The sequence below is a fragment of the Microtus oregoni genome, unplaced genomic scaffold, assembly GCF_018167655.1.
Source record: "Microtus oregoni isolate MIOR12 unplaced genomic scaffold, Mior012 000008F_ref0000371, whole genome shotgun sequence".
Taxonomy (NCBI): domain Eukaryota; kingdom Metazoa; phylum Chordata; class Mammalia; order Rodentia; family Cricetidae; genus Microtus; species Microtus oregoni.
In genome coordinates this window covers 32,920,313-33,055,250 of record NW_024543067.1, presented here as the reverse complement: position 1 = coordinate 33,055,250, position 134,938 = coordinate 32,920,313, and the positions used below count along the sequence as shown (strand labels likewise).

At 45.4% G+C, this 134,938-nt stretch overlaps 1 protein-coding gene across 1 annotated transcript; it reads left to right on the top strand.

Moving 5' to 3' along the window:
* Positions 1 to 65,865: 65,865 nt before the first annotated feature.
* Positions 65,866 to 134,028, top strand: Deup1 (deuterosome assembly protein 1). The gene is made up of 14 exons (XM_041657685.1): positions 65,866 to 65,993; positions 67,266 to 67,338; positions 83,362 to 83,533; positions 85,064 to 85,159; positions 89,344 to 89,475; positions 96,311 to 96,424; positions 98,252 to 98,494; positions 105,222 to 105,367; positions 107,598 to 107,703; positions 114,489 to 114,683; positions 115,989 to 116,075; positions 123,177 to 123,373; positions 130,709 to 130,823; positions 133,337 to 134,028. Exons 2-14 carry the CDS (start codon positions 67,310 to 67,312, stop codon positions 133,511 to 133,513), a joined length of 1,809 nt encoding a protein of 602 aa, XP_041513619.1. The 5' UTR covers positions 65,866 to 65,993; positions 67,266 to 67,309; the 3' UTR covers positions 133,514 to 134,028.
* The last annotated feature ends 910 nt before the right edge of the window (positions 134,029 to 134,938 follow it).

The window sequence follows — 134,938 nt, the reverse complement described above, 5'->3', positions numbered from 1 at the left end:
GGTTATGGAGTTTGAGGCCAGCCTGAACTGCATGAGATTCTCTCTCTCTCTCTCTCTCTCTCTCTCTCTCAAAAAAAAAAAAAAGAAAGAATAGAAAAGAAATTAAGTTAGAAATTACCTTTTTTCACATCACAGTTATTATTTAATGTCATGACATCATACAAAACTTTTTGTTTCTTTTCTGTGTTTTTGGGTAAATTCAGGAGAGCGGTAGGGATATTCCTGTGGTAACAGGGCAGTCTGGGTTCAGGCCACTAACAAAATCACAGTGTGTTAGATTCTTAGACTTTTCAGAATAAGAAAGAAGCAGTTCCTCTAAGATCCTCATCTTTCCTCCTCTTCAGAATCTCAAGGTTTGCATCAGGTAACCTTTGCTCAAACCCAGTTTTCCCTGGAAAATATACACATCACAGGGAAATCCCCGTTCTTCACAAATAGCACAAAAATCACAAAGATGCTGAGCTACTGGGAGCCAGGTCCCTAAGGATGGCTGGGTCCCTGGGCTGAAGGGCCGCAGAGATCTGTATCAGAAGTGCTGCCTGGGTTTATCACTGAGTGTTAAAAGCATCAAAAGTCATTGCCTCTTAATGACAGGGCACAGGAGAGACTAGCCTGACTGGCTTCCAGATGGGGTTTCTCTACTGTGGTGTGGGAATAAACCAAGTGGTAAGGACATCTCTGCTTAAAGACGCATTTCCTTCCGTCAGTCCTGCACCCGGTCCTATGAGGTGAGGCAGCAGTCCCTACCTACATCCCAAGACTGGCAGAATGCCTGTACCTGTGGGTGAAATAAATATCGGACCCTATGGAAGCAAACAAAAGTGGGGTTTAACTTACAAAACAAAAGACAAATGTGAGGTTGGCACTGGGCATTAGGGTTCTTCCTAAGGGTCACTTGGATGCAAGTTCCATGCTACCATGATAGCAGGTAAGATGAACCAAGACTGTGAGTGAGTATTGGGAAGGTAGTGTATAAAGCAAGGATGCGCAGCAAGAAGAGGTGATTCCCAAACATGCAGAGGACAGTAAGTAGTGAGAGCCTTCACCACAGTCTTCAGCGTGTGGTTTGTAATTGTAGCTTAGCACTTCCTTTTTTGTTGTTGTTTTATTTTCCGAGACAAGTTTCGCTGTGTAGCCCTGGCTGTCCTAGAACTTGCTCTGTAGACCAGGCTGGCCTTGAACTCACATAGAGTGACCCCTTTATCTCTAAGATCTTCCACTTACTATTTTCAGACCTCAGCTGACAGGGAGTGACTACAGACTTGAAAAATGAAATCACATACAAGGAAGTATAGTCCCTGCCACCGTATGAATGGCTACCACCATTGTCATTGAAGGTGTAGAACGGTCTCTGCCTCACTCCTCTTGGAACTGAAGGTGCCTTTGCTCATTAACCCAAGGTATTAGGGTATAGCTGTGATGTACCTGGAAGCCTGCTCTGTGGCTTCCATGGCTGCTCTCATTCCCAAAACTCCATTATGGGTGGCAGTGCTGTGCTGAGGAGCCTGAACACAGGTGCAAGGCATGCTGGCCTCACCTTTAATCCCACCCTTGGGGATTTCAAGACCAGCCTGGTCTACATATGTAATTTCAGTCCAAACAGAGTCATATACTAAGACCCTGTTTCAAAGGAAGGAAGGAAAGAGGGAAGGAGGGAGGTATAGAGGGAGGGAGAGAAGGAAGGAGGGAGGGAGGGAAAGGAAGAGAAAGAGAAGAAGAAATAAACAAATTCAAGCACTTCCAAAGAGGCCGGTACATCTTGTAGTATTACTTGATGTGGGATGTCCTTCTGTATATGTGTTGCTTTTATTAGTTGATGAATAAAGCTGTTTTGGTCAATGACTTAGCAGAGTAAAGCCAGGTGGAAAATCCAAACAGAGATAAAGAGAGAGAGTAGGCAGAGTCCAAGAGATGCCATGTAGATGCCAAAGGAGAAAGATGCCAGGACATTACCAATAAGCCACAGCCTCGTGGTAATACATAGATTAATAGAAATGGGTTAATTTAAGATTTAAGAGCTAGCTAGAAATATGCCTGAGCTAAACAGTGTTGTAATTAGTTTCTGTGTGATTATTCGGGTCTGGGCAGCAGGGAAACAAGAGTCTTCATTTACAAATTCTTCCCAATTCTTAGGGCTGGGCAATTTCACGTAGCAGGTGTGGTGACACATATGTGTTGTCACAGCACTTGAGGGCTGCTGGAGGAGGACAGTCCAAGCTATCTAGCAAGCTAGAGAGAGTGCAGAAGGTGGGGAGGAAGGGGAAGAGAAGGAGAAGCTGACAGATGATCTTAATTGCAGATGTGAAAAAATTGCAGAGTGCAGCTGGTAGGGAACCCTCTTCAGATTGGGGTGGTTGAACAGCTGGACTCTGCTTTGGGAAGAGCTGACCAGGCATGTGTATGAAGAAGACAATTCAGCCTGCCTATTCTGTATTTACAGTGGCTTCGCCCAGCTGCTGGCTCCCGAGAGGAGGAGCAACCTTCTCCCTATCTTGAACAGTTGTGTGTTCTAAGGGTGGACCTAAGAAACACCATGGTAGATTCCTCACTGGTGCTGATAACATGACCTTTACTGCAGGGTCTTTGTTAACTTAACTCTTTATGACTGACTTATCCAGATGAAAACCAAGAAAACTGATGTATAAGTTTAACTTATTTTGAAAAGACTCCACACCGTCTTCATATAATCTGTTTTTATAAATACATCCTGTCTACTGCCTTAGTTGAGGTTTCTATTGCCATGATAAAGCACCATCGGTCAAATGCAACTTGAGGAGGAGAGCGCTTATTTTACCTTAGAAGGTGGAAGTCCATCATTGGGGGAACCCAGGGCAGGAACCTGGAGGCAGGAACCTGGGGGCAGGAACTGGAGCAGAAGCTATGAAGAGGTGCTGCTTACTGGCTTGGTCTCTATGGCTTGTTGCCTCTGCTTTCTAAGAGTACCCAGAAACCCCTGCTCAGGTGTGGCCCTGCCCACACAGAGCTGAACCCTTCACCAATCAAGAAAAACAGGCTTGCCTACAGGCCAATATGGGGGCATTTTCTCAACTGAGTTTCCTCTTTCCGGATTTGTCTAAAATTGTGTCAAGTTGACAAAAATACAGCCAGAACATCTATAAAACAAAACTAGACTGCCAGGGGAGAATGAATAATGTGGTGGGGGGGGAGAAGAATGAACAGACATGGAAATATTCATAGGATCCATCCAGCAGATCCGGATATTAATTCAGGAAGACAAAGAGAAGACAACCAGGAGTTACACACAGAACTGAAGACTTATCATGGAAGGGCATTTGTTCCCTGAATGGAGCACACCACTGGTTGCCCAATACAGGAGGTGAAAATCAACTTAACCCAAGGCTTATCATTATAGAACTTTAGAATAATGAAACTATAGAAAGATGCAGAAAGTTTTCCAGTTTAAATACTAAAAGGAAGAGTCCTCTTGGCTTAAAATTCACCTGCCCACTAATAGCAAACATCAAAGGCAAGAGCTCCATGAATCCTTGAATTCCATTTTTTTCAAGGAAAACATACCCAGATAAAACTCTATACCTATATAAACTGTGGACACAGTAAAAGAGAAATATAAACAATCCTTAATATTATATAAAGGCTCAGTCTGGACATGTCATATGCTCTGTCTTAGTGAGCCCCGGAGGAACGTTTTTTCCAGAACTAAGGGGGAAACCTAGACAGAAAACATGGCAACCAAGGAACCAAGAATCTTAGACAGGAGAGGAAATCCTCAAAGGATCCCAGACCACAGTGTCCCTAGAGAGGGGTCAGTCCACCCGATCCCAGACCACAGTCACCCTAGAGAGGGGTCAGTCCACCCGATCCCAGACCACAGTCACCCTAGAGAGGGGTCAGTCCACCCGATCCCAGACCACAGTCGCCCTAGAGAGGAGTCTTTCCACCCAGCGCATCAAGAAGAGTTTAAAGAAATGGCGAAATTAAGGGACAATCTGAAATTGTAAAAATGGGCAAAGAAATTTTTTCTTCTTTTTGGAGAACATCAAAGGATTTTGCTACAGACATGGAAAAAGCCAAGTAGTGGTAGGAGAAGGTGTGGGGCCAGGTAGACAGACAAATGGACAGGAGGGGACAGATAGACATAAACATAGGAGGTGAGGGTCAGACAGACACACGGACAGGAGAAGGTGAGGGTCAGATAGACACATGGACAGCAGCTCCAGCTAATGCAATGCTGATGAAAAGAAATATAGGAAAGTATAAGTATAGCACATAATATACCTTGGTCGTGAACAATACACACAGTCGTATCCCAATAGATCATGAACAATGGCATATGTGTTACAATTCTGTAGACGTAGGTTTATATAACAAAGCTAAGTTCTTATGTTTCTAAGTTCTAGAAACACGGACACAAATACAAAATGAAGTTGCTGAGAGCTCTGAGCAGCGGCTTCTCAAAACAGAAATATAAGTAGGCAAGACATTGTAAGTCCTATTTGATTTTAAGCTATGCACATAGCAAAAAAATACTAAATTCACAAAAGAAATATCAGTCTCTAAAACTTAATTTTTATTAAGACAAATCTTCCAGAAAGTCATCTATAACATGAAGTTTATTAATTTTTAAATTCATACTGTTTCCTGTTCTGTTGTTATTTTCAAAATTCGTTGGTATTTTGGTGGTGGTGGTGGTGCTAGGGATAGAGAGGGTGGTGTGTGTGTGTGTGTGTGTGTGTGTTCATTTATCTCAGTACTGACCTGGAGTAAGTTCTCCACCACTGAACTACATCCCAGCACGTTTCTGTTTTCTTTTTTGAGGCGGTTTCACTAATTTCTCAGATTGGTCTCAAATACTCAATCCTACTGCCTCATTTTGACCAGCAGCCAGGATCTCAAGTATGGATTATCATGCCCAGCTCAAATTCACTGTTTCGATGCCAGCCATCTCTATGGCTAAGGACACAGTACCTCAGATTCTAAAACTTTAGAATCTGTGCAAGATGATGAAGAAAATGTATTTTCTGAAATGTTTTTTAAATTAGTATACTTAGAATCAAAAGGAACTCAGGTATTATTAAAGACTATTGACCCATAAGTGACAGATTCAATACTACTACTATTAATAATAATAATGCATCAGCTATGATATTCATCTTTAAAAATTTACATGTAAACAGTTTGTCAGGAATCCACATGCGTTATAATTCACTTTTCTTTGGGGCTGGGGAAGGCAAATGTTCTCCAGACTGGAAATTTAAGGCCATGAACTGAAACATTGGTTGTTATACTGACGTAAGGAGCGTGTCCTGGGAAAGCATGGCGCGTCTGAAAAAGAGGAAGGCCGGGCTGAGGAGCTGCCTCACAGTGGTTTGCATTGCCCCAGGTGGCAGGGCAGCAGGCTTGCTCGGAACTGTGGAGCAATAAGTACTGTTAAACCTGCATCCACGCCATGTACAACACAGCATACAGGGCCCCGCTATTGGGCAAGTCTTCTGATACGTTCTGAAATGTTCTAAAAGACCACGTTTAGAAAGCAGTGAAATGTTCTCAGATCATCCCCTGTTCTCAAAGGTGGAGCTGCATTCTGCAGCTCATTCTGGTTTTGTCCCCTTACCGCAAGGGTTGTCATGGAGTCAGGCAGCATGCTAGCTCTGATCGTCTTCCCAGTTAACACCTGCTTCCAACCAAGCCCACACACACTTTCTGCCCAGCTCCTTGCCCTGGACAGCCACCCTGCACAAAATGCTCAGGGGGTCCCTTGAGCTCTGCTTCTCATCAGGTTTCTGGAAGGAGACCGCAAGGCAGAGCTGAGCTAGGTGTTCACCCCCGCTGTGCCTTCCCTATAGAGTACAGAATATGGTTTCTCTTGAGACTCTGACCTAAAAGGCTGTAGCTTCCCACGCTGATTTCTCTAAACACCTGCTTTCTTAATTAGCTTAGCCTTCAGTAAGCAAGTTCCATTCAACGGGTGTCTGGTAAACAAAGAAAATGGCTGCTCCTGGCTCTGCCGACTGGAGTCTGGAATTAAGGTTGTCAGCAGGGTACAAGTGGTGCGAGCCTCCTGCAGGCTGCAAGCTGCTGCCTCCTCCCATGGTAGAAGGAAGATAGGATGGCTCTCGGGGGCTCCTTTTGTAAGGATACTGCCCTCATGACCACTTAAAGGTCACATTTCTTGTCCCCATCCACTGGGGTTAGGGTTATCTGGCATTGAGCCCACTGTGCCTACTCACAAAAAGCAAGCAAGCAAACAGGTAAACAGTCCTTTCCTTGCTCCGCTGCCTCAAATTAGCTTCTGCGTGCCTCTGTTTCCGTGAAAATCCTATACCCATGCACATCGGCGACCTTATTGGTTTCAGTGATGGGCAGTGGATAAGTTACGAAATTCCGATTTACAGCCTGGTAGCTATAGTAACCACTGAGTGCATGCTGTGTTGGAAATTTGTAAGTGATCTTACTACATATGCAGAGCACAAGGACACCACGCAAGGTGATGGCTATGTTAGCTTGCCTATGATAACCATTTCACAATGTATAATATCTGTCAAGACACCACTTACACTGTAAGCAGATTCAATTATTTCTACTTATTTATTTTTGTTTTTGTAGGGCAAGGTCTCATATAGCCCAGGATAGCATCAAACGTAAATGAGGCTATCCTCCAACTCCTACTCCACCTGCTTCTCTCATTCTTAACACACACACGAATACACACACACACACACACACACACACACACACACCTGGTAGGATTACAGATGTGCACCATCCTACCTGGCTCACGTTCGTTTTTTTTTTTTTTCAATTACACGCCTACACAGTCAAACAGAGGGAAGTCAAACCCGGTGGCACTGGCTTGCAATGCCAGCTGCTTGGAAGGCGGAGGCAGAAGGTGACAAGTTCAAGGAATGCCTGGGCTACACAGTGAGTCAAAGCCAGCCCTCTCATCTCAAAACAAAACGGATACAGAATAGGGCCGAGGCTATAGCTCTGTGGCAGGGCATTTGCCTGGTGTGCACTAGCCTCAGGGCCAGGCCCAAACATCACAGAATTTACCAGAGGTGAAAGCCACTCGCCCCACGTCTCACAGCTGGAAGGCATGTGCAGCTACCACCATGCTTCACAGCTTCTGGAGGGCCCAAGCTGGCCATGAGTGCTGTCCTCATGGCTCCTCGCTGTGCACTATGGGACTTGGCGAGTTTATCCTCTTGGGGCCCATGAAAGATTAGGAAGGTCACTGTGGAATCAGGTGACCAACACTGCTGCAGGTGTCGCTACAAGCATGCGAACACACAATTTGTCTTCAGAAAACACAGCTGTTCCAAGGACAGCACACACCACATAACTTGCAGTAAGAACTGGAAAGCCCGGGAGAGGCCGAAGCAGCTCAGCTTTAATAAATGTGTGGCTTCAAAGACTCTGCCGAGAGAAAGCACGCCCTAAAAGTTTCCCATTCCACTGTAAGCATTGTATCTCAGTTAAACCATAAGGACATGACTTCACTAGCTCTGCCTTCAAATCCAACTGTTGTCCTGCTGAGCACTGGAGCCCCAGATTCCTCGGGGCGCTCAGATCCTCCTGTGTAAATTTAACTCTCTGTTTCGGGGTTTTAACATCAAGGTCTGGCTGGGGATTTAATTTCACAGGCTGTGCCTGTCAGCTTGTATGTAGCCCACTTTCATCACAGTTCAAAGAGAGTGTGTGAAAGTCTTCCGCTAAGTAGGTCACTGGAGAGCCATGTTGTGCACGAGGAGGGCCTGGAATTCCTGCATCCGAAGCTCTCTCATGCTGATCTCGGGTGCATGCTCACAGCTTAGCGACACTGTTGAGTATCTCAGCCCCACTGAGAACCACAGCTCCCTAGGGAAACCTGGGCTACACAGGGCCCTGGGGATCCTGATTAGAGAGAATGAACCGTAGCATCCAGCCCCTGACAGCACAGGCATTAGGAAGCTCCAGGAAGAAGTTTCGGTCAGACAGTCACATCCCTGTCCACGAAGATCACACCATCAAAAGTTTCTGGGACTTGGAGAAGAGACTGCATTTAAAATAAGGAGAAAAAGAAGAAGAAGCCTACCTGTTTCCCCTGCAGCGCAGTTCATAGCCAAACACACTGTGCTGTTATTGGGTGTTTCCTACCGATCTTGTTTGTAGTCATTATATCCACCAATATTTACAAGAGATCTACCTGTTCAGCAGACAGGGTGTGGCTCATCCTTATCCGAGATGCCTTCTTTCCGTGGGACTCCTGAGCAGGGACTTATCAACTCGACCTCTTAGCTTTCTTCGGCATTTGAGAATAACCACAGACTGTTCAGAGTGTCTCTGTGATTTCTGAGTTTCTCGCTCGCACTCCCAATCTCTGCTCTGCTTGTCCTGCCCCCCAATCCAGCTGAAATGAGGGTCTGTTCCAAGTTGAGTGACATCTGAGGGTGGAGCCTGCTGATCGCCTGGCCACAGTCTGCCCAAGTAGTCTGCATTTTCCCTCTAGTCTGAAGAAGTTACATCATCATTGAAAAAAGCACCCTCTAACATGTAAACATGGCTCAGAGTGCCACTATGTCCCTTTTCCCATCAAAGCAGATCCGGCTTGGGTATCGCTCACAGGGACATTCATAGTCACCACAGACAAAGCCTTAAGACCACAAAGGTAAGGAAGGCCCCGAATTCTCTGAAATGCACCCTCCTCCGAAGAGTATCTGAATGGCCATCTGCCGGAAAGAACAGGAAGTTGTCTGGGCATTCTGACTCTTGGTAGAGTGTTGTATGCTTCAAGAGCACCTGACACTCCAGTCCACACAATTCCTTCAAGCCTGAACATCCGAGAAAATGTAAGTGCCCGGCACTGCCACCCAGCAAACTACTTCCTCTTTATACGATACAGAATCAGCAGGAGGACTGTGCCCAGAAAACATCCGTCATATGTTACATTCGGCAAACAATGGATACTGAGCACAGGACAGGTGAGGAGCAGCCACAGCGCCACAGCTGTTCTGAGGGTGACCAGCAGGACCATGGTGACAGGGTCACTCAGCAAAGGCTAAAACTCCCCTGTCCCTCTGAGAGGCATCTTGCTATATAATCACACTTTTTTCTCTTTCTTCTGTTTTCCTTTTATTGAAAATAATTTTTGTCTGCACACAGTATATCCTGACTACGGTTTTTCCTCCCTCTAATCCTCCCCACCTCCTTTTCCATCCAGATCCACACCCTTTCTATCTGGCATTAGAAAATAAACAGGCTTCTGTGGAGTAATAAAATAAAATGCAAACTAACACATTAGAACTGAACAGAATAAACAAACGCAAGAAAAAGAACCCAAGAGAAGGTATAAGAAACAGAGACCCACACATTTACACTCTTGGGAACCCCCCAAAAAACACTAAACTGGAAACCATTTTGTGTGTGTGTGCGTGTGCGTGTGCGTGTGCGTGTGCGTGTGTGTGTGTGTGTGTGTGTATGTGTCTATTTGACATATTTCTGTTGGCCATCTCTTGCTGAGCAGGCAGACTACCTTAAGAGTAGTTTGTTTTCCCAGAGACTCCCTTGGAAAAACTAAATCTTCATTTGCAAGGGCTTATCAACTGGAGACAGCTTCTGGGTTGGAGATGAGCTTGTGTCCACTTCTCCCTTGAGTTGTAGGACTTCAGCTGTGCAGACCTGGGCAGGCTTCCTCAATCTCTTTGAGTTCATGTGTGTGTCAATCATGTTGATTTAGAGGGATTCGTTTTCTTGGTGTCCTCCATCCTTTCTGGCTCTTACACTCTTTCTGCCTCCTCTTCCCTGAGGATTTCCCTGAGCTTCGAGGGGAGGGATTTCATGCAGACATCCTGTTTAAGGCTGGATGCTCCAAGATCTCACTCTCTGCATGATGTCTGACTATGGTCTCTTTATTTGTTCCCATCAGCCACAGGAGGAAGCTTCTCTGATGAAGGCTGAGTACAGCACTGATCTATGAGAACACCCGAATGCCATGAGAAGTCATCTTACTGCTACATTTCAGCATTTGTCTTATTTTGGCTTTTGTTTTTAAGAACAATAATAATTGTTCTTATGGAACCTAGGGGCCCCTTTTCACCATGTTATGAGAATGAATGATGGCAGATACCCGAAGATAGCACTGCTTGGAGAAGTGTACGGGACAAGAAGAGGAAGTCCCCCAAAACGCTGGATAGACATGGGTATGACAATAACACAAGCATCTAGGACTGTCCAGGATAGGAACAACTGGAGAACTGCTATAAATGGGCTGTCCGTGTGTGCTTAAGCATTGCCAGTGATAAATTATGATGATGATGATGATGATGATGATGATGATGATGATGATGATAGGAGAAGGAGAAAGTTCCCCTGGGATATCTTGGTTCAGGTTCTTGATCACCCAAGAAGTGTCAAAAATGGATTCCATCCTCATTGAATGAGCCCTCGGTGATTAAGGTTGGTGACTCCCACAGACTGCGCCAACACTGCACCAGCATGTATTGCAGGCAGGTCACCGCTGTCTACCCAAGGGTTTGTGGCTGGGTTGGTGTTCATGTTTCTCATTTGGTAGCATTCAGAGAACCTTCTTATACGAAAGCCGCTAGCACCCGGGGGTAACGGCTCTCTGTAGGAAGCAGCTTGGCTTCTCCATGTTCAATGAGTCATGTAGATGTTGCCTTTAGCAACGGGACCTTGCTGTCAGTTTGAGGAGAGCTTTTGTCTTGCCAACAATATGAATTATCTGAGGGTTCCCATGGGGCCCTTTGGGCCAACAACTCAATTAGATGTAACCCATTCCGAGAACTGGAAGCTTCATTTGTTGAAAGCATAAGCACACTTTTAAAAGACTCTGAGCCAGGTTTCTCTAACTGGGCAAGAAGGCAGGGGTGGCAATCTTCCCAGACATTATGGAACTCAAGAGACTGTGAGTGAATTCAGCACTGTTAAGGCTTGGATATGCAATGTCCTCATAGTCCCCAGGAGGTTATGAGACCTGTAAGAGGTCACTAGGGCAGGCAGTTTTCAACCTTCCTCCATCTCTACTTTAACATTCCATGTATGTAACAAACAGCAAGCTCCAATCCCAAGGCCAGAGCTCCAACTACTACACAGAACTGCAGTAAAGTGAGTCCTTCTGAACCTGAGCTGCTCCTCATTGGGGATTTGGGTACATGGATGAAAAGAGGAACTAAAGCCGCTGTGTGGCTCCTGGACATGCTGCAGTACCTGGCTGGTCTGGTTTCAGCGTTGCTGTGTGATAAAACATCCTGAGAAACTTAGGGAAAAGAGGGTTTATTGCACCTATGATCCAGGTTACAGTCCATCTCAGCAAAAACTTGGCAACCACAGGAACTGGAAGCAGCTAGAAGCATCCAGTCAAGAAAAGAGAAAACAAATGCACACAGGTGCATTTGCTTGTGCTCGGCGGTATTTCTCCACTTTTTTTTTAACAGTTCAGGATCACCTGCCTAGGGATTGGTGCCACCCACAGTGGGTCGGATCTTCCCAAATTAAGATGGCCCTTCGTTGGCATGCCCAACCAATATAGACAACCCATCACTGAGACTGTCTTCCCAGGAATTCTGACTTGTGTCCGGCTGACATCACACTTACCAAAGTAGAGTTTATCAAGATTGCACTTCCCAGGACAGAGCAGAGCAATCAGAAAGCAAAGCAGAGCCCCCCCCCCTCCCAGGGGCCTAAAAAGAAGCAGAAACAAAGGGCCATGGAAACACAGAGGAAGTAAAGATAGCTCTTCCTCAGGGAACAGTGAGAGCTTCACAGAGATGAGCTACGCAATCACCGTCATCACATTTGCTGGTACTGATGGAATCTTACTATGGTGACCACTGTTCTAAATATTTCAAGTGCATTTTTATATGAATTTGTCTCACTTGTTGACCCAGAGGAAAGGAATAACTGAAAAAAATAGAAATGAAGAAGAAAGGATATCCAAGGTGGCAGGAACAAGATGTGGCTTAAGAGAGGAGTTGGTACCTTAAACATCAGAAAAATAAATATGAAAGTCACTCAGCAGCCACTGAGGTTCCCCAAGAGCAATGCTGCTTCATGGGCCATTCGAGCGGATGTACCAGGGAGAACCGCCGAGAGCAATGCTTCATGGGCCATTCGAGCGGATGTACCAGGGAGAACCGCCGAGAGCAATGCTTCATGGGCCATTCGAGCAGATGTACCAGGGAGAACCGCCGAGAGCAATGCTTCATGGGCCATTCGAGCGGATGTACCACGGAGAACCGCCGAGAGCAATGCTTCATGGGCCATTCGAGTGGATGTACCAGGGAGAACCGCCGAGAGCAATGCTTCATGGGCCATTCGAGCAGATGTACTAGGGAGAACCACTAAAAGCAATGCTGCTTCATGGGCCATTCGAGCGGATGTACCAGGGAGAACCGCCGAGAGCAATGCTTCATGGGCCATTCGAGCGGATGTACCACGGAGAACCGCTGAGACTTTCCTTCCGAGTACCGTCATGGTTGAGTACCATTAGGGTTGAGTCTCGGAGCCAGCCAACACGGGGGGTACCGAGTTGGTAAATCCCCGGCAAGTGGAATATGCGGTAATTTGCCAGGAACTGCATCACATGGGCAGACGGCAGGTCAGTCGGCAGGGCTTGCGCGTGAAGCAGGTTGGAAGAGAAAACAGGAGGACAATAGTGAGAGGGGGCAGCGCTTGATCAAAGCTGGAAAGACAGAAAATTACCGTACTTGAACAATGAGATCATGAATCTGGTTTTTAAAACCTGAGTTTGGGACGGCACCGTGTAACCTCAGGAGGAGGTGCTTAGGAAATTTGTGTCCACTATGTGGGGATTTGACCGCCAACATGGAGTCTTCTGAGCGGAGGAGAAAGGGTGTCCAGTACTCAAACTTGGTTTTGTTGAGCTAAGCAGATAGCAATGTGTGTAAGGAGGGGGGGAGTTCCAAGTAATAAAGGTTGGGCAGATCCACAGTCACAGGTGGTGGCCGGGGGTGGGAGTGGGGGTGGAAGGTCCTGGTGGAAATGTGGAGGCACAGGCAGTAGCCACAGGGAGCTGCTCAGCCAGGGTGGACATTACTGCTGCCCAGCCAGGGAGGACATTACTGCTGCTTTGCATTCTTAAAGACGCCAGTGTAGGGTCTGGCTAGGTGTGTGGGCTGTGGAAGCAGGAAGCTAGACACTGACTACCTAAAACGGAAAACTGATCAGTACCTGGGGAACCTCTTGGGCAGTTCGGATTAATGAATGAACTAACCATAGAGTCCAGGGTACGAACCAGGGCCTCTGAAATCCACAGGCCTTCCCTGGTGGCATGGCTATCTGTAGAACTCAGCAAAACTGCTTCTCCCAAGAAGGAAGGAAATTAGATTGGTCCATTGGAAGCTGTGCCTCCTCCCTCTAGCAAAGCTAAACCTCAGGGAGAAGGGATCATGGGGGGAGTCAGCACCACCCTGCAAATGGTGTTCCACTGCACTGTGGGAACTTGAGGGAAAGGTCGGAAGGCTGGTAAGTGGGAGACAGGAATAACATAGCTCACCTCTGCTTCCAGCTCTGACCAAAACAGAGGCTGGGTGGGGCTGGTGGGCAGTCGTCAGGATTGAGGGCAGGGCCTTCTTAGCTACCTCTGTAGCCTTGGAAGAGGTCTTGTGGATTAAGGAATGGCTTGGGTTTGAGAGAAGGCTTAGCAGTTAAGAGGACTTGCTGCTTCTTCAGAGGTCCTGGGTTGGATTCTGAGCACCCATGGTGGCTCACAGGCTGTGGCCAAGGGACATACAAGGGACTGGTTGTCCTGTGTGCTATTTATCCATCTATTGTTCCTGTTCTGTTTTTGAGACAATCCCATGTGGCCTGGTCTGGCCTCAAACTCACCTGTAGTTGAGGATGACTTTGAACTCCTGTCTCCGCACCTTCTACTGTCCAAGTGCTGGGATTACAGGTGTGTATTACCACACAAGATTTACAAAGCAGCCGGGCGGTGGTGGCGCACGCCTTTAATCCCAGCACTCGGGAGGCAGAGGCAGGCGGATCTCTGTGAGTTCGAGGCCAGCCTGGTCTACAAGAGCTAGTTCCAGGACAGGAACCAAAAGCTACGGAGAAACCCTGTCTCGAAAAACAAAACAAAACAAAAAAAAAAAGATTTACAAAGCAGAATTTATAAGGTGTGGAATTTGGGGGTTCCTGCAAGCACTCTACCAACCGAGTCACATCTACAAACCAACAAAAAAACTCTTGAAAGAGAAAAAAAAATGGGTTTGCAAGACTTGCCTGTAACAGAAATGAAAGGATAACCTTGGCTGAGAAAACCGTGAGTAGGTAAAAAAAAAGTGGTGTGAGGACTAGACAGAAGTGGGGGGAGAACAGAAGCAGCCACACAGAGGTGAAATTCCCAATGCCCAGGGCGGCGCTGTCCCAGAGAGGCAGTGGCTCGGTGGTGCTTACTGCCTGAACACAGAACTTTCCCAACTAAAGGCAGTGATGATCCACCTTCATCCTATACTTGAGCCTAGGCTTGAACAGCAGCTTCCTGAAGGAGCGGGGCTTAGATAGCTGCTTCCTGATTGGGGCTGGGCTTAGACTGCAGCTTCCTGGTTGGGGCGGGGCCTAAGTAGCTGCTTCCTGGATGGGGCTGGGCTTCTCCCACAAAGACTGGGGGGGAGGGGGGGTTACAATTGGGTTCTGGGTCTAGTACCCCAGAGTAATTTCCTCAGAAGAATGAATGACTGCCATACACACATAAATAAGTAAATGCAATTTAAGCATTAAAATATACAAATAAAGGATACTCCAGTTACGACATCAGCCTTACAAGCTTAATTAATGTGTGGGCCGTCAGGTACATGGTCTCTAGGTGAGTGAAGAAAATGACTTTCCTTGGCCAGCATGGGTCTATTCAGGTCCCATCACTCCCCTAAGAGGTGCATGAGTGATATTGGTGCTTATTGTAACTTCTTTCCCTGTGGCTGGGAGAAAAATACCCTGGCAAAGCTACTCAAGGAGAAAGGGTTTACCTCAGCTCACAGTTCAAGGTTAAAACCAAGGAACCTAGTCAAGGGAACAGGGACAGAGAGCAGCTGGTCACACAATGTCCACAATCAAGACACGGAGTAAATGCCAGATTCAGCTGGCTCTCACCTTTCTATTTTGTTTCTATTTTTTATCTTTTAGATCATAATATAATACAATCATGTTTCTCCCTTCCCCCTTCTCCCTACAACTCTCCATTACACCCCTCCTGCCTCTCCTTCAAATCCATAGCCTCATTTTTCATTAATTGTCATTTCAGGCATATGTGTATATATACAAATATACATACACACACATATGTATGTATACACACATACGTATCCTACCCAGTCCATATAATGTTACTTACACGTATGTTTTCAGGTCTGACCATTTGGCCATGGACAACTGATTGCTGTTCTCTTCCCTGGGGGAGACGAGACCAACTCTCTGCCCCCAGCTTTTCTCAGTTGTTGTAGTTCTTGGGGAAGGGCTGAGGCCACGTGGGCTTTTCCTAATCCACTTTGGCATGTCTGCTGGTGCTCTCCTGGTTTACCTCACTTTTGGGGAATCATGTTAGTGAGACTTGATGATTGTAGACACATTTTATACACTTCAGGATCTCTGCCTAGGACTAGCCCCACCCACATCTGGGAGGGGTCGTCCCACATCATTGCCATCACAAATAGTGGTGTCTCGTCTATTTATACTCTCGTATGATTGCAAAGTGTCTGTCTTTCTACCCTGCCCTCTTGAGTCGGAGAACAAACAGTTTTTAGGATGTCTTCCCCATCACCGACACCAGAGATGGAAACACTGAACACAGCGGGCTGTAGAGAACGGAGACTCTGTGCCACATAGGGAGCTGCACATTTCATAGAGGGTCTCACGGATCGCACAGCCTGTCTGCAGCCTGTGTTGTAATCCTTGGCTCTGTGCCTTTCAGCTCACCTGTCCTAGCAGTCATCCAGGGATCCAGGCTTAGGTCTGGCCCTGAGCCGCTGGTCCTTCTCAGCCATAGTTGTCCCCGCTCATGGCAGCAGAGAGAATGATGACCAAGTTGACTCCAAACCGGGACGCAGCTAAGCTGGCTGCAGCCCTGAAGCCTGTGCCCCTCCCTTTCACACCCTTTCTGTGCCTTTCACATGGGCTGTGGAGGTTGAGTGTCCACTCTTGTGTGGGGCAGGAGCCCCAGGCTTGTCTTATTAAATAATGTGACACAGCAGTCTCCCCTTTCCACATCTTCCCTCATCAGAATACGCAGTGTCTTCATGCGCTGATGCACCCAAGGACAAATCTGCTAAAGTCACCTCGGTCGTGTTTTTCATAAGTTGCTAAAAAGTTCTTCAGAAAGATTAAGTCCCCTCTAAATCTGGTTAATATTGTTAGCATGACAGTGACAAGTATCTGTCCAAGTGAGCGTGCCCTGTGTGCCTTTAAACACGTGTTTCATGGAGCAGCCTGCCCGGGTAGCTCTGGTCCAGTGGAGCAGCCTGTCTGGCCCGATGAAAAGAGGGAAGGAACTAAGAAGCCCGCTCTAGCAGATCCACTTGTCCTGCTCTGTCCGGGACTTCTCCAGTTTTAATTCTGAAAGTCCATCATCCATGAATCACCCCAGTCCTGGGCAAACGGAAGCAATCAACACACCACCTGTAAGGAAATAGCACAGTGAACTTCATCAAGATCGCACGAGCTGCTGTGATAGGCTCATAGCAGAGAACTCATCTAGCGTGTGAGGCGCCTGGGGTTTTTCCTCAGCACAGGGAAGTGTTAGGACGATGATCGGGTGCAATAACTGTCTTTCCCAAGACTTTCCACCCCCTAATCCTACTGGACACTCACGTGCACGCACACACACACACACACACACACACACACACACACACACGTATACACTTGCAATGATAGTAAAAGGCATCTTACTAAGTCCAGGAAGAGGACAAGCCTGCCTAACAATACCTTAGAACTTTAGACTCTCTCATGGTTTGGAAATGTCTTGTCCCCAAAGGATTTCCATGCTGGAAGTTTCCTCTTGATCATGGTGACATTAACATGGCAGAGCTTCTGGAAGGTAAACATGGGGTGCACTTGTATAATTGCAGCAGGGGAAACTGAGAATGCCAAGTTCAAGGTCGGTGTACCTAGCAAGGGTCTAGGGTTACCCAGCAAAGCTTTGAAAGAAAATAAAGAAGGAAGAAGAAAGAGAGGAAGGAAGCGGTAGGATTTAGCAAGGATAACCAATAAGGGCAGCAACCCCCTAGCTGATTCTTGCTGCCTCTTGGGTCTTTGGAGACTAGGGCAATCCTCCTGAGAGGTTTGTTATAAGTGGGGACCACCCCACACAGTTGCCTCTGGTTCCCCACATATGCATAGGACCCTTTCAGCCTCTCTGCTGCACTGTAACATACTCAGCAAGCCCTTGTCACCAGGACTGTGAGCCAGATAACCTTACCCTATGCATCCGCAGAAACACCCAGCATCCCACTGGAGCATCAAACAGACTAAGACACTAAGGTTTGCAAAAACTTTCAATAAATACCGGAACTATATTGACATACCTTTGCTTTGCAAATCATGATTGCTTGCTCACTAAAAACAACCCAAACTTCTACTGACAATGACTAACCAACCCAGGCTGGCCCTGGGGTCTCATGAGGCTAAGGCAATGGCATTGTGAGTGTCCTGAAAAGTACCAGTACTGGAAACTTCCCCTGAAAACCTTGTGGAAGGCTCTAGACTCAGCTACTATCATGTTCAAGCAAACCCCAATCCTCCAAGTAAGATTACAAGGCTGCATGCCGGATTCCTGGGATCTGGGCCACAACTTAGGGCCCTGTTGGTGTCTGAGTGCTGGGACCATGCTGATTTGGGTGATCTGTGCCACTGACTTGGGGCCATGGTGACATGCAGACCCAGGCTGCTGCTGAGGACCATGTCTGGGTCCATGGTCCTACCACAGAGGGGTTTGTGTGGAAGTCTATGACTCACATCATCACCAAAGGCCATGTGGATGCCTGGGGTCAGGTCAGCCACCTGAGTCCATGTTGGTTGCCAAGGATCACGCTGTAGCCGAAGCCAAGCAGATCTGAATGGCCTTCACTGCTACCCAGTGCCATAGTGATGCCCAGGCCAGAGCTGCAGCTGAGGTTCATGCATGGGTCCAGGGCCCTACTGCAGCCAGGGTCTGTATTACCATTGAAGGTCCTGTGAGATCTGAGATCTGGGGCCATATTAGTGTCTGAGGGCCATGCTGACGCTGGGTCCATGCCAACCTGAATAACCTTCACTGCCACCTGGTGCCATGGCGACATCCAGACCCTACTGCTGCTGAGAACCATGTCTGGGTCCATGGTCTTACCAAAGTCGGGGTCTGTGTTGAAGTACAAGGCCCATGTTGCTACCAAAGGTTACATGGAAGTGCCACCTGCAGCCTTTTTGGTGTCCAGGGCTGTGCCACCACCAGAGTCTGATCTGAGTGGCCTGTGCTTTCTCCCGGAGTCAGGGTGTTGGTCGGGCCCAAGCCCATGCCAAAGGTTATGTCTGGGTCCGTGGTCCTGCTGAGCTGGGGTCAGTGTTGATGTCTATAGCCCGTGTCACCTCAGGGAGCCTTAGGAACCATTTAGGATGAAGTCAGAAGGCCATGCTGAGCTGGCCCCACCCTACACCGGCCCTGGGTCACCTGATCCTGCCCCTCCATGGACACTGCAGCAAGAGAGCTAGCCCCACCCCTCACCGCGGCGGGAAAGAGCCAACCCTGATGGCGTAGGCACAGGGAAGCTAATTCCACCTCTTACCTGAGGCCAGGCAACTCCAGTGGCCTGAACTGGCCTGTTCAACCACCAGCCAGGCCCACAGTGGGGCCTTGGGTTGGCCCACCCTAAAGTCTACCCCATCTTGGACCTGTTAGAGCTCATGAAGAGACTGGTTCTGTGGAATGATACCCATGGGATCTCCGTGATTTTGGGGTGGCCATAGGATACTGAGAGGATTCAGTGGTGACTCATTGTAATGAACATTTGCAAGGAAAACTGGCGGGACAAAGGGTGCACTGAGTTACAACATTGGGTCCCCAGTGCCACCAGGATGAATGAGGAGGTGTTAGAGAGGCAAAAACACGATGGAGGTGTGAAAGAAGCTTTTTCTTTTGTTTTTTATTTTGTTTTGTTTTGTTTTCATTTTTGTTTTGTTTGCTTGTTTTGTTTAATTTGATTTTTAAAATTTTTCTTTCGGTGGGCCCTGAAAGCTGGGGGCAGAATTGGCGAAGCAGGTTTAGGTCTTCATCTATGAAGGGTTTGGCGCCTGGGGATCTCAAGGATGCAGTGGCAGGAGCCTTGCACACCCTCAGCACGGCCTGTGCCACACAGCAAATGCTTCGTGAATGTTATCCACCCCCCCCCCCACACACACACACACTGTCATTTCTTTAAAGGATGAAGGTGTTCCTATAAATTCTAGTAACAGGATGCCAAAAGTTAAAATCTATTTTTCAAATCTAGAGTGCAGTTTTCTCAGGAGAATAATTACAGCATCTCAAGGCATATATCACAGTCTCAGGATGATATACACTGTAGGATGCCAGGCTCCACCGCCCTCCCAAGATTCTCCATGCCTTAGACACTGAGGCTTAGTAGAGCGGTGATTAATAATGCTGTGAGCTTTGCTGCCACCTTGTGGGAAACTGTATTCTTACAAACTAACTGATCTAAGGAGTGTTTCCTTAACCAGGTAGCTGTATCCAAGCGCTAATGACTCTCTGGTTAGAGGTGCCTTTTTTTAAATTTATTTATTTATTAAAGATTTCTGCCTCCTCCCCACCACCGCCTCCCATTTCCCTCCCCCTCCCCCAATCAAGTCCCCCTCCCTCATCAGCTCAAAGAGCAATCAGGGTTCCCTGACCTGTGGGAAGTCCAAGGACCACCCACCTCCATCCAGGTCTAGTAAGGTGAGCATCCAAACTGCCTAGGCTCCCCCAAAGCCAGTACGTGCAATAGGATCAAAATCCCATTGCCATTGTTCTTGAGTTCTCAGTAGTCCTCATTGTCCACTATGTTCAGCAAGTCCAGTTTTATCCCATGCTTTTTCAGACCCAGGCCAGCTGGCCTTAGTGGGTTCCCGATAGAACATCCCCATTGTCTCAGTGTGTGGGTGCACCCCTCGCGGTCCTGAGTTCCTTGCTAGTGCTCTCTCTCCTTCTGCTCCTGATTTGGACCTTGAGATTTCATTCTGGTGCTCCAATGTGGGTCTCTGTCTCTGTCTCCTTTCATCGCCTGATGAAGGTTAATATTCAGGAGGATGCCTATATGTTAGTCTTTGGATTCACCTTCTTATTTAGCTTCTCTAGGATCACGAATTATAGGCTCAAGGTCCTTTATTTATGGCTAGAAACCAAATATGAGTGAGTACATCCCATGTTCCTCTCAGAGGTGCCTTTTGAATACAAAAGGCAGCAGGTCCCATATGAGCTGCCCAATTACACATACAGAGAGCATTCCTCTCGAGCTCCCAGGAATCCTGGTCACTGGAACAGGTCTGCTCGGTGAGTCTTCGACAGGTAACTTAGATAATTTGTGACAAGAAGCAACAAGTACAAGCGCCTACTCAGCAAAACAAATAAATAAATCAGCCTAAGCAGAGGATCAATTTTCCCCCATTTTCAATCATAATTTTTATCTTATTTCTGGAAAAAAATCTATGCAATGGCATACATTTTTCTTTTCTTTTCTTTTCTTTTTTTTTTTTTTTTTTGGATTTTTCGAGACAGGGTTTCTCCGTAGCTTTAGGTTCCTGTCCTGGAACTAGCTCTTGTAGATCAGCCTGGCCTCAAACTCACAGAGATCCGCCTGCCTCTGCCTCCCTAGTGCTCCACCACCTCCCAGCCAATGGCATACATTTTAAGAAGGGGAATTACTTCTCATGAAGAATGATGGTGCTTGGGTACTGGAGAGGTCAGTGACAGACACTCCGTGTCTGAGCTCTCTGCCAGCTCCCCTGGATGCTGTGGTATGTCATCAGAAAAGACCTTAGGGTAGACAGTGTAACAGTTACCTTTTTCATTGCTATGTAAAATATCCTGAAAAAAATAGCAAGGAGGTTTGTTTTATCTCACAGTCCGAGGGTACAGTCTATCGTGGTGGGGCAGGAGCGCGAGGCCATGTTGCTTCCGCAGTTGGGAGACGCTGGCAATCAGCCCATTTTTCTCCTTTTCCTTCCGTCTGGGAGTCTGGCCTGTGGAGTGGAGTGGCTCACATCAGCCCAGCCGTCCACTTGAATCCAATCATGATAATCCCTCGTAGGCCTGCCCAGAGCTAACCTAAATCAGATAATCCTCACGGGTGTTCTTGAGGCTTGGCTCTTCAGAGATTCTAGACCCTGTCAAGTTGACAACCAAGCAATATTAACCCTCACTGAAGGTAACAGCTCTGCATTTTTAAAACGTCTGCTCATTGGAGACTGGAAACTAGGTTATCCCAGGTCTCTGCAAAAGTCCAGCCTGGTAAACGATGAGTTTACTGTGGTTACTTACAGATGTGTGGGTAACACGGACAGCCCCACCACCTGCAGGTCGCTGCTCAGCGTACGGGCAGCCACCTTACCAAAAAGTCCCACCCCAGTGGTTTACTATCTCTGAAGAAAGGGGACCAGTGAGGATGTCACTAATGCCCCCTGAGCCCTGTGACCCTTCTATCTCCCCCCACAGGAGAACCTTAACAGGCCCAATCTCACGACTGTCTCCCGCAGGTGGCCAATGCTGATCCTATCCAAGACAAGAAAAAAGCAAAAAGAGTTAGGCCAGTTATATGCACCTACATAAATTAGTTTCCATGTTTTTGAAATAATTATTTCAGCCCGTTGCCTGTCACTCCAGGATACTACTAACGATCTTCCCTTTTCATTATTTCATGTGTATGAGTGTTTGCCTTCTCTATGTATGGGGACCACTGTGTGTCCGTGCCCATGGAGGCCTGGAGAAGGCTTTGGGTCCCCTGAGGCTGGAGTTACAAAGGGTTGTGAGCTGACACATGGGTACTGAGAATTCAGCTGGGGTCCTCTGCAAGGGCAAGTGCTCTTAGCAGCTGAGCCTTTGCCCTAGTCCTGAAAAGCCCTTCCTTGATCCCTTGTTCTACAAAACACACCTTAATTTGTACAACAGGAAGCTTCCTTTCCAGAAGACTCTTTATACTTGCTCGATTGATCCCCAAATCCACACAGAGCAGTCTGCAGATTGCCACACACACGCCACTCCCACCACGGTGTACTGATTTTGCTTGTTATGTTGCGATACGTACCTGTGTAGACACGTAGGATTAAGGGACAGTGTGTTACATGTAAACAGAGCCAGCCTTCACCGCAAGACATGCCTTGATTTCCACAGTCCTATCTGATAGGTCTGACATATTGATAATTCTCTTGTAGATGAGCAAACATGAAGTTTAAAGAGGTAAACACCAATCTTGGGGCCAAGGCTCCCAAGTCAGCATGGCTGTCTTACAGTCTGAGTTTTCTGGTTGCTGGCTCCCTGGGAGGCACAGCAGTGGACAGGACTAACTAAAAGACCCCTGAGGAAGGAGCTCTGTGAAAGAGTTTCTCATTTCCTCCCAGGGGCCACTACAGGGATGTACCAGCATTCAAAGGAGAAGAGGGAGTTCCTGCTTCCTCTCAGTCAGGTGAGCCTGCCTGTGGTCAGTGGGAGGGTGGGCCAGCAAGAGTCCAGGAGAAATCAGCCTTGCAGGAACAGACATGCAGCGTGACTGCTTTGCAGTTTGCTTTTCTAACCTGCAGTGTGCAGGCACCTTTACCAGGAGACTTCCTTGGGACAGCCCAAGGAAGGGGCCTCTGGGGAGGGTAGGCTTTGCCTTTCTCCCCAGCCATTGCTCTCTCCAGCAGGAAGCTGGGATTCTAAGCAGGCATGGACCCCAAGGGTCCTAATCCTGACAGTAGCCAGACTGTCCTCACGGTGGCAGTGCAGCCTAAACTAGCAGATGCAATGGTCTGCAGGCCTGCAGAGCCGCTGATGATTTAGAGGTCCTGCTAAAGTAGATCCCAGTGCCAGGCTGGGATTGCTGTGGTGAACTCGGGTTCGGCGGGACTCTATGATCTTCCTCTTTCAGCCATTGCTCATCTGTTTCTGGGTCACTTTATAAGCTACTATTAAAAATAAATAAATAAAGCTTCTGTACGTAAGAGTTCAGGTACGGGGGTGGGGGTGTGAAGATTTATCCTTGCTTTCAGTCATCTACTTTCTGCCCCAAGCCCTGGGATCTAAGTGCTGAGTGAGAGAGGTCACACATGGCTGTAGTCAGTGCTGACCACAGCCGTGGTGGGGGTGGAGGGACACGTAATGCAGGACAATGTCCTTCATGCTCATCTTATACATGCTTTTCATATTAAATGCCGCCTCTGGCCCTAGATTCGGCTATATACCCCTATTCTGTGGGGTCTCAGATCCCTGCCTTTCCCTGTTGTGCTGTTGTTCCTCGATTAGCTTTGCCTTTTCCTGCTGCACATAACAAGCTCCCCTGGCAGGAGGTGCTTCTGTCCAGCACCCCATCACATCCCAGCATCTGTCATTAAAGTCTGACTTACGGTAGGAGATGTATACATGCCGTGTATGAGGGAGAACAAGGATTCCATGATGCCTGTGACAGAAAACAAAATAGACAAAAAAAAAAGCAAACATTATGCCTTCATTTTTTTCTAAACCAAAGATAGACCTCAGTTTACCAAGATGAGTTGTAAGTCCACCCTGAGCTTTAAATCTCTGTTCATTCCCAGGAGCCATAACAAAGTCTGACAGTAGGTACAGCTAGGCAAGTGGGAGCCCAGCTCTGGTCTGCGATTGCCAGCTGGGCCACTGTGCTGCCGGACTAAAGCAGCACCTGTCCCCAGCATCCCTCAGGTCCCCAGCATTCCTCAGGTCCCCTGCATCCCTCATGTCCCCAGCATCCCTCAGGTCCCCAGCATTCCTCAGGTCCCCAGCATTCCTCAGGTCCCCAGCATTCCTCAGGTCCCCAGCATTCCTCAGGTCCCCTGCATCCCTCATGTCCCCAGCATTCCTCAGGTCCCCAGCATCCCTCAGGTCCCCAGCATCCCTCAGGTCCCCAGCATCCCTCAGGTCCCCAGCAACCCTCAGGTCCCCAGCATCCCTCAGGTCCCCAGCATTCCTCAGGTCCCCAGCATTTCTCAAGTCCCCAGCATCCCTAAGGTCCTCAGCATCCCTCAGGTCCCCTGCATCCCTCAGGTCCCCAGCATCCCTCAGGTCCCCTGCATCCCTCAGGTCCCCAGCACTTCTCATCCCATGCCGGCCACATCTTCCATTGCTCACAAGGAGTGCCTGAATGCTACATGAAGCCAGAACACACAGGCACCCTGCCCTTCCTTGTCCCTGGAGAGATACCTACAGGCTGGCCACTCTGAGCTCAGCCCTTCCACTAGGTCTCAGCACCCAAGCACCTCTGTAGAAGAAGAAGGGGGGAAACTTTTACTTTTTCCAGTGAACACTGATTAATTCGCGGCTTCAGAAAGAAAAGCACCAATTAACTCTCACAAGCTCTTCCTATTACTTAAGAAATGGATGTGTGTCTTTCAGAGCAAGCTTTCCAAAATGTCTCGTGTTGCTGTCTTCAGGTAACTAAACTGTAAGTCAATATAAAACTGTTACTTAGAAACTTAGGACATACTTTGAGTCTCAGAAAATGGTCATACACCACATAGTGACATTTTAATCAGTGACAGTCATTGGGTTGTGGTCCCTCACCATTATAACGGAGCAGTATTTGAGATTTCCAGTCTATGTTCTGTGAGCTCCCTGCAGTGAGTGCCACCTCAGATATCAGAGTGAAGTGGACTTTGGTTCACTTTACCAAGGGGTACAGTAAGACCCTCCTCAAGGACCAGTGTATGGACTCTACCACAGAGACCAAGTGTGTCGTGTCGGGGGCTCTAGCATTTGGAGTAACGTAAGTGCAGTTCATGACCACAACTAACAGGCAGACAATTTGCATCCCACGGTTGGTCTCAAAGTCACCCACGGTTGGTCTCAAAGTCAAATAACTGTGTCCCTGCTACGTCCTGTGAGACCTAATGGAGACCTCGTCACTGAGATCTCCTTGGGAACAGAAGGACTATACAAACGCAGAGGACAGTTATCACCAACTGGTGAATTCTGCATTTCCTAGCCAGAGAGCAGACATGACAAATGACTCATGGGGATATTGCGATTCTCTCGTGATAGCTTTTGAGCTAAAAAGTCACCCTGTAGTGCTCTGTGAGTCTGCAAAATATTGCTGTCTTACAGAGGCACCCGTGCAGCAAGTACCACAGCTTTCTCCTTCATCTTTGCTTCAAATTCAATTCCGAGGTTTCAGAGTGTTTGGCCTGAAGAAAGTCATAAAGGCAGTAGACAAAAAAGCATCATGAGTTTCTTCCTTCTCAAATTCCATGATGTATCAAGACCCCAGTATGATAAGAGCAAATATCTGCTTCTGTCTGTCTTTCATTTGGATACCATTTATTCAACACCTACTCTATGCCTGTGTCAGTCTCAATGTTTCTTATGTTAAAAATTTGTTGATGGGGTTTCTGTCCTGCCTGGTTTCCACAGTCGTTAAATCCCAAAGAGATCACACAGAGGTCTACATTAGTTATAAACTGGTTGGCCCATTAGCTCAGCCTTCTTATTAACTCTTATAACTTGTATTAGCCCATCATTCTTGTCTATGTTAGCCATGTGGCTCAGTACCTTATTCAGCAAAACAGTTACATCTTGCTTCTTCTGTGGCTGGGCCAGGACTGCGGACCAAGCTTTCCTCTTCCCAGAATTCTCCCGTTCTCATTAATCTGCCTTTACTTTCTGTCTGGTTGTCCCACCTATACTTCCTGCCTGGCTACTGACCAATCAGCGTTTATTTAAAATATAATTGACAGAATACAGACAATTGTCAAACACCAAAACATACATGTATTATTGTGATAACACATGGTATTTGATACTTTTAACTCACAGACCTCTCCCACCCTCTGCACAGAACACCTAAAGTCATCTCCAACACCCTAAATCCATCTTTCAGAGACCCAACTACAGACTGAGGAGATGGCTCAGTGGTCGCAGCAAGTGTTGGGACCTAGGTGTAAATCCCCAGAACCAATGTAAAACTGAGCTTAACTATAGTCCAAGCACTGGGGGAATAGAGACAGGTAGAGTCTGAGAGTGTAAGAGAGTGTGCCAGGCGGTGGTGAGCCCTGTTGAATACAGAGAGGCAGAGTCTGAGTATAAGAGAGTGTGCCAGGTGGTGGTGAGCCCTGGGGAATACAGTCAGGAAGAGTCTGAGAGTGTTAGAGAATGTGCCAGGCGGTGGTGAGAGCTGGGGAATAGAGACAGGAAGAGTCTGAGAGTATAATAGAGTGTGCCAGGCGGCGGTGAGTGCTGGGGAATACAGACAGGAAGAGTCTGAGAGTGTAAGAGGCACATGTACCACCAGCACACAGGAGGCAGAGGCAGAGGCAGGCAGATCTCCTTGAGTTTGAGGCCAATGTGGTCTAGAGAGCAATTCCAGGACAGCCAAGACTACACAAAGAAATCTTATCTTGAAAAAAAAAATGAGTGAAAGAGAGAGAGAGAGAGAGAGAGAGAGAGAGAGACAGAGAGAGAGAGAGAGAGAGACAGAGAGAGAGAGAGAGAGAGAGAGAGAGACAAAGAAAGAGAGATGAGTGGTGTCTAGGAATCCACTGGTCAATCAGCCTAAGTGAGTCACACACACACACACACACACACACAGAGAGAGAGAGAGAGAGAGAGAGAGAGAGAGAGAGAGAATTACATTGAGCCCCAGTCACTAGCTGCTCCTGCTTTCTCTGTTTCCTTGAATGCCTCACGGAGAATGCACCTCCACCTCTGTGTCAAGGTTCTCCACTGCTCCGTGACCTGTTTGTTTGATATTCTTAGAGGGAAGGGTTCTGAAAAGCTGAGATAAAACAGTGAGAAACAGCACTGGGATAAAGGCAATAGAATAAAATCTCAGCATGATACAGAATAGAAATGTTGATCTCACCAACAGCCTGCCCTGCTGTACCAGGAGGAACAGCCAGGTGTGAAAATGGGTAAGGGCGGATGGGAGCTTTGAGGCTGCTTCTCTGCCGTTCAGACTCTGCATGCAGGGGAATGGCTTCACTTTAATAATGAGACTGTTGGCAACACAGGAGGCATTTTTTATGTGCCCGTCATTCCTCGCTTCCTTTTGTGTTAAGACATATCTCTTTTACCTGCTGCTTCTCCAAAAATCTGCCTGGGTTTAGTTCTGTTTTCCTATCCTATTCCCTACCCCCACTTCCCATGAAAGGTGCCATGGAAGAGGCAACAGGGACAGCTACTCAGGAAAGAAACCCTCCCAGCCCCTGTGTGACCACGAGAAATTCCAATCCACACTAGTTTTATTTCACTTTGAACTTTCTTGTAAACAGGACGTCAAGCTATGGATTTTTCCATGTGGGGCATTTCTGGGTTAGTGATCCACATGGGAGGACCCGGCCAATTGTGGGGGGTGTCCCACCTGGGAAGGCGGTACTGGGGTGTATGAGGAAGCAGGCTAAGCAAGCCCGGAAGAGCAGGTCAGTAAATGGCATTCTTCCATGGCAGTGCCCAGCTATGACCTGGAGTGATAACAGGAAATAAACCCTTTCCTCCCCAAGTTGTGTTTCTTCATCACAATAACAGAAACCCTACCTAAGACGGACTGGGGGGGGGGGGTCTTCCACATGGGGTACAGTAGCTGGGGCTTGCCTGCCTCTGGGAACTAACACACCACAACATACCGATCCATCCTACAGGCTCTCATGCCTGTTTTCAGTTTGAGGTCATCCTGAACACGGTTACTGGAGACATTGCTGTTCATATCTGTTGGTGACTGAGTCAACACCCGGGGCTGTGAAAAGCCGGCTTTTGACACAGAGGGCAGGGAATTGAGTAGGGGTAGTGAGCAGGACATCTTGGTGGTTGGCTCACAGGGGATAAAGAGTCCCAGTTAACAAGGAGAATGTGCCCTAGCTGTGATTCCAAGATTCACCACCGCCCAGCTCAACTCAGGCTCCTAAGAGCCATCGCCTTGAAGGGAAAGACAGCGTACATGGAGAGAGCTTATGTTTTAGCAAACAGTCATGTTCGAAAGACGCTACGCCCGCTAATGCTTGGGTTTTTAGCGTGGTGGAAAGCAGAAATGGAAGATTATAAGAGCACAGGATGCAATACGAACCCGCTAGAGAGCAGTGGCCTGGAATCTCAGCCGCCTCCGTCCCAAACCCGAGAACTCTTGTAGGCACCCTGGTCACAGACATGCACAGGCATGGACCGGATGGACTGCGTTTAGAGTGGGATTTAGGAGCATAAACCTAAGCTGGAAACGGAGACAGGGGAAGGAAGTCTCTTTAAGCGGGTGGTGGCGTAGGCAGGGTGTGGGGAGGTCCGCTACTGTGTGTCCCAGCATTCTACCAAGTACAAACGCAGGAAGGCTGGCCCTCTAGTCAACGCTGTATCCCCAGCCTCAGCACCCGTGGCTCAGCATGCTCTCACCTGCCTTGCTTCAACTGCTGTGTCTACCTTGAGGCCGCCCAGATTCTTTACCCTCACTGACCTTTCTGGCTGTTGTCCCCTGTGCTTCTCTTCACTTCAAAAACAAATTCAGAATTTCCTAGATCCAGATCCCAGTGACTTGTAGGAAGGCTAGCTACTGTGGATTAGAGACCTGCAGATTGTGGCAACAACCCAACTCACAGAATTTCTGTCAATTCTCAGCAACTTACACCATGGTCTGCAAAGGCGCAGGCCCAGGGCACTTCATGGGCATATTCCTGAGATAAGAAACTAAAGAGAATAGTTCTATAAACGTTGATGTTTATTTCATGTGTTTACATCTTTATTTAGACCATTTTACACGCCAGGCAATTCTGTTAAAAGAAATCTGACTTTGACTCACCGCTCGCTTTTTGACCACTGATGAATTAGAGGATTGGGGTTCAACTTTGTAAATGTTCCTCTCTGAGAATTAAGAAAGTAAGACAATACAAGCAGCATAAAATCAGTTCTCTGACCTCTAGATTGACCCTGTGAATAGGATGCTGGGAAATGAAGTCCTCCAGCACAATCAGCTCAGATCACAGATCACACCATGGCCATCTGCTTTTTGATGCTTTGCTCAGGATTCTTCGCCTTTGGTGTTTATCACTAGATCTCCCATGCGGCTGGGGCTGCTCAGTGGGATGGATGTGCTACTCAGGTCTCTGTGGCAGGGCCTCTGAGTTTTAGGCAGGGTTACTAAAGAGAGAAACTGCTACGGTCCAGTTGTGGAAAGTCACGAATTCTTAAGGAATATTAATTTTAATATTCTATCTTACCACATACGTGTGTGTTCTTATAAGTTGTGTAGGAAAGAAAAGAACATGCTCCCTGGCTGCCCCCAAGAATGTTCTGGGCAATTACTGCAAGAATGGGTTTGTTCTCAAAGCTAGCATGGCTGCCAAAAGTCACTCCCAAAAGTCAAGAAGCCACCTTCAAAGCAAGCACTTTGACCTTGGAAATTCCGGAATTCAGCACTGCCATCCGACTGCTCCCTATAAATTGCCCAGTCTCAAGTGTTCTCTTACAGTCCCACAAATGATAAAATACCTCCCATAATGCTCCAGTTCACATACGGTTATTTTCATAGCAACATGGCTCCCAGCAGCAAAACCCTGAAACATCTGACTAACATCCGTTAGGAGAAAGACACCTGAATATTCAAGTCGTGTGACCTCACCATCTCAGTCACAGAACAGAACAGTTGGAAGGAGCGAGCTACGGTGAAAGCTACGGGCAAAGGGTAAAGTTGGCACTGTAGGGATTGGAAACGCAGCGGTTTGAGGGAGAAATCTCTTCCAGAGACTGTGTATTTCAGTGCTTGGTCCCCATTGGTGGTGCTGTTTGGGGAAGTGATGAACCCTTTGGGAAGTGCAGCCTTACTAAATGAAGCATCTTGGAGCCTCACCCCATTTCCAGGTGGCTCCCTCTGCATCCCGTTTGTAGTTGAAGATGTGATCTTGCAGCTCTGGCTGCCTGCTACCCCCCCCCCCCCCCCCCCCCCCCCCACACACACACACAGAGACCTCTCAGGCCCCGCGCCTGTCATCATGGACTCTTCTTAGGGAAATGTAATCCCAAATAAACTCTTCCTTTGGTCATGGTTCCTGTTATTACAGCAACAGAACAGTGACCTGATGTACCACCAGACCACCATATACGCTCATCTTTACAATGATAATGAAGAAGCTGAACACACAGCTCGTAAGAACACACACGTGTGTGGTCAGATATGATATTAGAAGGATGACCCTAGGCTGGCAGTGTATGCAGTTAGCTTTGTGAGCTATCTACGATCAGTTCCTTTGTATTGTTAGTCAAGGACTATAATTAAAACTCTCTCAATCATAAACGAGGAAGAGCTCTCAAACAATAACATATCTGATTAGTGCTGTTAGTGAGTTTCTTGATCTTTCGGTATAGTCCAGTTGTCTGTCTATTCAGGCAAACGTTGTCTACATTAGCCCATTTGACTCCAATCTGACTCCTTTTCAGCACCCAGAGGGCTGAAAAGCATAAACTATAATTCTCAAGCTTCCTTCCAGCTAACTCAAGTGATCAGGTGAGGCTGATCTGGAACTAGACCACACAGCAAGAAAGTGAGGAGACCACATCATTTTGCTGATGGACAAGAGCATCAGCAGAGAAGCCGTGGGCTCAAGAACAAACAGCTTAGCACCATGCACCAGCACCAGCAGCTTCTCAAACACTGCGGACAACCGGGCAGCCGCTGCAGATAACCGGGCAGCCGCTGCAGATAACCGGGCAGCCGCTGCGGACAACCGGGCAGCCGCTGCGGATAACCGGGCAGCCGCTGCGGATAACCGGGCAGCCGCTGCAGATAACCGGGCAGCCGCTGCGGATAACCGGGTAGCCGCTGCAGATAACCGGGCAGCCGCTGCAGATAACCGGGCAGCCGCTGCAGATAACCAGGTAGCCGCTGCAGATAACCGGGTAGCCGCTGCAGATAACCGGGCAGCCGCTGCAGATAACCGGGTAGCCGCTGCAGATAACCGGGCAGCCGCTGCAGATAACCGGGCAGCCGCTGCAGATAACCGCGCAGCCGCTGCAGATAACCGGGCAGCCGCTGCATAGCCACTGCAGATAACCAGGCAGCTGCTGCAGATAACCGGGCAGCCACTGCAGATAACCGGGCAGCCGCTGCAGATAACCGGGCAGCCGCTGCAGATAACCGGGCAGCCGCTGCGGATAACCGGGCAGCCGCTGCGGATAACCGGGCAGCCGCTGCGGATAACCGGGCAGCCGCTGCAGATAACCGGGCAGCCGCTGCAGATAACCGGGCAGCCGCTGCAGATAACCGGGCAGCCGCTGCAGATAACCGGGCAGCCGCTGCAGATAACCGGGCAGCCGCTGCAGATAACCGGGCAGCCGCTGCAGATAACCGGGCAGCCGCTGCAGATAACCAGGTAGCCACTGCAGATAACCAGGTAGCCGCTGCAGATAACCAGGCAGCCGCTGCAGATAACCGGGTAGCCGCTGCAGATAACCAGGCAGCCGCTGCAGATAACCAAGCAGCCACTGCTGGTAACTGGGAACCCACTGCAGACAACTGGGCACCCACTACAGTAATGAGGCAACCACAGCAAATAACCAGGCAGTCACTGCCTGGGTGTGTTTGGTTCCAGAAGCTGTTCTAGAATTTCTGCTAAGAAGACAATTCTCTGACTCCTACTAATGAAATAGGCCTTAAAATACCCTTTAATAAATGCCCTGCTTTTACATTTTCTGAATAGATTCAATACTAGCTCATAAAATATCCTCAAGAGAATGTCTCCTCTTTCTTGACTAGAATAACTGAAAAAGAAAAGCAAATAGAAGTGGTTAGTCTCTTTCTTCCCTCCTTTTTTCCCTCCTTTCTTTCCCTCCTTTTTTCCTTCCCTCCTTCCCTCCTTTTTCTTTCTTCCTTCCTTCTTTCTTCCTTCCTTCCTCCCTCCCTTCCTTCCTCTCTCCCTTCCTCCCTCCCTTCCTTCCTTCCTTCCTTCCTTTTTCTTCCTCTCTCTCTTCCTCCCTCCCTCCTTCCTTCCCTCCCTCCCTCCCTTCCTTTTCCTTCCCTCCTTCTTTCCTTCTTACAAGCTTTATTTTGATCAGGAAAGACTCACGGGGGTGGGGATGGCTCACTGGGTAAGCATGCTTGCTCTGCAAGAGTGAAGACTGAGTTTGAATCCCTGTGCCCATGGAAAAGTCAGTCACGGCTGCATGTGCCTGTGACCCCAGCACTGGGGCGGAAACAGGTGCCCAAGAGCTCACTAGCCAGGCAGCCTCGTCAAAATGGTGACCCTCTGGTTCAGTGAGAGACCCTATCACAAAGCAATAAGGCAGAGTGATAAAACAAGACACCTCACATCCTACTCTGGCCTCTGTGTTCATGTGGGCAGGTTGGTACAACTGTGTGCACACTCCCATGCATGCAACACATACACACACAAGAAAAGAAAGAGAGGGGGGAGGAGAGAAAGGAAGAACAGGATGTTCTCGTGTTTCCGTGTAAATAGGACTGACCCATACATCCTGAAAGTGTGGCAGATAAAATGTCTGTACTTCAGGGTGCATCTTATCTGTGCCACATGACAGATGTCTTAGCAATTCACATCATTATGCTCCTATGTATGTCCTACAGCGAAACCACAGTGTGTTTGAGTATTAAAATTCTACAGATGTTGAAAAATGTGTGACAGTGTGATAATTAAATAAACTCCAACTTGCTATTAATGTCACATCTACCGAGAAGACCCCAATCCTTACTTATGAACCAGAAAGTCTTGTTACGGTCCCACCGTGGCTGGAAGTGTGTGTGACATGGGTACTTACTTAGACAGGTCACCATCCAGGTAAAAGGATTCAGTGGGGTGTCTGTTCATCTTCAGAGAAAGGCTTAGTCTCCAGGCAGGAGTCCTGCCTGATTATGCCTTGTGACTCTTAACTGAGAGCTCCTCCACTGGAAGCTGCCTCGGCAAATGGCATTTCCTGGGGAGGAGCCTTCTGCTTCCCACATGCTGAATACAAGGCAAGATGACGACCAAGGGCGGGAGAAATTACAGGAACGTTATCACAGCAAGGCCGCTGTGTGCTGCTGGGGCCACTTCTCACGACTGCGTTTCCACTGTGAGTCAAACAGTCACAGTAAAACTTAGCTGAGCTGAGAAAGGAGGACTGGGAGTTCAAAGCCAGCCTGGCCTGCATATTAGCTTTGAGGCCAGTCTGAGTGACACAGACACCTTGAGAATGTGTTTCTGGAAAGCATTAACTGTGTTAGGAAGACACATACTGAAGGGAACGGCACCATCCTGTGGGCTTGGTAGCCTAGACCAAATAAAAAGGCTTGGGGTGGGGGAATCTATCATTCAGCTTCTACTGCTTCCTGATTTCCTCAGATATGAGCAAGCGGCCTCAAGCTCTCACTGATGTAATTTCCCTGCTGGGATGATGTGTACCCTCCTCACTGTGAGCCAAACTAATCATTCTCTTCAGCTGCTTCTTCTCTGGCATTTAGTCATGGCAATGGGAGGAAATAACAAACACAGGCACCGGTCAGCCACTGCAATCAACAGATAATTGTTTCCAAGTCTCGCTGTGACTCTGATGGGATATAGAAATCTTGGCTTCCCTGGGTCCCTTCCTCCAGTAGAAAAGTATTAGAAATTATGCTTCATAACTGAATAGGTAAAGACATGTTCGTGGCCATGGCAGTACTGTGGGTCAAACACACATAGGGATACAGTGTTGCACGTGGTGGATGAGGGGACACTGGGAAACCCCAACATCTCTGGGACTAGGAGGAGGAACTTTTGTCAAGCATGCTGGAATTCCTTTCCTTCTAAGAGGGTCTCAGTTTTCTTTAAGATTGGCTTTATGTTCTTTGAACTTCCTTTGTAAGCACAGGACAGATCTGCCAGCAGGCGCTTCCTGTTCTAAGCTGCCAGTCTCGACGTGGCTGTTACTCCCATCCCCAAATTGATATCTTTTACTTCCCTGTCTCCTTTAAGAAAGTCTGTGGCTTTGAATTGGTTCACCATAAAGATGTGAGCAGCTCTCAAAACGGAGAGTCTTTCCTCACAGCATCAACAGAGGAGGCTGGTCCGAAAAGAGATAGCGAATTCATCAGAAGAAACTACCAAGGAGCTGATGCAAACCTTCTGGGGAAAGGGCAAGACATGTGAGCAATTTATTCCACATAAACTCGACAAAGGGACTTGGCTCTGTTTCCCATGATCCTTCAGGAAGCCAGCGTTTCTGTGCATCCCATTCTGATGCCTGAAATGCTGAAAGGAAATAAGCAAAGTTCACTCAAAGCTATTCGTGGATTGGATAAACAGTAAACATAAATACAACTGCTTCTCTGGAATCCTCCGTTTAATAAAAATAATTGCAACCTTTACTTAGTTGAGCATGTTTTACTACTGACTTCACATTGTATTCCATAGTTTAACATCTCTTCCTACTTGGTCTTCGACAGATCAAGGAAACCAAAAAAAGAGAGTTTCTTAATATTTGGGGGATCAGAAATTGTTTCAATAACCAAATTTTTTAAAAAAGTCTGTGAGTCTTATCCCTACAAAAAAGCACATACAGCAAAGCCAGGTGAGAATGTCACAGTGAGCAGTCGGTAAAGTCAGGAAGATCGCAGTGGGAAGGTAGAGCTGCGTCTCTAGGAACTCCGGGAGTGCAGTTAAACCCGCTAGAGAAGAAAGAAAATGATGAACGTTGGAGCAGAAAGAAAAGAGACTGAAAATGCACAAGGCCAATGAAGCACAGTGTTGTGCTCTTCAAAAATCCACACAAGACTGACAAGCGCTAGCATGCCGCTCCATCTGCATTCCTCTATATTTTTGCACATTTATGTATTTCTGCATTTACCTTCACCTAAGTGCTTAGGACATGGCAGCATGAGTCACGGTAGGCATCTCCTGCCACCCTCCCCACTGAGGGACCAGGAACTGACTGGCAGAATGACACCTGTCATGATTCATCTGAAACAACACATCTGCTTGCTTCAGACCTCAGAGAGCAGAGATTTATTACACATTAACGACTACTTCAAACATCGCAGATTAATGAGGCATGAGAGATTACTTCAGACTCCCAATGATCTCGGGAGTTTGGTAAACATAGCAAGCTTTTCAGTCAATGTAGAAAGGTCAGAGGGGCCGCAGCAGGCCTCATTTGTGGAAGGACTTGGTTCTGCCTCAGCTCCGGGACTGCCCTTTTACTTTGAGAGAGGATTCGAAAGACGGTTCAGGGCTACTGCACATGACCCTTATTTCAGGGATAGATGAAATCTCCCCAGCCAGCCACCTTCAGGATTAGCTACCCAAAACTAATTTCTGTGGGGTTCTCTGCAAGCATGAAGGCTGAAGGCCACCTGTCGACCCCTCAGGGACTCACTGTAACTACTGCCCAGCAGAGTGCCCTAATCAGCCACCACTGTAGGCATCAGATGTGTGCACGGCAGGAAGCAAGACAGAGGAGGAAATAGAAAAACAGCATTCCTGCCTCAGATGCCGACTATTCAGGCAGCTGCCTACCAGAGGAGAGACCAAGGCTCTTGGGTCATCCGTGGGGTCCCACTAGGGGAGGCATGGTGTGAGACCTTTGCAGCTGGGCTCACACCTCTGCTGTGGACTTCTCACATCCAAGCACACAGCATTTTGCTGAGCTGCTTCTAGAAGCTTCATGAAGTTATTCATGGGCCCTCAACTCTGCCTGAAAACATCTTTTTTTTTTTTTTTTTTTTGCTATCTGGACAAATCCCTCTTCAAAGCTCACTTCCAGTACAGTTTTCTCTTCCAGAGCTTTCCCTAACCTCTTTTAGCACCTGAGTAAAGTCAGTCATAGCCTCTCCCATGGTTCCACAGCCTGCGTGCGTTCCCAGTACAGTGGATGAGCACTTTGTGTCTTCCTTCAATAACGCCTTGTGTGTGTATGTTCTCCCTATACTGTGGAACCTGGTAAGATGCAAACACTTAGAAAACACCGTTCTAATGGATGCACGGATGGATTACCTGGAGATGACACTTAAGAGAGATGGAGAGACATGTAGTGGAGAGTTGGCTGAACTCTGAAACACCTTTTAAGTGATAAACTGAAGGGAAGTTCGGGAAGGAAAAATAGGAGAAAGAAAATCAAAAGCATTGGAGTTTAAAAAAAAAAATATCCAGAAATGAAGGCCTCCTTAACCTACCTTTCTGAGCTGTTTGCTGTAACCACATCTCGGCATCTCCAACAGCCTCTCTATGCATATAACACATTGGCAAGCATCCTAACAATTTATATTCTCCCTGACCATGCAGAAGAGTGTCCCAGCTTCAAGTAAGCCACACATATCTATTCTGTGTTTGGCAATGGTCAAATAACAATAAAGAAGGCAGGCATCAGCCTTCCCTCCTATGGATTCTGTGGAATAGGACACAAAAGAGCAACTGAAACCTTAAGGTGCTAGTAAGTGATTAAAAGACGGATGAAGGGCACACCACAACATTGCCGTGGATGTTCTCAGCTGAGACGTGACCGGATGAATACAATCTGAGGCGATTACGCTGGCAGCAAGAGAGCTGGAGAAAGATATACAGACCACAGCAAGTACACTCGCTCACAAAAGCTGAAACCAGCAATCAATTTAAAATAAAATATCTTAGTCCGTGGTCTGGCGATCCCTTTGGAAAGTGTAGAGATAAACATCAGGAGTTTTTAAACCTCAAATTCATCCCTTATGAGCTTTTATGTGTGTGATTTGTTTGTCTCACAGAGAATTTCAGTCTTCATCCACCTCCCAGCGGAGCATGGAGCATCGTGTTTTCGAATCACGGTGAAAGGTAATTTTATCTCACAGGGGACGAAGAGATGCTCATACGGCTGCTGGCTATTATTTCTGGCTATGCGCGCCTGCGACAGTGTTGGCTAACAGGTTAGCACTTGAACCAGTGGAATGAACGAAGAAGAGCCACTGACCAGTGTGAGCCGGTGTCAGCCTAAGGGCTAAGGATGGGAGCAGAACAAAAGGGTAGAAAAGGAAGAGATTCACCTTCTGCTTGCGCTAGGACATTCATTTTCCTCTTCCTAGGAGTCAGTGCTCGTGATTCTCAGCCCTCCTGAATATCTGGGACGGGGACTCATTTCACCAGCCCACCACACTCCAGCCAGGAGGGGGACTTAGATTCCAGACCGCGAACTCCCCCAACCCCCCACTCCATAATTGTGTGATCTGGTCCTATGTGAATTCCTCTGTATCTGCAGAGTATGAGTCTCATTTCCCTGGAGACTGTTAACAAAGATCTTCACTAACTTCAGAGTTAGGAACACTGCTCAAACATTATCTCACAAGTTTTAAAACTTTAGAGAGTCACTTACCCTCTTAGTGATAATAGAATGCCTTTTCTCTTTGGGTCTACAGGGTATAAAAATCAATACTCTAACGAAGGAATGGGCAGGGTTTTGAGCCTGGCTGATGATGAGGGAGGAGCAAAGAAAAGGACCAGAAGAAAAAGGACTGCTGGATTTCTAGCACAAAGACTGCACAAGTGAAGGCTTCCAGTAGGATATAGAGGACCAATGGGAGTCCCTCTGCATTGCTTGTCTGGGAAGGAGGCTAAGAGATAGCAGATTAGAGATTTGCCTTAGGAGTGTGGGGACATTTAGATCATGTCACTGGTGATTAAAATATCGCACCTCATTTTCATCCTGCCGTTAATGGCAGGTGTTGGCAGGTTATGGACGAAAAGAGGGCCGAGAAGAAAGGCGCAGAACGGGACTGGGCAAGAACAGTTTCTAAGGGAGCCCCAGCCTCTAACCACAGCCTGTGCATGGCTGGAAGAGGGAGGTCAGCCTGGACCTCCAGACCTGAGGGACTCAGAGCAAATCACATGACTGCAGACAGAGGCATCCTGGGAAGATTCAAAGAAGTAGCCAATAACCCCCTTACTTAAACCTGTGCACCTCCTGGAAGGGCCCAGGCATCCAGGGTGCATCTTAAGGTATTTACCTCAGCTCCTCGATTTTGCCCTTTTATGAATTGAGCACACTTAAATATTAGAAATCCTTTTAGTTGACTGTACAATCACTTTCATTATGAGTCCTTCATTAATATTTTTGTAAATATTTTAATTATTCATAAATAGCAGAATTGTATTGCATTGTTTTACGCCACTTAAAATTTGGGGCTATCAAATCATTTCTATTAGTCATTAGCATAATAATTGATTTCACAAAACAATGGGTCTCATTATGACACTCTCATGCATGTCTATCATATGATTTGATGGTTTCTGATGCAGAGACTACAAAGCACGGATATGACCTGGTCGTTCTCAGCAGAGACCTGCTGAGTCTCTGTGACAGCTGTGGGACCAAGAACACAGAGCTCTGAGAACACAAGCTCTTCCACAGCGTTCTGCAGAGTTTCTCTGCTGGCCAAACCCTAAAACCTAAAAATAAATCATAGCTATTTCCACTTATGACAAAATAAATTTTTAACTGTTTTCGGTAAGACTGGTCAGAAGTTCCATTTGAAAATCCCATCTCTGTGAGAAGTTGGGAAAATGAAAAGATACTAAAACGTATTTTTCTGTTGATATTCTCAAGCTCCCTGGTAGCTGTGGTGTCAAGATCTAGCTGTAGGCAGTGGCAATAAAACAACAGCAGATAAATTCTAGTCAGGCCAGCAAATGCCACCTGACTGAAAGCCAGGTAGGTAGCACTCACAATCAGGAAGGCTTAGTAACTGTTCTAATGTCACAGACTAGCGAGTGTGGGAGTTTGAAACTAACCCTTCCCACCTGTGAGAGTTTAGGATTTATATGCCCTTCCGCCATAAGCTGGGTAATGGCTTCATTCTGTCCAGTTCTCCCTCTGCTCCAAGATGAACCAGTGACTGTCAAATCCTTTCCCTCTGCAGAGTGTCTTCACTGTGACATGTCTATCTCCAGCAGACAGGAGAGGCAAAAATACAAAAGTAAATCTAAGCTTAGCTTAAAAACCGGAGGGCAGCGGGTAAGGAAGGGGCTGTCACCAGGGCTAAGACAAGGACACAGATGTGACCCTGAAAAATATTCAGCTTCCAGCTCCAAGGAGGTCAAGATGGTATGGCAAGCATCATAAATGTCACGTGAGCATGGTTTTGGTCCTTACTCAATAAGCAAATGAGACATGTATTTGTTTAGGGGACATGTGTTAGTTAACTTTCCTTACTGCGGTGACCAAATCTCCAACAAGAAACGGCTTAGAGGAGGAGGGGCTTACTATAGAGTGACAGCTCCATACTTACAGCTAGAGCGGTACATCCCATGGCCGGGAAAGCAAGGAGGCCGGAGCACGAGGCAGCTGGTCACGCGGGGATGCAGTCAGAAGCAGAGAGCAGGCAAGAAACGGGCTGAGCTATCAAACCTCAAGGCCCACCTTAATTACCCACTTCCTCTAGCTAGTCTTCCCATCCTAAAACTTCCGCAACATTCCAAAGCGGCACCCCCAGCTGGAGCCAGCCCAAGTGTTCCAAACATGAGCCTATGGGGACATTTATGTTCAAACCGCAACATTAAGAAACAGAATTCACACAGAGCCAAGCCTGGCAGTATCCTGGGCACCAGCAGCTGCTGGAGCACTCTGAGTGATGACAGCGGCTGGACGCACTTCTGAGAATTGAGGCCATAACTCAGCCGCGCGAACAGTCACCTGATAAAAGCTTTCTTGAAGTCCTGTCAGAGAATGAGTCTGAGAGATGCGCTGCTTTCTAACCTCGAGCTCCTTGGAGGCATCTCCCAGAACCAAACTGGGTGGTCATCTCTGAGTGAAGTTTTGGCTCTGATGGAGGCATTTAAGAAGCGTCACAAAAATGACAAATACCTTTTATTACACTGAGAGGAAAAGTTCATCACTTCGAGTAAACAATATCTGCTTCCTTTAATTATAAAGAGGATTTTGATGCCTGAAGAGCTTTTCAGCCTCATCTCAGCTGCCGAAAAACTCCCAGCTGCAGCGTAAGGTAGGAAGCTCATAGCCAATGAACTTCTAGTGTCAGAACTGTTTGTGGATCTACTGTTTCTAAACAGTTTTATTATCCTTTAAAATATGAACTATTTAATATATCGTTGGTATTGTATGTTATTCTAGGATATTTTTGGAATACTGGTTTAAACCATTTGAAGTTGTAATTTTTTGAGACAGGAACTCACTATGTATCCCTGGCTGACCTGGAACTCTATATGTAGACCAGGCTAGCCTCAAACTCAGAGACCCACCTGCCTCTGCCTCCCGAGTACCAAGATTAAAAGTGTGTGTGACTACACCTGGCTCTTATAATTAGTTTTCATCAGCAAAATGGGCAATTCGAAATAACTCAGGGTATGGATCAGAACTAGATGCCAGGTGAGTATATGGGCATGAGGAGTAGCCCCAGGGGCACCCAGCAAGGTTCTAGCTGCCAGAGCCCCCATGCTTCTGTGTCTTCTCCCTGCTACTGCTCCCCCTCTAAATGCTCAGTGGCCACTGCCATGGCTGCTTCCCTGCAGCCCAGCAGAGAATGGCCTCTCTACACCCTGCTTGTGACTCCATAGCATGCCTCTGACGGAATAGCTGTGCCTTCTCTATGAATTCTGGCCTCGTTTAGATTTCTCTCCGCTGAACCCACACACAGGAGGGTTTAACAAGTGCTTGCCCAATGGGACGAATCAATGCATCTGAGTCTGGCGTCAGTGAATCAGAGTATATAATTCATGCTCAACTTTTTCTGCTTTGGCTCTGGCCACTGACTTTCCTAAAAATAATTGAATGGAGTTTCCTAACGACTTTTCATATTTTCCTTCCTTCCCTCTATAATACTATGACCTTTGAACGACATACACTCTTCTTCTGTTCTCTTCAGGTGGCATTTACATTTCATCTGATCTCATTCCGGCCTGGTGCTGGGCCTTCAGCAGTGTATGACGATAGTCCTAAGGTCATCCTTGGATGCTTTCCAGATTTCTTTAATTAAGTGAAAGTTATGCTCAAAGGCTGTCCTTGACTCCAGTCCTCTCTGGCTTGGAACTATTTCTCTTCCTGAATCAACTCTCTACCCTGATTCTGTGGCAGATAACTTTGAGGTCAGTGTACCCCAGAGTTGTCCTTTGTCCCTTAGCAGTTATATTGCCTTAAGAATGTCTGGTTGTTGTTCCTGAGAACAATCTGGGCTTTATAAGAACAGCCCCTCTCTCCCACATGGAAGCAGAAGAAGGGGAAAGTTAACAACTCTCAAAATTGAATCTGCGTACAAACCGTGTGATGTCTTTTGAAAATGGAGGTCATGCTTTAGGGGAGTCTGAAGTGGTTGGTACCTGAAATTCTCTATGATACGAAGATATCCCTGATGCTGTTGGTCCTGGAGTATAGTTATAGCAGCAAGGATGTCTCTAGCAAGCTCTCATAGACCTCTGGACATCCTTAAGTGAGCCATCTGGGTCTCACAACAAGGCAGAAATTCCAGCGTCAAGTCCCGGCCTTGGTTAGAGAACTTTTCTAATGGTTCTCTATCCCCTTTCATCCCTTCAGATGTGCTCTGCTGGTGAGGTCCTCAGGATACTCACTGTGCCATCCTCACTGATGGCAAGTCATGGATTCAATACATTCAATTTCTTACTTCAACTGTCTGATATAAGCTAATTGAAACAGCCAAACTACATCAATAATGTGGCAATGGACAGCATGTTTTAGTGTGTTAATTTCTGTTTAAAAGCAAAAGCCTTAGCTTGCATTCTTTCTCTGCCATTCAATAGCTATTGATCTTCATAAATCAATTAGTGCCATTGGGAGCTGAATAAATGATCCTCAATATGTGTGTGTGTGTGTGTGTGTGTGTGTGTGTGTGTGTATACATATGTCTAAACCTAAAATGTTGTCTTTTATAGAGAAAGGGACTAGTGAACACCAGGATCCTGGCATGAGATCAGCTTGGGTTTTATGCATGACCCACAGTAATCATTGGGATCTTTACAAGAGGCGATGCTAGTGGAGAAACAGATGGGAATGATGAAGCCACAAGCCAGGTCAGCCTCCATAAGCTAGATGGCCAAGGAATGGGTTCCCACCTTCAGGATGCAGAGGAACAAGCCATGCCAATCTTCTTGATAGGATAATACATGGAAGGAACTGGAGGAAGAAAAGGGAAAGAGGGGGAAATTACATGTTTTAGTCAAGGTTCTCTAGAGGAACAGAACACACACACACACACAAATATATATATATGGAGAGAGAAAGAGAGAGGGGGCACCTTCATTAGAGTGACTAACAGGCTATGGTCCAGCTAGCCCATCTATGACTGTCTACCAAAGTAAAGTCCAAGAAGTCCCTGGTTGTTCTGTCCGTGAGGCTGCCTGGTCAGTTGGTCTTCAGTGTATACCAGAATCCTGAAGAAGTAGGCTCTACTAACAGAGAAGCAATGGACTTGCCAGTGAGAGCAAGAGCAGGCCAGCAAAGAGAAAACCCTCTTCCATGTCCTTTACATAGGCTGCCAGCAGAAGGCGTACCCAATCTGTCATGTCAGTTAATACCAGGAGTCCAACTTCTTTTCATGCTCAACATTCCTCTCTTTCTAGCCTAATCCCTGCTTTCCTGAGAGAACACAGCCTTCAAATACCTACATCATGTCCAGGACCCAGACTAGTATGTCTGTTCCTCTTACCAATGACAATAAAGAATCAGTGCATAAGATAATAACAAATATATCTTCACGGTCACTCATTGGCTCAGGTGAAGCTATGTCCTCAGGTGGCCCAGTTACATAGAAAACCAAGGTTCCTCACTGGCCACTTGTATGGCACAGAGTACCTACCGGAAGTCTTGTAGTCATGAGGACAGGCAAGCTGAGGCTAGCACCACACTGTGTGTTGGCAGAGCTAGGACCGAGAGCCCTTCACATGGTGTAGCTTGAAGAGACTTCTTGTTGAGGAAATAAACACGGTGTAGACCTTGAGACTTCTTGTAAAGGAAAGAAAAAGTCCTTATTACTCTAACCAGTTAGAGTCGGAGCCATCAGCGACCTTTTATACATTCCCTACACTGGCTCACAGTGCAAAGAAAAACACGCAATGACTCCAAGTGAAGGCCACTTGATTCTTCCCTGGGAGTGTAGGAGGTAGAAGCCAATTTCCAAGAATCAAATGGCTCCCCCATATGTTGGAAATGAGAGGGAAGGGGAATTCCTTAAAGGGAAACACCTCCGTGAGAAGATGGACAGTGGCTTTGAACAATAATCCCCAAAGCTCTTTCCTTCTGCGGCTCAGAGTAAGGCTGTGGTTAACAGTACCTGAGCTATTTTCAGATATTCAATTCGTGCACTGCCAAGGTTCACCATGATTGATTATTTCCTTTCCAGAGTTTTTAACCTATATTTTTATTAATTTATGAGGCTATTGAGTGTTTTCTGAAACCTGCAAATGTATTTTCTAGGAAGATAGAAAATCAGAATGTGACCTTCTGAACTTCAGTTTTAATTATATAATGTCTTTATGGGAAACTGCAGTTTCCAGCCAGCAAGGCTCTTGGGTTTACTGTTTTGTTTTTAATACCATCCGTTTGGTGAATTATCTATGTAATCTGAGTATTTCTGAGAAGCTCAGATATCTTTAGCATCTTAAAGAAATATGACCAAATTGTGGTGCCGCGCTGCCCCTAGCTGCCTGTGGCGTCAATGATAAAGAGGAAGGAATGGGGCAGGGGACCGAATCATCTGTGCGCGGCTGGAGGGATGATTCGGGACCTCTGAGTGCCTCTTCACCGTCCCCCTCCACACTTCACCAGCCTTTCATCATCTTGCTGGCTTACCGCAGCTGCTGGAGTGGCTTCCTTTCAAACCTGTCTTCCTTCAGTGCAGGCTTCGCGCCGTTTCCACATAGATCTCCAAGATGCACTCGTCCAGTTGTTCATCAGCCTCACTCAAGAGCCTTCAGGGACCCTCCACTGCCAGCCACAATCGATGACCCTGGGAACCCCGGTGTTCAAGGGCCTTGTCATGTGACCAAAATGCACTTTTCAGACTTTTGCCTGACTCTGCTCCTGCATGCGCCCTACGACTCAAACAACCAGATTTCTATATTCTCCCAACTGACACTCTTCCCCCACCCATCCGTGCCTGGCCTGCAGCCATCTTTACTCAGAGCTTAGCTTCCTCTCTCACACTGCACTCTACCTGTGTTTCCTCCTTTGTCCTTCAAAGCATATTTCGAGGTCAGGAGCTCCTTCCACACGCACCTGTTGGGCACTCATTGTCTACTGGGGGCAGAAGAGTCAACCAGGAAGAAATAGCAATGCCTCATTTCAGTGACTCCAGAAGAGAGAACATCCCTGTCGCTTGCAAACACTGGTGTGGGAGACTTCCAGCAAGAGGGGAAACTGCAACAGGGAGCTTTGGTGTAGGGCAGAAAGATCGCCAGTTCCACAGGCAGAGGACAAGCTGAGGGGAGCAGTCAAGAGAGGGCAAAGAGAGGACGCATCACGGCTGGAGGGGCTCTGGCTAGCCTGGCTCAAGAAGATCCCCAAAGGCTGCAGACAAATGAGAAGACATTGGGCACAGCATGAGGAAGTCAATCATTGGATACGGGTGGGATTTTCACTAATGAAGTCAGCAAGAGTCTGCTCAACCTAGACTAAATGGACTTAGACCAGAAGCAAAGGTCAGGAATTCCAAGTGTCTGATTGTGGGTTGGAGAGATGACTCTGGTGTTAAGAGCACTTGCTGCTCAATTAGGAGGACCAGAGTTCAAATCCCAGCACCTATAGCAGCAAAATGCCTGTAACCCCAGCTCGAAGGCACTCCACACCCTCTGCAGGCACCATCTTCCCTGCATGCATACACTCACACAGCACGAGCACAGATAAATAAAGCGAAAGGGCTGGATAAGAACATATTGTTCTTGCAAAGGGCCTGAGTTCTGTTTCCAGATCACACCTGCCTTTAACTGCAGCTTCAGCAGACTAAATGCAATTGGCAAGTGCCTGCAGTCTCAGCACTGAGGAGACAGAGACAAGACGGTCCCTGGGAAGTTAGCCAGTCTGACCAACCTGGCAAGTTCAGTTAGAGACCAAAAATAAGGGAAAAGGTGACTGAAGAAGACTCTTGACATGGACTTCTGACTTCCTCATGTGCGTGCACACATACACAAACACACACGTTCATGCATATACATGCATGCACACACAAAGCATACATACACACACACACACACACACACACACCCATAAGTTACCTCCTGTGGTTAGATGAGTTTCTTGTACACTCTCGATAATAACTTTGCACAGCTGGTGAGAAAATGATCACACCTTGGTGAAGTGTGGTAAATACACTGGAAACAGGTGGCAGAAATCTGGACAAACTGAGCTGTTCGCATTCCATCATGGGGCCCTGGGCTTCCCTATGGATAAACAGGCAGCTGAGTTTTCTAAGCCCAGAGCCCAGCTGTGAAGAGAGAGTTTCTTCAGGGTTGTAGCCACCCATACATTACCCAGGCTCCTGTAAGTAACCCTCACCCATGCTCCTGAGTAACCCAGGCCACACGGCTGGACTTAGAATCATTTCTGTTGTTGGTGCCCGGTCTGAGCCAGTGGATGGCTTGTTCACAAAACGCTATGATATAGAAATTAAGCATTCATGCCCTACTGAGTTTTCACTCAGAGAGAAATCATTACACTTGCTTCCCCTTCCCTTCCAAATGAATTCATGGGGACACTTGTATACCACTCCAATCAGGTTAACCCACGATGCCCAAGCGGAGGTATCATTCAGTATGGTGGGGAGCAGAGTTCCCAGTGCTGAGCCAAACTACCGAGGCACACGAAATGCAAGCAATGAAAGCAGCTTGGAAATGCATCATCCTGTCATAGGGTGGAATATTAGTCTTCTCTAGAGGAACAGAACAGACAGAATGAGTGTGTGTGCCTGTGTGTGGTGTATACATATGTATGGGGTGTATTAGAGTGACTGTGTGTGTGTGTGGTGTATACATATGTATGGGTGTATTAGAGTGACTCTGTGTGTGTGTGTGTGTGTGGTGTATACATATGTATGGGGTGTATTAGAGTGTGTGTGTGTGTGTGTGTGGTGTATACATATGTATGGGGTGCATTAGAGTGACTGTGTGTGTGTGTGTGGTGTATACATATGTAGGGGGTGTATTAGAGTGAGTGTGTGTGTGTGTGTGTGTGTGTGTGTATGGTGTATACATATGTATGGGTGCATTAGTGTGACTGTGTGTGTGTGGTGTATACATATGTATGGGTGTATTAGAGTGACTGTGTGTGTGTGTGTGTGTGGTGTATACATATGTATGAGGTGTAGAGTGTCTGTGTGTGTGTGTGAGTGTGTGTGTGTGGTGTATACATATGTATGGGGTGTATTAGAGTGACTTTGTGTCTGTGTGGTGTATACATATGTATGGGGTGTATTAGAGTGTCTGTGTGTGTGTGTGTGTGGTGTATACATACGTATGGGGTGTATTAGAGTGACTGTGTGTGTGTGTGTGGTGTATACATACATATGGGGTGTATTAGAGTGACCCATGTGTGGTGTATACATATGTATGGGGTGTATTAGAGTGACTGTGTGTGTGTGTGGTGTATACATACATATGGGGTGTATTAGAGTGACCCATGTGTGGTGTATACATATGTATGGGGTGTATTAGAGTGACTGTGTGTGTGTGTGTGGTGCATACATATGTATGGGTGTATTAGAGTGACCCATGTGTGTGTGTGTGGTGTATACATATGTATGGGGTGTATTAGAGTGACTGTGTGTGTATGTGTGTGTGTGGTGTATACATATGTATGGGTGTATTAGAGTGACCCGTGTGTGTGTGTGGTGTATACATATGTATGGGGTATATTAGAGTAGCTTACAGACTGTGGACCAAGGAGTTCAGCAATAGCGGTCTCCCAATGGAAAGTCAGAATCCAACTGTTGATCAGTCTACGAGGCTGGATGTCTCGGCTGGTCTTCAGTTTATGTCAGAATCCTGAAGAGAAGAAATCGGCTCTAAAGCCAGCGACTTGAGAGCGAGGCCAGCAGGCAAAGAGCAAGCTTCTTTCTCCCCTGTCCTTTAGCCTGAGGGGGGGCGTGGCCCAGATTTAGGGTGGCTCTTCCTACCTTTAGTGCTGTAGATTAAGGTGGTTCTTCAAATGATCCAGTTAACCAAAACTCTCATGGGTGTGCCCAGCATCTTGGGATTTTTAGTTAATTCTAGATGTATCAAGTGGACAGCCAGGAGTAGCCATGGCAGGTGGCGTAGCTAACTGGAGTCATGTAACTACAATTTCTAAAGCGCCACAATTTATTTTATTACCACTCTTATATATTCCTTGTTTTAATAAGGACTTGGGCTCACTTTTTCTAGCATAGATTTGATTGATACCCCCAATTAATTGTTGCCTATGTGTTCAGAAGCATACACAGAGATTCATCTTACATAATAAAACCTTAGCAGACCAGAAATGGTCCAGTCCCGTAGATGCATCAGGGTCCTAGCTCACAACATAACATTGATTATGACTCACTGCTCCTTGGAATGATTCACAAATTAAATCAAGGAGCTTCTTTTCAGTATCTAATCCTGTACATACCTGCCCAACAAACGTGGCAATGCCCCTGCTCTGCACCAGGCCCTGGTTCCCCATTGCCTTGGCAGTGGGAGCTCAGAGTTTGCTATCTGACTGGGCTTGGAATGAGGGGGTATTCCTAGTGCACCCCAAATAGGAATACTGCAGAAGGAAGGCAGAAATGAGTTGCTTTGGTACCTTTGAGGGTCAGCTTGTCTATATTTGTGATCTGGATGCATTGGCGGTGGAAACTAGTTCCTGTGGACCTGGATGAGCAAGGCCCTTTTCGCTGCTGCTGTGTCTTTTGTTTTTGGTTTCTCCTCAAGGGAACTGATAACTATGTGGGTCAATAACTGGGCAAATTTAAACCCCAATTTACTTTACCAAGGTCGATCAGCTTCAAGGAGGCCAGTTCATGGGATCTCACATTCAAGTTTATGAAAAAAAAAATACCCAGGTGACCTTGAAAACTTGTTTCTTAGTGTCCTGTAGGTGGAAGATGAAGTATTTGAACAAAATGTTTGCATCAGAGGCTCCAAAAGGCATCCACACTGCAGTTGGCTGGGTGAGGAGATTTGAAGCTTCATTTTGTATTGTTTCCATGGGCTTTTGTTCCTCTCTGTGCTGAGGATGGCAGGCAGCATGGTGAAAGACAGACACTCCTCCCCTCTAACCAATCAAAACATGCCCCTTTCTCTCCCAAACTCTATCCTTACCCCTGACATTCCCGAAGACGTATAAATGGAACATTTCAGCAGGGTTATACAAATATCGAGGGGGAGAGGTTCTCCCTCACTGCAGCAAACTCAAACTATGAGGCCTGTTCTATTAAACTCTGATCTCTTCACACAAGAAAAAACAACTTGATAAAGGTTAATGCCTCCTTAATATTTATACACTTGACTGATGTCGGAAACGCATTTTAAAATTCTGAATCTTGAATTAATATGGCAATGTGCAAAGATGGCCTGTAATCCATTCGTACACACTTCAACACATTAATACCAAGCGAGGAACGGATTGTCCTGGTCCTTGCAAGCTTCCAAGCTTCATCTTTGCCCATTATCTAGAACTTGAGGGTTTTGACACTGGTATCCAGAGATGCTCCCACACGTTTCTAGCAGACCAGAAATAAATCAATTACTCCCTCCACCTGCTAGGTATAATATATTACCTCAAGAAACATGCTTACCCAGCAGACATGGAGCATATGTTCGTCTCCTCTGAGCACCAGACTGCCATAGTGTGAATCAATTGTGACATGATCTTAGTAATTTGGGGACAGCATCTGCCACACTGCACCTGGCACCGTGTCTCCCTCCCACAGTGAGTCAGCAGGTGATTAACTGTCCCTGCCACTCAAGTCAATTTGAAATAGTGCCTGGATAGCCCCACATGGACTGTCAACAGTTCCGGAAGCAGATGGGAGTCTAACCGTGTCGAGGATTTCTTAAGTTCATCCTCTGCTTGTGCCTGGTCCTTGGAATAGTATTTATTTTAATCATCTCCTCTCCTGGGACTCCAAACACCAGTCTCTCTAATTGACAGGCGCACACTATCCAAAACAGGAATTTAATGGCCAAATTTATTTGACTCTTCCTTCAGATATTTGTTCCCTTACTCTTTAAAAAGAATCCCCAAATATGCAGAAGATATTTGGATATCATAGGATATTCAGAGAGCCCCTGGGCACGGAAACTTTTGTAAGGAGCACTACATAGGAGTCTGTGCTGACACCTTGACAGGACTGAGTATATTTCAGAGGAACAAGGATGCTTGTGCTTCTGGGGACCAATAGACTGCGTCCTGTTCATTATTGATCTATGACCCAACTATCTCCAGCCACTGTATAGTGTAAGCATTTAAGTGTGTGTGCGTGTGCCTGACTTCCCCCACTCCCTCTCTCGGGGCTCAGATAGTCCAGGCTGGCCAATGATGACCTTGAACTTCTAATCCTCCTGCCTCCTCCTCCCAGTGCTAAGATTGCAGACAGGCACTACCATACTCATTTGGTTGGAACACAGGGCTTCATGCAGGCTAGGCAAGCATTGTGCCAACGAAAGCACATCTCCAGTCCTTGCTTCCTGTCTTCAGCAGTGACAGCCTTGCCTGCAGCCTCATCCCAGCCTTTCTGTTTCTCCCTCCAGTGCTGTCTCAGGGAAACTTCACATTTATCCTATTGTGTATTTTATCCACTCTAAAGTACTAAAACACTGAGCTTCAAATAAATACCCTGCTGTTCACACAACTGACTGTTTTCTGGTCTTTGCAGCTGACCACTTTTAGCCAGAAAGAGATAGACAGACTTCTGTGGAATACATGGTGCCTTTCTGTGTCTTTCACCAGCCCACTGCCTGAAACACAAGCTTGATGGCACAGGCTGCAGCTTTTAAGCCCACCAAATGAGAGTAAAACTCATTATCCAAACTCTTTGCCTAAATTATACAAGCTTTATTTTCTGTCAGACAGGGCTCTCTCCCTAAAGCAGGGTATGAGAAAGTAGTATTGAACAAGGAGAAGGTAGGGTTTATAGCCCCAAAATTACCAGACTAGGAGTTTCCAAGGACTGGGGTATTTCCAGAAATTTTGGTTACACAGGAACTTGGCTGAACATTTTAACAGGATGGAGGCTAGGATATAGGGTGCGGAACATGTCAAATTCCAGAAAATGGGTCAAGACCCAGTCAAATTTAAGTTTTACAGAAACCAGGAATGAATTCATTTTGACTTTGTAACAAGATGGCTTCCAATCTTAAGATGGCACCAGACTGGTCCATCACAGCCATGTCAATGGCTAAAGGGTTTATGGTCATGCCTTCTAGGAGGTCCTTCTGTATTTGTGTCGCTTTCATTGGTTAATAGGAAACTGCTTTCAGCCTGGTGATAGGGCAGAACTTAGGTAGGCAGGGAGACAGAACTGAATTCTGGGAGGAAGAAGCAGAGTCAGAGAGCCACAATGGAGACTCCAGGTCAGACATGCTAAATCTTTCCTGGTAAGAAACAACCTCATGATGAATACAGATTAATAGAAATGGTTAAATAAAGATGTGAGAGTTAGGCAATAAGAGGCTAGAGAAAATGGGCCAGGCAGTGATTTAATTAACACAATTTCTGTGTGATTATTTTGGGTGTAAGCTAGCCAGGCAGCTGGGCCAAACAAAGGGCCCCTCTCCCTGTAACAATGCCTAACATCCTGAGCATAACCCCAAGACTGACATAATGAAAAAAATAAAACTACTCCTGAAAGTTGTCCTCAGACCTCCACAGGCTTGCTATGACACACATGTGCCGTCACACACTAACTTATGCATACATACATACATTATACATTAATGCATACATGCACACATAAATGTTATAACATTTTTTAAGCTCTGGGATCATGCATGTCTGCTGTTTGGACTGCTAATGGTTGGGATAATTTGCCACCCAGCCTGTCCTAAGTATTACAAACACATGTCACTCTGCTGTTTTCTCCTCTCTAGTTTTATAAAACTATGAACAGTGTGATATAACAAATCTCTCTATATAAACATCATCATGATCTCATGACTCATTCTGGAAAGCCCGTTCCTAAAACTGCTATTGTGGGTCTTCCGCATTTTTAATTTATAGCCACTGAGTGGGAGGTGGAGATGAGCATTTGCTGCTCTTGCAGAAAACCTGTGTTCAGTTTCCAGCACCCAAATGCTAGCTCACTACCATTTGTAACAAGTTCCAGGGGTTGCCCCCTCTAGCCTCTTCAGAAACCGGGCATGCAAGTGTGCATATACATCAGACAGACAGATAAACATTCATACACATAAAACAAAAATAGATTTAAAATGAAGACATTTGGAAGGGGTGCTTGTGGAAGTTAGCAGGCACTAGATCCTCTGGAGGAGGGGTTATGAGTCACCCGACATGGGTGCTGGGAACTGAACTCTGGACCTCTGCAAGAGCAAGTCTTCATCATGAGCCATCTCTCTTCATCTCCTGCATTTTCTTTTTTTTTGTGGGGGAGGGGGAAGTTCGAGACAGGGTTTCTCTGTAGCTTTGGAGCCTGTCCTGGAACTCACTCTGTAGACCAGGCTGGCCTTGAACTCACAGAGATCTGCCTGTCTCTGCCTCTGAGTGTTGGGATTAAAGATGTGCGCCACCACCACCCAGCCCCAGCTGCTGATTTTTTTCTTTCTTTTTTTTTTTTTTTTTTGGTTTTTCGAGACAGGGTTTCTCTGTGGCTTTGCTGATTTTTTTCTAAGGCTGGGTCTTATTAGGTGTCTCCGGCCAGTCTATAAGTCACAAGCATCCACTTCTCCTTCCCAGTTACAAGCAGAAGTCACCATTCCTGCCCATGCCAACTTTAAGTCTTATATTCTTCTCTATTTTCCCCAACCCTGTGATAGAAAGCCACCCTCCACTTTGAGTTTTATTCTTTAACTCCCAAGGAAGAGTTAACATCGAGAATCTTTTTTTGCATATTTATGAATTGACAAAGTATTTTCTTTATTTCAGATTAATTTCTCTTTGTGTCCTCTCATCTCTTACAGTTCACATTACACAAATCTGCAGTTTAAATGGATGACTGATTCAGTAAGCGATGTTCAGATATGCAGTGTGTCTACCGAACCCTGTGCCACCAACTTTAATTGGGGAAAGCATTTCATTAATTTAATTATCTTTTCCCTTCCCACTTTTCCCTTCTTCAATTACAACTTGAGTGTTCTCTAAGATCTTTATCTTTTAAAAAATAGCTCAGATTAATCTTCTTCTAAAAGTAGACATGGACTAGAATAATCATAAGGCAATTAACAACCAGGACATCATTAATGATGCTAGTATTAGATATTGGGGATCTAAACATAGACAGTGCACTGTGTACATAACTGACCCAATGTAATCTTTGCTGCAGTCCTGGAAATACTGTCCCTACCATGGAAATGAGAAAAAGTATTTTTTGAAAAGTCAAGTGTGTTAGCTCTGTCAGACAACTGCTAAGGTACAAGTTGGGGTCCAGACTCCAGTCTGGATCAATTCACAGCTCACATTCTCCTCACAGCTCTCGGCTAACTTTCTCAGTCCTGAACTGCTTACTTCATTGACTTCTCGTACTGGAAAATGAGGACTCTCCGTAAACAGTTTCCCCAATTTAAATAACTCAAATACTTTTTTTTAAGGGAGGGCAGTTTCTTACTCCTGCTGTTTATGTTTTCAGAAACTCTTAGAAGAAAAACAGCTTGAATAAGAAAAAATGATATTTTCATTTCCTTTATGGTTACAATCTCAATACAGCCATTGATGGGTTAATGTCCTGTCCCAGTTCATTTTTGGTTACTGCAACAAAAACACTGGAGGCTGGAAACTTCATAAAGAAAAGGGTTTTCAGCCAGGCAGTGGTGGTGCATGCCTTGAATTCCAGCACTTGGGAGGCAGAGGCAGGCGGATCTCTGTGAGTTCAAGGCCAGCCTGGTCTACAAGAGCGAATTTCAAAACAGGCTCCAGAGCTATGGAGAAACCCTGTCTCAAAAAAGCAAAAAAAGGGGAGGGGTTTCTTTTGACTAATGGTTTCGGAGACTGAGAAAACTTGGTGACCAGCTGGTCCTTGGGGAACTCATACTGCATCATATCACAACAGATGGTACCACTTGACCTTGGGGGACTCATACTGCATCATATCACGACAGATGGTACCACTTAACCTTGGGGGACTCATACTGCATCATATCACGACAGATGGTACCACTTGACCTTGGGGGACTCATACTGTTTCATATCACGACAGATGGTACCACTTGACCTTGGGGGACTCATACTGCATCATATCACGACAGATGGTACCACTTGACCTTGGGGGACTCATACTGTTTCATATCACGACAGATGGTACCACTTGACCTTGGGGGACTCATACTGCATCATATCACGACAGATGGTACCACTTGACCTTGGGGGACTCATACTGCATCATATCACGACAGATGGTACCACTTGACCTTGGGGGACTCATACTGTATCATATCACAACAGATGGTACCACTTGACCTTGGGGGACTCATACTGTATCATATCACGACAGATGGTACCACTTGATAGGAATGTGAGAGAGAGGCCACCAGTGTGGCAGACAAGGTCAAACTTTAAAACAGTCTGCTCCAGTCCTGGGCTGCAGTCCCATGAGACAAACATAAATCCTTCCATGGATGGTGTGGTGGTTTGAAACAAAAGGCTCACTAAAGGGAATAAATAGCACCATTACGAGGTGTGGCCTTGTTGGAGGAAGGGTGTCACTCTCAGGGTGGTCATTGAGTTCTCCTTTGCTCAAACTTCCTTCAGTATGACTCTCAACTGGCTTCCTGTTGACTGCAAGATGTAGCAGTCTCAGCTCCAGCATCACGTTCACCTGCGCCACCATGCTCCCCGTCATTATAATAATGGACTGAACCTCTGTAACTGTAAGCAAGCCACCCCAATTAAATGTTTTCTTTGTAAGTGCTGCCATGGTCATGGTGTCTCTTCACAGCAATAAAAAAAAAAGTAAGACAGACGGTGCCCTGTGACCCACTGACCCACCACCTCTTTCTGCAGTCACACTGGGGAAAGCTTCCAGCCCTTACAAAATAGACAACTCATAAGTCAACATATAGCTCAGAATCAGAAAGTGCAGTTGAAACATTTAACTATAAAGGGAGAAAAAGTAAGATGCAGAAAATCTCCCTGTGATCAGTCTCTATGGTGGAGGATTTATGTCAAGCTGTGAAAATTCTCAGTCGAGTCAGAAATAAAACTGAATAATGAATCTTAACACAACACCATATAGACAAGATGGATCGCTTCTTCAAAAAGCAATTTGCAAACTTTCAGAGATAATATGTGCTTCAGGAAGTTGAGGTCACTACGGACTGGAGATGACACCTTACATGTCCCATCAGAATGATGTAAAATGACTTCTTTTAGAGAAAACTCCTCTTACTGCCAAAAATTATTTCTGAACAGAACCACAGCATAATGGAACTCAGATGTGGGAGTAGCCAGCACCATGTGTGAGGGCTGCTCAAGTTAGATTCCATGTACAAGAATTTCCTTACTTCTTTTTTTCAGAGATCCACTCAGGAGTTTTCATAAATTCAGTCCAGGAAAAGGGCAAAGGAAAAAATCTATCTTCTGTTTTCCTATTGACTGTGGTAAACCTGTGGTCCCTCAGTGCAGGATTCAGGTGCGTCCTAGAATAATGTTTTCCTATTTGGGAAACAGCCTGTCTGCTGCAGCAGTTGTGCTGTGTGAACCAGAAACAAAACAAGAAACAGAAAGCCACCCAACAGTACAAGCCTACTAGGGGTGAGTGACAGCCCGCGTTTCTCTTCAGCCACATGAAAATTGAAAGTAACTCTGGAATGAACAAAACACTGGTATCTCTCTAGAGCAGACACCGCTTTACTTCCTAGTACAGCATGTTTATCCATCCATGCTTGTTTTCAGGACTTGTCAGTGTCTCTCTCAGCTCCACTCAGTTAACTACTGCTGTAGGCTAGCAAAAGCCTTGGAACTCAGATACACAGAGAGAGTCTCAACTCATGGAAGATTTCTCAGTAAAATTAAATAATAACATATGAAAATAATAATAACATTGCTTTATATTGCAAAATTATACATTATGCATTCACATATTGGTTGGTGTTGTTTTTATTTCTAAGATTGGATAACTCAGTGTAGCTGAGACTAGTCTTGAACTTGCTATATTGCTGAGAATAAACCTTAAATTCCTGATTGTTTCAGAATATTTGATTACAATGTGTGAAGATGTGTTGTTGTGATTGGTATAATAAAGAGCTGAATGGTAGATAGTTAACCAGGAGAGAATAGGAGGGACTTCTAGGCAGAGAGGATTTGATGGGGGAAGAAGAAAGGTAAATTCACCAGCAAGACACAGGAGAAACAGGATGTGCAATATGGAGATGCGCTAATGAGTCATATGGTAGAAGAGAGATTTAAAAATATGGGTTAGTTTAAGTTATAAAAGCTAGTTGGGGAAAATCTAAACTAAAGGACAGTCTTTTATAATTAATAAGTCTCCGTGTTATTGTTTGTGAGCTGGAAGTCCAAAGAAAAGTCTGATAACATGTGGATTTGGCACCCCACGTTGGGTGCCAAATGATGTTTCTCTGTCAGCTTAGCAGATGCACATGAGTCTACCAATATTTTGATTATCATCTATGGCCCCATGGCCCCACAGTCAGCACACTTGAGGCTGCTCAGATCATGGCCTGGCCAGGCTTCCAGTTCTGTGACCCCAACTCTGTCATAGCAAGCATATGTAAGTTTAAATTAAGTCTTTATCATTTTATTTACCAACAAAGACTTGGAGGTCAGATATGGGGTGAAAATTGCTAGATCAAGAAAAGCCAAGAAGTAACCACTTGGCCTTGCATTTTGGCCAAAGACCTAACAAGAAAAGCATCTCTTCCCTCAACCCAGAACCAAAAGGAAGCTCAAACTCTAGTCCCCTCCCTTTCCTTCCTGGTGTCTTCACTATTCACATTGCTGGCTTCTCTATAGCTAATTCTGGTCAGCTAGTTTCTGGCTCTGCCCTCCCACACAATTCAAGGTAAACTTTATTGACAATCTGGAGCATCACTGTGTTATCAAAATATCCCATGGCACCTGGTCTTCTGCGTCCACCATCCAAGAACTGGGGTTTAGATGTGTGCCCCTCCATCCTGCTTTCTAAATGTATCCTAAAGACATAGCTCCTTTGTGTAAACTACTGTGCTGTGTTCCTTAGTCTTTCTCTAACATTATTCATAGCAAATAGTTTTTACTCATGTCTTATTTAATCTATTTCTTTTTCTCTCCCCAGTTTAAAAAACAAGAACCTAAGAAAACTTAAAAGATATTTGCATGTGGGAGCTGAAGAGATGGCTTAGTGGTTAAGAGTGATGACTGCTCTTCCAGAAGACCCCAGTTCAATTCCCAGCACCCACATGGCAGCTCACAACTGTCTGTAACTCCATTTCTAGGGGACCCAACACCCTCACACAGACAAACATGGAGGCAAAACAGCAATGCACATAAAATAGAAATAAATTTTAAAAAAAGATATTTGCATGTAACTTGATTTGGAAAAGAAGTAAGATTAATGTAGAAAGGACCTTCTATTTCTAGTAGCAGACTTAAGTAGATAGTACTCAATAAGTCTTCAAATTAAAACAAAAAAGATTCTTAAAATGGTAATATATTGTGAGTTGGAATGAAAGAAGGGAATGCAAAGATGTTAAACCCTAGGTAAAGGCAGAAGCACCAACAAGGGGCAAATCCATGAAGTAGCTCATGCCTGGAATTTCTGCCCTGTGCTGATTTCAGTAGAAGATTCTCCACAAAACCAAGGTGGCAAAAGACTCTCTCTGTGATAGGCAAGCAAACAGCGAACTTAGTATGTGTAGATTTCAACACATTTAGGAAGTTGAGAGAACTGAGGGCAGGATACACCTGATGAAGCAAGACCTTCACAGTAGTCACGTGTGAAATGCCCTGCTGAAAGAGGGAGAAGGAAAGGGGCCTGATGCAGCCATCTTTGCCTCATCACCATACTCTAAAAGGCTGCCCCACTTTCATGTCTGTTGCTGTGAAAGTAACCTGACAAGAAGCAACTGAAGGGGGATTAATCTGAGAGTTTAATTTGGATCATGATTCCAAGTTACTGTCCATCACCACAGCGAATTCAAGGTTCACATCATATCCACAGTCAAGAACAGAGGATGAATGCATTTATGCTCACTCGTTTGCAGCTCTGTTTCTCTACTCTTATTACATAATTCAGGAGGCCCTGTCTAGGTAATGGTGCTCCCTACAGTAGACCATGTCTTCCCATGTCAATTTGCTTATGTAGGACAATCTCCCACAGACACACACACAGACCAACCCAATGTAGACAATCCATCATGAGACTCTCAGGTGATTTTGGTTTCAAGTTGACAAAAAAAATCAACACAAAATCTAAAGGTCAGATTAACTGCTGAGATTTAATTGATAAAGTTGTGCCCTTAGGTGAAAGTCAATAATTCCATTATTATATTAAATTAACATTTTTGCATGTACTACTACAGCTTCCCAAGTAAATACAGCAACAGTCAGAACTTGCTCTTCCACTAGTGAAATCAGGATTCACAGAAAAGCTAAAGAAAGCCCGAATTACCTATGTGCATGTATGCGCAGTTTGATTAGGAATGGCCCCCATAGGCTCATATATTTGAATACTTGGTCACTATGGAGTGGCACTACTTGGCAGAGATTAGGAGGTATAGCCTTGTTGGAGGAAGTGTATCACTGCATGGTGGGCTTTGAGGTTTCAAATGCTCAAGTCCAGGGCTAGTCTCTCTCACTATCTCTGTAAACGGAGACTGCTCATTTGTTCCCAGTCAGCCAGACCCATATAATTATACAGAAACTATATTAATTATAACACTGATTGGCCTCTTAGCTCAGACTTTTTATTAACTCTTATATCTTAAATTAACCCATTTATATTAATCAAAGTATCACCATGAAGTTGTGGTCTAACGGTAAGGTGCCAGTGTCCTTCTCCTTTGGGAGCTACATGGAGGTTTTAACTTTAACATAGTAAAATTACATATACAAAATAGGTATCAAGCAAGAATTACAGTTACAATATTTAGTCTATTTGTATTAGGCAAAAAAATCAAAGAACATATTCTATCATTTATCTTATCTTTATGAGTCTAAAGTTTCATATCTAATTTATCTTTTATTATAACTAAGGAAAACTATATCTGTTTTCAACTCCATCAAAGACCCCAGAAGGATATAATATTTATTACTTAAGTAAACAGAAAGTCCATTGTAAGCAACTTCCAAAGTTCCAGAAATGACAGAGGCATCTTGCTATCTGGACAGTCACCCAAAGTTCTTCTATATCATTGGGCATCCATATTCAGTCTATGGGCCCATAGTATCCAGCAGACTTCTCTGTGAAACAGGAAATTTGAAAGATTGTTTTGCCTATATTGGCAGTTTGTCAGTCACTTTTTTTTTGTATGTTCTGCAGAATGTCTGGCAGTTTCTTCTGTGAAGCAGGAACTCTGAAGGACCATTCTATCTTTTAGAAAGTTCTGCAGTCACTTTTCTATAAGTCTTGCGTGTCCAGTTTATACAGCATACTATCAAGCAGTCCAAACAAAAGTAGTTTCTTGCCCAAATGGCTAGCCTTGTCACATTGAAGGTAAATTTCATAATAAATTTCTTCAATGCCCATCAACCTCTCTGAAGTAATTGGTGCTGCCAAAAGCAGACATGTCTCAATTTCAAGAAAAGTCTAAATTCTTAGATAACTTAAATGCTATATTCTGTAAGTCTTTGAAAGGTTTGAAGATTATCTATCTAACTGAAATATATCCCTATGCATCTAGAAAACCTAACTAACATGACTACAAGTTTGACTATCATAAATGAATATCTACTAATCTGTAATTTTTCATTATAAATGAGTTGTATAAACATAATACCTTAAACAAGATTAGAAATATACATACATACAACAAAATTGACCTTTAATTTGTATCAATAAACTTAAGTCCATACCAATGTAAAGTATTCATTTCTACATCATATCCCCTTATCTTTTTTTATTTTAGGAATTGACTGTGTCTGCCTCTGTTTCCATCTGTTGTTGGACGAAGGTTCTATGTTGATATTTAAGATAATCATCAGTCTGACTACAGGGAAAGGCCAGTTCAGGAACCCTCTCCTCTATTGTTTAGGGGCTTAGCTGGACAGTGTGCCTGAGATAATGGGAGCTCACCAACTCTAACTGGACTGGGGGTGAATGAGCATGGGATCAAACTAGTCCCTCTGAATGTGGTTGACAGTTGGGGCAGACTGAGGGGCCACTGACAGTGGCACTACAATTTGTCTCTACTGCATGTACTGACTTTTGGGGATCCTATAACTTGCTCAACCTAGATGTAGTAGGGAGGGCCTTGGACTTTCCACAGGGCAGGGTGCCTTGTCTTCTCTTATGATTGGAGGGGGTGGGATGGGAGGGTGTGTGGAGGGAGTGGGAGGAGGGGAGGGAGTGGGAATTTAAATTGGTATTTTTTAAGTAATAAAATAAAATATTAAAAGAAAAAGAAATTGACTGTGATCGTTAAACACTTATAACCAAGCCCTTTTAAATGAAAACAAACATTTATAAATAATCATTTTTGGGAATTTGGGCATTGTTTTCAAGACTACTTCCTGCTGATTGTTGGGTGATGTATTCTTAGGGTTTATAGAGGCCTTTCGGGGGTCTTGTTCCATCAAACCATATTAGCCTGGAAGGAATCCACAGACTCTCATTTCCTGTGGAAACAAAAACAGAATCTCTTTTCCAAAGTAACATATCCTTAGATCCCATTTTGAAGTCAAGATACCTTCATGCTGATTTAACTTAGCAGCCCCCAGAATCAAATGTCTCTCTGCAGTCAGAAAATTCAAAGAAAACACAATAATATACATAATCCAGGCTCTCTGTGTATATTCCATCTTTACATAGTTTATTTTTCTTTACCTCTTTAATTTATGTCTTTCTGTACTCTTTTATGTTAGTTTTGCTATCTCTTAAAGACTTTGGTTTTTTTTTTTAAAAAAACTATTTCTTTTTAAACATAGTGTGTCTCATTTAGAGGGCTTTTATGTCTGAATCTGTCCTATTGTGTATCTGAAATTCTTTTCTGACAAGGAGCATTTTAAAATGGAAAGCAATGTGGTTGTAGCAGCCCTGGATACTGGCTCCACCTCTCTCAGCCTTTCAATACAGCAGAGATATGTTTACCACCAGCTCTGGGACTGCTGGGTGGGAGCGATGCTCACCACCACCTCAACTCTGGGAAGCACCCATGCAGCACATAAACCCTTTTTGTCTGAGTAAAAGCTAAATCTGCCATGCAGCATGCTGTGTGGCCTGGAAATGTCTCCATGAATGGAAGTGGGAATCCATCATGCTTTCCTGCCTGTGTGTGCCTAGCCGACCCAATACGGCTGCTTTCCCAGGTGGGGGTGCTGAGTGGCAGGCATGCTCTCAGTTACTTTCCTCCTAAACCCAAGTGGGTGTACAAGCACCCAGACCCAAAGTGTGTGGCTGGCCATGCAGGTTAGCCTCCAACATATGGGTGCCATTTTGTAGTAAAAGACTGCTCATTCATTTCCCAGCTGCCCAGACTTGAAACTATATTAATTACAGAAACTATATTAATTACAACAGTGCTTGACCAATGACTCTAGCATATTCTAGCTAGTTTTTACATCTTGGATTAACCCATTTCTAACAATCTGTGTATTGCCACAAGACTGTGGCCTCTAGTAAGTTTCCTAAGGTTCCAGCACGCCCTTCTCCTTTGGCAGCTACATGGCGTCTCCCTGACTCTGCCTATTCTCTTTCTTTATCTCTGTTTGGATTTCCTGCCTGGCTTCACTCTGCTAAGCCATTGGCTAAAATAGCTTTATTCATCAACCAATAAAAATAACACATATACAGAAGGACATCCCATATCAGAGTCTCCTCAAGATAATAAACAGAGTGTACCAGAGAAAGACAACTGATGCCTTCTGGCCCTCACAATATGCGTCATGTGTCCCCACATATACAGATACACTCTCACTGACACAAACACAAATAAATAAATCTTTTAAAAAATTTTTTACCATGAATTGATTCTTTGTGGATTTTATATCACGCTTTCCCCATCCCCTTGCAACCTCCCTTCATTCTTGTGACTTCCCCCTAAACAAAACCAAACTGAAAAGAAAAACCAAAGACCAAACATAGCAAGCAAACAAAACAAAACAAACAAAAAAAAGGGGGGGAAAGACTCTTGTCATGGAAGCTGTAGTATGGCCCGTTGAGTTGTACAGTTTACCCTTTAGCCAATTCGCCTTTGCTTGTAAGTGTTCATTGCCAGAGCCATTGGTCTGACTTGAGGTCTCTGGTTTCTGCTACCCCACCAATAACAGGTCCATCCCCTTCACGTGCTCCAACAGTTAATAGACAAGGTGGATGTTAGGATGGGCCAACTCACAGCCCTGGTTCTAGACCTGGGTGCTAACTGGCTTGGTCAGCCCGCCAGGTTTCCCCCATGGTCACTCCCTGGTGAGCTCTCCAGCACTGCCTCAGCCAGCTCACCCGGTACAGCCTGCAGCAAGGAGCCAGGGCCAGTGCTCCTGTTCTCGGGTTTTCAGATCCAGCTCACTCACATTTAAACCCCCAGGGCCAGCTCTACTGTTTGTCCAGCATAGGGCCCTCTCTCCTGCTTGCTGTAGGGGACATACAAGGGAGGGGTAAGGTCAGCTCTCCTGCTCTCATGCCCTCAGGGCTGACTCATCTGTGCCTCCCAGCAACAGGCTCAGCTCTAGTGTGCTGCCCAGACAGGGTACACACCTGAGGTAAGGGGTGGAACCACCTTTCCCAAGTGTGTATGGGGGGAAGCTCTTTCTTGAGAGGTGGGTCCAGCCCTCCAGCTACAGTATCCAGTGGGGAGCAGGGCCAACTGTCCCAGCGCCAGTGAAGGGTGGGGCTGGCTCAGCATGGCTCCAGTGATCCCCTGTGCTAACATGGGCCTTGGACATCATCACAGACCCAGGTTCAGTAGGGTCACAGACCCAGACATGACCCTGGGCAGCAGCTCAGACCCAAATTTCACCATGGCCCATAAGTAAATCTTTTATAAAGAGATAGAGATGATATATATGAGAATCTCTGTATATATTTACCTAAGAGGCAAATACAAGACACATATTTCCTTCCTCTGTCAGCCAAGAGGGCCTAGAAACAATGAGACTCAACTAGCTCTCAGTGCCAAGACATCAGCTTCTAATTCCAGTCTTAACAAAAGATACCATGTCCTAAAACAGCTCTCTGTAGAACTAGGATTGTACATAATAGACAAGAGGGGCCTAGAGTGGCTTACACTTCAGGACACACGAAAGTCAACCAAAATGAGCAATAAAGGCCCAAACAAAGCTAAAATTTGCACAGTGATGAAGGGTCCTGAATGGCACAGGACCTGTGTGAAAGTGCTCTCGATGGTGAAAGCTGGCAAAATCATGGGGCAATGTGTGGAAGCCCCAGGTTACAAGTCAAAATACATGGCAAATATTCACAATTCTAAACTGATGAAAAATAAAACAAAAACAAGTGGGAGACACAGTCTCTGTGCAAAAAGAATTTCAAATAACCTCGAGAGAAGTTCTGTCGTGGATCAGAGGAAGCATGATTCTGTATGCCTCAAGTCTGGGTCTTGGGTGACTGTCATCGAACAGCGTGGTGTAGAAAAGGGGAGGGTAACAACGTGGGGAGACAGTGCCTCAAGCAGACAGCCGGGTCAGGGAGACATGGGCCTGTGCACAATGTGATTAACAGGGCAGATAACTTCCATGACCTTCTTCCAGCAGAACAGGAAAACAAACTCTAAAAGGGGGAATTTTACAAGAACCACAGCATGCTTTGAAATTGTCAAGACGGTCAAGCTCACCGAAAGCAAAAAGTCTGGAGACTGACAGCTGAGAGGCAGTGAAAAAGGCAAGGAGATGTGTGCTTAGTGTCCTGTGTGCATTGCAGCAAGTATATTAGGTACAAATGAAAATATATGAGTAAAGAATAGAATTTATTTAGTTTTTAAAAATCAGTTTGGGTTTGTTAATTAGAACAAATAGATTTTGCCAATGTTATGTGTTAACACTTGGAATTACTGGAGGTGAGAACATGGTAACTCTCTGTTCACAGATTTTTCTTTTGTAAGTGCAAAACTACTCTGAGAAAGTTAATTTCTTTAAAACAGCAGTGTTGAAGAGTATTAGTTAATGATATGTTACATTCTTTTATGCTGTGGAACATTTGTTTAACGATGCAAAGATGTGCTGCGTTTTTTAATGTTGCATTTGTTTAACTCTGTGAAGCTGTGTTGCTTTGCCTGCCTAAAACACCTGATGGTCTAATCCGGAGCTGAATGGCCAATAGCTAAGCAAGATAAAGATAGGCTGGGCTGCCATGCAGAGAGAATAAAATAGGATGAGAGAGAGAATAAAAGAGAGAGGAGGAGAGAGAAAAGGGAAGGAGAAGAGGACACCAGTGGCCAGCCACCTCTCAGCAGCTCCGGCTAGAACCACATGCCCCCGACTCGGACTCTCCTTTGAACTTGGAGCCTTCCTAACAGCACATCGTTCAAAAACATCACCCTAGAAGATTCAGTGATCAGTACATTTTAAGGCAAACTTAAGCCTTTGCAGGTGTTTCTTTTTAAAGAGGGGAGCTGAGTCTTCATTTCAGTTGGGTCTTAAGAACTACTCTGAAAAAAAGTCTTTGTTCCTATTGTTGAATTGAATGGGGGGGCAGGGCTATCTACATATATACAACTTCCTAAAGTCCATTATAGTATACTCCTGTCAGGCTTTGAAAGCTCTTCCCACGTCCATTCTTCCAAAAATAGGAAATCAGCCATTGCCACTACAAGACCTAGACTCCTATATATACAGCCTCCTGGGTATTCGAAACCCTAATTTCTGGGACGATTTTGAAGAGCACTGAATCTGACATCGATGGTCTCAGTTCACATCTTTCTCTCTCTTTAACCGGATGTATCCTCTAATGATGCCTTTATTCCAAGCCTGGGTTTGCTCGTGTGCATACAAACTTTGAACATTGCTTGTTGCATGTGTCTCACTGCACCCCGAGACTTGGCCAGTAGTGAAGAGCTGTAAGTGGGTACAGTCTCGGGCATCTCAAACCTTCAATACATTTCCTTTCTGCCCTTCCTGCTCACTTTCATCCGGTGGCTCAGCTGGAAAGGCACCTGCTCCCAAGCCCGAGGATCTGAATTTCATCCCCAGGAACCAAAAGGAGGGAGGAAAGAACGAGTCCCACACGTGGTGCTCTGACATCTACAGTGAGCCATCCATGTGTCACCCCCCACCACACCAACAATAAAAATAAATAGCAGAGGATGGTGGCCCGTGTCTTTAATCCCAACACTCAGGAGGCAGAAGCAGGCAGATCTCTGTGTTCGAGGCCAGCCTGGTCCACAGAGACTGGTTCCAGGACAGCCAGGGCTACACAAAGAAACCCTGTCTCAAAACAGTAAACTTAAATCAATAATGCAATAATGACTGCATTTCTTGCCGGGAAAAAATTCAACATAGGCAAGCATGAAGGATGTGACGAGCATCTCAGAACAGCGAAGTTTCCAGGGAAAGATGAAATAACCACACTTCACTGGGTCCCTGTCACAGCCGTGCAACACTAATCAGAACTAGCATCCTGAATTACTCCACACGGCTCATCTGAGAACCACACAGACGTGGACGGAGGACTGTGAGTTGGATTAAAATTGACAGCCGTGTTAAGTAGCAAAGTGGCATGGAATGATGAAAGGAGAATGCAAATGAGAGATTTTAAGAACCAGCGATCAATCTACTGGACGTGTTGAGAAACAATTATGTTTCTGAAATAAATCCAGCAACATTCCCCAGTTCAAGTGCTCAGAAAGTTTACTTGCTCTCACACCTGTGTGTGTAGGCGTGTGTTTTGTATAACAGTAAGTGTACCAGTGCGTGTGTGTGTGTGTTGTGTGCTTTGTGTGTGTGTGTGTGTGTGTGTACACGTGAGCGCGCGTGTGCGTGTGCGTATTCTATGCCATATATATACCCAGTACGTACAGCCATTTCCTCGATGAAATCAACAAGGTCAGACTGAGATTCTGTCATCAATTATTGTTGGAATGTGGCTGAAAAGGAAAAGAATTTGGAATCAGTTGCCGTTGGCCAGGGATGGTTCCTCTCGTTAGAAGCTACTCCCTTGTCCCCAATACATTCTGATCCACCTAACTGGCAGTTTTCCAAGGACGCCTGGCACTGTGAAGAGAGAGGTTCAAAATGGTGCCAATACGGTGACGGTGACGGTGACGGTGGAGAGAGCCTCGCAGATTCCCAGTTGGAAGTCACTTCGGTGAATTGAAAGCGTCTTTGCCTGGAGTTCTTTCTTTCCAGCGCCTGGTTTAGCCTGGGAGGGAGTCAAGGCCCCGGGTTAGGAACCCCAGTCTGCTGTGGTCCTGGCGGCCCACGGGCTCTCTGGTTGGGCAGCGTCCTCCCGCGCTTCTCTCGCGCCTCCGGGGACCCGGGGCGAGCCGGGATGGGCGGGTCCCAGGAGGCGTCGGACCGGACCGGGACCTACGCGCTAGTGCTGGGGAGTTCCGGCTGTAGAGAAACCGATGGGTGAGAGTCGGGTCGCGTCTCCATGGCAACCCAGTGGGAACTAGCAGCGCAGGGAGACCGCAGGGAGGGCGCAGCGGGCTGGACCTGCGGCCCAGGACTGCTCAGACCTTTCCAGAGAGCAGCGCAGGTAACCGACTGGCTCCGTGGACCGGGCCCGGACCCTCCCCTCCATCCAGCTGGCGCGGGACGGCAGGGTCCACGTGCTGGGCAAACTAGGAGACAAGCTTCCAACAGAACCATGGCCTTTACCTCGGTTTCCCTCTTTTATTTGTCTGTACTTCCTGATCTAGTTTTGCCTCCTACCACCTCGCATTTCTGCCTCACTGGGGCAGTTCCTGTGGTGTGAATGGAGATTCTTTCTCCCTCCTTCCATCCCTCCCTTCCTTCCTCTTCTTCCTCTTCCAATTCCTTTTTCCCTCCCCCTTTGTTTCTTCCTTTTCCCTTTTTCTCTTCCCTCCTCTCCTCCTACTTCTCCTTTCCCTCTTCCTCCTCTCCTCTTTCCCCCTCATCCCTTCTCAGGTGTTTAATTGGTTCATACGATTTTTAGGAGGGTTTAAATTGATTTTAACACTTTGTTAATTTACATTATGTTAGTCCACAGCTCGAGCAAGCGCACATGTGTGTTTTTATGTGCATGTGTGTGTGTGTCTGTATGTCTATGTGTGTCTGTCTGTGTGTGTACATGTGTGTGTGTCTCTGTCTGTGTGTCTCTGTGTCTGTGTCTGTGTGACAGGGGGGAGTCTGTGTGTGTCTGTGTGTGTGTGTGTCTCTGTGAGCATCTGTGTCTGCGTGTGTGTGCGTTGTGTATGTGTGTGTGTGTGTAGGCATATAGCTGCAGGTGCTCTCACAGGGCAGAAGAAGTATCAGAGTGCCCTGGGACTGGAGTTAGAGGTGCTTTTGAGCCACCTGACCAGTGCTGAGGCCTTCTATGCACTCTAAACACTCTGCATCCTGACTCCTGGACCACCTCTCTAGCCCCGTTCCTAGATGTTCTGTCCTAAATTTCACACTTCTTAAAGGTCGAGAAAAGCCAATGAAAGAATACATCCTCTAAAGACAAAGCATAGGAGCTCCATTAAGATGGACATTGGGGCTCCAGACAGCATTCTTCTTAGCAGGAATTATGAACTGAACACTCCACAAGGCAACTGACACCGAGCTGCCACTGTGCTAATGATGAATGCATGCTGCTTCCAGCCAGTAGCATGTATCTCAGCCAAGGGCTGAGCCGGTATTCCTATCTGTGTGGGGCCTTCAGGCCCACCCCCTTCGGTGCTGGTAGAAGCAAGTCTCCATACTCATAAAACCTATACTAAATAATGACTTACCAACAGCAAGAACTTCTTCTTATATTAATATATGTAAACACTTTATAAATCTAAATAATTTCCCCTCACAGATTAAAACTCAAGACGAACAAGCCAGATGTAGAAGGATTTTGGCATGGAGAACCAAGCCCATACCACAGCAGGGTAAGTGTGCAGAAACGTCTCTTTACTGAGTTCATCTTTGTGCCCAAAACTTCTTGGTGGAGCACAAGTTTTGAAATGAATTGTTCCAAGAAGGATGTGCTGATTGCCTTTGGTAAGTAGACTGAGGGGAATTTCAAATAGCGTCTGGGGAATCTATTTACATGAGTCTTCCTGATGCTGAAAGGCTGGCTCTACCCGGGAAGAGAGCATCCTCAGTAACACTGTTGGATCACAGGTGCAGACCCAGGCGGGCCTCCTCAGCACTCACAGGTCCCCAGCACACTTCCTGTTCACAGGTACAGACCCAGGTCCCCAGCATACTTCCTGTTCACAGGTACAGACCCAGGCGGGCCTCAGCACTCACAGGTCCCTAGCACAGCACTTCCTGGCCAGCTTGCTTCTTTCCTGCTGTAGTGAGTGTCTCTCTGCTCCTGTTCTGAAGACTTATCATAGCCAGGCGGTGGTTGAGCATGCCTTCCAGCACTCAGAAGGCAGAGGCAGGGGGATCTCTGTGAGTTCGAGGCCAGCCTGGTCTACAAGAGCTAGTTCCAGGACAGGAACCAAAAGCTACGAAGAAACCCTGTCTCGAAAATCCAAAAAAAAAAAAAAAAAAAAAAAAGAAAGAAAGAAAGAAAAAAGAAAAAGAAACTGACAGTGAAGACTTATCATGTTTTCTCAAATGTAAACACAGCCCACAATACACGTATTTCCACAGAGTAGCGAGATATTTTAGTTAAGGAACAGAGATTGGAAAACATTCAGTGTGATAGAAAGGGAACCAAATTCCTTTTCCCAACTCTCTGTCCTAAATCTTCTTGGGGAATAAGCACCATGAAGATTTCTCTATCCATCTGGTCACTGGTGGGGCTCAAGTTGGGGGAGCAGCAGGTACTTCAGAGCCCAGTCTTGACTTTGACTGCTGTTGAGTCAAAAGCTCCAGGTGTCTCACTTGCAGTGACCTGCTCAGGCTGTGGCTCTGACACGGGGAAAGAAGAGCGAAGAAGCGTAAACAATGATGACTCTATCTGGAGCCCTGCTTCCTCTGACAGCCCTTATTCTCAAAGAGAAAACGGAACATATTGCAGTATAACTGGAGTTTCCGAAACACACACACCACACACAAAATGCGAAACCTTAAATAACAAGAAAGCTCATCTCTGTGTCAGACTGAGAGGGTCATCTCTAGCCCCAAAGTGATTGCTTCTGCTCCAGTCATTGTGACTATTGCCTTCCATCATGGCAGTGTTCTTAATAAAGGGGAAGGAAGGGCAGGAAGACTTTCCTTCTAGGAGTCTGGACTTAGGATAGCTCGGTTTATAACCACTTGTATGCCTGAGCGAAGCTATAAACATTCGGTAGGAACCATCCTCAGATTTCAACTCTGGATCCTTTGTGCAGACTAGAGATCTGTAGATTCACTCTGGCAATGCCAGTGAGCTCACTCTCAGTTAGCCATGCAATGGTGAGAGCAGACCAGCACCCCACCCCAGAACACTGAGTGGCTGAGCTGGTCGGCATATTTTCAGTGCTTTCTCAGCCTGCGGTATTTTCAGTATATGATGGCCCTGTCCCGCCATAGCCAACTCCACTGTAAGTTGGAGGCATCTGAAAGGGTGAAGAATGACTATTGCTGCATTCCCAGCAGACTCTGCCCCCACTGAACCCCAGAGAGATGGACAGAACACTGGTCAATGAAGGATGTGGGGTCTGAATGGAAATACATCTGGCTCCAAAACCTGAATTCTTTCTCCTCTGGAAGTGGATTGCATTGAGGTGTGAGAGGCAGCCTGCCTAGAGTCCACATCACAGTCAAGTGAGAAGGAGCATGCGTGGGGTCCCTGGTGTGACTGTATGTAACAGTAGAATACAGTAAGACAGACTGGGGGCCTCAAGCCTGGGGCTAGCAGATGGCTTCAGCCCTACAGATCTGAAGGCATGGCTGGTTCTCTGCATGCATTCTTTGGAAACAAAATAGGCTGTACTGAGTTTTAAGCCCTGAAGTGCAAAGGTTATTTAAAAACAGACTTGGTCTTTAGAGAACTTAGACATTATTGGAGAGAGTTGGACTTGTTTGGTTACAGGATAGTTACAGAGCAGAAGTTAACGAGCACCCCACAGTTGCCCTGAAAGACTGTTACTCATCTTGGTAGGCGTGTGGCCAGACACTGTATACTGTGGTCTCCAGAGCACAGAGACCACAGACTCTCATGGTGTTAAGGAACCGGTAAATGTGGCTCATTCTCCAGGGATTTGTTAGCGAATTCATAAACATGTTCCTCTGGTGTTACTTGAAGCAGCCTGTTTTCAACAAATTCTTAGCACCTACTGTGAGCTTGCATAGCTCTAAAACCAGATACACATGCAAATATATATCAAACACTGATAGGAAAAGGAAAGTATGTGTGCAGTGCAAAAATTCACTTGGTTCTATACGCTACCAAAACCAAAATCTAGTTGTGTTGGTACCCACCCAGTCTTCTACTCCAAAAGGCAGCCGCTTTCAATGATTTTGGCAGGGTTCCCTCCCAAGCTTTTGGTGTCTAACCCAGCATCTTCAAATAATGCGTTTGGTTGAGTTTTCCATTTTAAGCATTGCCTATTGGCTTTTACAATGGACGTCTCTCTCTCTCTCTCTCTCTCTCTCTCTCTCTCTCTCTCTCTCTCTCTCACACACACACACACACACACACACATACTTTTTCTCCCCTGTCCCCCAATTAATCATAATTTTGGTAGCATCCATAATCACTATATGTCTTCATAATAGTCTTCTTACGACTTTATAAGCCGCATCCATCTTGAAGGCTGACTGAGATCATTTTCCCTTCCTGTTCAAAATTTTTTCCTTCCTGGAGTTAGTGATCCTGACATCACAAACTTTTGGAGTCTTCTTCTTTCTCCACAGTTCCCTTCTTTAAAGGTAGGGGTGGGATTTCATCTGTAAATAAAGATGTAAACTTTATTTTAAAATAAATTTCTTTTAAGCAATCTTTAAAGAGATGCCTCGATCTTTGGACCTGCCCACCTTCTCCATCCTGTGAATTGCTTTCCTTGGCCCCTGAGCTCACTTCTCACTCAGTCCAGGACCACCCATGGTATGGTACTGTCCCTACTTGGGGTGCTTCTTCCCTCTAGAAAGTCCCTCACAGGCATGCCCAGAGGCCTGTCTCCCAGGTAAGTCTAGATCGTCAAGTTCACAGTCACTATTAACTGTTATAACTTGCTACTTGACTCCCACAATTTTTGCCTTTGTAGACTTTTTAGATTAAAATGTGCATTTGCTTCGTTTTAGTAGGACTTGAGAAAGAAGCAAGCTCTGTAGAGTCATCCATCTCTACCCAAAGCCTGCTTTTCCTCTGCTGAGCCTCTCATAGTCTCTGCATTCTTTGACTGACTCCTCAGCCACTCGTCTCTTTCACAGTCTTTAAAGAGATCTAGAAATCAGAATGCCACTGCGCACACCAGTAAACTCTTCTCATCCTCCAGAGAACCGAGAAACATTGAGTCTCTAAGAGCAGCTTCCTGCCTGAATCCCCAAAGCCCTTCCTGACCCCGCTTCCCCTGTGTGTCTTCTTAACACTCAAGGGCCCTTCCCTGGGAGACACAGAATCACAGCTATGCTTGCTCGTTTTGTGGTGGGTTAAGTACAGTTTTATCATTGGTAAAAAGAAATTCCGATTGTTTTGATCTAAGCCCCTAGAGCGGGACCATAATAAGCTGCAACAGTACATTCTTTCTGCACACTGAGAATTCTTTCTGACTGACTTCCATGACTCTTTGGGACTTCTGGCTGGCCCAGACCTTCCTGTTCACCCCACATGGCTCTTCCCATGCCTGATCCTCACCAGAACAGGCACACTTAACGGGTTCCTCTAATTTCTTGTGTCTTCGGATAAAGAAATGAGAAAGAGATGGGGATGGGGCATCCTGGTGTGCGGTGTGAGGTGGATGCTGAAGCGTTAGCTGGGGGCCACATATGCACAGGATCAGTGACTGTGAAAGAAAGAAAACTCGGGAGGAGGAAGGAGAGAAGGGGAGGAGATTCCCTTGGAAGACAGATTGGGTTACTAACAATGTTAGAGAAAGATTGGCAGTGTCACCACACAAAACACACTTGCCTGCACTTTTATAGGATGCCATTGGGCATATTAGCCACCGGTTACATTAAAGGGGAAAGGGGCCTGAGTGTGTAGACCTAACTGTGTACACTGGCACCAGGCACACCTAATATGACCTGGTGTTCTTCGGTGCATAATTTTTCGACATGTTGGAACCATCTAGAACAGCTGAGAGTCTCAAGTTGGTGCGGTTGGCACAGGAGGGCGAGCGCTGTATAACACTCCCAGTGTTCTGCCTCTGAAGAGAGGAATGACCTCTTTGGATAGCAGCTAAGACAAAGTCTGTCCCTCTCTCCACCAAAACCAAGAAGCACAAAGAAAAAGAAAGCTAGAAACAGAGCCAGGAAAGAATTCAGGCAGTGGTGACCAAGGCTCCACAGGGACTGGACCTAAACCAGCGACAGCAACATCTTCTCTCGTCCCACCTCACTGACTGGAAGAGCATGGGGAGTCGGGAGCGATGTCAAAGACACAAAGAGTCACAGTACACCATACGCAGAGGACCGAAAGAGGAGGAGCTAAGAGTTCAGAATTGGGAGGAAGCAGAACGGCCTGAGAAAATGATGAGATCCAGAACAACCAGGGGTACATGGGACACACAGCCAGGGGTACGTGGGACACACAACCAGGGGTACGTGGGACACACAGACAGGGGTACATGGGACACACAGCCAGGGGTACGTGGGACACACAGCCAGGGGTACGTGGGACACACAGCCAGGGGTATGTGGGACACACAGCCAGGGGTATGTGGGATACACAGCCAGGGGTATGTGGGATACACAGCCAGGGGTATATGGGATACACAGCCATGTGGCAGCAGTTTCTGCTCAGAGTCTGCTCAGAAGTCCTCTGAGGGTCACACCTGAGACACACTATTTTCACCTTCTCACACTGCTGAGACTAGGCTATGCCTTAAAGTTATCAGGGATTGTTGCTGTTGACCATACAAACACACGGTGCAGCTGTCTCTGAGCTCTTCCTGCCTAGTCACTGCATGAGGAGTGACTGTGTGAAATGACAGTGCCTGGGAGCCAGAATAGAGCCGTGAACTCTGCCCACGCAAATGCCTCCACTCATCACGGACATCAGATTCTCTCCACGTCGCTCTCCACACAGCTCAGAACATGAGGTGGGGCTGGAAGTTTGGTTCAGTGGTGGAGCCCTTGCCCGCAGGTGTAAGGTTCTGGGATCAAGCCCTTGTACTGCAAAGGAAAAGAGACTCAAGGTAGACTATGAGTCATGACTGGTGCTGTTGACCAGTGACCCACTCCAAGCCAGTCTCGGGGGAGACATACCTGCATTTAGCATGGCAGAACCAGGTGAGGCACTGATGCCCCCGCCTCAACAGTGTTAGTGGTACCATGTGCAGGAACCATCATTCAGGATACCATGAAATCTTTGTCAGTATGCGAGGATGAAAGCATGGATATTGGGGAAGCTATTGTCTTTTTTCTGTTGCTATAGCAACATGTTCAAAGCTGGATGGTTTATAAGCAACAGAGGTATAGTTAGCTCAGTTTTGGAGACTGGAAGTCTAAGAGCAGACAACCTCACCCGGCTGTCTTTGCTGATGGCATCACACAGGGGTGTGCTGAAGAAAAGGAAGCCAGGGAGGCCCAGGGGCCAGTATTCCTCTCTTCAAGACTCAGCCCCACAAGACTTACAGATTCCTGCAAGAACTAAATCACCGGTGCCAAACTGTCTCCCATGAGGCCAGACCCTGAGGATCCCACCCCTCTGCTTCAGCAAGCTAGAAACCACACTCACCAACCTTCAGGAGACACACTCCAACCACACACTGACAAGAGCAGCTGGCAGATGAGGGGTGATGACCCTTGGTCAGGTTTGATCACTGGGTATGATGAGAGGGCAGGATTTGAGGAGCGGACCGGAGGTGGCACCAGCAGTAGTCGCTGGTCCGAAGGAGAGTTTACTCCTGGCAGCTGGGAGCAATTGTGCCCTGTGAAGATGCGGAGCAGACTGGAACGGGAGCTGGTTTCAGCACGGAAGGTCAGGTAGTCTGTTTGCACCTGAAATGTTTTCAGAGTCCCCCAACATCCTGTGGAATTGCTAATAGTGGACAGGATTGGGCTGGATGCATGGAATTCAGGACTTTAGACAGCAGAAACTTCCAGAAGTTAGTTAGCACAAGCTAGCAAGGAAAGTTCATGGGACATTTCCAAAGTTCAGAAAGCAGACTATTCCTTTAAGGTTTTATTTCTTTAAGTCTAGTATCATTGCTTACCTGGCTCTTCCCATCAAGGTCTAGTGAAACATCCGGCCATGTTGCCAGGTATGAAAGGCAGAAGGCCTATTCTCAGGCCACTAGCGTTGCCATCTTATCACATGGGGGGGTGTCCTGAGGTGGCTCATTTACCTCATCTACTGCATATGAAGACAAACGTTCATTCTTGGTTTCCTCGAAGCTTCCATGGATCAGTTTGTGCGGGAAGTATGTGTGTTCCTTTGTAGCTACAGAGCTTCCCCTGGAAAAGAGGCTAGCACCTTCCAACTTACACTCCCTCCCTGCTTGCTTCCCTCCCCATGTGCTCCCCTCCCTGTCTGCCCCCTCCCTGTCTGTTCACTGAAAGGCTTCTCACTCATGATGTGAAAAGCTGTTACAGAGCATATCTGTGATGTGTCCATTTTAACATATCATCCTCCTTTCAGAGGAGAAAACAGGTGATGTTTTGGTTTTCATGTCAATAAAGATGCTGGAATATCATAGAACTTTTCATCTCTGTTAGGGGCTCCCATTCACCATTAGATCAAAGGCTTTAGAAGGACCTTATTCATGCACCACTTCTTTAGAACGAGGGTGTGTGACACCTCCTCTGAAATTCTTGCAAGTGCCAAGGAGGATTAGACAGGACATGACCCTCCATCACAGGCAGGCCGTGACTGGACAGGACATGAGCCTCCATCACACGCAGGTCGTGAAAATAGGCTTTGACTACTGCTAACTCAGCAAACACTCAGGACTACAGCAAATGTGTTTAGATGGAAAGGAATGGGCCTGAGGGAAAGCATGTCCGTGGCTGAGTAATTGATTTTGAGGTAGAGAACAATGAAGCTATGACCTGTCGAATTGCAGAGACCAGCACTTCACCATTCTGCTGAGGAGGCGCCGCGCTGACTACTGTAAACTCACAGGAGCTGGTCAGGCGGGTGCTGGTCACCTCTAGAACCCCTCTGCCTACATCTGTGTCTCCATGTGCTGTAGTGTCTGATGTGAGCACCTTTGAAAGGTCGAATTGCAAGCAATAGCCTGGTAACTCAGGGAAAAGAGTCCATAATTTATTTCAGAATAAGTTTTCTTAAGAGACTTTGAAAAAAACAAGGTCTCCTAAGCTTTCTCACCTGCCTTGGAAACTCATTTTCTTATGATTCCACGTCTCCTAAAGGAACATGCTATTTCCCTGCCTCCTCCTTCCCATGCTGACATTCATATTTATGTGATGAGCTGCTGTTGTCTCTCTCCCAAGCTCTAGACCCATGCTTGGTGATTCCTCACTACCTCCCCAGTGCAACAATGATGTGATTATTACTGATTTGCTTTGTCCCCTTCCAGAGCTGCCTTGGTTTAGAGAATGTGGCAAGGCTCATGTTGTTTACTTGTCTTTTTTAAAACCAGACCATGAAAACATGTGACTCAAGCCTGTAATCCCAGGGTTCAGGAGGCTGAGACAAAATGGTTGCTATCATTTTGAGGCCAGCCTGAGCTACATCCTGAGTTCTGAGCCAGCCTGAGCAATAGAGTGAGACACAGTCAAACAAATAACAACACAAAGTAAACCAAACAGAAGCCTGTGTTTCAAAGCTCTTTGAGAGGAGAATCCACCAGCTGCTGTACTACCCTGTCTCTTCTGGATATTTCCATGTGTCTTCTATGGTCTCCATTTTATTTCACTGTAGACGAAGTTTCTGTCCCTCCCAGTCCTGTAGCCATTCAGTCCCAAAGAAACACACAGAGGCCTATATTAATTATAAACTGTTTGGCTTATTGCTCAGGCTTATTACTAACTAACTCTTACAACTTAAATTAACCCATAATTCCTATCTACATTTAGCCATGTGGCTTGGTGCCTTTTTTCAGTGAGGCAGTCTCATGTTGCTTCCTTTGCATCTGGCTGGTGACAGCATCTCCACCTTTTCTTTTCCCAGAATTCTCCTAGTCTGGTCACCCCACCTATACTTCCTGCCTGGCTACTGGCCAATCAGTGTTTTATTAAACCAATACAAGTGACAAATCTTTACAGGGTACATGAACATTATCCCACAGCATTTCACAAATGACATTTTTATATATTCAGAAAGTACAATAAGGTTTTAATCATGTACACACAAGGTAGAGTGAGCAAGGCCAGATTAGTGTTGTCACCTCAAACGTCTATCATTTCTTACCAGCAAATGCACTGATTAGCCTGTCCTAAACACTCCGAGATGTGTGGTGTTTACCATTGATCATGTTCACTGTGTTGCACTACAAAGCACCAGTGCTGCCAACAGTCCCGTGTCTCTTTCTCATCCTCTCTCCCTCCACCCAGTCTGATAATAATCAAGCTGTCAACATCTCTGAGAGCAGCTGTTCTAAGACTACAGGAGTAGATGGTGGTGTTAGGGTCCTGGAGAAGTTCCACAAAAGACCACCATCCACATATGTAATCAGCAAGAGCATTTTATTATCCCAGCATGCTGGGTTGTGGCCACACACAGAAACAAGATGGTGAAAGACCCCGCAAGGGACCCGTGGGCTCCTTTGCAGCAGAAGAGGAGTTCCTAGGACAGTTAGGTTATGTTAGATATGTGGCTTAAGAAAGTGACAATCATACTATTGCTTTCTAATTGGTCAGGGCTAATCAGGGGCTGGTCAGGAATACAGTGATCCATTTTTGGGCAGGCCTGGACAAGTCCCAGGCCTTGTCCTTGAGCTACTGACTGTGGCTTAGGCCTAGCCTGGTACTGTATGTACCAGGCCTCATTCTTGTTGCTAGGGGTGTTGAGGATTGTCCATTGTTTGTGGCTCTTTCACAGGAAACTGAAACTGAGGCCTAATCTCTGAGAGAAGACCGAGCACCCTATTATGACATTTGCTTGGTCCTCTCAGTGGGTGTCTGTCTGTCTGTCTGTGAGGATGCACTTCAAAAATGTCCTCTTTCTCCATTCTTGCTGTCACAGATGTCAGGACTTCATAGGTTTTTATGGCTGAATAGTATTCCACTGTGTGTCTCTGCCACGTTCTCTCTGCTGTCTGCTGGGCTGGGAGATGTTTGGTTTGAGTCTGTGTCCTAGCTTTTGGAAATAGTAATAAATTTGGGTTGTGGGTGCCTTTCCAACATGCAGATTTAATTCACTTCAGGTATAAAATCCGCAGTGGGATTGTTGGATCATATTGTAGTTCTACTCCGATTTTTAGAAACTTGCATGATGGCTACATTAGACATTCCCACCCACACTGCACAAAGGTTCGTCTTGTTATTTCCTATCACTTGGTCTTTTTCTTTTCATACTAGCCATCCTCACTGTGGTGACACCCCAAGTAGACATTCTCATGGTGGTGACACCCCAAGTAGACATTCTCACTGCATGATACCCCAAGTAGACATCCTCACTGTGTGACACCCAATAGACATCCTCACTGTGTGACACCCCATAGACATTCTCACTGTATTACCCAATAGACATTCTCACTGTGTGACACCCCAATAGACATTCTCACTGCGTGACACCTCATAGACGTTCTCATGGTAGTGACACCCCAAGTAAACATTCTCACTGTGTGACACCCCAATAGACATTCTCACTGTGTGACACCCCAATAGATGTTCTCACTGTCTGACACCCCAATAGACGTTCTCACTGTCTGACACCCCAAGTAGACATTCTCACTGTGTGAAACCCCATAGATGTTCTCACTGTGTGACCCCCCAATAGATGTTCTCACTGTGTGATCCCCCCCAATAGACGTTCTCACTGTGTGACCCCCCAATAGATGATCTCACTGTAGTGAGACCCCAAATTAACAAAGAAATCTTGAGCAGAAAGAACAAGTCCGGAATCACTGTCCCTCAGACCACACTAAAGCTCAGTCACCAAGGCAGCATGGCTTCAGCATAAAGACAGACTCACTCTCGTCCAGCCTTAATATGAGGGTTTGTGTCTAGTCTTACTGTAATTTGTTATGCCATCTTTGGCTGCTATCCCTTGGAGGCCTGCTCTCCTTTTTTAAGGGAAAGGGAGGAAGAGTGGATCTGGGGGAGAAAGGAATGGAGGGAGTGGAGGCTGCAGCCAAAAATGTAATGTATGAGAGAATAAAATGAAAGAGAAAGAAGAAGAGGGACACAAAGATCAATGAAGCAGAAAAAGCCCAGAAATGACCTCATGAATTTACAACCAATTGAATGTTTACAAGTTGCTAGAAACACGGGGAAAGGGTAACCTTTTCAATAAACTGCTGGGGAAAAAAGAAGCTATATTCTCACCAGAGACACACAGCAGCTCAAAAAGGATTAAAGTCTGAAATGCAAGACCCCAAACTAGAAAACTACCAGGAAAAGGCTAGGAAAACGTTTGAGGACCTTGATTTTGGCAATGAATTCTTTTTATATGAAGAACCCAGGAAACACAAAAGCAAAAACTAACAGATGAGGTTCCACTAACATAAAAAGTTTCTTGCTAGCGAATGAAGCAATCGACAGATCCCAGATGACAAGCGACAGAATACAAGCAGCCAGTAGACCACATGTGACAGCCAACGGAATATGCAGATCTGACAAGAGGTTAATATCCAGAGTACACAAGAACCTCAAACAATGTAATACCGAAACTCAGGCAAGAGGGCTGAAGAACTGGCTTAGGCCCACGCCTTTAGACTTTACACAGCTCCCTCCTCCACCTCACTGCTCCTGCCATCGTGATGTCATCAGCCGTTTTCTTCCCTCTTCCTGTCCAGATGTCATATCCCGACATTTAATCCCAAACTACGCCATCACCACGCAGGCCTTTGTGCCCTCTCCCTCTGGCCTCTCATGCCAAAGGCTTAAAGCTGAAGGGTCTGGCCCGATCCCAGAGCCCTCTCTTGTGAGCTGTCCCCACAGATGAACCTGAAGGTAAAGACTGGGTTTGCATGCCTTAGGCAGACACAGCCCACCCAGTATCCAAATCTGATGACTCTGAGAGCTGCTTTTTATTCCAGTTTGGCTCCTCAATCAACTCTTCTAAAACTGAGATATGACTCCTACTTAGGGGATGTGGAAAGAGTCCGTGAGAGGAAGCAAAGAGAAATCCTTAATATAGCGTAGCTGGGAAGTGACTGAAGGAAGAAGCGAGGATATAAAGAACTCTCATGCCAAACTACACGAAGGAGACTAAAGCACCACTTTTTGCTTCTATTTTAAACTTTGCTCAAACTACAACTTCCAAATCACACTCCTTTTCTCACCAAATGCACATCTTCATGCCTTTCTACTGTGCTTGTAGCGCTCCTTCTTCCTCTCCCTCTCCCTCCCCCCCCCCTCGGACATACACGTGTATGTGTGTGTGTGCATGTGTGTGCGTGTATGGGTGTCTGTGCATGTGCGTGCGTGTGTTCATGTGGGGTGTATGGGCATGTTGTGTGCTGTGTGTGCATGCCTGTGCACATGTATGTGTGTACGGGGGTGTGTGTGTGCATGTGTGTGTGTGTGTGTGAGCAGCAAGCATTAGCCATACCACAGCCTAGACTGTACACTGTCCTGAAAAATTTTCTCTGCCAAACATGCCAGTCTCTTGCCTTTGAATTCCACCTCTCTTGAGTTCTCAGGACAGGAATAGAACATAGCCCTATTCTTTACAGAATATAGCCATGCTGTCAATAGAAACAAGCTTGACCTCCACTGCTGACGTCTCTCTTAGCATTCTGTTCTTCTACCCCCTCTAGAAAGGCCCATTAAAATTTGCTTACAGCAATTCCATTATGTGAAACAGATCCAAAGGCTCATGAACCACATGATCAGGTGGTCACAGCAATGACCTTACTCCTCAGTAGCCATTTCCAGTATAATTTATTTTTACACTTTCTGTGACAAAATATCTCAAAATCAGCCTAAAGATATGTCTTAGTTATTATTATATTGTGGTGACAAAGCACCAGGGTGAAGGCAAGTTATAAAATAAAGTGTTTAATAGTGCTTATGGCTTCAGAGGGTCAGCATCCATGATAGCAGAACCAAGGCATGTTGGCAGGAACAGCTGGAAGATTACATCTTGATCTACGAGTAGGAGACAGAGAGCTAACAAGGGACAAGGGAAAGCTTGGACTCCTCAGAGCTCACCTTCCTGACACACTTCCTCCAACCACGAGTCTATTGGAGCCATCCTCATTCGATCCACCAAAGGAAGAGCATTTCTTTGCTCTCCTGCCTTGAAGGGAGACAGCGTGGCTGGGTGTCTTGCATCTGTCTGTAGCTGGAAGCAGAGATGAATGCTGGGGCACACTGGGCTTCCTTCATTGCTTCCCCTTTTACTCAAGCTGCTCAGCTGCTGTGTTTAAGGCAGATCTTCCTTCCTCAGTTAAACTTCTCTGATGGCACCCTCACAGATTCATCCACAGCTGGGTTTCTAGATGATTCTAGATTCCAGTCAAGTGGATGGTGAAGACATCACACATGCATTTGCAGATTCAAGACACCGTAGATGCGTGGGGAAAGCTTTGTAGGAGAGGGAACACTGGGTTTGCTGTGCTTGGGAGCTTTTGGCACAGAGGGGTTAGAGGGAGGATAACTAGAAGGAAGGCATTCTGGGTGATTGGTTTGGGTGTCTTTCTCTGGCTGTTTCTGAACTGGAAAGGGAGTAAAAATGAAGCCAGGTAACCAAGTTATGCTGCCCTCTGGCGACTCCTGCAGCCTCGGGGGTTTGGCCTTCTGAGCTGGCTGGTGCGGAAGTTGCAGGACAAAGTCTGCTGTCACGTGGTCTGGCCACCAGTCCCTCGACTATCTGGACTCTGATACTGCAGGTTGAGAAGACAGGGTACAGCCAGCACTGTAGCCTGCACGTTAATGACTTGGTATTGGGTGGTGGTGGTGTTGAAGATCCTGAATGACCTCAGGATCAAGTTAGGACTAGGGAGTGGGAAAGACGTCACTGGGAAAACAGAACTCTTCTTGTTAACACGATATCCTCTCAGAAAGTGGCAATTATTTGCTCAGGGGAGACCTCAGACCTATGCTAAGTAATGTCTTTGTGGTCATTTTGCAAAATAGATCACAAACTGCGGGAATCACATGATACGTTTGTTACTGACCCAGAATCTTCTCAAAGGCTACTGAATCTGGTCAGTGCTGTATGTGATAAACAACCCTCAAGAAATGTTTGTGAAAGGGGTGCACATGCTGGGCCAACAGACGAGTTGGATGACTGTGATGTGGGAGTCCCCTCTGCGTGCTACAAATATGCTTTATTAGCATTGGCTAATCAAGAAGCTTCTTTGATCTACAGCAGGACAGAATAGAGCTAGGCAGGGGAAACTAAACTGAATGCAGGGAGAAAGAAGGCAGAGTCAGAGAGATGCCATGTAGATGCCAAAGGAGAAGGAGAAAGACACCGGAAACTTACCAGTAGGCCGCAGCCTCATGGTGATACGAAGACTACTAGAAATTGGTTAATTTAAGATGTAAGAGCTACCTAGAAATATGCCTGAACCGTTGGCCAAGCAGAGTTGTAATTAATATAGTTTCTGTGTGATTATTTGGATCTGGGCAACTGGGAAACCAAAGAACAGTCTCTGTTTACAGACCAGTGTATGTGATTTCTTCTGCCCTGTGAGTCTTGAATTCTAACTTACCATAGTCACAGCCAGGAAACAAGTCATTCGTTTATTAATTTGACAGTATCAGTGGGGTAGAGTCCTTGTTCTGCACTCTATGTTGGAGCAGTTTTGAACCCCACTAGCTTGTTGCACTCCTATATGCCAAAGAAATGTCAACAAAAGAGCTCTTCTATCCCTACAGAGGCAGACTGAGCACTTGCGGTGTCCTGGAGTACTTTCCTCACAAGGGAGCACCCACCCCATGGTGGAGCACTACCTCCATGCTAGGTTGCTCACCCTATGCTGGTGCACTCCCTCCGTGCTGGAGCACTGCTCGGGGTTTTGGGGAGGCAGTGATGAGCAAGATGATAGCTCTTTTCTTCTCAGAGTCGATACTAACAGAAATAAATCTTATTTAAACTAAAGAGGAATGCAAGTAGTTATCAAAAAACATATGAAAATGAAAAGCCGTGGTTCTATTCTTCTCAACATCAAGACTCCAATTAAAAGTTAGTCATGCTCTCCACAGAAGAATTGGCACACTTCCTTTCCTTGGGTTTAAGTTTCGTGGGTTTTTTGTGGGTTTTGCTGTTGGTTTTATTTGGTTTTGTTTTGTTTGTTTTGTTTTGTTTTTTGAGACAGGGTATCTCTGTATAACAGCCTTGGCAGTTCTGGAACTCACTCTGTAGACCAGGCTGGGCTTGAACTCACAAAGATCTGCCTGTCTCTGTCTCCCAAGTGCTAGGATTAAAGGCGTGCACCACTACTGCCTGGTGGGTTTAAGATTTAAGTAAAGATTGACAAAGTCTTTGGGCCTTACTCCAGGACTACCAAGAAAGACTTCAGAATGACACTTTGTACTTTGCCCCTCTCTAATGACATCAAGGCTGGTCGGTGTCCTTCTGGATAAACTAAAGAGACAGCTCTTCTCAGATGGTGTTGGGCGATTCTGGAAACACAGGATTTGGGAGCTTATTGTGGTCAGTACCGTAGATTTTAAGATGATACACTGGACTCCACGAATGGGAAGCTGAGGCCTGTTTCTGACCCTTCTACAGATGAGCTATGTAACTGTGAACATGACTGATGTCTCAGTGTGTCTCTGTCAAACCTCCTTGAGTTATGACAGACGTCTGTGTGTCTATTTTCACTTGTTGGATCCCTAAGTGCTTAGCACTTGTTCAGAATTTCCATATCCACTAGAATTATCATATTCTAAAACGATAGAGTTTGTTAGATTTGGTTTGATTCCATTTTTTGTGGGGTGTGTGTATGTTTGCGTGTGTGTGTGTGTGTGTGTGTGTGTGTGTGTGTGTGTAAGTGGAGGGACTGGATGTTTTGTTTGTTTGTTTTGAGATTTTGCTTTTCATTTTTTTAGGGGAGTGTTTTTGGGGTTTTTTGAGATAAGTATCTGGAAGTCACTATACAGTCTGACTGACTGCCTGAGCAATACAGTTGAATCTGCTTTCTTAGTACTGGTTATAGGTAGGCAACAAGGTTTTATTTGTTTTGGATAATATATATGCACTGTGCTGGTTAGTCTTATGTCAACGTGACATAAGCTAGAGTTATCTGAAAGGAGTTAACATGAATTGAGAAATACCTCCATAAGATCTGACTGTAAGGCATTTTCTTAATTAGTGATTGATAGAAAGGGCCCAGCCCATGTTGCCATCCCTGGTCTAGTGGTCCTGGGTTTTTATTGAGCAAGCCAGATTGAGCAAGGCAGATTGAGCAAGTCATGGGGAGCAAGCCAGTAAGCAGCACTCCTCCACGGCCTCCGCATCAGCTCCTGCCTCCAGGTTCCTGCCCTGTTTGAGCTCCTGTTCTGACTTCCTTCAGTGATGGACTCCAGTGTGGAAGTGTAAACCGGATAGACCCTTTCCTCCCCAGCTTGCTTTTGGGTCTGGTGTTTCATCACAGCTACAAAAACCCTGACTGAGACAAACAATATCATCTCTGAAATGACCTTAGTTATTTACGAGTTAAACCCACAGCTTCGCAGCTTCTTAAACAGCTGAGTCATTTGAGGAAGCAACGAAGCTGCACAGTGATGCAGGAATCCTTCCCGCCCCATCTTAGCCTTCTAAAACTGTCTCACTTTTGTATATTCACCAGAGCATCTCCTTGTGAAGCAGAGCTCCAGGAACTGATGGAACAAATTGACATCATGGTGAGCAACAAGAAGCTGGACTGGGAAAGGAAGATGCGGGCTTTAGAGACACGGTTAGACCTCCGGGATCAAGAGTTGGCCAATGCGCAGACTTGCTTGGACCAGAAAGGCCAGGAGGTACTGAGCACATGTCAGTAAAGAGTTCACACTCCACACTCATTTGTCACTTAAAACCCTGTCAGCACAGCTGGTGGTAAATGTGTGCTATCAAGTAGATGCAGAGAGTAAGTCAGGCACTCACTGATGGAGACGCTCACTACATCAGTGCTGCCAGTAAATTAAGCAGAATTTAAGGTACATGCGAAGTAAGAGTGTTTGGGAACAAAGGTAAAAAACGCTTTCGTCTCCCTCCATGGAGATCAAAGCTGTCCTTGTTCAGTAGAGTTCAGGAGTTTTCGCTGCCTCTGATCTGCTGGAAAGAATTCTGTGAACAAGAATATCGAGAGTTAATTGCCAAAGGAGAGTGCATTTGGTAAGTGTGTGTGCGTGTGCGTGTGTGTTCTCTTGTGTGTGAGGGTGTTCTTGGGTGTGTGTTCTTGGGGGGGGGGTATGCGTGGATGTGTGTGAGTGTGCATGTGTATGCATGTGTATGTATCGGTTGTGTGTTTTCATATGTGCATGGGTATGCATGGATGTGTATATATGGGTTGTATGTTCTCATATGTGCATGTCTATGCATGTGTATGTATGGGTTGTGTGTTCTCATATGTGCATGGGTAAGCATGGATGTATGTGCATGTGTAGGTTCTCATGTGTGTGTGTGTTCTAGTGTGCGTGTGTTGTCCTGTGTGCAGGGATGTGTGTGGGTGTGCAGTGTACACCCACAGTGCCCACTTAGAAAGGCTTCTTCCACTCCCATGGCTGCTCACTGCCGAGCTGGTGCTCATGGGAGAATGTGAGAGCCCGTAGACCCTGGGGTTGCAAAAAAGTATGCGCAAACCTACAGGTCTGGACTCCGGGAGAGGCATAAAGGGAAAGTTCTCCAGTCAGGAATCACATGACACAGAAGCGTCCATCAGCCACCTTCCGGCTCTGCGACTTCTAGATAGAACTTGGTTTGGACAAAGCTGAGGGCATTGGTGTCTCACAGGTGTGTGTGGCAGTGCTTTCCGTTGACAAGAAGGGCAGGTGCCCTGGTCCTGGAATATGCAAGGACCTGCAGTGGCACAGATATGTAATAGATGTCTCATCTGCATTTAAACAGGATAATTCAAATCCTTAACAAATCCTCTTAAACATTTTTTTTCTCGTTAATATGTTAGTTCCTCTAAAATGCAACTATTATCCATAGACTGCCAAACTGGTAAGGGATGGAACCTAACTGAAAGAAAAATCTTTGTGTTACTTTAGCAGAAGTTCTACATGAGTAACAGTGGCGCAGCCTCCCAAACAGATCATACAGGGTAAATTCTAAATCTTAATTTAAAGTGCAACAGTGCTAGCACACTTCCGTGCTGTCTTCGTACGTGGCAGTGGACCAGGCTAGAGGCGTGTGGTTTCTGAGAATGCAGTTATTAGCGGCTATTTTAAGAACTGCCAGACAAATATTTACTCTTGGCTCGGTGCAACTGTTTAACTTGGATTGCACTTTTCCTTTTTTAAGGTAAAATTCAGAAAAAGCTAATTTAAAGTTTGTTCTTCATGCAGGTGGGCTTACTTCGACAGAAGTTGGACAGTCTAGAAAAATGTAATTTAGTAATGACTCAGAACTATGAAGGGCAGCTACAGACCCTCAAAGCTCAAGTAAGAGAACCTACTAAATGTACCGTCACATATTTGGATACACGTTTGTTTGTTTTTTTGTTTGTTTGTTTGTTTGTTTTGAGATAGAGTTTCTCTGTAACTTTGGAGCAAGTCCTGGAACTAGCTCTTGTAGACCAGGCTGACCTTGAACTCACAGAGATCCTCCAGTCTCTGCCTCCCCTAGTGCTGGGATTAAAGGCGTGGTACCACCACCCTTCTGGCAACCTATAAAATTGTTAATTTTTTTTTAAAAAGTGTTTTGCACACAATGAAACATTCTTGTGTCTTCATTGCATATTTGTCTCTGGGTTTTAGTATCCTCTGTGTCCTGATTTGTCTCTCCTACTAGGCTGTCAACTCAGATACCATCTGCACTGCCTTCACTCTGACAGGGTACCAGACAGAAAACTTTCTGTCTCTCCAGAAGACAGAGATATTTTTAATGATTATTAGTTAAGAGACCCAGAAAAAAACCCACAAAATTATTTCCTATGTTTATTTCTGGGGATAGGGTTTCTTGCATAGCAGCCAAAAATACGGATGTTTGCTACTCTGAAGTAAGTGGTTGGAAGAACCAAGTTGGGCTACTGATGGGCCATTCATAGAAGCCAGTGCCTCTGTACGTGCCATGAGAGGTTACCAATTGCTTTGTCCCCATCACTGAGCTCCCCACTAGGCTTGCCTCAAGTCTTGTCCCCTACCACAGACGTCTCATAGGCAGGAGTCACCTCTGCATCATGGCCCAGGAGCTGCTGAGGTCCCTAACCTAGTAAAGGAGTCAGTAGGGAATGTGCTATGATTGGGAACTCCGCCCACCAATGCTTCTTGAAAAGCAAAGCTTTCATATGTAATAACCTAGTTAAAGGAGCCTGGAGCAGTCAATCCTCCTCCTTAAATATCTTTTTTAGAAGGGGGATTTAGGGGCTGGAGAGATGGCTCAGCGGTTAAGAGAGCTGGCTGCTCTTCCAGAGGTCCTGAGTTCAATTCCCAGCAACCACATGGTGGCTCACAACCATCTGAGATCTGGTACCCTCCTCTGGCATGTGGGCATACACGGAGGCAGAATGTTGTATATATAATAAATAAATAAATCTTTTTTTAAAAAAAAAAAGAAAAGAAAAGAAAGGGGATTTAGCCATTAAACATGGAAGAGGAAACATTTGAAGCCATTGCTTAACTGCTGTTACAAAATGTTTTGGACTAACCAGGTCTACATTTTGCCTGCAATTCAGGCATGTGCCACTAGAAGGCAGCTTGTACTGTGAAACTGCATAGTTTTCTGAGCTGAGACTAGCCGCATTAAAAATTTGAGGCAATCAATGTTGGCTTTTTTTCCTCCTACAAAGATAGCAACACAGGTCCAAATTCACTCTGACAGTTCAGTGTGGGGATGCCTGAATCTTCTGGAGAGGTAGGTTATCTGTGTTCTGCTGCCCTCCTAAGCACAGTTGAAAGCCCTGGACGTTGAAAGACAAAATGTGAACTTGGTAGAAAGTGGGGAGAAGAGACAGGTTGCTGGGGGAGCTTGAGAGCCAGCACAGGCCACCAGTGATTCTCCTGGGATTTGTTTCAGCCTGTCACACAGTCCAGACACAATAGTGGATGCAGACAGACAAGCAGTAGGCAGAGCTGGAGGAAATCCTGTCATCTGTAGCAGAAAGACCATAAAGCAGGAAGCCTACCAACACAAAAACTCAAAAATAGCCAAGTGCCACAGAAAAATAACTATGACCCCAGTCCACCAACAAACACTGAGTAGAAAACCCAGATTTCTACCCTCTCCCGGATAGAAATTCACTCCTAGGCCCCCTGCCTGAGTGGTGTCAAGAAGACCAAATGTGGATAAGTAATATATTACTAATGTCAAACCTCAGCCAGACCTCCCCAGTTCATGGAGCCTGGATTCTTAAACCGCTTTGTGGGTAGAGAATGAGGGGCCCCACCCCCACCCCCACCCACCGCTCCTGAGGGTGGTGTCAGAGGAAGCCTCATAAAGCAACAAGGTGACGATTCACCCCATCCCGCCTCTGCTGACGTCTGTCTGAGAAGCAGTAGTGGGTACCCATGCCCTCCAGTCACAGGGCAGTCAGCAAGACACTGTGAGGGTCCTCAAAACGCCCCTTCCTCTCAGCTACTATGAGGAGCACTTGCCCTCGGCACCTGACTTCTACTGTGGCCAGCATTAGCATGACCTTCCCTCTTCCCTGCTGCAACAAAGTCAGAACGCAGAGTTCTGAGACACAGTGTCCCCAAGTTTCCAGGTTCCTACAGGGAATCACTCACAATAGCAAAAACCAGATCTCAAGTGTAAATGAAGACCGGATCAGCAGATGTCAGTGGCAGTATTAGGATAATCTGACTAGGACATTGAGGCAGTGGTCATAAAGATGATTCAGTGAACATTTACAAACATGTTTGAAATCGCTAAAGATTATAACATTCTCACCAGGCAGTGGTGGCACACGCCTTTAATTCCAGCAATCTGGAGGCAGAGGAAGGCGGATCTCCATGAGTTCAAAGCCATTCTGATTTACAGAGTGAGTTCTAGGACAGACAATGATGCACAAAGAAACCCTGTCTCAAAACACGCACACACACACACACACACACACACACACACACACACTCTATTCTAATAAGCCCCAAAATTTGACCACAGAGTCACCAAGCTAAGTGAACTCAAACAAGAGGAACTCAAAGAAATATAGAAAAGACACAAACAACCCCAGAAGCATTTGAAAGAGACAAGTCTCAGCGAAGAGAAAAGCAACTTGGGTAGCGGCCACCTCTTGTGTGAAGGAGCAGAAAGGTCACAAATGATGAGAGAACAGGACTGTCAATTCTGGGATTCTGTTCCAAAGAAAATATACTTCAGAAGTGACGAAAAAAACGAAGGCACAGTCAGAGGGAAACTCCAGCCTTTGTTAGCAGTCACGTTATCCTAACACAGTGGCTACCAGGGGTCTTCACAAGCACCAGAAAAACATCTGGAATAAAATCCTGGGTCCCTGGCCACAGACTTTCCTTCTGCTCTTGAGTTTTGCTAATTGTTTGATTAAAAAAAAATAAATGCCTAGTGTAATTTCCAGTGTGTGCATCAAAAATATGTTATATTTTTGTTTATAAAAGAGTTGGGATGAAAAGAAAATAAGAATTCCACGTTTGAACTAGAGAAGTGTCAAATACCTGCAGACTACAGCAGGCTGTGCGCATACAGTCTGATGCCTGGAGAAAAGACTGGAAAAGATGTGGAGAGACACTCAAAACTATCCACAACTCACAGGGGAGCCTTAAAATCCCGTGAGCCACGGGATGACAGGAAAGTAAAACCAAAGCACAGGGTAGAGGAAGCCAGGAAACAAAACACAGGACGCCACGCTTAAATCGAGCATATCCGTAATTATATTAAACAAAAAAATGGCCCTAACCGTACAATTTAAAGAGTGCCAGATACATAAAAACAGGACCCAGCTCAATGAGCTGTTCAAGGAATTCCCTTCAAATATGATGATACAGGGAAGCCGAAAGCAAAAAAAAAAAAAAAAAAAAAAAAAAAAAAAAACAGACAAAACTCCAGTATGCTATGCTTAAGAAACTAAAGACGACTCGGTGGAAGAGATTAGCCCTTCGACAGACATGCAGAGACTGCTACCGAATGCACCAGAAGCTTGTGAGATAGACCCTGAGTCCGTCAGCAATGGCCTAGCAATCTCCATAGCCATCTCTGCACAGAAAGAGTCAATGTAAACTATGACCAGGGACTCTGATGTCCCCTCAGATGCTACAATATGAAGCTGTGGATGTACATGAAACACGAGCCACCTGTTACATCAACTGAGTTGTCAACACAAGATGGCATTGAGGAAAAGTGAGGAAAATGTGTGGGTTATTTCTGTTAGGCTGTTAGCTTTGCTGCCTACACACCCTTCAAACAAAACTGAACCAAACATTTACCAAGTGAGTCGTCAGCTCATGCCCAGCTCGGGAAGGCCCAGTTCCACTCACAGGAGCCATGCTCAGCCTCGGTGGCTGAGTTTTAATAGCAGGTGCCATCCTCACTAATCGGGACATATACGTTTTCCCGCACTTTCTAATCCTGACTTTCGGTTTGGAAAAGACGCGTGACAAAGGGCGGTTGGGAAGGCCAACTGGAAGTAACTGGTGCTATTTCCTGTCATTTACAGTTTTCTAAGCTAACCAATAACTTTGAAAAACTGAGGTTACACCAGATGAAGCAAAACCAAGTTCACCGAAAGGAAGCCTCCAGCAAAGAAGAAATACCCTTCGAGCTGAGCAGTTTGAACCAGAAGCTGGAGGTAAGCACACATTCCCAGTTCTTGTGTTCTGAAGACGGTGTGCTGAAGAAGTGGCCGTGGTCTCCAGGCACATGGCACCCGGTATGGCCTCTCAGGGCACCTTGTACTTCAGGCACTTTGTGAATTCAGAAATAACTATGATTTATAACACACACGCACACACATACTGGGAGAGCTGAAATAAACGAAAGTACAAAGACTCTTGCCACTGTTGAGTGAAATTGAAGGGCACCCTGGGGTCACTTAAATCGAATACCTAATAAATCTTTTAATGTCCATTTAAGTATTAGGAGAGCCTCAAAAGTGTTTTCAGAATAGGGCCTGATGTCCCAGCTTTTTTGTTTTTTTTGTTTGGTTTTCTTTAAAGGCCTAATGCCACTCCATTTAAGTTCTCCTGTGTGGCTGAGAATTTCTAAGATCCATCTCTGAAAAGAGACCTTTCTTCTCACCCTTTTAATGTTATAGCTTTAGCTAACACAAACCAGCTGTCATTCTTCCTGTGTAAGGGATGGTGTCTCCATGAGCTCCTGACATCTGGTTTGTTGGGCTGCAGCATGGTCTAGGGGTCACTTTCTCCTTAACCTTTGTGCTACTCTGTCCAGTTCCTTTCCTTCTCCTCAGGACCCAACCCCAGCCACCAGTCTCATTTTCTCCTACTCATGAACTCAGGACAACCCTGCATCTCCCAGGGACCAAAGTCAGAGACAGCACAGAGCTCTTAGGCCTTTCTCGTCCTTGCTGGTCTCCGTCTGGGTCTGTCTTTAGCCTCTCCTCCTGTCTCCTTGTCTTCAGACATCACCACCTTAGTCTGCTCTTTCTTTCTCACTCCTGCTTCAAAACATTTGTCAAAGCAGAGAGAATTGCAGTTTGAGATCCCAGCCCTGGAACTAGCAGTGGTGGTAGAAGGCCCACAGGTTCTATGCCTTGCTGGGTAAGATGGAGCTCCTCAGATACAAAGCCACTATCACCCAGCTAAAGGCATTCAAGGAAATTCTGACACCTACTCCTAGCCTCTCACAGGGGGACTACCTCTCAGGAGGTACTTAAACACAGACTCTGGAGAACTTACCCCTTCTTGACATGAAAGTCAGACAGAATATCCATTGTCCTCTTGGTTGGTCCTTTGTGGGCTTCTGGAGGGGACCCACATTCAAATACATGTTTCTGACAACACCTCAGGAATATGTTTATATTTACGCAAGAGTCTTGACTAAATACCGTGTAACTTGAAGGATTATAGGCATCCAACATAGCTGTTTTTCTTACGGCCATCTGGAAATAGGATGCAGGAGATAGCTTTCAAACAAGCACACACGATGCTATAGTAATAACATAGAGACGGTGTGTGCAGTGGGAGAACATCATGCTAATCACACAGATACCCTTACCCTGCTCGCTGACTACTATGACATTTAGGCCGTGTTAGCCTCAGAAGTTCCATCTCTGATCAGTGCATTAGGCCAGTGGGGCTGGGGGACAGCTCGGTCAGTGAAGTGCCTGTCTCACAAGCACGAAGACCTAAGCTCAAGCTCCCCCTAGGTCTAGAAGCTGGGCATAGTGGTGCACAGCTGTAATCCCAGCACCAAGGAGCCCGAAGCAGGTGGATCCCGGGGCACACTGACCAGTCGGCCTCATCTAATCACTACGTTCCAGGTCAAGAGAGACACAAAATCAAAACACAAAGGGGACTGCTCCGAGAAATACCACCTGAGACTGCCTATGCCCGCCTAATGCACACACACACACACACACACACACACACACACACCAGAAAAGTCTTTATAGTTGATACTGTAGGGGGATACACACACACACACACACACACACACACACTTTTATATTTAGATACATGCTGGCACATTTAGGGGTGAAAATGCATGCATTCAGAAAGTTCCCTTAAAAACTTCAAGAAATAAGAGCGAGAAATGAGAAAGACTGTTTTTGACTGTTAAGCTGTAAAGATCATGTGGTTTGGTTACTCTCCATTTTTATGTGAGTATGAAAAAAATCCTAATAAAGAGTTGAGGCCATTTTGTGATGTGTAGAATCGCTGACACGACACTCGGCACTGTTTCTCAGGGCTCAGAAGAAGGGTTCTTTTATAACAACCACCACTAAAAACTAACCCCAGTTATCACCAGAAACACTTGTTTTAATGACATAACCGACTGGCAACCTAGGTGGCTCAGGGAAGGCTTTGTAGTCATAAGAATTCCCTGTTGGGCTGGGTGACTTGCCCATTGCTGGCCTTCAGGGAGTCCCACATTGCTGACTACACCACGCTGACTGCCTAACCCTGAAAGCTGTACCTCTAGTAGCAAAGGAATTTGGACGGTTTGAGTACCCACGGTTCGTCTGTGACGCTGGTTAGCCACCCTAGACCGCAGCCATGCCTATGTTAGCCCTTATGAGCTAACGTGAATGCTACTGCCTCCCCCTAAAGCATTCTGGGGGCTATTTAAGATTATTTGTGGATGTTGAGTATGTTAAGATAAGTATATTTATGATCTAAAAAGTATTTTCTAAACTGGCCATGTGGGTCATACTGCTAATCTCAGCACTCGAGAGGTGAAGGCAGAAGGACTAGACAAGGCCAGCTTGGCTGAACAGTGAGACCCTATCTGAAACATTAAAAAAAGAAAGCATATTTGCTGTTTAAATCTTATTCCATTTTTGCTATTTTTCCCCAAAGAGTTATTTTTAAACTAAAAAAATAATTCCTAAAGTTAGCATACAAAATAATAGGTTTCCTCATGACATCGTCATAAATATTAAAATCACATTCTCAAAATCTAATTTGTGTTGATTTGTAAATGTTTTCATCCTCTATTTAGAAGCTAATTTTGTAGATGTGTAACTGTTGCTGAAGACTCATTCTTAATTTTTACATCATCGGGTGTCAAATCAGTCCATAGCTCTAAATGGACTGTCCCCATTGCCCTAGGAAATAGAGTTTGTCCTAAAGTGTGCTGTGCCTGCGTTTCCCCAGACACGTTCTCTCCACTTGATTCAGATTGCCCTTAATTCCTACAAAGTCTACTTCACTGCAGACCTCCTTCACTGATTAGAACTATGAAAAAAGTACTTAAATTCTTCTAAATATTCCTCAAAATCATTTCTGTGCAGGAAATATGAAAAGCTGTTTTTCTCATTCTAAGCAAGGTACAGTTTGCATCCTCAGAATCAACATGTTTCTTTACCAGGATAGCCCAGTCAGCCCCTCCAGCCATTTTCAAAACACCCTGGCCAAACACGCCATGTTCCAACTTGACATAGTAGAAAAAATATCCCCTTGGCTTTCCTGTGACAATCTTATTGTACTTGTGTACTGCAAAGGGCTTGTTTCTGTGTATGTGCTCCTCCTCTACTTTAGAAGTGGGGCAGGGGTTAGTCATGAAATAGGTCCAAACGAGGTGCTGTAAGCAGAGCTTAGAGTGTGAAGTCCTCCCTGCTAGCTTTCTAAAGCCTGGACAGAAGACACTGCAGTGCCCAGCACAGCCAGAAGAGAGGTGCAGACTGTCTTCTCTGACACCTCTGAAGCCGTGTCTGTCGCTCACAGTGCTGTATTGTGACATTATGCTCCACGCTGCCTGCGTTGAGTGGGCACTGTGTAGCTACGTGTGCTGTACCCAGCTAGTCCCACACTTTCTTCCCCAGCTCACACATGTGAATGAAGGCCAAGATGTGTTTTCTGTCCCCCAAGTCAGTTGATTTTAGCTTCCCCCTATACACAATGCCTTTGAAAAAGCCAGAGGCCAATAAAGCCAACATTAGCTCAGGCTACTACAGCAGAATGCAGAGGCTTGGTAGCTTAGACAAAGGGCCAACAGGTTGAGATTCAAACAATGACCTCCTCTTGGTTCAACAGCAGGAAATAGGGGAATGGGAGGAAATTCTTATCTTTGATTGGGTGTGTGTTCATGAGAATGCAAGCATGTGTAAAAGCCGGAAGTCAGCATCAGGGATCTTCCTCATCTCTTTTCTGTAAGTGGTAACTGCACATTGGTTTCCCAGCCACCCAGACCTGAATAATCACACAGAAACTATATTAATTACAATACTGTTTGGCCAATGGCTTAGGTGTCTTCCTAACTAGCTCTTATATCTTAAACTAACCCATGTCTATTAATCTGTGTGTCGCCATGAGGTTGTGGCTTACCAGTAAGGTTCCAGCATCTTTCTCCTTCATTAGCTACATGGCATCTCTGACTCTGCCTACTCTCTCTCTATATCTCTGCTCTGATTCCCACCTGGTTTCACTCTGATAAGCCATTGGCCAAAACAGCTTCTTTATTAACCAATGATTTAAAAAAAAACATATTCTTTGCACACAGAGGGGAAATCCCACATCATTTTCCCTTTTCTATCTAAATAATAAGGTTTTAACTTTAACATAATAAAATTACATATAACAAAACAGGTATCAAGCAAGAACTGGGAAGAGATTCTAGACACAAAAGAATAGAGTTAAGCACAGCTTCTTGGTAGCAGCATTTTCTTGGGTGGGCTCTGTTTGCAAGAGGCAAGTGCATCTTCTTTAAGAGAGGCTTCCTGACTCAGTGTTAGCAGGAGAAACTGAGTGGCTCCTTTAAGAAATGACTTTCTGGTTCGTGCTGGTGGCATGAATAGCTCTGAAGGTCCTGCACTTAACTGGGGTTTGTGAATAGCTTGCTACTAGTTGCTTAATGGCAACATAGACCCGCTGTGTTCCTGGATCTGGGGCAGTGAGCATGGCTCACAGAGCTGGCAGTGAACATAACTCCACCATGTTGGACAGGCCAGAGCCAACAGGCAGAGCCACGGAGTTGGTCCTAGACACTCCTACTTAGCATTTTTTTAAAAAGGTGCTCTTGGTCAGAAAATGATTATAGATACACAATAAGACAGATTCAAATGAAAAATACATCTGAATAAGTCACAGTGTTGGATAATGTACATGGACTTGAGAGAGAGAGAGATGAAAGTATACATATGGTCATAGATTAAAGGAAAAAGATAATAAAATAAATATTAAAAAGTAATAGAGTAAAAAAGTCATGTAAAGATGGAAAATACATATAGAATCTGGTTTATGTATATTATTGTGTTTTCTTTGAATTGTTTGACTACAGAGAGACATTTGATTCTGAGGGCTGCTAAACTAAACCAAAATATATATTTTAAAAGTACCTTGACTTTAAGATTTGAGTCTAAGGATGTGTTGCTTTGAAAAAGAGGTTCTGCTTTTGTTTCCACAGAGAATGAGAACCTGTGGATTCCTTCCAGAATAATGCAGTTTGAAGGAACAAGACCCCCGAAAGATCTCCATTTACATCTTTCTACTTAACTTTTCTGAGATAGGATCTCTCATTGAGACCCTATTTGGCTAGAATGGCTGGGCCAGTATCCTCATATCTCTGCCTTCCTAGCACTGGGTTATAGGTGGGCAAGGATGCACTTTCCAGAAATTTATACAATGGCTGGGAAAACTCAGGTCCTTGGACTTGCACAGAGAATGCTGTACCAGCTGAGCTGTCTCACAGACTCCTGGCTCTCTCTCTCTCTCTCTCTCTCTCTCTCTCTCTCTCTCTCTCTTCCTCCCTCCCTCCCTCTCTCCCTTTTCCTCTTTCTTTCTCTTTCTTTTTCTTCCCTCCTTCTTTCCTTTCTTTCTTCTCTCTCTCTCTCTCTCTCTCTCTCTCTCTCTCTCTGTGATTTTTTGAGACAGAAGAATTTCTCTCTGTAGCCCTGGCTGTCCTGGAACTCACTCTCTACATTAGGCTCATCTCAGACTAAGAAATCTGCCTGCCTCTGTGCTGGGATCAAAGGAGTGTGCCACCATGCTCAGCCTGACCCCTGATTTTCTTAATCTTTTATTACAAGGACACTAATTCAACCCACCCTAGCTCCAGGATCATAACTCAACAACCTCCCAGAGGCCCAACTTTCAATTTCAAAACAGTGAGCATAGGCTTCAACATATGTGATAAAAGATGCACAAACACTGAGTTCGTAGAACTTGATAAACGGACGTCTTCTAAAAGAACTATTTTATTTCTAATTATGGGGCTGCATACATGTGAATGCTGATGCTGCTGGTGGCCGATGCCCTGGGCCCAGATGGCCCTCAGCAAGAGTAGTACAGGCTCTTAATTGCTGAGCATCTCCTAGATCCACTTCTTAAGTGATGAAGGAAAATGTCCAGTGGCTACGCGTAGAGAATGAAGGGAAGAGAGACACACTTGAGAAGTGGATAGGTGCCAGCTGATGCCAATGATGGTTTGACTCTCCCTCGTCAGCACTCGACCTCTGCCATGCGAGAGATCTATGGTTTCAGTATGTTTCTATGTATGTTAAAAAATCCATAATTTCTTTTAAAAACTGAAATACGCAGGTTAAATACACCTATTCTGAAAATTTAACGTTCCCATATGCTCCAGAATCCCAGGCTTTCGAGCGCAGACACAATGTCACAAGTAATATGGATGGCCACAACATGGGTATATTAAACAGGGTACATACCATCACCTTTTGTCAGAGTACACACAGGGTGTGTGAAGCAGACGAGTGTGTGTTTAGACTTGGATGGCATCAACAAGGCATCTCATTATAAACATGCAAATAAACATCTGAAATAAAACCCCCTGGTCCAAGTGGTTCAGAGGCAGGACACAGAACCTGTAGCAATCGGTCAATGTGTAATCCCGTCATGTTCTTGCTTGCTATCCTAAAAGGTAAAGAATATACTTGCTTTTTTTTTCTCCTAATGAAGATGCATGAAGAAAAAAAGCCCTGTTCACTGTACTTTTAGTGAATAATCCTTTTCTATTTGTTTATCTCTCCCTTCCCCATTCCAAAGGAATTTAGAGCGAAGTCAAGGGAATGGGACAAACAGGAGATCCTCTACCAGACTCACCTAGTATCTTTGGATGCTCAACAAAAATTACTATCTGAAAAATGCAATCAATTTCAGGTAAACTATTGTCTAAATTGGAAATTATAATTAGAGATTAATTACTGCCATCCTTGTATTCAGTATAGAATCTACTTACTCATGGAAATGTGAACTGAGGGCCAGCAGCCATCGTGGGTCTGGTGACAGTTCAACTATGTGCATGAGCCCCTTGCGACCATGGTCTCAGGCTGTGGCCGAAAGTCTGCTGCTGTTACATCTTTAGACAACATACGCCTTTATCCCTGTGTCAGCATTACAGCTCGGGTGGAAAGGTATCCTAGCAGCCAGGAGCCAAAGAGTACTACAAAGTCACACTGCACAACAATCCTCACACATGAGATTTGTCGGGAGGAAAAACAGAAACAGGGATGGCTGCCTCTGCTAGGGTGGGAAACAGCAGCGAACAGAACAAGATGCAGGGCTCATACAGAGTTCCTTGGGAAAGGGGTGGAGCTTTCCAGAATGGAGATTGGTGGGATTTGGTGTACAGAGATTGGGTTTATTACTCTGTAGGGTGGGGTCAGGGTCCAGCAGTTAGGGTAGTTAGAGTGTTCTGTGGGTGGAATCTGGCAGTTAGAAATCTTCAGGGGAGGGGCCTGGGTGGCTCAAGACACTTAGACCCTGCACTTGGGGTCCAAAGGCAGGAGGGTCTTGAGTTTGAGGCAAGCCTGCAGCATATAACAGGATTCTGACTCACAAACAACAACAGCAACAAAACAAAAGCAAAACAAAGTATATGTGTATATGGTTTGTGTGACATGTCCTTACCCATGGTAGGATATGTCTCTATGGTTTGTGTGACATGTCCTTACCCACGGTAGGATATGTGTACATGGTTTGTCTGACATATCCTTACCCACAGTAGGATATGTGTACATGGTTTGTCTGACATATCCTTACCCACGGTAGGTTATGTCTCTATGATTTGTGTGACATGTCCTTACCCACGGTAGGATATGTCTCTATGATTTGTGTGACATGTCCTTACCCACGGTAGGATATGTCTCTATGGTTTGTGTGACATGTCCTTACCCATGGTAGGATATGTCTCTATGGTTTGTGTGACATGTCCTTACCCACGGTAGGATATGTGTACATGGTTTGTCTGACATATCCTTACCCACGGTAGGTTATGTCTCTATGGTTTGTCTGACATATCCTTACCCACGGTAGGTTATGTCTCTATGATTTGTGTGACATGTCCTTACCCACGGTAGGATATGTCTCTATGATTTGTGTGACATGTCCTTACCCACGGTAGGATATGTCTCTATGGTTTGTGTGACATGTCCTTACCCACGGTAGGATGTCTTTATGGTTTGTGTGACATGTCCTTACCCATGGTAGGATGTCTTTATGGTTTGTCTGACATGTCCTTACTCACCGGTAGGCTGGGCATGTCCTCATTTTACTTTCCCCTTCAGCATTCCCCCATGCTCAGTGTGTTCTGCTGTGTCACTAGCTTGACCTATTGATATGTAGGTTTTACACATTAGGAATTACCAATAACAGTTATGTGTTGGCAACTGCTTTTCCCCCTCAATCTGTTTCTGGTTTTTATTTCTTTATCATGATTATGCAGTTGAATTAACATTTTTCTTTTATTATAGCTTCTAGATTTTCTTTCTTGATTAATACCAGACCCCTTCCCTACTCCAAAATTATGCAAATACATTTTCTCCTCATATCATCTGAAATCGAGATTATAAACAAGCATAATGCTATACTGCACAAGCCAAGCTTAGTACTGACAGATATCTTTACTAATTTCTTTACTTCTCTGACTGCATGGAAGCTTAAATATGATATTCACTGCTTCGTTTACTTGATTATTATATTTCTCAGAAACAGGCACAAAATTACCAAACTCAGCTAAATGGTAAGAAGCAATGCCCAGAGGACAGCAGCCCTGAGATTCCTCGTCTGGTGTGTGAATCAGATCCTGGCTGTGAAGCCAGCCAGAGAGATGAGTTTATTATTGAAAAGTTAAAGTCGGCGGTGAGTGAAATAGCATTGAGCAGGAACAAGTTACAGGATGAAAACCAGAAGCTGCTACAAGAACTGAAGATGTACCAGAGGCAATGCCAGGTGAGGGTCTGCGCCAGAGGCGGTGCCAGGCCAGGGTGTGCGCCAGGGGCGGTGCCAGGCCAGGGTGTGCGCCAAGGGCGGTGTCAGGCCAGGGTCTGCACCAGGGGCGGTGCCAGGCGAGGGTCTGCGCCAGGGGCGGTGCCAGGCTAGGGTCTTTGCTTTTAGCTTCATTTCCAGCTGTTGTTGATGAGCTGCACAGATGCTGGCTTGACAGGGATAAGGGCACTTATACACAGCTTCCTGTTGTACTGTCAACTCAGGTCAGAGCTCCCCTCCATAGTACTTCTCCCTGGAGTAAATGCAGTAATCTCATGGGTATGTTAGCCTCTGGAGTCTTTTAGTAGCACCCTGGCAATGTGTATTTTTACCAGTGCAATGGAACAGCTCCCTGTCAATGGCATGGAGCTGCTCTAACTCTTTGTTGGGACCTCCACATGGTAGTCCACTCCCATCACTGTAGCAAAGCACTCTGGGTAGACCATGATGATGAACTGATTCCTTTAGGCTAACGGTTTGGGAGTGGCCTGAGTACTTCAGGCTTGTGGTGGGGCAGAACATCACGGTAGGGTAGCAGGGTAAACTAAAACCTCATGGCCCACAAGCAAAGGGGAAGAAGGACAGACTGGGGTGTCCACTGGACCCCATCTCCCAAGGGTCCAACCACCTGGCCCATAGAAACTCTTTGGGCCTGTCGGTGTCTGACCACCGTACTTGGTCATAAGCCTCTGTGGAACAGTCTTCTGGAACTGAAGGTCTTGGTGACACCATCAGATCGATAGATTTGTAGATCTATAACCAACTTGGTCTTCCTTAAGCCAACTTTTTCTTTCTTTCTATTTTTTTGTAATTAGCAGGGGCATTGGCAACAGCACCTTCAGAACCAGCGCTTGCTATCCCATCATCATCTCGTACTCGTGCGAATTCAGACACTTGAGACAGCCTCGCCAGGCTCTCTCTGCTTCTAACCCTCCTTTCCCACCTCTAAATGTTGTTTCTACCGCTTTCTTCATTCAGTTCACCCATCTCTCGGTTCCTCTCATCTCTCCGTGTCCTGAAGCTCACTACCTGGGTAGACCCCTGTTTCTCTGGGAGATTCTGTCCCAGTAGCTTCTGCTCTCCAGTTCTCAGGGTCGTTTCCTGGGCCTGGGCCAGCTCCTCCGTCCCCACACTGCTGCATCACCACGGTACTGCCCTTCCCATGTCCTCTCCACTGTGTTTGGGAGGGGACAGAGCACATGGCTCCCGCGTTCTCTCTCTCAGGATGTTTCTAAGAGACCTGCATCTCCCCCATCTTGAACTCCAGCTATGTCTGGTGAAAGATATTATTTTAACATTAACTTGACAGATGTAAACAAATAAACCAGATTGAACTGAAAACACTAGACACCGGAACCAGGCGTCCTCCAGACACAGGACAAGTGTGGTGGCATCTTCCCTGATTCTGTCATAGTCTAAGATGAATCCTTCTCTTCCTGGAGCTTGGCCAGGCTCTCCCAGCACTCAGCTTGCTACTTACCCACCTGCCTGTGAGAACAATTTGCACAGCTGCGGGCTCCAGCAGGATTCTCTCCTTCTCTGGGATCGGACATTGGTCCTACCTTCTGTTTAAAGACAACGAGAGCACACATTTCAGTGCTGCCTTCACAGGTGGAGCCTGTACCGAGATCCCACACAATGAATAAGCAGATTATTTTCCTAGATCCTTCCAAAATATTCTGCCCTGGGCTTCAGTTCACACTGCATGGACTGAAGAACTGTTTTGTCTCTTGTTGGGGGCATTTTAGCTCTGGTCTCTGCAAGTCTGTTCCCCTCAGTGCTTGCTAAGTGGCTAGGGACAGACATGAGGATCCAAAGAGCTTTGCTCGCCAGACTGTCTGGCTGAATAGTGAGCTCCAGGCTCAGCAACAACAAAACAAAACAAAACAAAAATAAATCTCCCTTTCTCAATAAAATAAAGCTAGGTGGAGAGCAAAAGTGATGCTCAGGGTCCACCTCTGTCCTCGTCACTCACGCATGTGCACTCCCACACCACAGGCAGGCAAGGCACACGCACTCATGCACACACACGCACACACAAATTACATGTATTAAATAAGGCAAACTCTTCGGACCTTATTTGGAACATGCTCAAGAGGAAAAAGTATCTGTTTTCCTAGAAAATTTATTTTTGAAAATTGAAAAGTAAGTTGGCTCAAAAGTTCCAGTTTCTCTTTGGAAAAAAGCACCAAGACTCCTGTGTTTTCCTTTCTTCTGTTTCCTCCTCCCTGTTTCATTCCCAGGTGTCACTTGCGCCCTGTCCTTGCGCTTTCTGTTGAATGCTGAGAGCCCATTGCTTAGGTGTGTCAGCTGATTTGAAGGTTTAAAATCACTGCCCCTCTCAGAGCATTAGACAGTTCCTAACTAGCCAGATGGGCCTCGGGTTTGTTCTACAAAAATCTGCATTGTACCAAATAAGGATTAGTAGAGGTAAATAATACAAGAACCATAACGTGCAATTGCAAAAACAACGGCCCTCCCTTCTCAGTCACCTGACAGAATGCTCCACATCTTGCGTGTAAATGCAGAAAGACAGCAATCCTTATCTAAGCTGCTGTCATTTAATGTGTTACAGTAATTCTGCTACCAGCTGTGTCTGCACCTCCTGGAGGCACGCACATCATTGTCTTTCTGCAACCTTGAGAGGTGCCCTAGCACACACCTCATGTTTATTTACATCCTACAAGCCCTCTGCTTTTAAGTGTCCACTAGCGATTAATGACAAAGATAAGTGACTCTGTCTTTCAAACATCTCTGCTGGGAAAGTTAACTTCTCGTTTGCTTGTTAATGCATCACTGAGAGCTAGAGCAGCACCATGCAAAAGAAGGATAACCCAAGCATAGGTCTAGCTGAAATTCTGGAGTGTTTGTTATTGTTCTTTGCTTTGCTTCATTGATTTGTTTTTTGAGAAAGGGTCTTGTGTAGCCCAGGCTGCCCTTAAACTCCCTATATAGCCTGAGGTGATCATGAGCTTTTCCTCCTCCACTTCCTGAACTGGGAGTTTGGGTGCACACCACCACACTCTGTTTCTGCTGTGCTAAGGACAGAAGCCAGGGCTTCGTGCACACTGGATAAAGCCCTGTACCAGCTGAGCCCCAGCCTTGGCTGAAATTGTCTTGTAGTCACATTAAAAACTAGAGAGAAATGAGTAAATTGATGTAAGTAGTATGTATATCAAATCATTGTCATCTAAGATGTAATCAAAATGTGAAAATTGTTAATGAGATATATTACAGCTTTTATACTAAGTCATCAAGAATCTGTGTATGTGTGACACCTACAACACACCTACATTTCATTGCTAGATGCCTGATCTATGTTTGGTTTTCATAAAATGTCAAAATTAAAGGGAGTTTCGAGCACTCAGATTGCTCCAGACAAGCTTGAAAATGTCCCAGTGCAGTCATTTCCCCAGATGTTTGACACATGGACAAATAATTGATTTGACTTTCATGCAAAATTGTACCAATTTCAAAACGATCTCCTAGTTTTAAAAATCCATTAATTCTCATGTCGACTCAGGCTTATTGAATCCAAAGCAAGAAGATAGAAGTTCTAGATTTGTCAATATCAACAAATTCTCCTGATTGTTCTTACACCATTTGCATTATTCTGCCAGCTACAGTCTATTTTGCCTCTTTATCTGTCAAATCATTATTTCCAACTTGTTCAATGTCTGCCTTAGTTTACATTCTTGCACCTGTGGTGCAGGATCTTTGCACAGCGGGCTTCTCCTGGGTACTCATCACCACAGGGCATGTTTTCAAGAAACAGAGCAGACCACTCCCATCACCCTGCCACCTCAGGTCACCAGCCTAGAGTGGGAACTGTCCCACTTCTCTCCCCCAAGAAAGACACGCCCACTCTCTGTTTGCTATTCATGTTCCATGGTGGGAATTCCACAAAGTAGTGTCCAGGCTGTCCCTTCTTCACCTGCATAACATAGCAGGTGGCTTTTGCATTAAGGTAAATTGCTTTTTTACTGTAGAATTAATTGTTTCACTCTTCTTTAATTTTTGAAATTTTAACTCTACCTGAAAAATCCCCACTTTTCAAAACAGAGAATATCTAAACTTATCTCATAAGACATCATTTTGAATGTGTTTTTCAACTCATTTCTGAGTCACCAGAAATGTGTGTGGCTAAGTATTGCAATCAGCTTTTTCCCAAACCCAGGCCCTTGGAAAAGAATTGTAACTGAAATCTTTTGTTTTAAGGAAACTTCCTAAGCACTCCCATCAGTAAAGAGGACTCACTGCTCATGACTGCCGAAAAGCAGAGTTAGCCCACAATGTGTACCGACTGATGGAAGGAAACTCAGAATGTGGTATAGCCACGAATGGGAGATAATTCAGCCATCAATAGGAATAGATGTAGTTCAGCGTGGTGAACCTGGGGAACTTGCCAGAGGAAAGAACCCAGCCACAGGAGCCACTCACTGCATGGCTCCTCGGTTTCCTGCCAGCACTGTGCGGCAGCTCATCCCACAAGCCGTGCTCACGCCTGCAATGGGATCATCTGCCCTGTCAGTGATGCCAAGGCCTGTCTGTAACCCCACTTCCGACACCTCCTCCCTTCCCCAACACTCAGCCAGGCTCTGAAGCTCCCCATCCACCCAAATGCAGAACCTCCTCCGTCCGTTTGTTCTTCACTCCTGTGCCAGGAGGAGGCTGGTGTCCTGCAGGTTCTCTCTCCCACCGGCTGAGGAGCCTCGGCCACTGCCCTTGCCCTTTCTCTCCTGTCCACATCTCCACATCTCTGCTCCACTTCTGAACTGTGCAGGCCTTGCACAGACAGGCCCAGGGGGTCACTGCTATTCCTAGATACTTGAGCAAAGCTTGACTGTCATGGGCTGGAGAACACCAAGGCTCCTAACTCATGGCATTGGCAGCTTTGGCGGGAAAGCTGAGTCCCGGCTTTGGTCGTGAGATTATCTGTCATTTACTTCCTGTTCATCATTAATCAGAAAGTAGCAGCATTGATTAGAGTTCACACTTTGTGCTTTATTCAAACTGCATAGCTTCAGGTTTGCACGGTGTCACCACTTTGAGGTGGCTTGGTCATTTGTTCTTTGTCTTTGTCCAGGCCCGTGAGCTCTCTGAGGGTGACTAGCATCTGCCCTCACAGTATGTAGGAGCTCACTGAGGACTTGTCCAGTGAGTGAAAGGAATTCTGTAAGACAGAGGAAGCAAAAGAGGAAACATGCCTTACTTAAAATTAAGTACATTGATTTTTAAGCATCAATTTTTAATTTTTAAATTATTTAATAGTTTCATAATGTATATGGTGAATTTTAGCCATTTTCACCACCATTATCTTCTCCCAGAACCCACCTCCCCCACTGTATCCCTCCTTCTTCTGAACGGGTCCTCTCCCTACTGTCATGTGTGTGAATATGACTGCATTCAAGCATGTGTGTGTGTGTGAGAGAGAGAGTGTGTGTGTGTGAGAGAGAGAGAGTGTGTGTGTGTGTGTGAGAGTGTGTGTATTTGAGAGAGAGAGTGTGTGTGTGTGAGTGTGTGTGTGAGAGAGAGTGTGTGTGTGTGAGTGTATGTGTGTGTGAGAGAGAGAGTGTGTGTGTGTGAGTGTGTGTGAGACTGAGTGTGTGCGAGCGTGTGCAAGTGTGTGTATGAGAGAGAATTGTATGTGAGAGTGTGTAAGTGTGAGAATGTGTGTGTGCAATTATGTGTGTGGTATGTGCATGAGTGTGTGAGTGTATGAGTGACAGAGTGTCTGTGTGTATGTATGTGTGTGAGAGTATGAAAGTGTAGTGTGTGTGTGTGCGTGTGAGTGGGGGAGGTGACCTTGTGGGTGTCACTAGGATTGCTTCCATGGGTGTGGACGTACATACTATAACATGGCACCTTCCCTGTGGCTACATCATGGAAGACAAGGACTTGCCTTTCCCCAGAAGCCATCACTACCCATAGCTTCCCTAGGAGGAGTGGGTCCTCAAGAGCCCTCTCTCCCCAGATGGGATGCTGACAGGCCCTGTCTTACACAGTTAGCCACAGCTGCCGTGAGTTCGTGAGCACAGCCGCCAGGCCATGTGCACTACACATCATGTCAAACACTCCTTGTCCAGAGCCCCCCATTTAAAGCTGAGCCCACGGTCACTTATTCTCAGCATTTTGACCAGTCCGAGTTAACCACTGCCCACTGCAAAAAGAAGCTTCTCTGACCAAGGCCGAGAACACCACTGACTTATGGATATAAACAAATATTCAGAAGGCACTTTAACATGTTTGGTCAGCAAAGTAACAACAGCAGCTTCTCCCTGGGCCTTGTGATCTCCCCACCATCCCAGATATGAGTTGCCTCCTGTGGAGCAAGCCCCAGATCCAATCAGAATGGGACTGGTTGTCTCCATAGCATCTGTACCACTATTGCACCAGCAGGCACATGTTGCTTGGCATGTTGGTGCCATGCAGGGTCTCCCGCTGGGTAATACCACTGCCTAGTTGTCTCGCACAGCAGCCCGCATAGTATATTCTGGCACTATGCAAGCTGCCCTGCAGGGAGGGAGCTATCAGCTTGATCTCCCCGGGTCTTACAACCAGTATTTCAGCGGTAGGGTCTGATGGACCAAGAGCAATGGTGATGTCCTGTATTGTTTTGAGGGCTAGATGTTAGTTCTTAATGTATCATGCATCGTACTTCTAACATGAACGTCAAAAATTTTTAATGCAGGCCATGGAAGCAGGACTGTCAGAGGTGAAGAATGAGCTACAGTCACGTGATGATCTTCTGAGGATTATAGAAATGGAAAGACTGCACTTGCACAGGGAGCTGCTGAAAATGGGAGAATTCCAGACTGCTCACGATAACAGGAAAAGGTACAGCACTCACCTAAGAGTAACTTTCCCAAGCCAGGCTGTGTGTGTGTGCATTCGAAGGCTTCATATTTGAACAAAGTTTATTTGAATTATCGTGCAGTCTTGAGGATATCAATAGAAAAACAGTGTAGACCTGGTGTTTAATTATAAATTTTCAGGGAAATGAGATTTACTCTTTTATTGTCTCTGCCTTGGTCGCCTATAAGCCTGACGCTAGTTTTCCTCTTGCTGAGGAAATGGTGTGGTAACTTTGCACTCCCGACCTGCAGCTCCACAGACAGAGCTAGTGCATGTCCTGGAGGCATGACTCAATGCCTAGACAGCTTGCTACTCTTCCAGAGGACCTTAGGCCAGTTCCCAGCATCTAGATCAGGTGGCTCATAAACCCATAGCTGCAGCTCCAGGGGCCCTGGCGCCTCTGTCCTCTGAGGGCCCCTGTGCTCATGTGCACACACATACATACACGTAATTTAAAAGTTTTTCCTCCTTAAGAGCAGACATGTATCGTGGCTTTCACAGTCACCCAATGGAGGTCTTCTGAGAATTCTCGGTGCTTGAGGTTCTGAAGAGATGGTCTGATGTCTTTAACAATTCGCTGGTGTGGAACTTTCTTCTCAGAATCAGCAAGCTAATGAAACAAATGATAGGGTTTTTAAAATCTGAATAGCTAAATGATCAAGGCTATTTTACCGGAAGATAATTGTTACTGCTTTTCGGGCAGTAATTACTTCTTCAAAGTTGTAGGATATAGGAACACGGAAAGATGCCTTAGTGGTTAAGGTCCGTGAGAAACATACATGTAGTGTGTACTATGATCATACGGAAGTAAATAACATGTAGTGTGTACTGTGGTTGTGTGAGAAGCATGTTCACTTGTACATATGGGGGAGAAGACAACATTCACAGTAAAGCTGGCAGCGGTCGGTTCTTCCAGGATCGTTATACATCAGTAACAATTACACTCACATGCTGTTGGCCTACATAAACTCAAATGTGGGGAGGGGGGATAACTATGACAGAAAGATCAACCCAGCTTAGTTAGATACCTGTATGTCAGGGAATGGGGAGGGGGCAGAAAGATCAGCCCAGCTTAGACACCTATATGTCAGGGAGTGGGGGGGGGGTGCAGAAAGATCAGCCCAGCTTAGACACCTATACGCCAGGGAGGCCGCTATGATTTTGTGCCTTTTGAGTGAAGCTTTATTTCCAATTTTTAAATCAATTTTTTCTCCACGATTGCTCAGATTTGGAGTTATGGTTTTATCGTGTGCTCTGTGTTTCTGATGTCACTGGAAGGCCAGCTTACACTCACAGCTGACTGCTACCGAGTCACAGCAGACTGCAGTGGTGACCTCACCTAACTTCCTGGAGCTTCTGTTCGCCCCTCGCACACCATGCTCTACTTTGTATTTTAATGACTGGCTCCAGTTTCCCAGAGAGGGAAGTGGCCCTCACTAGCTGCCTTTCTCTGAGCATCAAGTGGGGCTGTCCTCCTGGGAGTTCTCCTCCCTCACTGCCCCACCCCAGTATTGACAAGATGCTGCTGTTCCATTTTATGTACAAATAACAAAACACTGGGCACGCTAGAGTCGCCTCCCTGGCCACACTGTCAGAGGTCATCATTCAGCGCTCTGGTGACAATGTGCACTCCTGGACTCTGACGTATGTTTGTCTCACTACATCAGCACCCGATGTGCCAGTAGCTGAGTGTATTTCCAAGTCCCAAGCTATTTTATTACAGGAGGAAGTCTTTTCTTATTCAAAATTCTACCTACAGGGAATGGAGGGCTGCCTTGGTGATTAAGAGCATTGGCTACTTTTACAGAGGTCTGGAGTTCAATTCCCAGCAAATCCATGGTAGCTTACAACCATGTATAACGGGATCCAATACCCTTTTCTGCAGACATGCAAACAAAGAACTTGGGTGCATAAAATATATAAATAAATACTTTTTAAAAGTCTTATGTACATATGCAACCCTAGTAACCTGATTATTTTAATATATAATTGAAAGCCTGTTAACTGCTACCTTTTCTCCCATTTAAACCACTCACATTCAAAAAAGAGAAATATTCTCAGGGCTGAAATTATTAGAATTTGCAATTTTTTAGCTATTAGTGTTGATAATATAGTGATCTGTCTCTACGCGGCCAGTGACATAGACTAACAATAAAATTAGCAATTTGCCAAGTTAAGCTTAAGTGTTGCCTATTTTATTTTTAATTTGTAGACTTGAATCGTCATATTCCCCTTCTACTAAAGAACCAGAAAGGAAAAGGAGAGAGTTGTTTGCAATGGTCTCAGATCAACCAAATCATGAAAAGGAATTAAACAAAGTAAGGAGTATGACGAGATCCATTCTTTCAGCTCTAAAGTCTCTGCATAAAATTGGCTTTAAAAATCTCCCTTCATGCTCCCTTCTTTCTTTTGCTGTATTTTCTCCAAAAGAAATGATCTACCAAGCGGATAATTCTGTTAGTCTGTGTGAACACAAATCTTGGGTTGTCTCCCAGCGGGCAGCTGCAGGTGAAATGTGGAGGTGCCTTGAGAGAGCCAGCCTGGTGCTCAGCATGGGGGGGACCTGGGGGACCTCATCTCAGACGGGGTGGTTAGTACTGTCGACATAATGAACAAACGTCTGTCTCTCCAGAGAGGGCACCGACTGTAGACCGCAGGAAGGATTCCACTCAGGGCTCATTTAGTAAACCAGTGAGTTTATTAATGTCCTGCGGCAGTGGGCGCATGTTTGCAGGGCCGTGTGTGATTCAGAGGCAGCTGGACCACTGAAAATGGCCCTGCAGGAGGGAAATGCATCAGAGAGGCTGCAGCCCTGGCTGGCTGGCAGCTCCACTGCAGTCTCCTGTGTAAGCAACTGTTAACTGCTGAAATTGGTGGTTGGACTTTGGGGATCTTACAACTTTCTGGGCGCCCTGGGCCTTACCTTGCAGGGGGTAGATAGCTGCCTAAGTCTTATGAGCTGTGTTTTCAGGGCCGGAGGGATTGTTTCAACTCAGAGGAAAGGGAAATAAAACTTCCAACACCTCAAGGTGTCTATGATGGGGGTGAAATGAGCCAATATCTGTTGACATGCTTGTGGTTCTTACCATGTGCCAGGAACAAACTGTCCCAAGGATTAACAAAGCCTGTCACTCAGTCCTCACAATCGTCTTTATACATGGGATCTATGGCAATCCTCTTTTTACATTAGAGGAGATTAAGACACAGAGAAGTTGAATACTCCCATGTTACACAGACAATAGGTGGCAGACCCAAGTTTCAAATGTAGACTACCTCACAACAGAGACTACGTCCCTACCTCTGTCAAAAATCATGACCTAATAATGCAACCTAATGCATAAACAAAGCCTGGTTCAGGGGAACACCCGACAGATGTGGCCTACTGTGGTTTGGGCCACACCCGCATTTCTAAGGGCCCAGCACAGACTGTGCGGGGCTAAAAACCTAAGATGAGGAGGGTCTGGTCATGGTTCATATGGAACCTGTGTTCTTCATTCTCCTACAGCCAATATATCCTCCTTGTAATTCCACCAGCATCCATAAGAAATACATTGCAATGAAAGGTTTTGAATGGGGCTGAAGAGATGGCTCAGAGGTTAAGAGCACTGACTACTCTTCCAGAGGTCCCGAGTTCAATTCCCAGCAACCACATGGTGGCTCACAGCCATCTATAATGAGATCTGGTGCCCTCTTCTGGCAAGCGTACATGGAAGGAATGTTATATACATAATAATAAATAAATAAATATTTTTTAAAAAGAACCAATTCTAGAAAGAAAGAAAGAAAGAAAGAAAAAAAGAAAGAGAGAGAGAGAGAGAGAGAAAGAAAGAAAGAAAGAAAGAAAGGTTTTGAATGGGTGTCGCAATTTGCACCATTAATCCTAACACTCATGAAGTTGAAGCAGGAGAATTGCAGCAAGTCTGGGCCAGCCTAGGCTATACGTCAAGACCCTGTCTCTGTCCTCCATCCCCTCAGAAGACAGACCCTGGCAGAGCTCCTGAGAACTGAAGCAGGTCCAGCACAGAAAACAGAGCAGCTTCTGTTGCTATCCTGTTCTGAACACTGATACCACGCAATCCCATAAAACTGAGTTCACTGATTTTAAAAAGATAACTTTCAAAACCTGCTCTTTACTGATATGTCCAAAGACTGTGTCATGGTAGAAGGAGTGACTCTCCTGGAGCTCAGAGACGTCCAACCAATTCAGAGAGACAGAGTAATATCAAGACTCCTTGGAGTCAGACTCTGAGGTAGAGAGAGGCCAAGGTACAGATCTTCCAGGCCCCTAGAGGCGGCAGCGCCGCCATGCAGGGCCTTAGTAACCAGCTGCAGCTCCCAGAAATATCTATGAAGAACATTTCCATTCCATTGCAATGACACTAACAAGTGCCATGCACTATGAGTCTTGTGAGTGGTTTTTCTTTTGTGGGTACAGAGCTGTTTTTCGTTACTTATTTTTTTAAATATTTATTTATTTATTATGTATAAAATATTCTGTCTGTGTGTATGCCTGAAGGCCAGAAGAGGGCGCCAGACCTCCTTACAGGTGGTTGTGAGCCACCATGTGGTTGCTGGGAATTGAACTCAGGACCTTTGGAAGAGCAGGCAATGCTCTTAACCACTGAGCCATCTCTCCAGCCCTTTCGTTACTTATTTTATGATACAATTCACATTAAAAAAAAGAAGCCATGTTATTGGAAGCACAGATAAATCAATCTCATTTAGAAAAGGGCTCTGTGGAAGAGCATATTGTTTTAATATCTAACAACTATAAACTAATAAAAAATCTTAATCGTCTTTCAGAATAGCATATTCATTTTCTTAATTTTCTGAGTTTCATTTTGAAGAGGACCATGCTAAAATACACCCCAGGGACATAAACAGTAAATTTCAGACCATCAAGCTGCAGAACAATCAGCTGGCTCACCAAATACACTGTAAGGATGGAAACTAGAGAGAGATGAATCAGAGAGATTCCGAGGGAGTGAGCAAGACGGCCGAGCAGACCGAGGGCCTTCCTGCCAAGCCTGATGACCTGAGTTCTGTCGCCCAGACTCATGGTAGGAAGAGTGAGCCAACCCTTGTGAGTTCTCAGAACCTCCACATGTACACCATGGCATTCACGTGAACACACAAGCAAATGTAATTTAAAGAGAACCATCACTCTCTGTGAATTCAAGGCCAGCCTGGTCTACAGAGTGAGTTCCAGAACAGGCTCCCAAGTTACAGAGAAACCCTATCTCAAAAACACAAAAAGAGAGAGAGATCGAGATCCATCACATATACTGGGGTTAGGTCCCATCACTGAGACTCTTGCTTTGGGAAGCTGTACAACATGCCCCTGGTTCATGTTTGCTGAGTGGCAAAGTTAAGATCATGTGATTTCTAAGTCACATGTCTAATCTTAGTAATCAGAGCAGGATCAGAGAAGAGTGGGTGGTGCCTAGCCTAGGACGCAGCACATTGGCCTCTGGACCCATGTGACCCCCTGCATTAGGCCTTCTTTCCCTGGGTGTCAGTCCCAAACCCTGGCAATCCCAGTGCGCTGCCCAGGACGGATGGGGCACAGGTTCTAGGAAGTGACTCCCATTCATGAGAACTGTAACTAGAACATGAGATTACGGGACTGGATGAGGAGACCAGCTGGACACAAAGAGAGCGCGTGGAAAAGGAGAGCCAGGTGGGCATAGTGAGATCCTGATTCAGTTTCACAAAAAGGGAAGAGCCCCTTCTTCCTATAGAGATACACACTGGATTTAAAAACGGAAATGTAAAAGAGTCACTTCTTCCTTCTAAGTGTCCGAGTATATTCATAGACGTCTGTGGATTCTCATGATTTTCCTCTCTGGCCTTACTTCTTGGCGCACAGAGGATGAAAACACTCCAGGCTCCCTCAGTGAATGCAGTTCTCCAGCCCCACCCTTGGCTGCATTCCTTTCACCTGGCTTTCTGGCTTCCACCTACCTTTCAGGACTTTCCTGATGATGGCTCCTTTGGGAAGACCATCCTAACTCAAGCTCCCTGCCCCCTGTCCCACCCCCACCACCCCCGCACCTCCCAGCTGGGCTATGCACCCTCCAGGACACTTCTCAAACATCAGTTACCACCCTGTGCTATAAATACCTGTTTATCTTTCTCCCCTGTCCCTTATGCGGGAGAGAGATCTTTTCTTAACACCCTTGAAAGTGTGCCCCATCCGGATTAACTTCCTGAGGATTTCAGTTGGGACTTTGCTTTGTTTTTGTTTGTTTGTTTTTAACTTTTGATAGTTTTGGTTTTTGGTTCTTTTCTCTTTTTTTACCCTCTGGTATGAAGTACTTTTAACATTTATATTTCATTGTTATGTCACATTTTATATTTTGTGAGGTAAACCCTGATTTTCTTCTTCCTTAACCACTAATGTTAGAATTTCTTTTCCAAAACCCAGTCAACGTGTATAATTTAATAGTGAATTTCTTTGATTTAGCTGGCCTGACTAATCATTGACAAGTACTCTTGATTTATGTCTAGAGATTTTTCTTTGCTCAGAATGTTCCTGTGTGGTGGACATGGCGTACCTGTAACAGAGGTGGTTGTGCAAACTTGGCGGTAGCATATTTGCTCAGTAGAACGAAACTCACTGTTAACTTTATATTTGTGCAGAACACCTAAAACCACTTTGCTGCTGTAGTTAGTGCGGTTAATTCATCTGCACATTTGTCTGTTAACCAGGCAGAACGGAGGAGATTTATCTAATGAGATACATGTTTATACTTAAATAGCTTTTAAAAAGCAGGATTTCAGGGTTGAATTTTAAGAGCTCTGGATTCTTGTGCCAGATCATTTTCAGACTTCTGTAGAGAACTCACTACAAGGACTTTTATACTGTGGATGCTCATTGTGCTGTGCTGTGGAGAAAACCAAAGCAGCTGTGAGCTCCAGCTTCATAGTGTAACAAGACTCGTTACACAGTGAGAGTCAGTAAACTTTCTACTCAACTAAAAGACAATACTTTTTTGAAGAAACCAAAATGTTTATATTTTATACTGCACTTTAATGTATAACCGGGTGCAAAAGAGCTGCCATGGCAGTGGGAATCGTGGTCCTTGGCTGGCCTAGATTGGAACCCAGGCTTGAAACTGGGGGTGCTCTTGCACAAAATGCCGCTTGATGCCCAAATTCCTGCCAGGTTTTCCTCTAACTCTTCCCCTTTTCAGTGGTTTTCTATTGAGAGGAAAATAGCAGTTTTTATGTGCAGACTGTCTCATCTGTTTTCAGCCACTGTCGTTTTCCTCAGTTTGTAGTTAAAGTCTGTGTGGCATGAATAAAAGGCATTTCAGATCTGTGTTGCCAGCAGGTGAGCAGAGCCGCGCCTGGCTTATCGGCCCTGGCGCTGTCCCCTAATGTCAGTTAATGGCCACAGGACGGGCAAGTGAGGGAGACGGTGGTGCAGAGGGAGACGGTGGTGCAGAGGGAGACGGTGGTGCAGAGGGAGACGGTGGTGCAGAGGGAGACGGTGGTGCAGAGGGAGACGGTGGTGCAGAGGGAGACGGTGGTGCAGAGGGAGACGGTGGTGCAGAGGGAGACGGTGGTGCAGAGGGAGACGGTGGTGCAGAGGGAGACGGTGGTGCAGAGGGAGACGGTGGTGCAGAGGGAGACGGTGGTACGGAGGAAGCAAAGCAGGTGCTAGGTCTCTGCTGTCGTTTTGCTGAAGCAGAAAGTGCTTGATTGATGATGAGATGGGGATTTGTGTGTAATTCAGGCCAAAAATCAATAGTACTAATAAAATGAGACTTAAAAATTGTTATAAATTAAGAAAATAATACGTTTGCTCATTTTGCCCCTTCACTGTTGTGGTCTGTGAACGGTTAGGGGTTAACTGTGTGAAGTTTCTACCAAGAAAAGTGTTGATGACTATGGAGTGCACCCGTGGAATCCTCTGTTTGGGCTATTTTAATATTAATTTGATTGGAGAAACTTTTGGGTTTTTTTTTTTAAACAAAAGCATTTTCAAGCATGCTGTGTGAGCCCCGTGTTTGTGAGTTAATGGGCCACTGAGAACCAGCCGACATCGAAGGATGACAATGTGAGTGTGTGCTGGATGATCTTGCAGCCACAATTCTAAATCCCCCTTCAGTTTTTCCATCCAAATCTAAACATATCTTGCTAATAAATATTTGCTTTCTCACTAAGAAGTTAACTTGTACCTGTAGAAATGTACACACTTTACACTTCAACTTTGTAGCCATTTAAACTAACCCTTTTCAATAAAGGGTTATTGTTTAGATATTAAAAAAATAAAATAAGATAAATTGTTTATCTTTCTCCCCTGCCCCTTATGTGGGAGAGGGATCATGCATAGTTTATCCGTGACTCCCAAGGGTGAGAAGCAGTGAGCAATGCTGGGGGTATGGCCAAGTTGGGAGCGACCAGAACAAAGAGCAGGGTATCTGAGAGGGTGAACTGGGCAGTTGCCCAGCAAGATTTGGAAAGTCGAGGGTGGAGACACTCCAAGGGTCGGGAGAGGCCAGTAAGACATTCTTACCAACACACTAAGCTTAGTATCTTCGTGACTCTGAGACGCAGTGTGGAGTCACAGCTAGCACAGTGGGATTTACACTTGTCTCATTTAAAAACCTTAATTAAAACCGAGAACGGTGAGTTCCAGCCTCAAATCTGATACTTTTTGTATGATTTGAGCAAGTTGCTTGCCTTTCTTAGGTTCTTTTTTCTTTTTCTCCATAAGAAGGTCCTGATGTCCAGACTTGGTCGTGTACACCATAATCCCAGAACTTCAGGGGCCAAGGCATGAGGATCTAAAGATAAAGGATAGTCTGAGCTATGGAGGTAGACCCTGCCTCAAAAACAAAGCACAGGACTTAGTAACAGTTTCTGTCAAGTCTGTACCAAAGCTGAGCAACACTTGGCACACTACAAGAAAGCAAAGGACTTTGGGGTTGGGAGGAAACTGAACTTTATGCTCTGCTTGTCGGTTGGCACGGGTCAGACGGGGATACCATGGGCTGCAGACATTCTAGGTAGGAAGACGGGAGGAGTCCAGCACAGGCTGTAGCTCCTCTGTGAGTGAGCGGGCTGGTCATGTCTCTGGTCACTCTCCCTGCAGATGAGAAGCCAGCTCTATCAGGAGGAAGACCCATGCTCCGAACAGGAACGCATGAGAAATGAGATCTCGAACCTCACCCAGGAACTCTACCAGAAGGAGATCACTATAGCAACTGTCAGGAAGAAAGCTGCCCTTCTGGAAAGACAGCTAAAGATAGAGTTAGAAATAAAGGAAAAAATGTTAACAAAGCAACAGGTATGTGCTCAGAGCTCAGTGCCCATCCTCGCCCTCTCCTCGACTGTCAGGAGCCTTGGGTGCCCCCTAAAACCCTGGACCACTCCACAAAGTATCATCAAAAGAACACTAGGGACCTAAAGACAGCGCATGCAAGGCCAAGCAGTCCCACGCTGGCATTCTCCTGCAGCTGTCTCCCACATCACGTACACCCTGCTTCTTTCCACAGTTGTTTTCGATAGGATTTTTCCACTAACACCCCCCAATATACACACACATTAATAGATTGCCATTTATGTTTTAAATATGGAGGCTACAGAATAAAATCGGCACGTCTTAACTAAACGTCCACTCAGCACACAGCGCGTCCCCAGAGACCGCAGAGGTTGCAAGCTTGGACTGTTACGATGCTACAAGGGATGCTCACGCCCACCCTCCTCCCCGGTTTATCCTTTGAACCTCCCTTGCTCTACAAATAATCAAATTCATAGCCTGCTTTTGACAGCACGGGCTGTATGGTCCTTCACTCTAAAACCAAGTGATTTTAGAGCATAAAGCATGAACCAAGACAGTCTCCACAAGAGCAGTTAAAAACAGGAAAAATTAGGCCTCCATCCAGTCAATGGCCTTAGACTAACCAATTTGTGATATACCCAGGAAACCAGCGACTGCCAGGGCACCATGGGCAGGGCACTCTGCAGATGGCCAGAGCGGGCAGCCGCCATGAATGAGTCTCATTTCCGTTTTCATATTTCCATGTTTTCTAGATTTTGTCAATGAGCATATATTCTAAAACTTATAAAAATAAATCTTTGAAAAGCAAGAGTTTTATATAGAAATGAGCCTTAGATATACAAAAGAACAGGCCAGGAAGGGAAGCAAACATCCATCATTCCAATATTCAGGTAGAAATCAGGGAAAGAAAAAGGACACAAAAAGGCAGGCGAGGAAATGCTACCAAAACACCAGAAGGAACAAATTAAGCCATGTACTGCTTGCTGTAAAAGTCAATCGGGCATTGAAAACGCGTAATGAGCGATCTCTTGAAGAAAGGATTTTAAAATCCTGACCCTTCTGGTTACAGTTCCAATAAGAGAGAAATGGAATTTCGGGCTTGGTAGGAAAAAAAAGTAAATCACTATTTAAGTTTTTTAAATCTAGCACTGCTCAAACAGGAAAAGTGGCCGGGAGAGGGAACAGGGGACCCTGACAGGCGGCTCCCTTTTCGCTGCCACAGAAAGGATTTGAACCCACGGGACAGAGCTAATGAACAAGATGTCTAGTTTCGCGAGTTTCACGTGTGCCTTTTGTCTACTAATCTTTCAGGTCTCAGATATGAGATACAAAGCTGTCCGAACAGAAAACACGCATCTGAAAGGAATGATGGGAGACTTAGACCCTGCTCGGTACTTGGTAATGCGCTGAATTCACTCCCCCAAACTGAACAGGAGGGGATTGTCTGGTTGGGGCAGATCCCTTGGTGTGGCCACTGGGCATGCGCCCTCCAGCTGGGCACTCCCTTCCAGCCGTGGTTCGCCCAGGCCAGGATACTTGCTTTGGGCTCGGTTCTGACCACTTCCCAGACATGCAGACCATGCAGTTTCTTGACTTTTAATTCTGAAACCCCATATCCTAGACGGCCCAACTTCAGTGCCAACCTTATGCTCAGTGAAGTTTTCCCCACAAACCTGAATGAAAACAATTAGGTCCGACCTTGCTTGGTTTGTATTTGCCTCTGACTTGTTTTGTGGCTTGCCCCTTTCAACTGGATGACAAGGAGGAAGTTGGCATGACCAACAGCTCAGGACTTCCGGTACGAAGCAAGTGTTCAGTGATTGTTAACTGAATACATGAATTAGCTCCTGGCACTACTTGGTCTCACAAACAGGTTAAATGGCCCCAAGCCTCTCATTTGTCTCCTGTGTCTGATGTAGCAGTCCATGACTGGTTTTTGTAAAAAGAGCTTTTCTTGGTTAAAATATTGAAATACTAGCATGCCTTGCTATCTTTTCTTTTACTCACTCAGAGAAAATCCTACTGTTGTTACTATTTTTTTTTAACTGTTCAAGGAACTGAAAAGGTAAGATAGGAAAATTTGGGCCTCATAGTTGCTTAAGTTGGCCTGTCCCTTTAGCCATAATGTGAGCCAGTGGGTTGGGGCCTCAGCCAGGCCCCTTCTAGAGCGAATGTTGTGTTTATTTCTATCTTGTTGTGCACCTGTTCTCACATGAGTCCGTATTCCAGCATCAAGACAGTAGAAGCAACTGGAAGCATTCTCCCTTCCTCCTTGAGCCTGGCTGTGGACCCTGTGACTGGAGCACAGCTGGATGAAAAGGGAAGCTTGCTGGTCTCCCTCTCTGCTTCATTAAAACCCTGCCTGTCATCTCTGCCTTTTCATTCCCAACATGGGACACACACGTGCTTGTCTGTGTCTATCCCAGGTCACCAGAGCCCTGCTGAGGGGCTTCACTCTGCTCCTGTAGGCTTTCGGCTTTGCTCATTCATATTATTTGATTTGCTAAGAACTGAACTGCACAAAGATATATAAAGCAGCGCTAATTACCACACCCCTCCCCCCAGCTCCACTTGGGCAGCAGAGGGCTCTGTGATGGCAAGCCAATGGTGGCCCCTGTAGCTTGTTCCTGAGCATTCCCACAGAGAAGGTGGGGAGAGAGAGTCTCCTACAAAGTAGATGTGAAATTCAGGTGCTGCCCAGAGCTGATCTCGAGCTGTGCGTGCACAGCTGGACAAGTAAGCAAATCCTAGGAAAATGACTCTCACCGAACCTGTCGGTAATTGTGAATGAACCACAGTGTGCATGCAGGTGGCTTCAGGGCATGTTTTCTTACTTTTAGACTTCCCACCCCCGTCTTCCACATTGTTTCCCATGTGTCAGACAGTATACATTAGTAGTATAATACTAATATACAATACTACTCATTAGTATTTATCACTTTGTATATTTAGACACCTCTATGAACACACATACATGCTTATTTGGGGATCTTTATTATTAAAAAATTAGTGTCACAGGCATAGAGGGATGGCTCACAATATAAGAGCATTTGCTGCTCCTGTATAGATAGCATCTGGTTCAGTTCCCCACCCCCACACGGCATCTCACAGCTACCTGCCAAGTCCAGTTCCGGGGTATCTGACATCATCTTCTGCTCCCCTCAGGGCCCTGTACACACAAGACACACAAACGTACACACAGAAATGCATAGAATTATTTTTGAAATATTAGGTTCACATGTCACACTTCTGTGATTTGCCTTTCCACATCAACTGGCTCAAGCATGTTCTGTCCTTTACAGTGGGTGGTTAATATTCCACAGTGCTGATATATCAAACCTTATAGACTGGTCTTCATAAGTATTTTAGCCCTAGTGTATTTGACCGTTTTCATATTTTCACCTGGAAAAATCGGTCAGTACAAAATCCCAACACGTATGTCTTGGAGCAGCTCCCTTGAGGAGGAACCATTGGCTTGCAGGATATGTGTGTCTTGATGTTAATGCCATTATCATTTTTCTCATTCATCGCTGTGCTTTTTCGCTGCCAGTACTATTACTACAGCAATTTTTTTCTACGGCAGTTTGATTTTCATTTCCCTGTCCTCTTAGTAGTTTATAACAATATGAATTAGATATACTTTGTAAATATTTTCGCTGATGTAAGTTTTTTCTTGTCAATTTATTGAAGCATTTTCAAAGTCTGTTTTCTGTAACTTTGTATTTTTGCCAAAGAAGTTTGACTTTGACTTAACCAGAAACCACTCGCCTTGATGGATATACGTGGATCTGCCGTCTTTGGTGACAGGGTTTCCACATGTACCTGTGCCCTTCTGTACTTTGTCAGAGGTTTTATATTTTCCATCCAATTGTTCGATTCATTTAAATTATACTTTGAAATGCAATGTGTAATAGCACAGTTAAAATTTTCATATAGACTAAGCTCAACGCACCAGGTTTCTCCTTGTAATTTCCTGTGGACTCTATCTGGAATTGAATTCGTTTTTGTATTAACTTGGAAGACAAAGCTTTCGTTATAATAAGATATAGAATGATTCCCATTCCCTTATAATACATTTCCCAATAATACAATTTTCTTTGAATAGCTCCTGTCTCCTTCCTTTAAACCATTTCCCAAGTTGTTTACAATTCTTCTTGCTGTTATAAATAGAATATCTGCTTTTACCACATCAAGCAGCTAATTGCTAGCATAGAAGGAGGTCCACGGTATGTTATTCCTTCTAGAGCAGTGGCTCTCAATCTTCTTAGTGCTGTGACCCTTTAATACAGTTCCTCATGTCGTGATGACCCCATCCATCAAATTATTTTCATTGCTACTTCATAATAGTAATCTTGCTGTTATGAATCATAATGCAAATATCTGATATTTCCAACAGTCTAAACTGACCCCTGTGAAAGGGTCATTGGACCTCCAAAGGGACCATGACTCAGGATGAGAGTTGCTCTGCTCGAGGAACTTTGTTAGCACAGTGTAGCTCTCGGGCTCTCTCCTCTTCTCCAGAGCTCACGCCCATCCCTGTCATTGTCATGATGTCCTTACTAGGACCTCCGAGAAAATCTAAGTCGCGGCAGGACTCGCAAGCAAATTATCTAGTTTCTGACTATAAATGTCACACTTCTGGAGGTTTGTGGGGTGTGAATTGTTTTCAGTCCAGGATCCTGTGTCGTTCTTTCTGCCCTGTTATGAAATGCAGCTGCTAGCACTTGTCAGGGCCTTGTCGACATGTCAGACACTGTGGTCGACCTATTTCCCAGTTTCTGTCCAATGTGAGTTCCAGGGATAAATCTTCCTAGTTCTAAATTAACTTAATATCACAGAGTGTGTGCTTAGAAGAGCAGGACTCTGGGAGGAGGCTAGAAGTCCCAAGGGACGGTCCTGAGGGCATGTTCCTCCTAACCTCAGTGCAGGAGGTTTCTGCACAGGCTCCATCCCCCTCTCTAACTCCTCTCCTCTCCCCCCTTCCCCCCCCCCGCTGGTCTGTGATAGTCTCTGGTGTCCCCAGCAGCACCCCAGCACTTTGTCTCAGTGTGCTGTTGTCCCCATGTCTGCCTCACCCCATGATGCTCAGATCAGATTTCCCTTTTGCTGGGTGTTCACTTCAGGGCCACTGTCTCTGAGAAGATGCTGTTCTCAAATAAGGTCATATCATGAGGAAGAAGGGGTTAGGACTTCAACAGGCTTTTGTAAGGAGCCACAGTTCAACCTATAATAGTCACAGGGGTGACACTTTATCTGAAGTGAGGTCTGTCTGTCACTCTCTGTGTGCCATGGTTACAAACGTGAACTGCTGTGCCCAGTTCCCATTTCAGTTGCCTTTCTTATGCTTGGGCTTAGATAGTTGAACACATTTTCTTCTGTTTGTTTCAGTTATGACACACAAGTTTATTTTACTGACATGTAAAAGCAATGGTTTTGAGGATAATATTACCTCATTTATTTTTAAAATTTTTAACTTTTATTTTTATTTTGTGTGTGTAATTGTCTTGGCTCCATCTATGTCTGTGGACCACATGTGTGTAGAGCCTGTGGAGGCCAGAATAGAATATCAGGTCCCCTGGGACTGGAGTTACAGATGATTTGAGCCACTATATGGTTGTTGGGACCTGAACCTGAGTCCTCTGGAAGATCAGCCCCTCTCTCTAGCCCCCTATTTAATTTATTATTGGAGTTTACCAATTTCTTATTCCTTGTTTATTTTATTCTGTTACTTCTCAAATGTTATGAAATGAAGAAAACTCTACTTCTATGTATTAAAATTCTGCAAGTACCAAAATTCATATTCAGATAATTATTTAAGCAATGATTAGAATATATAAATATAAAATTAAGTGATTAGAGCTGAAATTTCACCCTGGGTAGGAAGAAACAAAATATATACATATATATATATCATTATTTTCAGCCTCCTGACATTTGTGATATTTGAGTAATTTTAAAATGACAGCTGTTTTATTTTCTTCTTTCTTTCTTATTTTTAGTCTGTATGTATGTTTATGTACCACATGCATGCATTCATGCATTGCCCACAGAGGTCAGAGGATGTCTGATCCCCTGGGACTGGAGTTAAGGATTAGGGATAATTACAAATCACCATGTGCATGCTGGGAGCCAAACCACATCCTCTGCAAGAGCAGCCCGTGCCCTTAACTATGGAGCCACCTCTCCAGCTCCCACTCCATTTCCTTTCTAGACAGGAAATTACTGATCTTGAGATTGGTCCTAACTAAATAAATACAGACTTGAGAACATTTCTGATTGCCCAATTCTGAAGTAAGGTTGCCTAATCCTTACTTCCTTCCATTGAGGAGAAGAAAGTTGATCAAAGATGCCTGAGAAAGCCCTTTGCATGTCACTGCCTTGTGGGCAGCTTCCTCTGGCTGTGGAGAAAGATTGGCTGGGTCAGGGTGGCTAAGTTTCTCCAAGTCTCAGCAAGCTGCTTAGATGCCCTCCTCAGAGTCCTCATCCTCTGCCTTTCCTAGATTGTCGTGGTGTGCAAGAAAATAGTAAGGAGATGTAGCCTTTGGCACAAAACAAAACAAGAAAACATTTTAGTAGCCTTTATGTGCATATCACATAAGTGGTTTGTAAGCTGGTTTTCAGTGCTGACATTAATATGATGGTATGGTTGATTACCAATGTGCAGCTATTCAAACATGTGAGAAAGTGGGAGGACTTTGAGTGTTATTCTACGTGAACAGTTCTCAAAGCTTGGAAATTTAGGGACTTCAAAAAGAAATGCCTAAGCTCCAATCATTTAGTTTCCTAGGCCTGAATTCCAAACGTTTGGAGCTTCAAAAGTGATGGGCTAGCCAAAGCAAACGTTTGGTGCTAAAGTATTGCCCTTCTGATCCCAGAGAACTGTGGTCCCTTAGGCCACAATGCAGCTTGGGATGGTCAACTCACAGGATGGAAGGACAGAAGTGGACAAGAGATCATTGCACACAGCTTTCCCACAATTTGCTATGTGAGAACAGCGACTATCCTTGTACAAAGCAGTACAAGAAGACCATAAATACACACACATCACACACACGCACACACCCCTTCCCTGGAAACTTCCTATAGTTTTAAACAAAAACAACCTGAGAAATCTCTAAGCCTCTTGTTTAAGCCATTCATTTTGTGATTTAAATATGCTTTATTTTACAATCTGGGGCGGTGCATTTAATATCCCAGCAGCAAATCTCTGCCCTGAAATGACGTTGCTCTAAATGTGCAGCATTGGCTCTGTCTCAGCTGCAAGATCAACGCAGCAAAATAGTCCAGAGTCCAGTTCCGTCCACATCAGTCCAGCATGCAATCTGTTACATCACCCGGCAGTGGGCATGAATATTTTAATCAATATGTAATTGGAATAATTGGAATTATTTATTATTTTTACTGTTCTCTCACTTTTATAGCAAAATTAACTCAAAATAAGCTAAAGAATTAAAGTAAAATAATGAAATCATAAAACAAATAGAAGAAAGTGAAAGTAAACATTTAATAGTTCTTTAAAAAAAGAAAATCGCAATGTAAGGCAAAGAGGCAGGAGTTAAGGAAAGAGAACCCAAAGTCCTTTTCTAGACAAAACATGCCATGTACCACAATTAAAACCTCATAAATATATGTTTAAAAACCACACAAACCGTATTTTCAACAACCAGAGAGACTCTGTACTGCTGCCTCTAGTGTTAAAAGATACTTTGATATTGGTAAGCAGAAACTCCAAAGTGGGAAAATCACCAAAGAATACAAAAGCAACTGAGAGTCTGTAGAGTAAAAATCACCAAGGAACATGAAAACCTATTCGACTTCAGTGATAAAGGCTGCTGTTGAGTTACCATTAGCAAACCTAACAAAATAGTGATATCAAATTGTGAGGGTCATAAAATAAGATCCTCAGCCTACTCTTGGTTGGAATTTATGAGATTATTTTTAAAGGTTTTGTGTGTGCGCACGCGCATGCCTCATGTGTTCACATGCCCTTAGAGACCAGAAAAGAGCATCAGCTCCCCTGGAGTCGCAGTTCCCGGAGGCTATGAGATGCCAAAGCTGGAACTGAATGCTGGTCCTACAGAAGAGTAGCAAGTGGGGCCTCTGAGCCGTCCATCCCTCAGGCCTGAATGTGCGAGAGAACTGAGTGGGATTAGCACTTCCCTTGAGCTCCTCAGACACCTTCATTCAGTTTATTCTCGTGTTGTAAAGGAATTCCAGTGCAGGCCTGTGTATGCACAGCTACGGCACCACTGATGAAACAGATTCAGTTGTCAAGATTTGGCACCTCTGTAATGCAGCTATTAAGAGTCTTCTAAAATATACTTTAATTAATTTATTTATATTAACGCTTTACATTTAAAATGTTCAGGAGGAACAAAGAGTTCACAAAAGCCACGTCACCTAGCTCAAATAAAAGGGACTTCCCAACACATGAGTCCAAACATGTGGAAAACATGTCATGTGTGAGGTCATTCAGTGGGGGTTTGTTTTAATCCCCAGAGTATGGACTTCACTGACAAGGAGCAGTCACGGTACCCATCAATTAACAAGCTGGAATACGAGAATGAGAGGCTCCGAAGCGATCTTGCAAAGCTCCGTGTCAACGGGAAGGCAGCATGGCCTACCCAGAGCAGCTACGATGAAGCAGAAGCAAGTGCCTACCAGGGCCAGCTGAAGACGGAGACCGCTGGAGACAGGTATGCTAGTTTAGCCATAAACAGGCATCAGAAACGCCTTGTGGGAAATTCATCAGTAGTATAAATGACAGCTTCATCGGCTGTTTACATTCTATCTGGTAGTGATAACACAGGAGTCTGGGCCCTGTTTTGTAAGAAGCACATACGGCAACAGCTGGGCGGAGAGTTCCCAGGGACTTTTGTTCGCGTCATTTCAGGACAGTCATGCAGGAAGACAAGCAAGTAATCCTTTTAAAGTTGTGAGAACAGAGAAAACTAGAAATTCCCCCATTAGGTATGAGAAAGCAAAACATGTGAAAATGTCACTTCTCTCTGTCCTCCCGTGACACAGACATTGCCATGGTAACCGACTTGCAGGTCACGTGCTAACAAGGGCCCTATGGACAGTAAGAGAGTTCAGCGCATGGAAGATCAATGCCCATTGTCCATTTTATTCTCACGGTCTCTAAAACGTCTTAGCTCACATCCTAAGTCAATGTTAACCATGAAACCTGCTAATTAACTCAATTTTCACCAACGATTTATGGAGTCAGGAGTGTCTCTGGAGGAGGTTCACTGTCCCCCCAAGTCTCATGAACTGCTCAGCAAAGCGATTCTTTTTCCATTGAACTCCTCAGAGCCCTGAAGACGTCAATTGCACTGTGGGTTTCAGAGGAGGGCTATGGCTGCCTTCACCACACTTCTCTGACATGAGCCGTTCGTGTGCTTATGAAAGTCCAGAGCACACTGGACTCGCCCTGTGTGTGGATGCTTAATAATGTTTTCATGGTTTCTTGTGTGTAGCGTGTTAGTGGGGATCGTATGAAGGAATCTGTGTAATATGTGTAGTGGCATGAATGTTGGCCATCTAATAATCACTAATATTAGTAGTAGTAAATTGCATTTATAATATTAATACTTTTATAAATTCATGGTGACTAAAACGTGTATTTTAGTGACTAGATTAATCACTGAACCTGAGGTTTGGAGAGGGTCATGGCAGGCTCATCTTGGTAGCTAAGCAAAATCTATGGAACAGCCCAAAAGAGGGGGAGTTTATTCAACACTCTCCAGTTCTAGAGCAATGCTCTCCCTTCCCTACCTCAGTCCTAGAGGTACTAGAAGGATGGATTCTTTTGTCATTTTAGATTTATTTTATATTTATGTCTATATTGCCCCATGTGCATGTCTGGTGTCCAGAGAGGCCAGAAGACATTGCTGGATCCCCTGGAACTGGGGTTCCAGATGACTGTGAACTGCCATCTAGGTGCTGGGGACCAAACCCTGGTCCTCCGCAAGAGCAATTTCTATGAATTGGAGCCATCTCTCCAGCCCCTAGAAAGTGGATTCTAATCATTCCAATGCTTGAAGTATCAGTCTCTCCAAAGCCCTGAATTAACCCCTCTCTAGGTAGTGGAGAAAGGATCCGGTGGTGGAGGTGTTTCGGGGGACACTGTGTTGGGGGGACTTTGGTGAGGATGGCACTCTAGTGGTACAACTGTGGGAGTACTACAGGGAGTGCCATGGGGTGAGCACTGCGGTGGGGTGCCATGGTGGGGGTGCCATGGTTGGGTACCTGTGATGTCAGAGTTGGGAGTGCATGGTGCGAGTGTCACAGTGGAGATGCCTTGATGAGGGTGCCATGGTGGGGGTGCCGTGGTGGGGGTGCCATGGTGGGGGTGCCATGGTAGGGGTGCCATGGTGTGGCACCATGATGGGGCGTCAGTGTAAGCACTGTGGGAAAAATGAAGAGGCCTCTGGCCACAGTCAAGAGCCTGTCCTCTGATGGCTAAACACATGCTGATCGCCCAGTAGCACTGAAAACCTGTTCTAAGAGGTCATTTCTAATCTAGAACAAGAACCTCACAAAGCGTGTCCCTACCTTCAGTCTCCCAGCAAAGCCCAGCCCTAAAGATACTAGGAACGGTTGTGGCACTGCTGGCTGACCTCAGCGAGTCAGCGAGGGCCCTGGGCTCCAGGCACATCCTCACCGCTTGAGCAAGTCTGATCGCATCCGGTGAAGTGCTATGCCATTACTCTGAAGTTTGTTAGTTTAAAAATACTTTTCTTGTCCCTTAATCTTTCTTTGCCAGGCATTGCAGATGTATTAAAAGTGCCCCACAAAAACAAGACCGTGGGAGACAGAGGCAGGAAGGAGTAAAAGGCACTGCGGGAGATTATCTTAACAAGCAGCCTGGACAATTGCTGCAGAGCCGGGCCCTGCCACTTCCATTTGCTGCAAGTTTCATTAAATTTGTTTTAATGCCTCGTCTGATTTCAGTGTTCTTCAGTGACCTGGTTTTGAAAAGAAACAGCATTTCAAACAGTCTGAATAAATTGTTGCCATGTAAAACCCACGATGGGGAAGAGTTGTTGAGATGCAGGGACACTGTGAGCTCGGCAGCAGAGAACCGGAAAGCAGGGGGCTCCCCGCTGATGCCAGCAATAGAAGAGAAAGCCTTTCCCTCACAGCCCAGCTCAGGGAGTCAAGTAGCAAGATGTATATGCACATATGTGTGCATGTACATGGGTGTGCATGTGGTGTGTGCACACGTGTTTGTATATGTGTGTATAAATACATGGTATATGTGTGTATGAGTGTGTGTGGTATATGTATATGTGTATATGAATGTGTGTGGTTATATCTATGTGTAGTGTATATGTATCTCTGTGTATGTGTGCATGTGTATGTATATGTATGTATGCATGTGTGTATGTATATATAGGTTATGTGTATATTACATATATATTATATATGTGTGACTATGTATGTGTGGGGGTCTGTGCATGTAAGGCATATTCATATGTTTGTCAGACATAAGTTAACCAGACAATGACCAAGTCATCTTCACATAGCAATGGCTTAAACTATTTGGAGAAGGAAAAATAAAATTGCTTCAAAAGTCTCAAGGTCATTGTCTAAGGAGATTCTCCCTTGTAACGGAGGAAGACTGGCACAGTCTGTAATATAAACAGTTATTTATTCTTAGCTTTTGTCTTTCACTCCTATTGGAAGATATCTCCCTGTTAGCTCACTTGAAATCAGGAGCATTTTCAGGCAATCCAAAGCATTTAGTTTCTAGAATAAAAATCTATCCATCACTTTAAAATTGTTATGAGATTTAATGGAATTTTGTTAAGATATTCTGAGTATTATTCTTTAAAAAATAATGTCTTGAAGTTGCGGGAGACTTTACAAGCTGATTTAGAGTACTGGGACCCAGAACTGTTAATACAGAACTAATTTTAATGACAAAACAATTTTGTCATAAATGGGGCTTGTCTTCACATGAGAATACACATTTCAAAGTGAAGTCACGGGGCTGGAGAGATGGTTCAGAGGTTCAGAGCTCTTACTGCCCTTCCAGAGAACCTGGGTCCGGTTCCCACCCACATCAGATGGCACACAGCCTCCTGCAACTCCAGTCTCAGGGATCTGACTCCTTCCGACCTCCACCAGCTCCTGCATGCAAGTGGTGCACACAAGCCCACAGAGGCACACACACACACATGTGCATGAAAATCGATATAGCTTTTAAAAAGTGATATTCTTGGTTTAAATTTTTATATTATGAATCAAGAAAAGATTAGTAATCAGAAACATTCATCATTAAGATGGCTTCATGTTTAGCTAATAAAGTAAGTGTCTAATAGGAAAAGGCCACAAAATTAGCAGGTTTGTCATTGCTTCTTGCAAGGTCCCTTATCAAGAGATGAATCTAAAAGCTGAAAATATGTATGAGAATTTTGTCCTGTGTATTGACCGGTAAGGAGCAGAACGCAGAAGACTACAGGCTCCAGGCCTGGAGAGAGTGCAGGCCACAGCAGGGGGAGCTTCTGTGGGGTGTGCGAAGGTGAGGCTGGGAGGTTAGTGATAGGTGGTGGGTCCTCGTCCCTGGCTAGGACATCATCCTGTACCCCAGAAGGAAAACCTGGAGAAGCGGCATGGGAGGCCTGCATACCCCAGACAGGACTTCACACTCCTTGAGGAGTTCTGCCTCCCGTGCAAGCACATGAGCCTGCCACACTTGGCGACCCTGGAGCAGGGCCTATGGGAAAGCTAACTGAACAGTGAGACGTGAGAGTGGATATCAAAAGCCTTCTGCAATAATTTTTAAGCCCTCTTTAAATGGATACGTGCAGCATTTTGTGCAAGGTAGTTTTAGGAAGTATTTGAATGGCTATGTCCTAGAAGGGCTTTCAGCTATAAAGATGATTTAAGCCAAAGCACTTTACTTCATAATATAGTTTTCTCCTTCAATCTCAATATTTTATTGATCTTATGATATAAAAAATATTCCTATATAAATCTTAGTAATTAGCACCATAAAGCCATCTCTGTGCACTCACAGCAAAATGGGTAATTGGGATAATTACTTAGATAATTTAGAACAAATAATACTTTGTATATAAAATCTCTTACAGTCGAGATTGTGCGCGCACACTTCTCGGAGTACCTCCTCTGTTGTCTTGTTTTCCACCCTGAAGTGTAGACACTAGGTTCAGGCCAGAGATGATACACGGGTTCATTATACGATCGTTACTGCTCAGTCTGAACTGGGAGATGTTTCATCTATTGTTCACATCATAAACCATGTTATTTCCATTTAATTTGCTCCCCTGTTTCCATGGTAATTATGGTGTGGGATAATGGGGGTAAAGATTTATCTCAAGATAAGTAAAGCCGGGAAGCCTTGTTTCTCTGCGTTCATCTGCCGGCACCTATTGTGAGGCTCCGTGCCATTTGTATGCACAGACTTGACGAATCCCGTGTAAGAAGCAAGTCTGCAGGGCCTGGGCTTTGGATGAGAAGAGAAAAGTGTAGTGTGGGTTTTCAAATTGTATCAAAACATCGCTTTGAAAATGGTTGACACCTGTGGGAAATCTGGGTTATTAGGAAGGATAAGCAGCTTTCAAACAGGCCACGTGGGGTAGTCTTTGGCCCAACATTAAGGTTTGTTGTTTTGTTCCCCTATTCGCTTATATGCGCGGTGTTTTTTACTTATATCTTCCACCTGATATTTTAGCACAGACATAAATTCCATAGTGTGCTTTGCATTCTTCTTGTGGGATTCGACCTCAGGAAAACTTGAGTTCAAAGTTACTGGTTCCTAGCCATTTATTCTCTTTTGTAAAGTAAACGATTGTTGACCATTTGGTGCCAGATAACCAGCAGTTTTCCCTGGGGAGACCATTGCTCCCTCTCAGCGTCCCTTAGTTCCCTATGGTTTTTTGTATAGATCTGAGGCACTGCAGGCTTGTCTCCATCCACTTTGCCAGGTCCACTGGCACCGTCCCTGTTCAGCTCACATTTGGGCGGTCTTGATGGTGAGACTATGGGTGCAGCTTCTGACGTTTCTAGGAGGGACAGTCTCACAGCAAACTCTAACCTCTGGCTCCAACACTCGTTCTGCTCCATCTTCTGCAGTGTTCTCCGAGCCCTGAGTTCAGGAGCCATATTGTAGGTGTAGCCACTGGGACTAGGCTCCATAACTCTACCTACATTTTGATGAGTTATTATTTGCTGTAATGACTTTTGTCTGTTGCGAAGAGAGGTTTCCTCCCTGAAGGGTGAAGACTGTGCTTATCTATGGATATAAGGACAAATGTTTCAAACGTAGTTGAAACTATGCTGGTTTTTAGTAAAATTGTGGGGTTTTCTCCAAGATCCTTGACTTTACTAGCCTTGGGCCGTTGGCGAGGTTTCTGGGACCAGGCATGACTATCCTCTTCTTGAGTCCAACTAGAGAACTGTCAGCTGTCACCAAGGCACTACTGTACCTTCAGGGTTCTAGTGCCACTCTGCTCGTTGATGTGAGTCATGGGTGTCACAGTTGTGTGGGGCTATTGAGCGCCTCCCTCCTCCTGCATCTAAAGTAACGTTAGACAGACAGAGCTGTTTGTATTTAGGAATATCTAAGCATATATACGTGCATGTAACAGTTGAAAAAAGAGGCCATGAGTTTGAAAGAGCATAAGGGAATATATGCAGGAGGGTTTGCGAGGAGGAAGGGGAAGGAGGAAATGATGTCGTTATATTGTAATCTCCAAAGTAAAAAAAGGAAAGGGTTTTCATACAATTGTAATAAATGATTGAAGATGGACTGGTGTCTCCAAGGACAGAGGAAGGCAGAGACACTGAGGCAAGAGGACTTTTGAGTCTAAGGAGAGCCTGGGGGACCCTGTCTCAGATTAAAAAAAAAATAACAAAGCTAGGGTGCAGCTCAGTGTAGGCACATGCCTAGCATTCTTTGCAAGAATCTGGGCTCAGTTCTCCAGTACCAGAAAGAAAAAAGGAAAAGAAAATGAATGGGCAAACAATTTAACTTTCCGGTTAGTTTCTTCATCTGTGGGGACATCCACTTTGTTGTGCTTTTTTGAAGATCAAATGGGCATTAAGATGGCATCTGATCCTTATTGGGTGTCTAGGATGCAGCAGGCATCATGTTCCATGTTTCACATGCATTGGCCCTCACCTGTCTTAAGAACTCTTTCTCCTAAGTGTGATAGAAAGTCAGAGAGAACAAAGAAATTGCATGAGCAAGGCACCTGGGAAGGCACTAGTGGGAACCAGGATGTATGTTAGAGAATCCGAAGGAACTGGTTGTTAGCACAGAGATGTGGTACCACATCCCAAAAGCCTGTGACATGCAGCGGAGAACTTTAGCTTCTCTTCTTAGACCTGTCCCCCATGGCAGATGTGTTCAGAGTTTTGAGATTTCTGTCAAATTGACTCCACTTGTTAGAATGACCTAGAATTACAGCAGCACAACGCAGAGTTAGGAAGGCTGAGGTTGCGGACAGTAGACTGTCCTACCAATCATCGGGTATTCTCCTTCATAATTCTGCATTCCAAGGTTTTAAGGTGAAATTGGGATTATTTAGACAAAAAAATATTGTCAAAGAAACACCCAGATGAATGCATTTATTCGTTTGGTTCTCCCTAGTTGGACATCAGGAAAATCAGAACCTTCAGCTACAACAAACAAGGCCTTTGGTGGTCAGTTTGGATGAGAGTGGCCTTGTATGTTGGAATCCTTGGTCCCCAGTGGGTGGAACTATTTGGGAAGGTTCAGAGGTGCAGCCTTGCGGAGGAGGTGTGTCACTGGCGGGGGAGAGCTTTGAGGGTTCCAAAGACTCATCCCATTACCAGTTAGCTCTGGCTTAGTGTTTGTCTACAGATATGAGCACTTAGCTGGCTTTCATTCCGCCATCATGGACTCCGACCCTTTGAACCCACAAGACATAAACACTTTCTTTTCTAAGTTGCCTTGGTCATGGTGTTATACCACAGCAATAGAGAAAAAAACCTAGGATCCTTATGAAGACTGTTGACATACATTTCTTCTCTTCTAGAATTAGCCAAGACTGTGAGCTGAACAGAAGTCCAACACCGCCGTTACCATCTCTGTCATTCCAGACCAAAGAAATGACAAGTCCCTTGGTTAGTGACGATGAAGTCTTCCCTCTGGTGAGTTTCCAGAAACTGATTTTTCCTTTAAGGGAAGATTATTCAATCCTGAGACCAATATAGAGAAGGATAGAATAGCTTAAAATGTCACTTTTTTTGCTTGTGTTCATTTTGCTGTTTTGAGATAGGATTTCTCTGTGTAGCCCTAGCTGACCAGGAACTCACTATGTAGACCAGGGTGGTCTCAGAGATCCACGTACCTCTGTCTCCAGAGTGCTGAGGTTAAAGGCGTGTGGCTGGCAGCACCTCTGAAATAGGACTGCAGGATGCTCTGCAGACCATTTGACCACACCTGTCTCTAGAAGGGAAAGATAACCCAGTGCCCCACCAGGAATCCTGGCAATGCTTTTCACTTTTTGTTTGTTTTCATGTATTAGGATTTCACTCTGGCTCCAGCTGACTTAGAGTTCACCATGTAGCCCAGGCTGGCTTTGAACTTGCAGTAGTTCTCCTTCTTCAGGTTTTCATGTGCTGGGATTACAGACATAAATCACCAGACCCAGATGGGTCTTAACATATAGTAACATGTATAAACTGAACATGGCCGTGTGCCGAGTCATCCCAGAGAACATTGTTGTCATGCTAACTTACATGCTAAGGCTCTGTGGCAGAAAGGGTCAGCCCAGGAATGCAGATCACCTCCAGGGGGGAGAAAATTCTGTCCTCTGCAGGGTGGGAAGGACCCAGTGTGGCCTAGCTGCAGCCAAGACGCTGCTTGCTATCGGTGAGGGGTAGCACCTCCTGGCCTCACCTGGTCCAAGAGTCAACAGAAGCAAGCTAAGTAGCTCTCAATGAGAGGGCCATTCTGCTACTGGATCCATACATAACACCCTCTGGGGCTGCCAAGGACAGAAAATGGGACAGGTGACATTGTCCATCTGCTAGGTGCTCTGTGTCTCCTGGGCTCCCAATGGGGAGTGGCCTACAGAGTGTTCAGGCTTCTACTGCAGGAAACACAGCCTCACTCTGGCTTAAATATCTACAACATGACTTTCCCCCTGAGGCTTATGAAATGCGCATGGCATTCTCTTGCTGGAGATTTTTCCAGAACAGGATTTACCATTCATCTGACCCCAGCAGCAGGATTTCTGACCTATCCTAAACCCACAGTGGAGCTCTCCTTTGTTCTAGGCCAGCCAGCCTTCTGTGATGTCCAGTAATGGCATCAGGTTGTCTGTCTAAGAGCACAGGACTTCAGTGCATGTTAGCTTGTGGTCTACATGGATATCCCTGCCTTCCCCACCAATCTACTAGCATGCCATGCCCCTGAGTCTATGTGGAGTTCTGTTTCACCCTCTGAAGAGTGGGCATCATTTCAAGCCTTGGATTCCTTGGCATCACTGTCTTGATGCTTATGTTAGTATGCAGGCATGGTCTATTAGGTGTCCAGATGGGCAAAGTCCATTGCAATTCACTGCACGTTATTAGCACAGGCTGGGGCAAACCTGGTGTCAACAGTGTCCATCCCTGGGTGTTTAGAAAGAGTGAGTTTGACCCATCAACAGCACACACTGCATGTTCAAGACTGTTTCCTTGGACTCTGGTGGAGAGGCTGCACCCAGTGCAGATGGTACAGTTGGGATTTAATACTTGGATGTGTCTGCAGGCCTTTGGTGTCACCTGCTGTGATCTTGAGTTTTTATAGATTGATGAACTAATAAACCTATAACCAGGTTCACTTCCATAAAGCTTCATTGTTCTTAACAAGTCAGAAGTAAAGAAGAATAAAGGCAGCCAGGTGCACTGCCGGGCGCATGCCAGGAGTCCTAGCACTCTGGAGGTAGAGACCCAAGTCATCCTCAACCACCTAGAGTTCCCGCCAAGCCTAGGCTACCTGAAACACTGTCTCAGAGAATAGTGAGAGGAAGGCGGGTACATAAAAGAACTGGAAAATTAATGTGTAATTTTTAAAATAATTTTATAATGTTTAAATAAAACTAATATTCTTTATTTCATTTTTTTCCTTGTGCAAATATACACTAGCCACATCACAAGAAAGCTGTGAAGTACCCCCATACCTCCCAATAAGGGACACTGAGTATCACTCGGATTTCTTCTTCAACTAAGCCTGACTAGTGAGGGAGGATTGTAACACCAGTCCCATCCTACATACACACACACACACACACACACACACAGCCACCTCCAGCAAGATGTCCATCTTTATCCAATCTGCTACATCTTCACTCCAGATCTGGGGCTTGCTTTGTTCTGGATGACTTGCCTTGCAAGTCAGCAAAATGTGTTCTGCCAGGGCTCCCTGGCACTTACGTCCACCCTGGATTTGCAGCTGGTCACTGCAGTTGTCATTCCCAGGGCTCTTTAATGGTGTGGTGTTGAGATGGCTTATACCCCTGGGGGTTACATTACCAGGGACTACATTGCAAGGGGAGGAGGATTCTGTCCAAAATGCAGTGCTTTGTCAAAGCCGTAGGGTTGACTGTCAGGAAGGTGTGTGCCTACAACTGAAGGCTCTGGGTTGGTCACGCCTCACTTTTCTCCCCTCTCTTCAGTCTCCACCAGATATATCCCTCCCAGCTTCCCTGGCTGCACAGCACTTCCTGATGGAAGAGGAGAGACGGGCCAAGGAGCTTGAGAAGCTGCTCAACGCACACATCGACGAGCTGCAGAGACACACAGAGTTCACGCTTAACAAATACACCAAGCCTAGGCAGAACAGGCATATATGAGCTTTGCACCTTTTCTGTTTGCTTCCTCTCCAAAAAAAAGGAAGGGGAAAGGCTCCAGTGAAACACTTGCAAAGCAGACCCGTGAAACTGAGAAATCTGGTTCAGTCTCCATTCGTAAGAAAGCTAGAAAAGCTGCTCATCTCTGCATTCCACACACTAATTGTTCTGTTAGGATAGACTACACATGGCTAGCCCCAGAGGACTTCTTCCCTGTCTAAGGCATAGTTTGGGATTGAAAATGAATTATTTCTGATTTTAATCATGTATGCTAAAGTCCCATTTCCTGTTTAACAGGCAGCGAGAAAGGAAACTGAGTGCAGCCACTCTGTGCTGGGCACAAAAACCCAAAGACTTGTAAAAGTGAAAGATGTTTAGATAGATACACTGGCCTATGTAAACTCCCTGAGATTTGTTTTAGAAGCAAAGGATACGTCCTTGCTGTTTTTACGTTCACTTTTGTAGTGGATTCTGACTGTGCACTGCGCACAGCAAAAGTTGCCGTGCCCGACAGCCATGCGGCCGCTGAGCCCAGCAAATGCAGAGCACCCGTTTCCTCTCTCCTCTGTAACCACCCCTGTTTGTAGTACAATAAAGTAATGCGAGATTCAGCTGCTTTACAAGTGTCCAGTTTCTACAGAAGTAATAACAATAAAATGAACAATGAAGTTCATATAACAAATACACAAATGATAATCTGATATCTTGTTCTTTAAAAATGGAACACACACTCACACCACAGCACCATTTAAATTTAAGATTTTACTGTCAGCAAAATAAGTATCCCAGGAAATGGGAAGGTGCCTCAGAAACAACAAGAAAGAGAACTTGTTGCTCAATCATGAGAACCTGAGTCTTCCAAGAACCCATATAAAAAGACAGGCCATGGCCATACACACTTGGATGCCTCATGCTGTGTGGGGCAGAGGCAGAAGGATCACTGGGGCTTGCTGGCTACTAGCCCAGCTCCAGGTGCATGAGAGAGCCTGTCTCAAAGGAATAGGGTGGAGAGTGACAGATCAGGACACCTGATATCACCCTCTGCACACACACAGGTACACACATACCCACATGCACACATTTGCAAAACAACAATATCCTAGAGTAAGCAGGATATATGGAGGAAAAGTCTGAATTTCAGACTCCTGGCTCTCACCACAATATCACTTCCTGTAAGCAGGCAGATGGAGAACAAAGATACATTCAACATATCAGAGAGTTCCATGCCCTTAATGTGCCCACTGTAGGATGAGGGGCTGTTTATTTGTTCCCCTGCTGCCCAGACTCCCAAAATAAGCACACAGAAACTGTATTAATTAAATCACTGTTTGGCCCATTAGCTCTAACTTCTTATTGGCTAGCTCTTACATTATATTAACCCATCTCCATTAATCTGTGTATCACCACATGGCAGTGGCTTACTGGCAA

Coding starts and splice junctions, on each gene's coding strand:
- Deup1 (XM_041657685.1), top strand. CDS start 67,310: ATGGAGAACCAAGCCCATACCACAGCAGG. Junction 67,339..83,361: donor CAAGCCCATACCACAGCAGG/GTAAGTGTGCAG, acceptor TATATTCACCAG/AGCATCTCCTTGTGAAGCAG. Junction 107,704..114,488: donor ATGAAAAGGAATTAAACAAA/GTAAGGAGTATG, acceptor CTCTCCCTGCAG/ATGAGAAGCCAGCTCTATCA.